The 123,025-nt window shown below is 45.4% G+C and overlaps 1 protein-coding gene across 1 annotated transcript; it reads right to left on the minus strand.

The window, feature by feature from the left end:
* Window positions 1–47,745: 47,745 nt before the first annotated feature.
* MCOLN2 (mucolipin TRP cation channel 2) lies at window positions 47,746–108,724 on the minus strand. Its single transcript, XM_089684404.1, has 14 exons — window positions 108,644–108,724; window positions 83,024–83,186; window positions 81,328–81,501; window positions 80,105–80,252; window positions 77,452–77,545; window positions 77,277–77,373; window positions 74,911–75,010; window positions 72,846–72,958; window positions 69,322–69,471; window positions 60,493–60,594; window positions 60,272–60,394; window positions 54,380–54,586; window positions 50,526–50,659; window positions 47,746–50,135 (listed from the first exon to the last, which is right to left on the minus strand). The coding sequence occupies exons 1-14, from the start codon at window positions 108,682–108,684 to the stop codon at window positions 50,099–50,101; spliced, it is 1,683 nt and encodes a 560-aa protein (XP_089540530.1). The 5' UTR covers window positions 108,685–108,724; the 3' UTR covers window positions 47,746–50,098.
* Between the last annotated feature and the right edge of the window lie 14,301 nt (window positions 108,725–123,025).

The raw sequence follows: 123,025 nt of genomic DNA on the forward strand, positions 1-123,025 counted from the left end.
TGCAACTTTGACGCAACTTAATTTATTTTGCGAATAGGAAAGTATGATGCGACTTCATTTATTTTGCAAATAGGAAAGTATGACAGCTCTGTTCATGTAGTTTATCTTTGATGCGACTTTACACTCTCTGGCACTCAAAGTTACACCCATCCAAAGTCATATCAGAGTCGCACCCATCCTAAATTGCTCCAAAGTCACATCAAAGTGGCACCAAAATCAATACTTTCCTATTGGCAAAAAAACAAAACAAAAAAAGCATCAAAAACATGGCAAAAATGCGTGTTCAAAAACACAAAATGCACCACAAAACACACTGGAAGAAGGCACCAATCGCAACATGCAGAGTGAAAAGTAGCCTAAAGTGTATCTAAACATAAAAATGTCATATACTGCAACTTACCAACCCTTAGATGTGATATCTGCAGTAGTTTTCTTTTTTCTCTCTTTATTCTTTTTTGTTCTCAGCTCGGGTTTATATATGTGGTTGTACGGAGTTATCTCATTTGGTTTCATACGTGTTGCCCGGGGATGCCCCCTGGAAATTACGCTCCTTCATAACTCTGTACTATGTGTTATTGATCCTTCCATGTTGCTGTTGTATGGAAACATTTTCACTTATCCACATGGATCATCGCTACATCAGTGCTATTTTTATGTTCATTTACTTATATGTGTTATTATTTCTCATGTTTTGTTTAATTTTGATGCAAAATATAATAAAGACAAATTTGTCTTTAAACCACTAGTGTGCATGGAGCTTTAAAGCGGAGCTCCACCCAAAAGGGGAAGTGCCACTTCAATGGTTTGTCCTTTGCTCCCCAGTAAGGATTGCCACCTTTGGGGCACGGTTACCCGAATTTGACAGGTACCCGCTCACACTTCCACTGCGATCGCCTGAGCAGATGTTGTCCTCCCCCCTCCCTCCCCATAGTCTTCTGGGACACGTGACAGGTCCCAGAAGACAACAGGGCCATTCACAAAGCGCAGAGCTTCTCACGCATGCGGAGTGGGCACCAAGCTGTGAAGCTGCAAGCTGTCATAGTCGGGTGCCCACTCTAAAGATGTCGGCACCCAGGAGAGAAGACGGACAGTGAAACCAGCGATGGTGAGGACACTGTGGTATCGAAGGACTGGTAAGTGGCTGTATTTTAAAAGTCAGAAGTTATAGCTTTTGTAGCAGCTGACTTTTATTTTTTTCAGCTGAAACTCTGCTTTAAGGATTGGTAAGCTACAATTTATTCAATTTTTAGTTTTTGGGTTTAGATGCACTTTAAATGATATATTTCAGTAGTCAAAAGACCATCTTTCATGGATACATTCTTGGTTGTGGGTTTGTTCCTGGATATTGGATGTTTTGGGAGGGTTTACCTGCCAATAGCATCCTTCCCTTTGTGCATGTGAAATATACATTTTGGTGAATCTGTGCTTTGCCACTGCAGGCTAACTCTAAGGCCTCATGCACACTGAGCATTAAAAACGCTGCATTTAAAGGGTTACTAAACCCACAACAGTAAAATCAGTCTGTAGATGCAGTAAAACATGCTTGTTATACTCACTGATGAACCTTAGGGGTTAATCCTCAGCATTGTGTAAAATGTCTGTTTGATCCTGTCTTCTCTGATCCTCCCCTTCTTCCTCTGTCCCCAGCTCATCACCTGATAGAACGGAGCCTTGGGGGGGAGGATGCACATGCTCAGTTTGGTATGTATTGCTAGAGATAATTTTTTTTTGGGGGGGGGGGGGAAGAGTGCATGTGATCGGCATAGGGCCAATCAGCACTGTCCAGACAGAGGGGCAGGAGTTATGCAGCCTGCTCTGCTGGGCACTGATAGAAGTCACAAGACTGCTATATGGGATGGCAGATGGAATAAACCTCCAGACATCAGATTACAATAAAACCATCTTGGCTGAATAATGGCCGCGGCCTTATTTATTGGTTTTCACAGCTTTAACAAATCATAAACATAACTTTTATTTCAAAACCATAAATATTTTAAATTACAGAACCACATCAGCCGCGTCATTAAGGCTCAAGCTGTAATTTCATATAAACTGTTTAATTATAATTTTTTTTACCAGTCCCCTTTCAAAGATATTTAGAAAGGGACCCACCACATAAACCAGCGAGGGATGGGGAGCGGGGCGCTCCAAATTCCTCCAGCGACTGGCCCGGAGCCCACGTTGTCCCTTCTTTTTATGGGGTTCTTGGAGCTTCTAGAATGTTCAGGGAGGGAGTCAGGTGACCTTTTTGACCAAGCCTGATTAAGCCCCCCCAGAACTTCTAGAACCTTCCTAATCAGCTTTCCCCCATTTATTTTAAACCCTGAGGACACCTAGAAACCTATCCGCCACCATTCCCAGAAGGAAAGGGGGGGCCCGTAAACTTCTGAGTTTTACCCCCTGTTCTTAACATACTGCTGATGAGAAAAGGTATTTAGTAGTTTATATTTACTAAAATAATTGCATTTCCAAGTTCTGTGTACTGTGGGAGACCAGATATAGTGAATGCGGGGTCCGGGGAGATCAGATATAGTGAATGCAGGGTCCGGGGAGACCGGATATAGTGAATGCAGGGTCCTGGGAGACCAGATATAGTGAATGCAGGGTCCTGGGAGACCGGATATAGTGACTGCAGGGTCCGGGGAGAACGGATATAGTGACTGCAGGGTCCGGGGAGACCAGATATAGTGAATGCGGGGCCCAGGGAGACCGGATATAGTGAATGCAGGGTCCGGGGAGAGCGGATATAATGAATGCAGCGTCCGGGGAGAGCAGATATAGTGAATGCAGGGACCGGGGAGAGCGGATATAGTGAATGCAGGGTCCGGGGAGAGCGGATATAGTGAATGCAGGGACCGGGGAGAGCGGATATAGTGAATGCAGGGTCCGGGGAGACCGGATATAGTGAATGCGGGGTCCGGGGAGACCAGATATAGTGAATGCGGGGCCCGGGGAGACCGGATATAGTGAATGCAGGGTCCGGGGAGAGCGGATATAATGAATGCAGCGTCCGGGGAGAGCAGATATAGTGAATGCAGGGACCGGGGAGAGCGGATATAGTGAATGCAGGGTCCGGGGAGAGCGGATATAGTGAATGCAGGGACCGGGGAGAGCGGATATAGTGAATGCAGGGTCCGGGGAGACCGGATATAGTGAATGCGGGGTCCGGGGAGACCGGATATAGTGAATTCAGGGTCCGGGGAGACCGGCTATAGTGAATTCAGGGTCCGGGGAGACCGGATATAGTGAATTCAGGGTCCGGGGAGACCGGATATAGTGAATTCAGGGTCCAGGGAGACCGGATATAGTGAATTCAGGGTCCGGGGAGACCGGATATAGTGAATTCAGGGTCCGGGGAGACCGGCTATAGTGAATTCAGGGTCCGGGGAGACTGGCTATAGTGAATTCAGGGTCCAGGGAGACCGGCTATATTGAATTCAGGGTCCGGGGAGACCGGATATAGTGAATTCAGGGTCCGGGGAGACCGGATTTAGTGAATTCAGGGTCCGGGGAGACCAGATATAGTGAATTCAGGGTCCGGGGAAACCGGATCTAGTGAATGCAGGGTCCGGGGAGACCAGATATAGTGAATGCAGGGTCCGGGGAGACTAGATATAGTGAATGCAGGGTCCGGGGAGACTAGATATAGTGAATGCAGGGTCCGGGGAGACCAGATATAGTGAATGCAGGGTCCGGGGAGACCGGATATAGTGAATGCGGGGTCCTGGGTTTAGTAACACTTGGAGGAGAAGCTTTGAAGAAAAGGTAAGTAAATGCTGCCGGAGATTAGAGAGTTAAGGCAAAACTGTTGTGTTTCCTTGACTGGACAAATTATGTTAATGCATGTATGTTTACACACACTAATGTACATTGCAATCCCATTTAAATGAATGAGCTGGCAATGCACAAAAAAATCCATAGAAAACAGATTTCCTATTTTCTTCAGCCCAACACACCAACAGTACATGGCAATGTGTTACTGTGCGTTGGAGCTGCATGGTCTTCGTGTGCTGGGGTACACATTTACAATGAATAGCACCATAACACACCATTGCATGTAACATCCATTGTGTGTAGTGGCAATATTGTGGGTTAGCACAAGGTGCATCATACTACAAAGGTGTGATTGAGCCTAAGGCTCCATCCATACTCGTGCAACTTGTCATGCGACTTTGGACATCAAAGCTGCATGACAAGTCACAGCCCATTCTTTTCAATGCTCCCCATTAAATTTGAGTGACCTAAAGTCGCAGCAATTTTGAAGAAGAGGTGCGTACACTACTTTGGTGCGACTTTGGGGGGGCGCTAATGCGAATGGAGCCCAACTCCAAGTAATGATGAAATAATAAAAACTGCATCCTTTCCTTTCAGCTAGAATATAGTGCTCACTTCTCCTGCAATTCAATACGTATGCTAATATACGGTCCCACAATTTCCTTTCTGTTCTGGCTACAATGTCCCCCCAAACCAGGGGTGGACTGACCATTTGGAAACTCAGGCACTGCCCGAGGGCCTGGGGTCAGTAGGGGGCCCCATGAGATGCCCCTGGTACCTTTTTCATAGGCTTTTTTGAGTTTGGGCAAGGACACAGGGGCCCCATGATCTCCTATTGCCCGGGGGCCCCATGAGTTGTCAGTCCGCCCCTGCCCCAAACTGTAGTCCTACTTTCAATCGGTCTTGCGGCTGCCCCCCATCGTGTACAATGCAGGATGAGCAGCCACATCCCATTCCAAAGAGGCAGTCACTGGTCCTGCATTGTACATGATGACCTGGGAGCGCCGTCCAGCCCACTGGTGATGGTGACAGCCTGTAAAACTATGAGAAACTGAAAGGTGGACCAAGTGGTACCAACCTTTAGAGCAGTACTTGCCAAGAGACAAATACTTGGAACTCAGACTTGTTGAATTCTGGGCATTTGTTCCTGGCTACTCTGAACACAGCTACCATCTGGTGCACCATCAAGCCTCAGCAGCTTTCATAGCTTATAGACGTTTTCTTGCTACATAGCTGAAATTCCCATGAGGCATTCAATTATAGCCACCAGCATGACATGCAAACTAAAACCTTAGGGTTGCCTTCATCTTTACCAGCCCTGAACATGAGCCTGCAAAAGCACTGATCCCTTGTATGAAAGAGACTCTACAGCCCCACTTAGGAGCATTTAAATATCCTGCCAACTCTGCAGATTATAGACTAAACTATAGCATGACTTCCGGATTGGAAAGAGACATGGTCTCATTTTTATTGCACAGGAGGCACAATTGTTTTTTGATCTACAGTACTGTATATGCACAGCCCCCAGGCTATTTAGCCACTAGCCTACAGGGCACTTTTACCCCCTTCCTGCCCAGGCCAATTTTCAGCTTTCATCGCTGTTGCACATTGAATGACAATTGCTCGGTCATGCAACACTGTACCCATATGACATTTTTATCATTTTTTTGAGACAGATAGAGCTTTATTTTGGTGGTATTTAATCACCTCTGGGATTTTTATTTTTTGATAAAGAAGCCAAAAACAACTGAAAATTTTGAAAAGAAAGACCTTTTTTTTACTTTGTTTCTGTTATAAAATTTTGTAAATTAGTAATTTTTCTACTTCACTTATGTGCGCTAATGAGGCTGCAGTGATGGGCACTGATGAGGAGGCACTGGTAGGTGGCACTGATGGGCATTGACAGGCATCACTGGTGGGCATTCACAGACATCACTGATGGGCACTGAAAGTCAGTACTCATATATGGCACTGATCGGCAGCACAGACTGGCACTGATAGGCGGCACTGATGGGCACTGATAGGCGGCACCAAAAGGCAGCTCAGATGCGCACTGATATGTGGCATTGATGTGCACTGGTAGGCACTGATATGTGGCATTGATGGACACTGACAGGTGACACTGATGGGGCTACACTGATCATCAGGGCACTGATCCTCAGTGCCCTGATGATCAGTGTACAGTACATGTCCCCTCTGCAGCTCCAGAGGCTTTGGAACCCTCCTTGCCGAGGAAAGAGAAATCTCTCCAGGGCCACAGACTATGTCCCTTCCTCAACCACCTTCTGGACACTCCTCTCCAGACATTGGCTAGGGCACAATAAATATTAAGGCTGGTAATTTGCATCTCCTTCCCTATGTTCTGGAACAGTGTTTCTCAACCTTTTTTCAGTCAAGGCACCCTTTAAAAATGGACAGTCCCAAGGCACCCCATTCCAAAATGTGAAAAGCTATTCTAATAGTTTCATATAACGCAGCAACTTCCACACATGTAGGACACCCATTGTTAGAGGTGATTTATCCTTCCAAAGCAAATACACTGGTACTGACTAGTATTCCTATGTTTCTCCTCTTCCTCAGTTTTATTCCATCACTGAGCTGATGTGACCCCAGCACTGACGGAGGCGGGGCAGGGGAGGGTCAAACAAGGATGCTGTGTAGGCAGCTGCCATCCTTCTTATCAACTGATGACATAATTGGTTGTCAGAACGCCGGCGGCTAGAAGGTTGTAATGGTGCGAAATGAAAACCTGTGGCTTTGTGTAACTAAAAGGCAGGCTTGTTCCACCCGCTGGCCAATTTTTAGACATTTTGCCAAGGCACCCCTTTTTGAAATCTCAAGGCACCCCAGTGTGCCTGGGCACCCTGGTTGAGAAAGGCTGTTCTGGATGCTTGTTCCAGAGGCAGGGGAAAGCAACTAAACTCTCAGCCTGTGAAACCCTGAACAATCACTGCTCCCTTGGCTACAGAAAGAGCCAAAAACTAAATCCTACACTAGGGGGGGTTCTACACAGGGGCGGACTGACTATTTGAAAACTCAGGCACTGCCCGAGGGCCCGGGGTCAGTAGGGGGCCCCATGAGATGCCCCTTATACCTTTTTCATAGGCTTTTTTGAGTTTGGGCAAGGACACAGGGGCCCCATGATCCCCTATTGCCCGGGGGCCCCATGAGTTGTCAGTCCGCCCCTGGTTCTACATCTTTAATAGGTTCAACTTTCCTGCCTTGGAATTAGTGTACAGCCTAGGAGCAGAATACGACTGCTTCTTTCAAAAGCTTTTCAGACAGGCATTTCACAATGCAACACATTCTTCAGCTAAACCTATGATAATAAAACTATGGAAAATGCCATCACTGACTTGTTTTCAAAGATGCAGGCTGTGGGGCTGGTACTTGTCCTTCACGAAAAAAACATGACAAATGGGGAACCTGACCTGATCCACTGCAAGACAGGACTGCAGGCAAGCTTAAGAGACTCATGGAAGCTAAACCATTCAATAAAAGGCACACACAAAACCCCCCCCCAAAAAAAAAACTGTTTCATTGTTCGTTCCCGCTACTCCAAAAAAAGATAATGATTAAGAATGCATGTGGCACTCAGGCATCTGTGACAGATTACTATGAAATGACTAGATAGCAAAGTTGCTGACTTAGAATGAGATCTCTGAGTAGTAAAGTTCCTTTTAACAAGCAACTCAAACCACACTACTAAATGCACACACAGTGGTTGAAGCCAGGGAACATGTCAGTATGCAGTATCAGCACCTCCTGGCAGTCACAGGTCCTGACTAGGGGGGCAATGCATCCTTGGCAGTGTTTGCCCCCAGTTAAGCTCTGCCTATTCCAGACCTCCAGTCAATGGGGATTTACTGTGGCAGGCAGCACAGATAACTGTTGCTGCTAGGGGATTTATTGTTGTTGCTGGGGATGCATTGAAACTGCTGGGGGATTTATTGTTTCTGTTGGGGATATAATGATACTGCTGGGGGATTCATTGTTTCTGTCGGGGATATATTGATACTGCTAGGGGATTTATTGTTTTTGCTGGGGATGCATTGATAATGCTGGGAGATTTATTGTTGCTGTCGGGGATATATTGATACTGCTGGGGGATTTATTGTTTTTGCTGGGGATGCATTGATAATGCTGGGAGATTTATTGTTGCTGTCGGGGATATATTGATACTGCTGGGGGATTTATTGTTGCTGTCGAGGATATATTGATACTGCTGGGGGATTCATTGTTGTTGCTGGGGATGCATTGATACCGCTGGGGGATTTATTGTTGCTGGCGGGGATAAATTGATACTGCTGGGGGATTCATTGTTGCTGTCGGGGATATATTGATACTGCTGGGGGATTCATTGTTGCTGTCGGGGATATATTGATACTGCTGGGGGATTCATTGTTTCTGTCGGGGATATATTGATACTGCTGGGGGATTAATTGTTGCTGTCGGGGATATATTGATACTGCTGGGGGATTCATTTTTTCTGTCGGGGATATATTGATACTGCTGGGGGATTCATTGTTGCTGTTTGGGATATATTGATACTGCTGGGAGATTCATTGTTGCTGTTTGGGATATATTGATACTGCTGGGAGATTCATTGTTGCTGTTTGGGATATATTGATACTGCTGGGAGATTCATTGTTGCTGTTTGGGATATATTGATACTGCTGGGGGATTTATTGTTGCTGCTTTGGATATATTGATAATGCTGGGGGATTTACTGTTGCTGTGGGGGCTATATTGATACTTCTGGGGTATTTATTGTTGCTGTGGGGGCTCTATTGATACTTCTGGGGTATTTGTTGTTGCTGTTGGGGATATATTGATACTGCTGGGGGATTCATTGTTGATGGTTGAGATATATTGATACTGCTGGGGGATTCATTGTTGCTGGTTGGGATATATTGATACTGCTGGGGGATTTATTGTTGCTTCTTGGGATATATTGATACTGCTGGGAGATTTATTGTTGCCGTTGGGGATATTTTGATACTGCTGGGGGATTTATTGTTGCTGTTGGGGATATATTGACACTGCTGAGGATTTTAGGTGTGTGTTGGGGGATTCATGGCTGCTGGCGGGGGCTCTATTATTGCTGCTGGGGAATTGTTGATTCTGAGGAATTTAATAGTGGGTGGTGCTGAGAGATGGGTAGGGGCGGAGCCAAGGGGCTTTTCTGGGAAATGGGTAGGGGGCAGAGACAAGGGTGGCCTGGAGTGGGAGTACCTGAACCTGTTCGTAAAGAAAAAGTGCCATCATATAATTTGGTGAATACTCATTTAAAAATGTTATACTTTCCAATGATATCTGCACATCTTGTGACCCAACCACCCCTATTGTACTCTACAGCAAGAGAAGATACAACCTGAAGAATCTGTGCCACTGCCCTGCCTCCTAGTGGTAAACATCACCACCGCTGGGACTTTGATTTCTTTCCTGCATGTCTGATTCAATGACCACTGCCACGGTAAGCCATTTTTCTTTCATGACAGATCCATTTTAAAGTGCTGTCTTATCCTCCCGGACTATGTGGTGAGTTCCTGAACTGGAAGAAGCATGGGCATATCAGGTGTCCATCACTGGCTGCATGCTTATCTCAGGTCAAGTAGTGACTGAGTCTTCCAAGGCCTTCTGTATCTCTCGCTAAGGTGTGGTAACTTGCTGCTTTCCACCTACAATGGCACTACAAGTCTCAGCAGGCTCCTAGGAAATTCAGAGCTCTATTGTTGCACAGCTGCAGGGGGATCAGATGTGTACTGTGCTTTCCTGAATTGTAACACAATAACCAATATATGAAATGATTCAGACAAAAACAGGTCCACACATGTCACTCGTTTAACATGATTCTCCAGTTTTCATTTCAGGAAGCTTAGTCTGCCAAAAAAAAAAAAAACCGATGATGAAATCAGAACAACGCACCCCATGCAACCAATCTAGACAACACAGCCAATGTTGGTTTAAAAGTAAAAAAAATGAGAGGGTCAGTGGACCCAAACCGTTTTGAGCTAAAACTGGGGAGTTAAAGTGTTACTAAACCCACAACAGTAAAATCAGTCTGTATATGCAGTAAAGCATGCTTGTTATACTCACTGTGGAACCTAAGGGGTTAATCCTCTGCATTGTGTAACAAGGCTGTTTGATCTTTTCTCCTCTGTTCCACCCCTTTTTCAAGTGACCACCACTTATCTCCAGACTGAACCATAGGCATGAACATGCTCAGTTTGGTGTGTTTTTTCTACAGAGGTTTTTGTTTTTCTCAGGAGAGCGCATGTGATCAGCACAGGGCCAATCAGCACTGTCCAGACAGAGGTCAGGGGTCCTGCATCCTCCTAGAGCAGAAATAAAACTCCTCTTACAAGCTTTAGCTAGTGCTCGGCTGGACAGTCACAAGACTGCTCTAACTGCTGATGAGAAAAGGTATTTAACAGTTTAAATTTACTAAAATAATCGCATTTCCATGTTCTGTGTACTGTCAAAGACCAGATATAGTGGATGCAAAGTCCTGGGTTTAGTAACACTTTAAAGTCTGATTCCTATTCGGATCAAATAAAAACATGTAGGGTAGGTTTTTCATGGTGTGCCAAAGGATGAAGAGCTTTATTGTCTAGCAAAGCGTTGTTTGCTGTTCTATTTATTTAGACAGCAACTGTGTCTGGTGAGTGTGCATTTTTTACTTTAGGTGGAGATCAAGCACTATTCAAGTCACCATATGAAGAAAAATTATAGAGGAGAAGACTGTCCTTAAATATTTGGTATTAATGGATTGGGGTCCACAAACTTGCCCCATACCTGGAGATGCTACAAGACCCCAACGCAGACAGATCCTGAACCTGTACAGACTGGGAAGACAGAGCGAGAAAGAAAGAGGTTGAGAAAAGAAGAGAAATTGGTAATTAAAATCAAGAGAGGTAGAAAGAGATCAAGATTAACAGAGATCGAGATAGATAGATAGATAGATACAGTTGTGTTCAAAATAAGCAGTCAGACATCACTAACCGGATCAATCACTGTTTTTGGTAGAAGTCATATTTCTACATGGCAAATAATTTACTATCAGGTGTAGTAGAGTAATAGAAATCCAACAGACCCAACAGTCATGACATGCATGCTGCCGATTCTGTGTAATTGAATCACTCATTGAAATGGGCATGTTCAAAATAATAGCAGTGTAGAGTTCTATTAGTGAAGTCATTCATTCTTTGAAAAACAGGTGGCAATTATTGCCCTTATTTAAGGAAGGAAGGCAGCAAATGTTGTACATGCTGGTTACAGTCCATTTCTCTCTGAAATTCTGAGGAAAATGGGTCGTTCCAGACATTGTTCAGAAGAACAGTGTACCTTGATTAAAAAGTTGATTGGAGAGAGGAAAACATATAAAGAAGTGCAGAAAATGATAGGCTGCTCAGCTAAAATGATCGCAAATGCTTTAAAATGGCAACCAAAACCTGAAAGACATGGAAGAAAGCGAAAAACTACCATTCGAATGGATAGAAGAATAGCCAAAGGGCAAGGACTCAGCCAACAATCAGTTCCAGGAAGATCAAAGAAGGTGTAAAGTTCCCTGTGAGGACTGTTACAATTAGAAGACGCCTATGTGAAGCCAAGCTATCTGCAAGAAGCCCCCGCAAAGTCCCACTGTTGAAAAAAAGACATGTGCTGAAGAGGTTACAATTTGCCAAAGAGCACATTGACTGGCCTAAAGAGAAATGGCGCAACATTTTGTGGACTGATGAAAGTAAGATTGTTCTTTTTGGGTCTAGTGGCCGGAGACAGTTTGTCAGACGACCCCCAAACACTGAATTCAAGCCACAGTACACCATGAAGACAGTGAAGCATGGTGGTGCAAGCATCATGATATGGGGATGTTTCTCATACTACGGTGTTGGGCCTATTTATCGCATACCAGGGATCATGGATCAGTTTGAATACATCAGAATACTTGAAGAAGTCATGCTGCCTTATGCTGAAGAGGAAATGCCCTTGAAATGGGTGTTCCAACAAGACAACGACCCCAAACACACCAGTAAACGTGCAACATCTTGGTTCTAGACCAACAAGATTGACGTTATGGAGTGGCCAGCCCAATCCCCGGATCTTAATCCAATAGAAAACTTGTGGGGTGACATCAAAAATGCAGTTTCTGAGGCAAAACCAAGAAATAGAGAAGAACTGTGGAATGTAGTCCAATCATCCTGGGCTGGAATACCTGTTCACAGGTGCCAGACGTTGGGTGACTCCATGCAACACAGATGTACAGCAGTTCTCAGAAACAGTGCGACTACAACCAAATATTCATTAAGTGATTCAAAGGAAAACAAAATCTTCAAACATTTTTCAGTTTTTATAGTGAATGTTTGAGTTTGTAAAGAAGAACACAAACACTGCGATTTTTTTGAACAGTCTAATATTCACTTTTCTTCAATTTTTTTTAGAGGAACACAAATTTGATCTATTTTTCTTCATGTTTTGATTTGGAATAGAATGTGTAGTGTTCCCAATGCATTTGTGTGTATGGAAATAAAAGCTATTAGAACGATTTTGAGCTTTATTCACTTTTTTCAACACACTGCTATTATTTTGAACACAACTGTAGATAGATAGATAGATAGATAGATAGATAGATAGATAGATAGATAGATAGATAGATAGATAGATAGATAGATAGATAGATAGATAGATAGATAGATAGATAGATAGATAGATAGATAGATAGATAGATAGATAGATAGATAGATAGATAGATAGATAGATAGATAGATAGATAGATAGATAGATAGATAGATAGATAGATAGATAGATAGATAGATAGATAGATAGATAGATAGATAGATAGATAGATAGATAGATAGATAGATCGATAGATAAAAAGATTGAGATAAAGAAATTGAGATTTTCGCAAAATGCTGGGCTCTGGAATATAAAATATGAGTGGAGAAAACATTCTTTGGTTTTCTCCAGATTTTGGTATTCCTGAATTGGGTTCTGGAGTTTGGCTTTTCAGAGAGTTTTGGGAAGGAAGAAGTCTCCCACCCAATGTCCAGGTCTTGCAGGAGGCAGCCAGGCTGTGAGTGCAGGTGCACACAGCCCTTATGATGAAGGACTTGGGCATAGCTCTGTGTTCCCTTCAGGAGACAGATGCATGCTCCATCCAGGAGACAAGCGTACTTCCATCAGGTGTGGGTCACGTTAGGAGAAGTGGTCCACTTGAGAGACAGCAATCCATGCTACAGAAGAGATTCTTTACCCATAGGAAGGAGAGGGCCGAGGCGGCTAAGTAAGTCCAGGACACTGGGAAAGCAAGAACAACTATTTAAGTTATGGGGACTGTGGGAATCTTGAGGTCTCAGAGGATGGGGAGAACCTGGAGTGCTAGAAGACCCCTATTGAGAGGCCAGGGAGCAGGCCTATGTAGCAGGATGCTGTAATTACAGGCTGAGTGAGCTAGGAGAGCCAAGAGAACTGGGTAAGATAGGCTGAGGGACCAGTGAGTAGCGGCACCAGGTGACATTATTTTAGGTCACTTTTTTTGATGATGGAAACCTGAAGTAAGGACTTATGTTATTGTTTAATAAAAGTTGTCCAACAAGCCCTGACTCCCCAAATTTGCTACTCCCGCTGAGCTGAATTCCCCCAAATATCCCAAGAGATAATTTTTCTACAATTTCCGTTGACTTAAATGGATTGCAGAAGCACTCGGTAACTACAAACTGTGGAGCCTCTCATACCTTGTAAGAATCGTTGTTGCCCATAATGATCGTTCATTTACAAGGAGAAAGGAAATGTATTATATAATAGAACATGGATCAGGTTACTAATCATTATGTACTTAGCGGGCCTGAACTGCGTTCACACATTCCCATGTGGTTTCAGACAAAATATCAGTGCTGGTCAGGATTCCATAACCTGGGATTAAACACTCCACACACTGTACATGGTATTCATTCTTCTCCAGACTGAAGATAAGAGGGGGGCAGAGGGAACTGGGACTATTAAGGCATTAGCAAACAAACAAGTTACATCATGTATGAAGCCAGCCTAGTGGTACAATTACAAATAGCTGTACAGACACTGAAAGACGACTTTGGGCAGCAAATTATCATAAATTATCCATTACCTAGATACTCACTCCTCCTGCTGTAATAAATGGAGTCTGGCATTTTCCTCTGCACTCTTCAGTTCAATATTTCTTTATTCAGTTTTATGTTTAAGTATTTACAGAGCAAAACACTAAAAAAAAAACGTAAAACATTAAAAGGGGTCAAAACAGGGAAAAGTGTAAGGAAGGGAAGAGGAGGGAATCAGATATGGTTGCAAGAGGTGTGTAGCACTACCCCCTTAGGAGTTGCTAGAGAATTGGATCTCCCTATAGTACAGCTAGGCAACATGCATGTTCCATTCAGACTTACACCAGAAGACAGAAACCAGTCCTTGAGCTTTGTTTTGAAGTTTTATTAGGGGATTAGAACTTTGATAGGGTAAGGGGTATATGGGATGCCCAATGGAATGGCAACCTTTCCCAACGCTCCTTCAGTGTCACCTATAACACTGCCACCTCCCACCCCCTCTCTGTCGGAGTCCCCCAAGGCTCTGTCCTCGGACCCCTCCTCTTCTCCATCTACAACTCCTCCCTTGGCAAACTAATACACTCCCACAGCTTCAATTACCACCTCTATGCCGACGACACACAAATTTACCTCTCCACCCCCCACCTCACCCCCTCACTCTCCGCCCGCATCGCCCACCTCCTGAACGACATATCAGACTGGATGTCGCTCCATTTTCTCAAACTTAACCTGTCCAAAACAGAGCTCCTGGTCTTCCCCCCACCCCGCACCCCCCCCCCATCCTCTCTATCACTACTAACAACGCCACCATCGCTCCCACCCACATGCCAAAGTCCTGGGTGTCACCCTGGACTCACACCTCTCCTTCCTGCCCCAGGTCCAATTGCTTTCAAGATCATGCAGGCTCCACCTCCGCAACATCTCCAAGATACGCACATTCCTCACCCCAGACACTACCAAACAACTTGTACACTCCCTCATCATCTCACGCCTAGACTACTGCAACTCCCTTCTCACTGGCCTACCCAAACAAACTCTATCCCCACTCCAGTCAATCCTAAACTCAGCGGCTAGACTCATCCAACTCACCAACTGCTCCACATCCGCCACCCCCTCTGCCAATCCCTTCACTGGCTCCCGATTGCCCAGCGCATCAAATTCAAACTGCTAACCCTGACCTACAAAGTCATTCACAACGCCGCCCCAAACTACATAACTGACCTGATACCAAAATACTACCCTACCCGTGCCCTTCGCTCCTCACAGGACCTCCTACTTTCTAGCTCCCTGGTCTCCTCCTCCCACGCTAGATTGCAGGATTTTTCCAGGACTTGCCCCATCCTCGAATTCCCTACCCCAATCCATCAGACTGTCACCTACCCTCATCACCTTCAGGCGCACCCTGGAGACCCACCTCTTCAGGGAAGCCTACCCTACCCTCACCTAACAGCTGACCTCCTCCACTCCTCCCACCACTTCATTCCCCACAGCCATTTCCTCCTGTGCCACTTTCCCCTCCCTCCTAGATTGTAAGCTCGGAAGAGCAGGGCCCTCGAACCCCTTGTGTATTATATTGTTTCTGTCTTGTCTCATGTATTGTCCCCCTGCTATTGTACAGCACTGAGCAATCCCTTTGGCGCTATATAAATACTGTATAATAATAATAATAACCCCAGATGCTCCTAAATTCAGCTGTATGAAGGAATCCGTGGACAGGGGATCCAGTAGTTACTACTAGCAGGGCAATAGTCCCAGCTGTAGAGTGAGTTAGGTTTCCCACTCAAATGCTCTTTCCCCTTTCTGGCCCAGGGGGTGTAGTCCTTCTCCTTTGCTGCTGTTGGGTTGGTGGCTGCTACCAGGCTATTAAACTGGGCAGCTCCTTCCCTGCTGCCAACTGGTCCTCTCTCAAGGGGCCAGTGAAGTCCACAACTTTCCTCCTTTCCAGCACCACTCCTGGACGTGAGTCGCTTCCAGCCTGGGCTCCCTCCCAGGCTCCTGGACCTCAACCTCATTCTTCCATCTCATTCCTCCTCCCTCTCCTGCTTCTGAGCAGGCTCCCTTACCCTTTACCCTTAAGGGTTGTCCCAGCCCCTTGCCAAGCCTACTATTGGGGATTGACCAAGATCCTTCAAGAGTACAAGCCAGCTTCTCCTCAGATCCACCCACTGCCTCTAGACCTTCTTCCAAAGCTGTATAGCAGGGGGAAACTCCAGAGGGGCTGGCCTGCAGAGCCTCTCGGGCCTGACCCAAATTTAACCTATCACATCCAGGCTGCTACTCAGCCCTCCTCTCTGACAATCAGGATCTAGCGCCCCCTAGTTTACAGGGGTAATGATGGGGCAATGGTCAACCCTCAATATATCAAGTATTTGCAGAAAGAACTTGATTATGTTTTTTGGTAAGGTCTCTACTAAGATGTTTGAGGCACAGGGAACTAGGTGAAAGTGCCTTTTCTATATAAGGGAGTGAGAGTACTTTTGTTGGCCTTGCAGCCTCTCACCCTATTCAACACTGAGGAACACTTGAAATAGCTTTCCAGTCTTAAGGAACCCCTGCTAAAAATGACTACAGCTCATGATACATTAGTGTGATGGTCAGTTGAAGAATGCTCCTTACACATTTGGTCATTGGGAAGAATTCCCCCCTTACAGATAGCTAAAAAGATCAATGGTGTTGGGGGAAACTTATATGAGAGGCAGAAATTGCTTTATTGTTCAAGTAACCTATAGCAACCTCTAGAGGAACCCTAGGGTTCCTTGAAACACTGTTCTATATGCTACCCAGCAAGTTCAGGCTTGGCAGGCTACTCCTTACCAGTCTCCCTAGATATAATATTTAAGATCTGTGCCCATTCCACAATATAAGAGGATAGGGGAGATTTCCAATGCCAGTAGATTGAAGCCTATGCTGCTAACAAGCAATGTCTCGGAATGCTCTTCTTGGCTTTGAAGATGGACTCAGGTACCACTGACAGAATGCCCACCTGAGGAGAGGTCTTGACATCTGAAATACACATTGTTTTATAGACAAATTTATTTTCCAAAAAATGAACATTAAGCGACAACTACATCAAATGTGTAAGCAGTTTCCAGGTTCATTGGAACATCTCCAGCATGGTAAGGTAGCCTAGGGTAGATGTGGCTAACTGCTGCACTTCTTAAAAATTGATCCCTATTGCCCTCAGTTCAATTCATCCTAGTTTTCAGTACAAAAGAGATCAACCCCCCCCTTTTTTTTTTTTTTTTAGTACTTTATACATAGTACATATAAGAGTACACATCCCAGGTATGCATAGGTACCCAGAGCTGTACATAGACATCAAGCTGTCCTCAGCACACAAGAATTATGTCATTTTTTTTAAAGCCCCACCCCTTTCATAATGTGATTATTTTAGTAAAATCTAAAATATATCACTATGTTCAATTATTTAATGCTGCTTTACACCTTAAGAAAAAACAAAACAAAATTAAAAAAAAAAAAACAGCCACCTTACCTGCAATATTCACTGTATGTTCAGCACTGTTCGCTGCAGACACACTGCTCTGATGTACAGCATCACTCATCTTCTGGGTTGAATGATATTCGGTGTCATCCAATCCACCCTGGGTGCGCACTCACACTAGAGAGCCTGGGGCACTGCTCAGTCCATGAGGAAGGACTGCTCACCACTGCCACATTGAAGAGGAAGGGCAATATAAATATATAGATCTCAGGATGGAAGCACCATTATGGTGGCCACACCACATAAAAATCTGATTGAACAATTCTTCACAGTATCAGATAATATGATCAAATCTATGAATTATTGAAAAGACATGAATTATTGAAATAATTCTGGAAAGTAGCTAGACTGAGCGATTCATTAAGTGTATGACACATCAAACATACTTTTCGATCTTCCAATTGTATTTTTCTCCTGGACAGTAAATCTTGCAACAGTACGATCACATATAAATTAATTTTTTTGAGGGCCACCATAGACTAGATTAGCACTAGGGACCACACATCACAGGGGAGCCTTGATGGGGCAGTTTGGCTTCCAAATATTTTTGAAAATGTATGCAAATTCTGTTTGGGGCTGCTGCTTTGCTGGTATGAGTGCTGGGAAATGTGATATACACTATATTGCCAAAAGTGGCCATGGAGGTGACTAGAACATCTGAATCCAATTTGGAGGGGTGGATTCAGGTGATCCAATCACCTCCATGGCCACACGTGTATAAAATCAAGCACATAGGCATGCTGACTGCACATAGGCATGCTTTTTGCTTCTATAAACGAAAGAATTGGTCGCTCTCAGGAGCTCAGTGAATTCAAGCGTGGTACCATGATAGGTTGCCACCTGTCAGGGCTCCCAGGTATATCCAGAGGTGTGTGACTGATGCAGGGAAACGCAGACTTCAGATATGTGATAAACAATTTATTAACACTAACAATACAAACATAAACGCAGTGCAATACTAAACATAATACAGTGCAAACAAACCCAACCAACCACCCACAGATAACAGTACATACAAGCAAGCGTCGTCAGGCAGGCCGGGTCAATATCAATTGGGCAGGTAGGTACAGGGGGAGCAAGCGGAGAATGGTCGGGGTCACAGGCCAGGTTCAGCAGGTAGCAAGCAGCGTAGTACAGAGGGTCAGGCAGAGGGATGGTCAGGGTCACAAGCCAGGGATCAGAACAGGTAGCAAGCAGCGAGGTACAGAGGGTCAGGCAGAGGGATGGTCAGGAGCGAGCCGGGATCAGAGCAGGAGAAGTCAGCAGCAGTTCAGATCAGGCAGGGTCAGCAAAGGAACAGAAACAGGATGCAGGACAGATACAGGGCCCAGGACAAACACAACACCAAGGCAGAGTCTGTGGGTCTGGCCATCCCTTAAATACCCCAGCATAATCAGTTCCAGGTGTTAGCTGGCTGCAAAGTTGAGTCTCTGATTGCTGGGAGCACCCGCTGGCCAGCCCTGGTACTGCAGCTCATAAGGCAGCTGAGTCCCACTATTGCTGGCCAGTCCATTCCTGACAGTACCCCCCCCTCAAGGAGCGGCCTCAGGATGCTCCAAACAGTCCTAGCTGGGCAAAATGTTCCACCGCCCGGGTCTGGTAACTGGCGGGATATCAAAGACTGGCACACCGGGCAGGACTCCGGGCAGCGGCACACCGGGCAGGACTCCGGGCAGAGGCACATCGGGCTGGACTCCGTGCAGAGGCACATCGGGCTGGACTCCGGGCAGAGGCACATCGGATTACCAGGCGAAGCAGCAGGCAGCGGGCCACCAGGCGGAGCAGCAGGCACCGGGCCACCAGGCGGAGCAGCAGGCACCGGGCCACCAGGCGGGGCGACGGGCGTCGGGCCCCCGGGCGGGGCGACGGGCGTCGGGCCCCCGGGCGGGGCGACGGGCGTCGGGCCCCCGGGCGGGGCGACGGGCGTCGGGCCCCCAGGAGGGGCGACGGGCATCTGGCCCCCGGGCGGGGCAACAGGCATCGGGCCCCCGGGCGGGGCAACAGGCATCGGGCCCCCAGGCGGGGCGACAGGCATCGGGCCCCCAGGCGGGGCGACAGGCATCGGGCCCCCAGGCGGGGCGACAGGCATCGGGCCCCCAGGCGGAGCGACAGGCGCCGGACCCCCAGGCGGAGTGACAGGTCTCGGGCCCTCAGGCGGAGCGGCGGGCGCCGGACCCCCGGGTAGAGCGACAGGTCTCGGGCCCTCAGGCGGAGCGACAGGTCTCGGGCCCTCAGGCGGAGCGGCGGGCGCCGGACCCCCAGGTGGAGCGACAGGTCTCGGGCCCTCAGGCGGAGCGGCGGGCGCCGGACCCCCAGGTGGAGCGACAGGTCTCGGGCCCTCAGGCGGAGCGGCGGGCGCCGGACCCCCAGGTGGAGCGACAGGTCTCGGGCCCTCAGGCGGAGCGGCGGGCGCCGGACCCCAGGTGGAGCGACAGGTCTCGGGCCCTCAGGCGGAGCGGCGGGCGCCGGACCCCAGGTGGAGCGACAGGTCTCGGGCCCTCAGGCGGAGCGGCGGGCGCCGGACCCCCAGGTGGAGCGACAGGTCTCGGGCCCTCAGGCGGAGCGGCGGGCGCCGGACCCCAGGTGGAGCGACAGGCGCCGGACCCCCAGGTGGAGCGACAGGTCTCGGGCCCTCAGGCGGAGCGGCGGGCGCCGGACCCCAGGTGGAGCGACAGGTCTCAGGCCCTCAGACGGAGCGGCGGGCGCCGGACCCCCAGGTAGAGCGACAGGTCTCGGGCCCTCAGGCGGAGCGGCGGGCGCCGGACCCCCAGGTGGAGCGACAGGTCTCGGGCCCTCAGGCGGAGCGGCGGGCGCCGGACCCCAGGTGGAGCGACAGGTCTCGGGCCCTCAGGCGGAGCGGCGGGCGCCGGACCCCCAGGTGGAGCGACAGGTCTTGGGCCCCCAGGCGGAGCGACAGGTCTCGGGCCCTCAGGCGGAGCGGCGGGCGCCGGACCCCCAGGTGGAGCGACAGGTCTCGGGCCCTCAGGCGGAGCGGCGGGCGCCGGACCCCAGGTGGAGCGACAGGTCTCAGGCCCTCAGGCGGAGCGGCGGGCGCCGGACCCCCAGGTGGAGCGACAGGTCTCGGGCCCTCAGGCGGAGCGGCGGGCGCCGGACCCCCAGGTGGAGCGACAGGTCTCGGGCCCTCAGGCGGAGCGGCGGGCGCCGGACCCCAGGTGGAGCGACAGGTCTTAGGCCCTCAGGCGGAGCGGCGGGCGCCGGACCCCCAGGTGGAGCGACAGGTCTCGGGCCCTCAGGCAGAGCGGCGGGCGCCGGACCCTCAGGCGGAGCGGCGGGCGCCGGACCCCCAGGTGGAGCGACAGGTCTCGGGCCCTCAGGCGGAGCGGCGGGCGCCGGACCCCCAGGTGGAGCGACAGGTCTCGGGCCCTCAGGCGGAGCGGCGGGCGCCGGACCCCCAGGTGGAGCGACAGGTCTCAGGCCCTCAGGCGGAGCGGCGGGCGCCGAGTCACCAGGCACGACAGTGGGCTCTGAGTCAACTGGCATGACCGCTGGCACTGGGTCAGACATTGGATCGTCTGGCTGGACAGCGGGCATCGGGTCACCAGGCATCAGGTCATTTGGCTCGACCGCGGGCACCGCGTCATCTGGCAAGGCAGTGGGCTCCGAGTCAACTGGTATGACCGCGGGCACTGGGTCAGACATTGGATCGTCTGACTGGACAGCGGGCATCGGGTCACCAGGCATCAAGTCATTTGGCTCGACAGCGAGCACCGCGTCAGCTGGCAAGGCAGTGGGCTCCGAGTCAACTGGCATGACCGCGGGCACTAGGGCAGACATTGAATCGTCTGGCTGGACAGCGGGCATCGGGTCACCAGGCATCAGGTCATTTGGCTCGACAGCGGGCACCGCGTCATCTGGCAAGGCAGTGGGCTCCGAGTCAACAGGCACGACAGTGGGCACCGGGTCATCAGGTACCGGATTGTCTGGCTCGACAGCAGGCATCGGGTCACCAGGTATGACAGCGGGCACTGGGTCACCAGGCATCAGGTCATTTGGCTTGCCAGCGGGCACCGCGTCATCTGGCAAGGCAGTGGGCACCGGGTCACCAGGCATTGGATCGTCTGGCTCGACAGCGGGCATCGGGTCACCAGGTATGACAGCGGGCCAGCGGGCCCTGGGTCACCAGGCATCAGGTCATTTGGCTCGCCAGCGGGCACCGCGTCATCTGGCAAGGCAGTGGGCACCGAGTCACCAGGTACGACAGCGGGCTCTGAGTCAATTGGCACGACAGCGGGCACCGGATCAGGTACCGGATCATCTGGATGAACAGCGGGCATCGAGTCAACTGGCCTAATAGGATCGTCAGGCTGGATCAGTTCATCATGCTGGGTAGAGGCATCAGGCTGAATGCCGGCGTCCAGCTGAGTAGAGGCTTCAGGCCGAGTAGAGGCTTCAGGCCGAGTAGAGGCTTCAGGCCGAGTAGAGGCTTCAGGCCGAGTAGAGGCTTCAGGCTGAAGAGAGGCATCAGGCCGAGTAGAGGCTTCAGGCTGAAGAGAGGCATCAGGCCGAGTAGAGGCATCAGGCCGCGTACAGGCATCAGGCCGCGTACAGGCATCAGGCCGAGTAGAGGCATCAGGCCGAGTAGAGGCATCAGGCCGAGTACAGGCATCAGGCCGAGTACAGGCATCGCCGCGTACAGGCATCAGGCCGAGTACAGGCATCAGGCCGAGTAGAGGCATCAGGCCGAGTAGAGGCATCAGGCCGAGTAGAGGCATCAGGCCGCGTACAGGCATCAGGCCGAGTACAGGCATCAGGCCGAGTACAGGCATCAGGCCGAGTACAGGCATCAGGCCGAGTAGAGGCATCAGGCCGAGTAGAGGCATCAGGCCGAGTAGAGGCATCAGGCTGCGTACATGCATCAGGCTGAGTACAGGCTTCAGGCTGAACCACGGAAGGCAGGTTCACCGGTTTGGATACTGGCAGGATGGTATTGGTTGGAAAGAATTTTCGCTTTTTTCTGGTTTTAACTACTGGAGCACTGCAAGTAAACGCAGGTCTGCAAACGAATGGAGCAGCTGGAGACAGAGAAGAACTGGAGGATGGAACAGGAGAGGGAGCAGTTGCTACAGAGGGCTTTCTTACAGGGTTAAAGGCAGGATAGGTGCAGCGAGTGGGAACAGGATACTGACATGCGGTAGATAGCCAAGTATACTGGGCTGTAACTGGAGGAGCTGGTGGGAATACAGGAGTAGAGTTAGAAGCAGGACTGGGTTTTTGTAAGCTGACTGAGGCTGGGTGCAACAAGTCTGTCCATGTCTGCAGTATGGGTTGAACAAAGCTGAGCTTACACAAAGCCTGTCTGGTCAAATACTGCACTGCGTTTATACAATCTCTTAGTGTCTGTGGTGAACATGTGGAATAACGCTCCAGAAAGTAACCCACATCATGCTCTAATAACCACACCAGGGACTCTACCTGGTCTGCACTAAATGGTGGCAAAAATTCATCCCTGCATTCGGGGGTACCAGATGAAACCAACTCTGCACAAACCTCAATCAAAGGCTGCACCTCAGAGAACTCTGTGCCCTGATCTACTAGAACATGAGCGAGCCGTATACATTCTAGCAGTTCATCCCGGGGATACTCCTTCAGAGTTTGATAAGCATACTCCCTGTCATCAAACACTAGCAGATATAAATACACAACCTCATCCAGATCCATCCTTCCCAGCAACAAGCCAAGATGGCTTCCCTGTGCAGCCACTTCTGGTCAGGATTGGCCTTGGTGTAATGTCAGGGCTCCCAGGTATGACCAGAGGTGTGTGACTGACGCAGGGAAACGCAGACTTCAGATATGTGATAAACAATTTATTAACACTAACAATACAAACATAAACGCAGTGCAATACTAAACATAATACAGTGCAAACAAACCCAACCAACCACCCACAGATAACAGTACATACAAGCAAGCGTCGTCAGGCAGGCCGGGTCAATATCAATTGGGCAGGTAGGTACAGGGGGAGCAAGCGGAGATTGGTCGGGGTCACAGGCCAGGTTCAGCAGGTAGCAAGCTGCGTAGTACAGAGGGTCAGGCAGAGGGATGGTCAGGGTCACAAGCCAGGGATCAGAACAGGTAGCAAGCAGCGAGGTACAGAGGGTCAGGCAGAGGGATGGTCAGGAGCGAGCCGGGATCAGAGCAGGAGAAGTCAGCAGCAGTTCAGATCAGGCAGGGTCAGCAAAGGAACAGAAACAGGATGCAGGACAGGTACAGGGCCCAGGACAAACACAACACCAAGGCAGAGTCTGTGGGTCTGGCCATCCCTTAAATACCCCAGCATAATCAGTTCCAGGTGTTAGCTGGCTGCAAAGTTGAGTCTCTGATTGCTGGGAGCACCCGCTGGCCAGCCCTGGTACTGCAGATCACAAGGCAGCTGAGTCCCACCATTATTGGTGAATTCATTCCTGAGAGAGGGTGTGTTGCACTTGTCTGCTGAGCTCCAGAAAGGCCCGAGAAGCCTGGGGCTAAAGTGCCCTGCCCAGCCCAGGCAGGATGGCGGATCCTGGGCCTGGGTCCAGCGGGGAGAAGGCCCTGGAGGGGCCTAGTACCGGCCTCTCTTTTCCACCAGTAGAGGACCTGGGAATGGCCCCTAGGAAGGGGGAAGTTTATTCTGCCTACCGGGACCGTGTGGCCGCTCGGGCCAGGTAATAGACAAGGAGGAAGCCAAGCTCCAGAAGCTGACTCTGGAGCTAAAGAAGTTCCGGTCATCCTACGACCGTGTATGGTCTACTAAGCGGCAGGCCATGAAACCGGACCTGGAGGCGCTGGAACTTCGTGAGTCACAGCAGGGGAGGTATGTGGCGGCGCTGCAGCGCCAGAGCGGCGTCCTAAGCGAGAAGTATCTGAATGAAGCGAGATTTAAGGCTGCAAGAAGCCGCAGTGTTGCGGCGATGCAGGGTCCGGTGGAAGAGGCCTCTTCGGTGGAGGAATTGTCGGGGGACTTGCTGGTGGAAGGCGAGCAGGGGCAGGTTGAGCCCACAGCACCCTCAGAGGAAATGGCGTCTAAAATGGAAGACAGCGTGGTGGCAGGATCATCAGAGTCCCTCCCCCCTGGGCAGCTGCCTTTGGATTGGGGGACCCAGGTGGAGGAGGAGGAGATAGTGGGCGGATTGCAGTTCCTGGCAGAGGCGGTTGCAGAGCTGCGTGGAGCCGACTTCAGGTTTACGTCCGAGGACTCTGAGGAAGAAGCTGAAAGTGATGTCATCCCCCGCAAGCCGGCTAAGCCGGTGGTGAAGGAGCATGCTGCCTTTGTCATGCTGCAACGCATCCCCAAGGACGTGTTGGCAAAGGCAGGGGAGCCACTGGAAGGGGAGAAGGACTCTGCTGATTGTGTTGGTGAGATGGTTCTGGACACTGGGGTAGCGGGTATAATGCCTGCAAAATTGTCTGAGGTGCAGGTTAGCCCTACAGTCCTGGCTAAGGGTGTTTCCCCTCCGGTGGTGGTCCCACTGGGCCCCGCCCCTTTGGGGGGCATGGTGGCCTCTGGTGTGCAACCAGCAGGTCCCCCGGTTTCTCCTCAGGGGGCTCCAGGTTCTCAGGTCCAGGCTCCTGCGGGTCCGGCTCAGGTGGATTCTCCTGCTGGTATGGGTGGTCCCCAGCCCCGGGCTCCCCCAGGTCATGGCTCATCAGCATCTGCCCTTTCAGTTGCTGCTGCTGGTGTGGCGGCTTCCCCTGGTCATGCCCCCTTGATGTTGAGTGCCCCTGGGGCTAGATCGGGGCTCAGTTACTCTGCTGCAGTTAGGGGAGGTCAGGGGTCAGTGGGATCGGCCCGGGCAAGGGCAGGTAACCTACCCACTTCCGCCGCAAGGCGAAATGTTGTTCAGCTGAAATGGTCAGGGGAGGGCCCCCCCTTAGCAGGAGAGAGGTCATAGACCGCATATTAGAAATGGGCTTCCGTGCTGCGGATATTTTTGCGTTTATTGCTCCAGTTGGTACTGGAGAATATGACGTGTCCTTCATGCGGCCAGAATTGTTGGACCTCTTTTGGCAGAGGTATGAGGCCACCTTTGTCACCAGCCCTAGGTGGGTGGGCCTAACCCCGAGGCTCGTCTCTCGCCAGTCCCTGATTAAAAAAATAACGGTGCTGGTGAGAAATGAATCCATCCCAGCATCAGATATTGTGGTCTGGCTAAGTAGATATGGGGATGTGATGGGGCCCCTTGGGAAGATCAAGGATGAGAGGGGAATATGGACAGGTGGGTGGACGACCACCATCCGCTTAAAGGTGGTTGGAAATGTGCTCCAGCACATTCCCTCTTCCGCTTTTCTAGGGAAGGACCGCCTGATAATTTTTTATGCGGGTCAGCCGAGGGTCTGCCACCGGTGTGGGGGCAAGGGGCATTTTGCGGCCACCTGCCCCATCATTAGATGTTCCCTGTGTCAGGAAATAGGACACCTGGCCAGGGACTGCAATGTTGTCCGATGCAATCTCTGCGGGGAGCTCGGGCATTCATACAACCAGTCCCCGGAGGCCCTCCACAACCTTCCGGTGGGGGAGCTTGAAGCAGAGTTGGATCGGATAGATGCTGAAGAGGCGGAGGCGGCATTGGAGAGAGCGGCTTCGGTTGCTGTGGCGGCCCTTGTGAGGGAAGGGGAGGTTTCTGTGGCCCCTCCTCTCTCTGTCCCCCCTGTTTCGTCTACCCCTTTGGAGTCCCCTGTTGTACACTCTTGTGTGCCGGTTCCTCCTCCCAGGACTAAGAAACAGCTGAGGGAGGCTGCTAAAGGGGCCGGGATGGTTGAGGCTAGGTCTAGTCCCTCAGTGTCTGCTCCCCCCTTGCTCTTGCCGCTGCGGCGGAGTAGGAGGCCCGGTAGGGAGTCCCGGGAGTCCCAAGGTTCTGCTCCAGTAGGGGCTCAGGTGGAGGAGGGGTGGTCCCTGGTGGGTAGGCGGAGTAAGCCAGTTTTGTCCTCAGCAGGGTCGGTGTCCTCTTTAGAGGCGGGGGAGGTGGCCCTGGGGAATAGGTTTGGGGCTTTGTCGGGGGAGGAGGAGGGGTCAGGTGATCCCGCTTCCCCGATGGAGGACGAGGATGCTGGGGGGTCTCTTAAGAGAGTGAGGGACCCTGCCAAGAAAGTCAAGAGGAGGATTAGGAAACGTCCCTCTCAATTATCTTAATGGCAGTTCCCGCTCCGATAAAGGTAGCAACCATTAATGTTGCCAGCCTGAAGTCTGTAAGTGCTAGAGAAACAGCCTTATTTTTGATCAGTGGGATGGAAGCTGATATTTTCTTTTTGCAGGAGACCAGGTTGCCCACCTTGGCTGATGTCCATCTGGCCAAGCGTGAGTGGAGGCGTGGGCCCTCCTACTGGTCTCTTGCGGCTGAGCTTTACAGCGGAGTTGCGGTGCTTTTTACCGGCATTGTAACGTGTCGGCGGATAATTGAGGTAGAGATCGGAAGATGTCTGATTCTGGATGTTCTCGTAAGGGGGCATGAGCTCCGTCTCATTAATATCTATGGCCCACAGTCCAAGTGGGACAGGAAGAACCTCTTTGCGAGGATTAAACCTTACCTCTTTACATCCCGGCTGGTAGTCTTTGGAGGTGATTTTAACACCATTACTAGGCCCAAGGACAGGAGAGGCTTCACTGACGGGCTGGGATATGATAGCAATTTTCTAAATGCTATAGTCAGGGAGGCAGGTCTGGTTGACGCTTGGATTCAAAGTGTCCCAGACGGCACGGGTTTCACCTTTAGGAGAGGTAATAGCCAGAGTAGGATAGACAGGTTTTTTTTGAGGGAGAACTCTGCCTTCTCGGCACCTGAGTGTCAGGCGGTGGAGTTTTCCGATCACCTTATGCTATCTGTCACCTTGAATATTTCAGACACGCCGCTGAGAGGAAAGGGCATCTGGAGGATGAATTCATCTCTGCTGGAGGACGAGGAGGTGAGACGATCTTTCGAGGAGTTCTTTCAGGCGCAGGAGACGGTGCTGGATTTCTGCGGCAGTAAGTCTGAGTGGTGGGAGCTCACCAAAGTGCGGATTAGCAGGTTTTTCAAGGCCGTTGGTAAGAGACGGCAGTTTAAACAGTATAACGCCTACCAGCGGTTGCGGAGGAAGCTCGACCGCCTTGTTTCTAGCGGTGGAGATTCGGGGGCAATCTCGGAGGTGAAGCTTCTCCTTAGGGAACTCCAGTATGATCGGCGTGCCTCTTTGGTTCTGGAGAGGGATTATGGGAAATACCACTCGCCTGACCCTTTCCAGAATTGCAAACAGAGTGCAGCAGTTAAGACAATCTCTGCTCTGAGGGATAGTACAGGGTCCCTGACTAAATCCAGGTCAGGGATTCTGGAGGTCTCCAGGTCCTTTTATGCGGATTTACTGAGTGAGAAACACCTTGACCGGACAGGGATGTCGAGCTTTTTGGAATCCACGCCTGGTCTGGACAGTGATGTCCCTCTGGCGAGTTTGACTGGGGAGATTACTGCAGAAGAGGTGTCCAGAGCGATTGATAGTCTGGCCATTAAAAAGACTCCTGGGCCAGACGGTCTGACTGCCGAATTTTTTAAGGCTTTTAAATCCCGCCTGGCACCTCGTCTCGCGGAAGTGTATAACAGCTGTCTGGATGAGGGATCTCTCCCTCCTTCCATGAGACAGTCTGCAGTTATTCTCCTGTCAAAGGGTAAAGATCCTTCGGCTATTGAGAACTGGCGCCCCATCAGCCTCCTCAATGTCGATAGAAAGGTTCTGGCGAAGATCTTGTTCTGGCGCTTGTCGTCAGTGGCAGACAGTTTGCTTTCTCGTCGGCAGCATTGCTCGGTCCAGGGCAGGAGTACCTTTACAGCGGTGTTAGCTGTCCGGGAGGCTCTGGAGCGATGTAAGGCTGAAGGATGGGGAAAGTACTTGCTGGCGGTGGATCAGGCAAAGGCCTTTGATCGAGTTGATCACAAGTACCTCTGGCATCTCCTGGACCGGTATTGTTTGGAGGGGAGGTTCATCGGCTGGTTGAAGACATTGTATCAAGGGGCGGAGAGCTTCATGTTGGTGAATGGTTGGGTTGGGCAGCCCTTTGAGGTTGGATCTGGGGTGCGCCAGGGGTGCCCGCTGAGTCCCTTGCTCTATGCCTTTGCCATCGACCCCTTCGTCAGGAGGCTAGATGGCAGGGCGGTGAGTGGGGTGCTGGTGGTTGCCACTGGAGATCCGCCTTTGAGAGTTGTGGCTTATGCTGATGACGTTTCTGTTTTCATTTCTGGACCGGAGGAGGCGCAGGAGGTGGTTTCAGTAATGGATCAGTATGCCGAGGCATCAGGTTCCAAGGTCAATCAGGACAAATGTGAAGTTCTCTGGATGGGTAGGGAGGGTGAGAGCTTCTCACTCCCGGACACCTTCCCGGTGCCTCAGCCGAACATCAAAGTGTTGGGCATCAATTTTGGCTCTGCTGATTACAGCAAGCAAAATTGGGAATCCAAGCTGTCGGATGCCAAGGTCAAAGTGAGATGCTGGAAGGGGTGGCGGCTCTCCTTGAGGGAAAGGGTTGATTTGATCAAGACTTTCCTGCTCCCAGTCCTTTTGTACGTCAGCTTCGTTTGCCTCTTGCCAGAATCACTCTATACGAGGATCTATAGCTGTTTCTTCCAGATGTTATGGGGGAATCGGCTGAACCTCGTCAAGAGGGACGTGACTTACTCATCCAGGCGGGAGGGTGGCCTAGGTATGGTCAACCCAGTGGTCTTTTTCTCTCTGATGTTCTTGAAACATAACTTTGGTAACATGCTGGCAGAGAGACCGCCTGCATGGGTAGGACTTTTCCGGATCTGGTTTGGACCCTTTCTGCACAGTTGGGAGAGTGGCGGGCCAGTGAGAAGCCTGCGGGTCAAGCATGGTAAGCTCCCGGCTTATGTGGCCCCGTGCCTGAAGTTACTCCGGCGGTGGCATGTGACTGCGGAGGAGGTCCGGTCCCTCCCCAGGAGGCTCCTGGGTGAGAGGATTGTGGCATCTGCTTTCCATGCGCCGCTGGCCTTGAGAGATTGCCCGGGCCACGTTATGAGGGAGGGTTTGCAGTTGATAAATCTGGAGCGGATCCCCCTGAAGTTGCGGGACCAGGCCTGGCTCGCCTTCCATGGCAGGCTCTACGTGAGGGGTAACCTGAAGTACCGTCCTGCGGATGACCGTGGTTGTCCGAGGTCGGAGTGTGGGGGTGAAGTGGAAACTATGGACCACTTCTTGCTTCAGTGCCCCTTTAACGTAGAGGTGTATAAACAGGTGGGAGGGGCTCTGGGTGTTCCTTTCCTCCATCGCATGTCGTATGCGGAGTGGGTGTACGGAGCATTCGAGAGTCGCATGGGTTTTAATTTGGACACCCTGTTTTTAGTCAGCTTAGTTGTCCGTTATCACACTTGGATGGCACGGTGTCAAGTCTCCATTCGGCAGAAGGTCCTCCCTGTTCAGGTGGTGGCGAGTGACATCCTTGGTGAGGTGGGGAAAATTCGGGGTCTTGAGAAAGACAGGCTGCGACGCAGAGCTTGGATGGAGGCGTGGAGGAACATCAAGCCTGTTGCTGCGGTCTGTTGATCTCGGGTGGTGGGATCTGTCCCTAGTTTCTGCCTTCAGCACTCCCTAGATTTTTGCGTTCGGATCTTTTTGGTAGCCTTTTGCATGGTAGGTTGTAGGGGTCAGACGTGGAAGATCTGCGGGTTCCTTAGCCCTCCCCTGTGGTGTATATAATGGTATGGTTAGGTCCTTTGTATATAGTTTAGGCCATATAGGCCGTAAGCAGCAGGTTTGAATATGGAAATTGCATATGGTTTATGTTTTTGTCTGAGCCATAAAGGCTCTTAGTCATGTGGTCTCGGCCATAAAGGCCTTGTACTGTAAATATTGTATATAGTTTCCGTTTTTTCCTTTCAGGTTATGGACTTTTATTTATGAGCCGTTCAGGCTATGTTTGAGTTTTTTTTTGTTTTTTTTTTTTTGTTTTTTTTGTTTGTTTTTTTTTCCCAGGGACTGTTGGGACATTTTAGTTTCCTTTCTGTTGAGTTTTGTATTTATTTATTTATATTTATACTTTTATACATAAGTCTGATGGATATGTATGACATCAATACATAATAAAAAATCTCCATTCCTGACACCACCTGTGCAATAAGTCCATCCGTGAAACTTCCTTATTACTAAATATTCAACTGTTAGTGGTATTATAACAAAGTGGTAGGCCACATAACATGACAGAGCAGGGCCAGCACATGCTGAAATGCTCAATACGCAGAAGTCACCAACTGTCTGCAGAGTCAATAGCTAAAGACCTCCAAACTTTGTGTGGCCTTCACATTAGCACAACAGTGCGTAGAAAGCTCCATGGAATGGGTTTCCATGGCTGAGCAGCTGCATCCAAGCCTTATATCACCAAGTTCAATGCAAAGTGTTGGATGCATTGGTGTAAAGCACACCGCCACTAGTCTCTAGAGCAGTGGAGACGTGTTTTCTGGAGTGACGAATCACACTTCTCTGTCTGGCAATCCGATGGACGTGTCTGGGTTTGGCAGTTGCCAGGAGAATGGTACTTGCCTGATTGCATTGTGCCAAGTGTAAAGTTTGGTGGAGGGGGATTATGGTGTGGGGCTGTTTTTCAGGGGTTGGGCTTTGCCCCTTAGTTCCAGTGAAGGGAACTCTTAAGGCGTCAGCATACCAAGACATTTTGAACAATTTCATACTCCCAACTTTGTGGGAACAGTTTGGGGATGGCCCCATCCTGGTCCAACATGACTGCCCACCAGTACACAAAGCAAGGTCCATAAAGACATGGATGAGCGAGTTGGGGGTGAAGGAACTTGACTGGCCTGCACAGAGCCCTGACCTCAACCCGATAGAACACCTTTGGGATGAATTAGAGTGGAGACTGAGCCAGGCCTTTCCGTCCGACATCAGTGCCTGACCTTACAAATGTGCTTCTGGAAGAATGGTCAAACATTCCCATACACACACTCCTAAACCTTGTGGACAGCCTTCCCACAAGAGTTGAAGCGGTTATAACTCAAAAGGGTGGGCCAACTCAATATTTAACCCTACGGACTAAGACTGGGATGCCATCAAAGTTCATGTGCATGTAAAGGCAGGCGTCCCAATATTTTTGGCAATTTAGTGTGTGTATATATTTATTATGTTTTTTGATTTTCAATTCATCTGCAAGGGCTCCAGGGAGGAACTTATCTGGTATAGGGGTCAAGGGATTGGGTAGCTGGAGTTCAGCTTTAATTCTTACAATGTGCTTTTGGAGGCAGCATGCGGTCTGCTTCATATGAAGAACTACTTTACTGCTAGATTGACCACCAGACATGAGAAAGGAGAAATGGTTTTACGTTTCCTGAGCAAGCCGTCTGGCTCTGATCCCACCTTTTTGTGCACACTTCCCCTTATAGTTCTCTTGCGGAATGTAGCCACAAATGTCTGCAGGTTGGCAATAGGGGAAATGAAAAATGAAATAAAGTACAACAACGTTGAGACTTTGTACAGCCCGTTATAAGTTGCACTTATTGTAGCAAAAACATGTAAGTCCTGCATCTGACCAACATCAGTTTTGGTTGGAGTGGCCCTTTTAAAACCTAGAGAACATAGTCTATAATAGTCACATTTCAGTTTATATTAGGAAAAGGTTATTTATATTAGGAAAAGGTATTGGAATGTAATATAAGGCTGTAGAAACTTACCAGAAGCTTGGTGGGATCTCTGAAGGTGTGGATCCTGGCTAGCAAAGGTAAGGAGAAATACTGACACTGTTGTATGAGGATAATGACTTTATTAAAGACTTCACAAGGGGAATCAAACTACATGAATAATAACACAACAAGGAGAACCTTCTATGATCTGTTAGCTACACACATCAAGGTCCTGTGGATACTGCTGGATTACACAGTGGGTCTTTGAAACAGTGCACATTGACTTTCCTTGGTGTAGGCTTAGGGAGTCAACAACCTCTGGTAAGTTCGATCCCTGATGGGGACAGGGGTGGTCACACAGACTGGAGGAGTCTGGAGTGGAATTGCACAGAGCACTAATCACTATAGGATTTACAGCACAATGTATGCACTTTAGTTTTGCACTGGTAACAGCAGTTGTGGACTGGAACAGCACTTTGCACTGGCTAAGCACTTTTTTTAATCAATTCAATTTGTGTATCAACATTTGAATGGGAATTTGGTACCTAGGCAAGAGGGTCTTCTACCCTCCCAAAATTTTGGGTTCTTCCTCTTCTGCTCTCTTTTCACCAGGGTTTGGCTCAGCTTTCTCTCCCATTATTCTATTTTGGGTATGACAATTCTGCATAATTACATATATAATTTTGCTTCAAATTCCTTCCTTCCTACTCTGCTGTTACTGCAGCCCAACACAAAATCATAAACTAACTTAAAATGCCTGGTTCATATCATCGGTTTTTGGCAGCATCTGTATTTGTGAGCATTATTTTCAACAATTAAGCACACAAAGGGCAAAAATTAGAACCAAAATATCTGGTGAGCACCTTGAGAATTGCTACCACATTCAAAAGCTTTTGCAAACTTCAAATGTACTGTCATGTAATTTACACTGAGGAGAGGCTTCCGTCTAGCCACTTGGCCATAAAGCCCAGATTGGTGGAGGGCAGTGATGGTTGTCCTTCTGGTACTTTGTCCCATCTCCACACAGGATCTCTGGAACTCAGTCAGTGGCCATCCGGTTCTGGGTTACCTCTCTTAAGAAGGCCCTTCTCCACCCCATTGTGCAGTTTTGCCGGGCGTCCTGGTTGTGCCAAACGTCTACCATTTGAGAATTGCGAAGGCCACTGTGCTCTTGGGAACCTTCAGTGCAGCAGAATTTTTTTGTAGCCTTCTCCAGATCTGTGCCTTGCAATAATCCTGTCTCTGAGCAATTCCTTTGACCTCAATATTACTTTTGTTCTGATACAGTATGCATTGTAAGCTGTGAGGCCTTTTATGGAGAGGTATATGCCTTTCCAAATCATGTCCAATCAACTTAATTTACCACAGGTGGACTCCTATGAAGGTGTAGAAACATCTCAGCAACAATCAAGACAAATGGATGGTACCTGAGCAAAATTTCAAATGTTGTTGCAAAGGGTCTGAACAGGGGCGGACTGACAACTCATGGGGCCCCCGGGCAATTGGGGATCATGGGGCCCCTGTGTCCTTGCCCACACTCAAAACACCCAAAAAAACCTATAAAAAAAAAGGTACCAGGGGCATTTTATGGGGCGCCCTACTGACACCAGGCCCTCGGGCAGTGCCCGAGTGCTCGAATAGTCAGGCCGCCCCTGGGTCTGAATACTTATGGCAATGTGATATTTCAGTTTTTCTCTTTGCAAACCATTTCTAAAAATCTGTTTTCACTTTGTCATTACAGGGTACTGAGTGTAGATTAAGGAGAACAAAAATGAATTTAAACAACTGTAATATCAGACTGCAACATAACAAAATTGAAGAATTGAAGGAAATCTGAATACTTTCTGAATGCACTGTACCTCTTTAGATCCAGTCTGTCTGGACAGTATAGTCACCTGCTGACTAGGGGCCATCCACAGGCAGCTTAAAGAGGGACTACACTGTACATGAGCACCACAAACCAAAACTGCTATTTAATTCCTTTTTAATATTCAAAACAATCCCCCACGTCTCTAAGATTTATTTTGCTGAAAAACCACTTAGAAAAACACCACCCTAGCGTTTCTGGCTGTGGCTATATTGAGTAGAGGCAGATGATTCATGCAGCATTTACTTCCTGGAATCCATCTGCCCTTGGTTCAGCCAGGCAGGTGTGTTTAGTTGCCTAGGAAGGAAACCAGGAAATATCAAAAGAAATTTAAAAAACTGTTTAAAACAAGTGAAAATATTATACTTTCCTATCTATTTACCAATGCTAGCAGCATAAGAATTCAAAAAATAGTGTTGATTGAGAGAGCGGAGTTCCATTTTAACTCTTCAATAAGACACAGAAGTTGAATCCAACACAATTTTACTTCAGCTAATTGCAGTACAGAGGATGTTTTTTCAGTTGACTGACTGAGATAACAAAAAAGAAATGGGGAGGGTCTAGTTAGACTTCACTAACTAGCACTAATCAGCAAGGGAGGACAGAAGGAGAAACCAAAAGCACACAGTAACTAAGTTGTAGTGGCCCAAAACCTCCACTAGATGCCACATAATATGAATACAACACACAATAACAACCCGATGCAGATCAATACAATACATAAATACAAGAGTGGTCTTAGACCTATTCCCCTGAAATTCTCCCCTTAGATACCATGGGCTTGCTATCCACCCTCACTATTAAGTCATCCTTTGGTAGAGGTCACTCTTGCAGTTTTCCACAGGGTGGCAAAGCAGAATGGTATCTCCTCCTCAAAGTGTCACTAAACCCCAGACCCTGCATTTACTATATCTGGTCTCCCCGGACCCTGCATTCACTATATCTGGTCTCCCCGGACCCTGCTTTCACTATATCTGGTCTCCCCGGACCCTGCATTCACTATATCTGGTCTCCCCGGACCCTGCATTCACTATATCTGGTCTCCCCGGACCCTGCATTCACTATATCTGGTCTCCCAGGACCCTGCATTCACTATATCTGGTCTCCCACAGTACACAGAACATGGAAATGCAATTATTTTAGAAAATATAAACTGCTAAATACATTTTCTCATCAGCAGTTAGAGCAGTCTTGTGACTTCTATCAGTGTCCAGCAGAGCACTGGTTAAAGCTTGTAGGAGGCATTTTCATTCTCCTGTAGGAGAAACATCCTTTTTACACAATGAAGAGGATTAACCCCTTAGGTTCCTCAGTGAGTAGAACAAGCATGCTTTACTGCATATACAGACTGATTTTACGGTTGTGGGTTTAGTAACACATTCATGTCTGGTGCACTTTGAAAGATAGGATTAGCTGGTGAATACCTATCTCCTAGTGAGGTTTTGCTACTTTTTAGCATATGCAGAACCATCTTCTACAATTAGAAGATACAGTGGGATTTTTTGGTTGACTTGGGTACTAAAGACGGCTTGTCCCAGTCCTCTCTGACCATTATCTCCCCTTTTTCCAGTAACCACTTGGACAACAAGCTGGAGTTAAAAAATAATGTCAAACACAGTATAACTGGAGCCTCAAGGCAACACCACTGTCACATACCTGGTGGGAGAGGCCAATGGAGAGAGGGCTTCCCTTGCCGCTAAGTTCCAGACTCCCCTGAGAGTGGGACAGCGGGTGTCAGGCCCAAAGTGGCACAGGTTGCCTGTAGGAGTGCTTGTTGGTGGTCCACCCAGGAGCACTGAGATGAGGTCTGCAGACAGGTGGCGCCTGTGCGAGGTATGCAAGCCCTTCCGGGGAACAAAGGATTACTGGATAGTCAGTTCAAAGCCAAGGTCCGGTACTGGGTGGAGATCAGAGCAGACATAATCAGATGGGATAGCCAAAGTCATACACACAGTAGCAAGAGAGAATATCCGTTTGCCAAGCCGAGGTCAGGTCAGGGTTTAAGCAGAGAAGATAGGTCCAGGAGCAAGCCGAGTCAGTAACAGGAAATCACAGATCACAGTAGCACAGGAAATCACAGTTCACAGTAGCACAGGAACAAGGTACTGGGGAGCCAGAGATCATCCAGCACCTGAGAGTAGTGCAGGGCTTCCTTATAAAGGCCGTTTGCCACCAAATTTGAGCCGATGTGAACTTCTATGGCTATGCAAGGTACTGGCAGGGATGCCAGGTCTCCTAACACCTCTGCCGAGGACAGAGCCCTGACAACCACCGCCTCAGAGACATCGGTGGTTCATATAATAATTTCGGTGTAGAGTTATTCACCCTGAGGTCATCACAGAGGACAAGGGGTACTCTTTATGTCTGGAGGAAAAGAAATGTAATCTCCAAAACACGGAAAGGTTTCTTCACAGTCAAAGCTGTGAAAATGTGGAATAGATTCCCTCAAGAGTTGGTTCTGGCCAGCTCAGTGGATTGCTTTAAAAAAGGCCTGGATTATTTCCTACATACACAGAATATAACTGGATACTAACATTTATAGGTAAAGTTGATCCAGGGAATATCCGATTGCCTCTCGGGGGAGGAGGAAGGAATGGTTTCCCCTACAGGATCAAATTGGATCGTGCTTTGCTGGGGTTTTTTTGCCTTCCTCTGGATCAACTGTAGGTACAGGATTATAACTTTTTTTTTTTTTATGGTTTAACTGGATGGACTTTTGTCTTTTTTCAGCCAGACTAACTTTGTAACACTGTTGATCGCCCACACCACACCCAGGTTATCACAATTGAAAAATACCTTCTTGTTCAAAAATAGTGGACCCCATAGCTCAATACACTCAAATCAGGAATAGTTCCAAGAGAACCAAATTTCAGGTAAAAGCCACCCTCCACTCCACAGGCCAAGGCCTGGCACTCCATCGACCGCCAAAATACACAGCCAGCTGAACCCACGGCATCCGTGAAGAACTCCAAGTCAAAACTACACAATGCCTCCGAAATGCACACTGACCTCCTGTTGAAGGAATCCAGAAAGGTCTCCCTTACAGCAAGTCAGCCTTAGCCCCTGCGTTAGCCGAATACAATGCCCAGGTGCCTTAACCTCAGCTGTAGCAGCCGCCAGCCTCCGGTTAAATATCCAGCCCATAGGCATGATCCAACACGCAAAATTAAGCTTACCCAGAAGTGAACGAAGTTGGCGCAACGTAAACTTTTCGCTCCGCCGAGCGGACAACATTGTGGCCTTCTGTCTTCTGGAAGCTGACATTCCATGGCCTCCGTGTCAGTCAAGATAGCCAGAAAACTCTAAATCATGGAAGGGCGCTTAGTCTTTTCCGCAGCCAAGGGAATACCAAAGTGATCAGCCATATATTGCACCATCGCCAATAACACATGGCGCCGGTTAGAAGCAGCAGGACCAATACACAGGAAGTCATCCAGATAGTGAATGACAGAAGAAATCCCGGACATGTCACAAACCACCCACTCCAAGAAAGAACTAAATGCCTTGAACAAACACACAAGATATAGAACACCCAATGAACTAGCAGCGATCAACAAAATATCCATCGTGCCACCTACAACCCAACAAATAAAAAAAAAAAAAACTGTCAGGATGCACCGGCAAGAGGTGAACTCAAACCACTCCCAAAGGAGAAACCACCAAATCCGGCAACGGTGGAGAGCAGAAGGGCCTGCTATGGGATCCAGCGCAACCTTCTTAGCCAGTTTCACCGAAACCACAGTGGGGTGAGCGAGCACCAATCGCAAATTGTTCGCAGGGGGAGGGGGTGAGCGAAGACCACAAGGGATCCTGAACCTGTCCGAAAACCCCTCTCTCAGCAGGAGTGCCCCCCAATAGTCTAGATACTTACTTAAAAAAAGGAAGCATCCTTGCTATGCTCATCGGGGTCTTTCCTTTTTCCCTGCAGCATCGCTAGATCTTTTTCCTTTTGCAGTACATTGCATAACGGAATGGGAGCTTCCACAGCCGGAGCACTCATGCTTGAAGCAGCACATCAACCCAAACTTGCAGGCTCCCTCATTGTACTGCCAACAATACCCCTTCTTCCGTCCGACTGGCTGACCTGAAGTAGTGGTCCCTGACTGAAAAAACTGATTACCCGCCGCTAGAGACGGATATCCTTTTGATCCCAACGCAAGGACGGACTAACTTCCTTACGCTGGCAGAACTGTTCATTGCATCTCAACCAGGCCAGTCCCTCATAGACATGATGAGCCTCTCTAATGGTGTCCAACTGTCAAAAGAGCACCGAGCAATGCTCCGGCGCCTCCTCTCCTATTACACTCACCAAAATCACGAACACTTGTAACTAATAGGGAAACGTGTGAGGAATCAGGTATTGCGTCAGTTTTTCCTCCTCTTTTTATGTCATCTGACTTACCCCTATCCAGGTTAAATTTTTCAAGGGGGAACAAAAAAAATCTCGATGTACTCACCCTTCCAAACCTTCTTCACTTCCGGCTTGAGATGTGCGCCCAGCGGACCCTCAAAGCACACGTAAACCTCGCACTTTGCGCAATCTTCCAGTCTAATCCTCTCCACCTACTCTATGTTCAGTCAATAATCCATCCATACAGTGTGTTAAAAAAAAGTATTCATACCTCTTGAAATTTTCCACATTTTGTCATGTCACAACCAAAAACGTAAATGTATTTTATTGGGATTTTATGTGATAGACCAACACAAAGTAACAAACAAGAGATCCCTGGGCTAAAATCCCAATAGCTAGTACATGCATTTATCTATCAGGTGCTAAAGGGGCGTAACCACATATTAACACTAGAAATTCTGAAGGGCCCTCTGCACACTGGTATATACCCTTTCCAGAAGACTTTGCAATAAAGAATAGGGATATTTGGTTCACACATATTGCAATAGATGTTTAAGCTGGCCAACTGTGGCAAAGTAATCCCTCTATGGCTGGTCCTACTCTGCTCTGCCTACGCAAATGCTACTGTGGACACAATGCCAATAAAGGGGGAAAGTGGGGGAGAGCTACCAGGTCTAGGTCTGGCTACTGACCCACAATACAAACAAGATATACCTGTGCTCAAATCCCAATAGCTAGTACATACAATTATCACTATTTTTTATTGTAAAGTCTGCTGGAAAGGGTATATACCAGTGTGCAGAGAGTCCTTCAGAATTTCTAGACCAACACAGTGGCACATAATTGTGAAGTAGACGAAAAATGATAAATGGTTCAACATTTTTACAAATAATCTGTGAAAAGTGTGGCGTGCAGTTGTGTTCAGCCCCCCCCCCCCCCAAATCAATACTCTGTAGAACTAGCTTTCAATGACATTCTAGCCGCAAGTCTTTTTGGGGATGTCTCTACCAGCTTTGCACATCTATAGAGGGACCTTTTTGCCTATTCTTCTTTGTAAAATAGCTCAAGCTCTATCAAATTGGATGGAGAGCGTATGTGACCAGCAATTTTTCAAGTCTTGCCACAGATTCTCAATTGGATTTAGGTCTGAACTTTGACTGGGCCATTCTAACACATGAATATGCTTTGATCCAAACCATTCCATTGTAGCTCTGGATGTATGTTTAGGGTTGTTGTCCTGCTGGAAGGTGAACCTCCGCCCCAGTCTAACAGGTTTTTTTCTAAGATTGCCCTGTATTTGGCTCCATTTATCATCCCATCAACTCTGACCAGCTTCCCTGTCGATGCTGAATAAAAGCAGCCCCATAACATGATGCTGCCACCACCATGTTTCACATTGGGGATGGTGTGTTCAGGGTGATGTGCAATGATAGTTTTCTGCCACACATAGCGTTTTTGTTTTTATGTCAGAAAGTTCAATTTTGGTCTCCTCTGACTAGAGCACATTCTTCCACATGTTTCCTGTGTCCCCCACATGACTTCTCCCAAACTGTAAACAGCACTTCTTATGGCTTTCTTTCAACAATGGCTTTCTTCTTGCCACTCTTCCATAAAGGCCAGATTTGTGGAGTGCAGGACTAATAGTTGTCCTGTGGACAGATTCTCCCACATGAGCTGTGGATCTCTGCAGCTCCTCCAGAGTTACCATGGAACTCTTGGCTGCTTCTTTGATTAATGCTTTCCTTGCCCGGCCTGTCAGTTTAGGTGGACGGCCATGTCTTGGCAGGTTTGCAGTTGTGCCATACTCTTTCCATTTGCGGATGATGGATTGAACAGTGCTCCGTGAGATGTTCAAAGCTTGGGAGATTTTTTTTCATATCCTAACCCTACTTTAACCACTTCCCGTCTGGCCCATGTATATAAACGGCCGGACGGGAGCAGTGCATGGTCGGATGGCCGTTTATAAATGGCCTCCCCGTTCCCTGCTTGTGCGCACAACCTGGGAGCATGTAGCACCGCGATCCAGTGCCCGCTGTGTCCTCCAGACACAGTGGAACACCGATCGTTGTACGGGACCTCTGTGTAAGGTCCCGATCATGTGATCACTGGCTGGCCAATCAGATCACATGAAGAGTAGTAATTGAAGAGTAGTAATTGTGATTGGACACAGCTGATCACATGACCGAGCTGACATCTTCGGCTCTTTCCATGGATTGGTGATCCGCTGTGTCCGAGGGACACAGTGCACCGCCGATCGCTGCGCGCTCCCTGAACCACGCATGCGTGGTGAAAATGGGAGGACGTCACATGACTTCCTCCCAGAATGAGAGAACCACCTTGCTTCCATCATATTACTATATGGAGGGTGGGAGGTGGTTAATAAAATACATTTATGTTTTTGGTTGTAACATGACAAAATGTGAAAAGTTTCAAGGGGTATGAATACTTTTTCAGGGCACTGTATATCATTCTAAAAGATCTCAGATTAATTAGGATTACATTGAGACAGTTTAGCAATATTTGTTTTGTTTCACCTTTTACTCGTACAATGTGGATACAATGACTTTTATGATATTGCTTTGCATAGATGTCTGTTTAAGAACCTATTTTTGGATTTAAATATGGATAACTTTTGCATGGCTTACACTTTCCAATAAAATTGTTAATGTGAAAACAAAAAACATGCACAAAGGACAGAGCATTTACAATGCACCTTTTATGATGATGGGTCTCTCACATGTACAGTATGTGACTTCATTGACACAGAATAAAGAATTTGAAAACAAAAAGGGCTAAAAAGCAAAGCCAAACTTTTCATTGATCCAATAAGATTACAACTTACTGAAAAAAAAAGACCAATAAAATATGAACTTCATCAACAACATTTTGATTTTTTTTAGTATATTTGATTAACATTCACCTATTTTATATCAGAGATAAATGGCTGAAAACGAAAATCCACTCACCTGTCAAAAAATGAAAGTCAGCAGCTACGAGAACTATAGCTGCTGACTTTTAAAAAACAGCCACTTACCTGTCCCTCGGTCCCATGGTGTGTCCCCCGCAGCCCGTTTCACCGGCTGTCCTATATTCCAGGAAGCCGGCAGCTTCAGTGTGGGCACCCGGCTGTGACTGCTTGAGGCTTCACAGCCGGGTACACACTGCACATGTGCGAGTAGCGCTGCGCTTCATGAATGGTCCTGTAGTCTTCTGGGACCTGTCACGTGTCCAGGGGCGGCCTGACAACTCATGGGGCCCCCAGGCAATAGGGGATCATGGGGCCCCTGTGTCTTTGCCCAAACTCAAAAAAGCCTATGAAAAAGGTACCAGGGGCATCTCATGGGGCCCCCTACTGACCCTGGGCCCTCGGGCAGTGCCCGAGTTTCCAAATGGTCAGTCCACCCCTGCACGTGTCCCAAAAGACTACAGGGAGGGAGGACACCTTCCGCTTATGATCACCTAGGTGATCGGGGACTGGAAGTGGAAGCGGGTACCTGTCAAATTCGGGTACCCGCTCCTTCCCCCCGACCCCCAAAGGTGCCAATCCTTAATGGGGAGCAGTCCTTAAAGCGGAACTTCCCCTTTTGGGTGGAGCTCCGCTTTAAAGAAAAACACAAAATCTGGAATTTTCAGTAGCTTTTTGTCTGTATGACCTTAAAAATCCTGAATTAAAAATGTAGACTTTTCTTAATTTAGTTCACTTTGACTTTGCGATGTTTTCTTTGTTAAAGCCATGGGCGGGGGCCCCATGAGTTGTCAGTCCGCCCCTGGTTAAAGCCTAATAAAAAAGAACTGTATTGATGTATTGTGTAGCAGGCAACTGCAAAGTTATTTCACAAGAAGTTACAGGAAAAACATTTTGCTGGTATTTTTCACGGATGACCGGAACATTTCCGATCTTCAACCAAAGTCAGGATATAAGTTCTAACCCGACGATCTACTAAAAGCTTTGCCGTTTGAAGGCGTTTGCAAGATTGTGCTGCTAATGCATATTATGTGGGTGTTTTTCTGCGACACTAGACACATTTATAATGGACGCCCTTTACTCCTCTCCTCTCGCTGGAGAACAGTGGTTTGCAATGGGAGTCATGAAACTTGATAAACATCACGGAGGGTCATTAAATATTTACTAGCTGATAAGATGCTTGTTTACTATTATATAATTTTTAAAGCAGACCTTGCATGAAAAAGTAAAGAAATTAAGGGCTCATTTACATTTATGATTTGCAGTAAAACCGTTACCATGTCATGCAATTTTGGTGCTATGAATACAAAAGCAGACAATGGCGTGAAGTTTTGGTGCGTTGCCAGCCCATGCGTTGTGAATGTGATTGGTTCAAAGAGTAATTCCACTTTTGCGGAGAAAAAAAACCCAATTACACAAAAAACACACATTCCCCTTTAGGTGATCAATGTACATTACAAGGATTTTTACCAAACTTCGTTGCAGATTACTACCTGTTTCTGCTCTGAAGAAAAAGTGGTTTGTTGTTTGCAGAGTGAATCTGAATGGGAGTGACTTTTTCATTATTAGTCAGCTGATACACTTGCAGGGTTCTAATGAGGAAAGTTACAATGTCTGCATCCCCTTACAAGTGATTAACCCTTTGGGAGCATCAAAAATGACATTTTGGTTTCAGAGAATGTCTAAAACCTGATCTGTATCTTGCAGAATTCTGGGAAAACCTGTGAGCCAATCACACAAGCAGGACATTACATTTCTGGGGAATTTCTGTACACAAAATGTGTACAGAAGGCCTGCATGTTGCCATATTGCAATAACTTTACAAACAAATATGTTGCAGTTCGAAAAGGAAAGTTCAGTTTTGCCAACACTCAGTTAGAATATGGCGTGTGTTGTGTAGCAATTGGATGCGCTGTATTTTTTTTTTTAATTTGGTATTTTTTCCCATGAAAGTGGAGTTACACTTTGGAATATATTTATTTTGTTCTTAAAATATAATTTAGTTTACCAATCCTCAGATGTAGAAAAAAAAGCATACTAACGCAGCCATCACAAGAACAAAAAACCTTGATCCTTGAAAAATACTCTGATCTTGCAATAAAGCTGCTGACAATACAACTTCCTGTGAACTGAACTCTCAATGTTGTCAACTTGAACCACTTGCCTTCCAGAGGATTTACCCCTCTTCCTGACCAGGCCATTTTTTATGTTACGACCAGGGGCGGACTGACAACTCATCTGGCCCCCGGGCAATAGGGGATCATGGGGCCCCTGTGTCCTTGCCCAAACGCAAAAAAGCCTATGAAAAAAGGTATCAGGGGCATCTCATGGGGCCCCCTACTGACCCTGGGCTCTCGGGCAGTGCCCAAGTTTCCAAATGGTCAGTCTGCCCCTTACGACGCTGCATTACTTTAATTGACAATTTAAATTAAATTTTCATACTTTGTTTTCTCCACGAATTGAGCTTTCTTTTGGTGGTATTTCATCACTTATCCATTTGTTATTTTTTTGCGCTACAAAAAAAAAAAAAAAGGCCGACAACTGAGAAAAAAAGAAACAATATTTTTGACTTTTTGCTATTAAACATGTCCAGTAAAAAGATTTTTAAAAAAATAAAATTTTGTCATAAATTTAGGCCAAAATGTATTCTGCTAAACGTCTTTGCTAATAAAAAAAAATCCCAATGCAAGTGAATTAATTGGTTTACGTGAAAGTTATAACGTTTACAAATGGCGGTATAGATACTGGGATTTTTTATTTTATTTTTACTAGTAATGGCGGCGATCAGTGACTTATAGAGGGACTGCGGCGGGCATTCTGACACTGGGGGAAACTGACTTTGTGTCACTGACATCCCCAGTGACACCAATACAGTGATCAGTGCTAATAAAAAGCACTGACTCTGTACTACTGGCACTGGGCAGGAAGGGGTTAACATCTGGGGCGATCAAAGGGTTATCTGTGTGCAATTTTACTATGTGCTGTGTGTTTGTGCTTAACTGTAAGCACACTGCTTTGCATGGCTGTGCTGCGCACAGCCATCCAAAGCAGTGTGCATGAGCTGACAGGGAGGAGTACTGTTTTGTTTACATACAGTTCTCCTCCCCGTTGGAGATGCTCGGCAATCACCATGGCCGACGAGTAATCACCAGCCAGGACTGACAGCCATGGCCGAGAATGGCGGCACGGGTAGGGCGCACGCGCCCCCTACCCGGAAGTACAGAATCACTTATATATACACAGGTGATTTTGCACACCCGTGCCGCCCTGTAGCAGTATTTCTGCTGTAGGGCGGTCGGGAAGTAGTTAAATTATCTTCCGTGAATGTAGCACCCTCCTAGGTTTCTATATGTAAATTTAGTTTAGCTCCTCTGTAGCATGAGGAGCAGGGATTAATTGGTTAGGAAGGCTGTGCAGAGCTTTACAGGCTTCCTACCCCCCTCCGTCATCTAACACTTTCTGGATGGTTCCAGAATCTAGTGGGCGGAGGGACAGAGCCAGAAGTCTGGATATTTATGCTTTCCTGTTTGACAGGTTAATTTGGTTGTTGGCAAGCTGGCTGGCGAGTTGACTTTCGAACCCCTCTTTTTATTTTTCCTTTATTACTGACATGCGTTGCCCGGTTCACATAGTCCTTGCTTCATAGGCCAGTTATAGACCGGAGCAGGTGCCATGTTTTATTACACTGTTGTTTTTAAGGTGAGTGAGTGCATTGGGCACCCTGGCTGCCATTGTGCTACATGCTGGATGTTCTTTGCACTCCTGTACCTTTAAGAGGGGTGGGCTCCCTGATGTGCACCTGCCCCTGGTCTATCCTTTAAATGCATGTGCCTCTACTATGGGGACTCTCAAATTTGTAGAGTTAGGACCACAGAATATCAGGGTGCCGTGATGTGGCTCTGTGGCTTACTTATGTATTTGCAAATGTGTGCTAAACTAAACCCGTTTTTAATGCATACTGTAATTTGGTTGTTGGCAAGCTGGCTGGCGAGTTGACTTTCGAACCCCTTTTTTAATTTTTCCTTTATTACTGAGATATTTAGGGTTTACACCAATCCCTGGGAAGGCAGGGCCCAGAAGGGGTGGAAACAACCCATAAATACTCAGAAGCCTGGCAGTCCTGGGAGCAGAATCCAGGGTCCAGTCATATGGAGGGACCCCCTGTGGCAGAAGAGAGAAAAGTCAGGGAAAGAGAGACAAAAAGGCGGCTCCAGGACATCACTCAGTCATAGTTCCAGCTAGGCTTAGCTGGGGCCTCCAAGCCAGAATCAGTCTATACAGCAGCAAGGTTCGTGCAGCAGTTCTCTGGATTCAAAGAGCTATTTAAAAGGGACTGAGTGATTACATACCAGCCCACAAACCCAGGGCCAAAGAGAATGCAGTGTAGTGTATTACACGTCTGGTACCTAGGTGTCAAGGTCCTACCTTTTCCCAGAGGTTATGTTTCTCCATGTGCTGGCATCCATGTTGGATTTCTGCAGAGCATGGTGGGAATCTTTTTATGCCTTCTGGTCTCTGAGGTCCATCCCCCAGAGGGGTTTGGCTGATTACATATAAGCCTGTGGTCCGCACATGCCCTTTGCACTTGTGTCTTTGTCTTGCTACAGCTCTGTGCATACTCTCGTGACTCTTCTGGTATCTGACTCGGCTTGTGACTAGACCATTCTCTGTGTTTTCCTTCAATCTGACCTTCCGTTGCTGAACTCGGCCCGTGACCTGTGATTCTCTGTCTACTTTTCTGTATCGTTTTGTCCCGTTGTTGTCGACCTGGCCTGCCTGACTACGCTATTGTCATTCTTACCAGTTACACGCCCTTGGCGGCGGCCATTACCGCAGCCGGGGTGTCTCGGGGGCCGCGACCTGGTTCCTGGCTGCGTCAAGTCCATCCCCACCATCAGGGGCCCTGGTGAAGGGCAGCCTGGGACTTAGACTCTGCGCCCTGAGGGACTTCGGTCTGTGGGTGGTGGTTGTCGTCAGTCAGTGCGTTACCCTGCCACTAGGCCTACCTGTCCGTTCCACAGCCCTGCCCTGACACTAGGGGACAGCTTGAGTGCAGTTCAAGACAGCCAGGAGCACCCCTCATATCTAGCTTGGGTTGAGAGCAGCCAGGTGCCGTGCAATACAGCCAGGTGCTGCGTCTACAACTTTGACTTGGTGTAGCTTTTGTTCAGTTTACACGCGGTGTCATCATTCCCATTGGTGTGCAGCTCAGTTTGAAGAAGTCTACAGCAGAGACTTTAGCGGGTCCTCAACTGCTTGCAAGATTTCTTTTTACATTTCGGGGCATCCCATGTACCCCTAAATCCCTATCCAAGTTCTACCTAAAAATAAAACAAAACCCATAGACATTTTCCATAGTTTTCTGGAGCCATTTGGAGCGTGTGGAAAATTCCTGTTACCTGGCTGTGGGTGCTGTGTGGGGAGGAAAAGGCCCAACATCCAGCAGATTACCTACATGTAATGTAGGTGGAGAGAGGGGAGGTGGTTGTAGTTCAAACCAGGTGAGCAGCCTGGGGGTCACAACTAGGGATGCATCGATATATCGGTGGCCGAAATATATTGGCCGAAAATAGTGTTATAGTATTTTGCCGATAGGAAAAAAAAAAAAAAGTGACAATAATGGCTGCCGAAAACACGCAATTTTACCACATATAGGATGCGTTTTTCATAGGTCATGTAAAAAAAACTACATCAAAATGCAGCACGTATACATTTATGATGGGTTTTCAATGCATTTCATGCCAGGTTCACACCAATGCAGTTTGTGTTTTGTCCACTTTGCAGTGTGTTGTGTTTTTGCACGGGCGTTTTTTATGTGTTTTGCGCAGTTTCAATTATTTGTTGCCAACTTGTTGCTGGGCAGATTAAAACCGCAAAACACATAAAAAATGCAGCAAACACATGAAAACGCCCTACATGCGTTTTCTGCAGCATCTCCATTGAAGTCTGTTGAACCAAAGACACAATGTTTCACAGTTTAAAAAGTCCCTGACCCTTTCCAAACATGCAGCGGATCAAAAAAGCATAGATGTGTCCCATAGGAAACCATGTTAAATTGACTGTAGTGCAGTTCTGCAAAAAGCCCTAAAAAACACATAGGTGTGAACCAGGCCTCAATGGAGAGGGTAGTTTTTTTTTTTTTTTTTAACTCCCCAAATATGCAGCAATCAGGATTTTTAACAACACAAGGAAAGTGCAACGGCCCAGTGAGAAGACATACATTGAATTTGAAGGGATGCATTTTTCTTGAGCTTTTTTTGTGGCTTTTTTTTTTAAACATAAAATTGCTGCAGAAACAGTATGAAAGCAGCCTATTGGCTGAAAGGTGCTGAAAATAAATTCATACTCATTTAAATTCATGATATTAATTAAAAAGTTGAATATAATAAAATATAGATTAAAAAAAAAAAAAACTGTCCATTTCAGTTTTGGTTTTCAGCCAAATGCATCCTGAATTTTCGGTTTTAGTCCAAGAATACATACACTATATATATATTATAGTGAGTGAGCATTGGTCCCATACAGACAACCATAAAAAAAACCCAACAGATGTTCTAAGTCTTCCCAAAAAAAAGTTTTGGTTGGGTGTCTGCATCAAACGCTGACCAGATTAATAATAAAGAACTTTAATTTTATTATATAACCATTCCATGATAAACATTTTACAATTCAGAAAAGTAAGCCGCATTTATAAATTATTCAGTGTCATAAAAATAAAGATTTCTCTGTAAACGGCATACAGATCTGTCAAGAAAAACAACAGTGCAGAAAAAAACATAAAAGAATACAAGGCCCTGGGGCCCACTAACAAAAGATAGAGGAAAAGAATACAAAAACAGGACAAAATGGAGGTGCTGCACGGCATATACGGGTCTTAGATTTAATTCTCCAGTGCAGATCGCAAAATAAAAGCCAATGCTAGCTTGGTCGGTGTGAACAGACTTTTTTTTTTTTTTTTTTAATGTTTCCTCCACTTTTTCAGGACTTTATTGATTAGAATACAATAATACAAGGACAGCTGATCACTGTGGGTGACCAATTAAAACTCAGTATTTTGTTATTAAAGAGATGCTGTCACTTCAGTTAGGGCAAAGTGACAACGTCTTGACAGCCCAACCCCCTAGAAAGGTGTACTAACCTAACAGTGCTTCTTTGTCTCCTCCCTGCTCAATCGGAGCCCTTGCTTCATTGCTCCAACATAGCAGTGCTCCATACCTGAAAACCCTACTATGTGACCATGCTTAGGCTGGAGTGGCCCATTGCCAGTCGTCAACACTGTCGTGTGAGGGGGGCAGTGACATCATCCACCTGGATAAGCTCCAATATCCAAGCATGGCCATGGTGGACTCCTGCAGCAGGAAGGTAGTGTAGACCGGTGTTTATAATACTGTGGAGGTGGGGCTATTAGGGGACATGGTCTCTATCCCTTGAATGGCCAAAGTGACAATGTTGTTTTTTTATGCATTCTTTATTTTTGACTTTTTTTTATCAATACAGTTCTAAAAAAGGGAAACAAATGGAATAATCCATTGCATAGCCGCTTAACCCTCACACAAGTTGAACAGTACCTGTTAGAAGAACAGTCCACTCTATAGAAATATATGAAGAAGGAACATAGAAATGGACTATGAAGCTGGATGAGGAACAAATTCAAGCTCCAAACGTACATTAATAGAGCAGTATGTATTAGCACCGGAGGTCAAGAGACCCCTGCAACATGTTACTTCCCATGTAAAATACTTTGTAGTATTGTGCCTAAGAGGGCTCACTAAACATTATGCAATGGTCATGGCAAGTATTCGGTGTGTAGTCAGGGAGATCAAACTTAGAAAAGGGGTCCAAGCTGGGGTACACTGGAGTTGGTTTACTAAAGGCAAATAGACTGGGAACTTTTCAAAGTGCAGTTGATCTAGAGCTTCGTAAATAAACAGAAGCTTTGCTGACTTCCATCATCCAATTATGTGCAAGAAAAAATGTTTTTTTATTTTCCTTGCATGTGATTGGGTATTCTTTGCAGATTTAAGCTTTTCCTCATTTGCCAAGCTCTGGGCCAATTGCACTTGCATAGAGCACAGTCTTTTTGCCTTTAGAAAAATCCACCCCAATGTCTCTTTAAGAAGGTGCACTGCTACACAATATCCAATCTGCACAACAGCAATGCACTTCTCATGGTTACTAAAGCAGACCTAATGTTAACATATGGTTTTGTTTACAGCTCTGCTGGGATGGATAAGTAATCAATGGGCTGAAATACTTAAATTTCATAGGGAAATTGCTCCAAGTTGGTCGAAGGCCAATAAACTCAGCAGAGATTGCATGTCTATGACCTGTACTTCCAGTGGCCTGCACGGGAAGAAGCTTGCTGAAGTACTTTCTCCAGGAATGGTAAAAATTATGCCGTCACTATTTCTCCATCCCAGCAAGACCTCTACTATAGCATTATGTTAAAGATTCTAGTTAAAAGGATGTTCTGTAATGTATCAAAATGAAAAAAAATACAACTGAGAAAGCCTTTTGCACCCGTCCAAATAGGAAATCAAGGGTACAGGTCCTCCTTCCAGAGCTCTCAACATATAAGAAACCTCTGGTAATTCAACCCACTGGTCTCTTCCAAGTAATGAAACATCAGTTTTAGGCAGACTGATCCCCTTAATAAAGTCCAATGTTTGCCGAGTGACAGGGATAGGATCCATGTTGTGATTGGTTGTAGAAGAGAATTGTGAAGACATTGGCTCATCACTGTGAGTTGTCGGAAAAGGTCTCCAACAGTACTCAGAAACCAGTCCACATACCAAAATTGTGTTTTGAAAAATAAATTACTCATTTAATCCTTTCTTAAGAAGGCAATTCAGACCACAACAGACTATTCCAAGCTGTCCATTAGTAGAGTCCCACTCTGTGCAATACCAGAAAGCCCAGTAACATCCTTCGTGAAAATAAGTTCATTGTCCATACTGGATCCTTCAGTTTATAAGGATAAAGTCATTTTCGTCACGTTGTCTGGATAAAAAGAAAAAAAAAAAAATACATATATAAAATATAGAATTTCTTTTTTTAATCTGTTACATACATTCCCTCTCATTGTTATGCTACAATGGAGCTGATGGCAGATGCACATGTAGTATGGAGGCAACCCTTCCAAAGGCTTACAATACCCACCATGTATTTCTTTCTCCTTTTTCCTGTCCCTGCCTGCCTGCCCCACCACCAAGAGAAATAATTTATTAAAAGGGTAGCTGAGGGTCTCTAGAGAATTTCATATTTGATAATACACATTTATCTAGCCTGTCAATGCTCTTTAGACACTTGCTCTGCCAAACACCAGGAAACGTAATCAGTGCTGCTACTTTAACTTTTTTTTGTAGTAGCAAATACATCTGGAGGACTGACCTTGGAAAGCAGCAGACAAAGGGAAAGGAGTGTGCTCGTCTCTTTTCTGACTCCTTGCCATATTCCAATATGCCATCCCCGCTGTGTAGAAATTCATGCAGGTCTGTTGTTGGGAAACCATTCTGCTGATATTTCTAAGAATGTAAGATCAGACAAACAATTAGAATCCCCATGGCTTTTCCAGTTTAACCTAGAAGTGCAGATCTTCACCCTTTAAATTGAATTGCATCCTCTACATCCCACCATCTCTTTGCTCCACATGGGGGGGGGGGGTTAAACTTTGAGAATTGGTGTTGGCCCTCCCCTCACCCTCCTGTCATTCACCTAGGTGAATGACATCAGTGCTCCAGTGTCTCTTGGAATATGTGCTTTTATATCCCAGGAGGCTCCGGGAGCTCTGCTCATCACCCCATTCACTAACAGAGGAGGGGACGGGCCTGGCGGCACGTCGTTGGAAGTCTGCACCAGAACCTGGAAGAGACCGCATCCTTCCGATGATGTCTCAGAGAAACACGGTGGTGGCAAGACCCAGCTGTGGCTGCTGAGCAGAGGATCTAAGCAAGATGATGCAAAATTCACAGTGTGGGCGGGTATCTGAAATGTGCACAGCCAAGCTTCAGGTAAGCAGGGGAGAAAAAAAATATATTAATGGGAGTGGGGGGGGGGGGGGGGGTAAGAATTTGAAATTCCTTAAACTTTTTTTCATTCTCCATCCTATAGGAAAAGTGATTAGCACAGCAATTTCAATGGAATCTGAGATTCAGAGTACAACAAAATGAATGAGGCTGTACACAGTTGACTCTGCTGTCCAATAGCAGCAAAAAATAAATCCCAAGTGGACTGCATAAGCCATGGGTGCTCAACCTATGACCCTCCAGGTGTCACGGAACTACAAGTTCAATCATGCCTCTGCCTTTGGGAGTCATGCTTGCAACCGTCAGCCTTGCAATGCCTCATGGGACTTGTAGTTCCACAACAGCTGGAGGGCCACAGGTTGAGCACCCATGACATAAGCCATTTCCATACTTCTCCACAAAAGTCCACGTGCTACATTACTCCCGCACCAGCCAAACCAGTGCTGAGTCACCACATCATCAATTTATACCAATGAGCAAAATGCTTCAGCAAGACATCAAGGCTGTAGAAACATGCGAGTAGTCGCTTTACCAATGGGTGGAGGGGATTATTAGTTTACAGAAAGCATGAGAGGGATAAAAAGTTGGCTTCAGCTCCAGTTCACCTGTAGAGAACTCCTCAGATGCGTTTCACTCTTTTTTGAGGATTAATTGCAGAGGAATGCGATTAAGCCCCGAAAAGGGCCCACGCGTGTGCAGAGTTCTCTACAGATGGAGGAATGGAGCTGAAGCCATCTTTTACCCATCAAATTCACATTTATGCAGCAGGGAGTTGGTGTCTGTGTGCCGACGATCACCTTTTTGTTCAAGTCTGCTAGAGGCAGACAACCCGATCCTGTCTGTCTTGCACCAGTCTATTCACAGGCTCATTCACAGGTTTAGGGGGGGCATTCAAGCTGTACCATTTTATTTTTTTTGGGCTACACATTTTTAAGTATTTTCTGTACTTGCTGAAAAAAAACTAAATGGAGCCATCACATCTGAAGACTGTTAAGAGCTGCAAGTTATCCAGTGACAAGTATTTCCACAAACGTCACTGTAAATATTTTTTCCATGATGCATAATTGAACATGGTGTTGATATTTGCCACGTATACAAGACAACCTTTTAGGAAATAGAATTACTAAAAATTCAAAATGCAAGTCACAAAGCGGAACTGAGGATGAAATGCAGCGGTTTCCAGAGGTGGCTTAGAAAAAAAAATTGCTACATTTTTACATAACGAAATAAAGTGATATATTGTGCAATAAAAGGGGGATTGGTATTACTAAAAAGTCCCTATGATTAACACCTCAAATTCGGTGCACACATTCCAGTTCAAGACCAAAACTTGATATTCTGTACTATTAAATCCATATTAGCAAATAGATACATATATGTGCAAAATTGTGAAAAAAATGTCCATAAATATAGTGACAATCCCTGCGGCTTCTTATAACTGTGTCCCAAACCAAAGCAGAGATAAAATTGTGACTGAAATCTTCATCACGTGCCCACAGGAATAAAGTGTAGATGCTCACTCACCAGATTTTTTGACCCCCAGTTATGGTGGTCAGATATGCTTTTGGTCTTCTAGGAGACCACCCTCTCACAGGGATATCTCCATATCTCTCTTTCAGCGATTCTTTGGTGATGGCCAAGTATAAAGGATTCTCAGTTTGCCTTCAATATATGATGCTTAATAAGGTATTCCTCGCACGGGAATGCAGCCAACCATTTAAATAAATCAATCCTGTGAAATGCTCTCTAAGCGTTTATAATTTTTAATTGTGAACAGTGAATCACATACACAAACTCTATTACACTCATATGTTCAGATGCCTATAGACCGGCACCAGCGTTTCCAGCCTGTAAGATTCTAAAATGTCCGCCATTCCAAGCCTCGTTCTCACTCGGCTTGGACGTTCCCCAACCCGGAGTTGACGTTATGAAGTTTTTGACGTACGTTTCGCCCAGCGGCATCTTCAGGAATTACTGCGCTTGGAGAGCACTTCACCTGTTTGATTTGTTTAAATGGTCAGCTGCATTCCCGCGGTAGGAATACCTTATTAACCCCTTGAAACCTATCACACGCAAATATGCGGCCTCTCGGCGTCTGGGCCTTGACACCAAGTGGCCGCTTATTTGCATGCAATTAAAAAATACATATGTGCTGAGAGCATGCGTCCTGTGCGCTCCCAGCACATATGTCCGCTTTTCCAGGAAAGGTCCCAATCTCCCCTTTCAATCGGGACCTTTTCTGATCATGTGACCGCCGTGACAGCGAATCACATGACTAAAACCCCACCTCCCGGTTTCTGAAACTCTTAAAGGGTCGAGAGGTGCCGGCGCCAAGAGGTTAAGCATCATATATAGGAGGCAAACAGAGTCCTTTATACTTGGCCATCACCAAAGAATCGCTGAAGGGGAGATATCACTGTGAGAGGGTGGTCTCCTATAAGACCAAAAGCGTATCTGACCACCATAACTGGGGTCAAAAAAATCTGGTGAGTGACCATCTACACTTTATTCCTGTGGGCACGTGATGAAGATTTCAGTCACAATTTTATCTCTGCTTTGGTTTGGGACACAGATATAAGAAGCCACAAGGATTGTCACTATATTTATGGACATTTTTTTCACAATTTTGCACATATATGTATCTATTTGCGAATACGGATTTGTTAATAGTACAGAATATCAAATTTGGTCCAGAACTGGAATGTGTGCACCACAATGTGTGCACCAGACTGATCATTTGGAAACTCGGGCACTGTCCGAGGGCCCAGGGTCAGTAGGGGGCCCCATGAGATGCCGATGGTACCTTTTTCATAGGCTTTTTTGAGTTTGGGCAAGGACACAGGGGCCCCACGATCCTCTATTGCCTGGGGGCCCCGTGAGTTGTCAGTCCGCCCCTGGTGTGCACCGAATTTAAGGTATTAATCATAGGGATTTTTAGTAATAACAATCCCCCATTTATTGCACATTATATCACTTTATTTGGTGATTTAAAAATGTAGCACCTACCTATTCTATTTTTTGATCATATTATAGTGAAATTTTCACTTAAATAGGGGCAGCTTTGCATAAATATAGTTTATTAGTTTATATTGGTGCCTAAATAATCATCTTTATTGATTAGAAAAAAAAAAATTAATCTCAGAAAGTTTGACATCCCCAAATTTCCTCCGCTTAATTTAACTTTTCTGGCATGAAGATAAAACACTTTTCCAATTTCACCTTAATGGTTTCATAGGAGTCAGTGATCAGTGCAATAAACAGGCTGAGAATCATGTAGATGAATAGGCTGATGAAGGAGTAGAGGTACAATCTGCTAAACAGCCACACGAAGGTGCTCTTCTGCTGGATCTGCGCAAATGTGGCGAACATGTCATCACCATTGAGCAACGAGAAGAGGCATTCGGCTACGGTGTTCAGATCTTCAAACTATGGAAAAAAAACATTTGTGATAAGTACTCATACATTCTACATGGATTGGATCCCCAATTATCTTCAAGCACAAGACAAGACAGGGCTGCTGTTAGAAATGATGGGGCCCCATACAGACTACCTGACAGGGCCCCTCCCCCCGAACAAATTTCAAAATGATCAAAAGATATTTTTGCTAAAGTGCCATGGCTGCAATACTATGCAGGTCAGCCATGGCAAAAATATACCCCCCATTGAACAAGACCCATTTAGATGAACAGCACTGCTCTACAAGTGCCCTGCAACCACGCAGTTGCAGTGCGCTAGTGTGGGGTTAAAGCAGGCGGTGAGGAGGCAACATGCCTCATCACTGCCTGTCAAATGCTTTCTGAAGAGCCTATCAAATGTTGACTGCTCTTCAGAGTGCAAATAACATTTGAACAAGTCCTTAAAATGGGGGCAGCACAGTGGCTAAATGGTTAGCACTTCCGCCTGGCAGTACCAGGGTCATTGGTTCGAATCCAAACCATGGCACCACCTGCCTGGAGTTTACATGTTCTCCCTACACCTGCATGGGTTTCCTCTGGGTGCTCCGGTTTCCTAATACACTCCAAAGACCTGCTGGTAGGTTAATTAGATCCTCCTGTCTAAATTGGCCCTAGTATGTGTATGTATGAATGTAAGTTAGGGACCTTAGACTGTACGCCCCTTGAGGGTTAGGGACTGATGTGAATGTACAATATATATATATGTAAAGCAAATTTTTGACGTTAGTTATACATTAACTTTTTCAAATTAGTTTTTAGAATTTTCATTTTTAAATTTTTTTAATGCCCTGTTTGGGGGGCTTTAGTGAAATATCAGCCCCCTGATGTCTCACATTAGAGACAAAGAAAAGGGACAGAAGACAGACTAGTCAGTTCCTTTCTCTGCAGCCTCAGCTAAACTGGAAAGTGAATGAATGGGAAGTTCTCTGAGGTTTCCTTTTTATTCTCAAACTGAAGCATAGTAAACACAGTATACTATGCTTCAGTGATGAATGGATACAAGAGCTATTGGTACTGATCACTCACTTTGCCGCCCCCTTCCCCGCTCTCCTCCTGAAAAAAATCCTGTGTGCCTGCAGTAGCAGTTAGTGAGAGAGGAGAGGAAGGAGGCTGGCAGCGCTGAAGAGAAAGAGGGCACATGGGAGGGCCTGTACAGCAGGTAAGTGGGGGGTGGGGGGCACAGATACCAATCAGATACCATATAGATTTCCTGTCTGGGTAGAAGTGAGGTCACCATCTTCTGCAGCTCAGAGGAACTGCAGCCCCGAGAAACGTCTGGTAGTGTGACCCCAGCCTTGTGCTGTGTGTGTATGGACTGTACACCAATCAGCCATAACAATCTGACCACTGACAGGATAATATTTATTTTAGGTCCATCCCAAAATCACTCTGCATTGAAGGCCAGGGGCCTTAAAGTGTACAAGTTCATTGTTGACTTCCAGGAAGCACACAGCGTGTATTGACCTTTCCTTTATGGGGGTCAACATTATCTGGTAAGAGGCAGTGTGATTGGTGTTGGTGAAGGAGTTTTCCCTCTTGGTGATCTCTCAGGAATCTGTTGGATCCTTGATCGATGAACTTTTCTTCCACACGTCAAAAGTCTTTTGGATTGGACTTTTTGTTATATTTAGTATGTCCTTGGAAGTTGAAATCTAGTGCTGCACTTTGTTTTCCAATAGTGTTTATTCGGAAATGACAAATCAGTACAGAGAAGATATACATCTATGCTCCCCCCCCCACCTCCATCCCATCCAAACTGCAGCTCATTTGGGCCAGAACAGGCAATGCACAAAATACAATGTTTCAATAAGAAAAATAAATCTCTGCTGATGATAACCAAAGGGGTTAAAAATCCAGGGAAGGGAAAGAGGAGGCGAGTTAAAATAGAAAGGGAAGAGTGAGAATAGAGATAGGGGAAGTAAAGGAAAAGGAAGAAACAAAAAGACGTTTGTTGAAGAAGGGTACAGGGGGCAAGACGGTTTATGTTTTTCAAAATATACCATCCTGTCTTGAAGAATAGCCATCAAACCTTCGTTGACCATTATCCAGGTCAACTTAGTAGCGCTGCACTTTATTCTTTTTCTATGTATTGTAACCTGCAATATTGTGTTGGCTGCTCATGTGGGTTATACCCATTTAATCTGTATAGACCATAGAGCGATTTATTGTACTATATATTTTTTTTTTTTTTAGAGACAGATACCAATCCCCCTGCACCGCAGCAAAAAAGGAAAAAAAAAAAAAAAAAAAAAAGGAGGAGAAGCTGAAAGTACTGCAGTGAAAGTGGGAGGCACAAGAGTCAGCAAGAAGGCAGTATAGCCGGTCCTCCAGCGCAGGACCCCCCTTCTGAATTGATGGGGCTTGGGTCCGATACAGGAGGACCAGCCATACTGCCTTATCAGCAGATCTGCCACAATGCACTAAACTGAAAGTACAATGTATTTTCAGTAAGTGCCACTGCAGTGTTAATCTTAGCAATATGAAGAGAAGAGGAGGACCCGGCAGGGGGGTAGAAGGGCCAGTACTAATAACATATGCTGGGCTCATAGATACCTTACCTTTCAAAGATAGGTCATAGTGACCACAAGCCACTTAGACATGCTGGGCATTACAAAGCTACGTCTCCCTGTTCAGACTTGTTATTACAGAATTTGGCAGAGAGAAGTCTTCCACCACCAGCTTCTTTTGCAGCTATGACGTCATATGGTTAAATGCCGAGAGCTGCAAAGGAAGCTGATCCTGGAAGGTGTGTCCCAAAAAAAATACATCCTTTAGGAATAACAACCTTTCACTGTGATCAACAATCAAAATGGCACCATTGAATGACACACTTCATTTAGCCCATAGAAATCTCTGTCTACCATGAAAGGGCTTGTTGGTCTCTTTGTCCAAGCCAAAAAGTTCCCATATCGCCCCTGACTGAGAGGACAGCCCTGATGTTGTGTAGTATAGGTCTGTGTAAGGTAGCTTACAGTTTTCATCAGAAAAGCGAGGAGAGTGGAATAGGGGAGCTAGTCTGTAATTTCAACTACGGTGTAAAGCTGCTTAGGCCTACTGACACATTTGCACAACTGCATTTGGTTTTTGTGCTATTTTCAGTTGAACTTCATTATTGTGCATTATAATGTGATAACTTGTGTTGCATGATGGTATTTCAATGATCTGTCTTCCATTCTTTCCCCTTATGAAAACCAAAAGAGTTTTGCAATTTCATTTGCTTAAAATGTGTCTACTGTGTTACTGGACTGAGTGCGTTAATACAGGACAAAAAAAAAAAATGAACACCCCCGCGACTTATGCAAAAAAGACATGGCACTGGAAAAAAAACAATTGTGATACATTCGTATTGCGATAAATTCTCAACTGCCTTTTGTATGGGCGAGGTGTATTGCATTATTAAATATGCACAAGTACAACCATTACAAGTTGTCAGAAAGTACTCCAAAGGGAGTTCTTCCCTCAACCTGACAAACCACAGAATCACTTTCTATACTATTGCATTAGGGTGCATCTTGGCTCCAGTGCCGCATTAAAGACCATTCTTCTCCAAAATGTCCATGCGAAATGGCTCTTAGCATAAATCTGTATACTGGGTGAGCTGAGGAAATGTATAGATCATTAGATGTCAGGAGATTGGATTAGAAGAATTAGACACTCAAAGTGCAGAATCTAATTAAGGACTAATGGACAGGAGATATTATGTAGCACACCATTTACTGGTCTACTGGGAATACACAGTAGGGATTTGGGTGTATCACACATCTTCTTTTCCTTCATTACAGACCATTTAATACTTCAATGCTGTTATCTTCTGTGATAAGCACAGGGGGTGATGGCACATAGATGAAAAGTGGTGCACTATGACCATTTCTCTAACATGGTAGGCACAATGAGGTATAAAATGGTCTATAACAAAGATTCCTGTGGGATGTACACATATTAATGTGTTTTGATGCAACAGAACCCCTTTCTTTCTCATATAATTCAATGGGAATTTAAAAGCAGCTTGATGGAGGATGATGCTACTTAGGAACGAGGTCAAAAGTCGGACAGAAAAAAGTCAACTGTAGGCAGGGGCGGACTGACAACTCATGGAGCCCCCCGGGCAATAGGGGATCAAGGGGTCCCTGTGTCCTTGCCCAAACTCAAAAAAGCCTATGAAAAAAAGGTACCAGGGGCATCTCATGGGGCCCCCTACTGACCCCGGGCCCTCGGGCATTGCCCGAGTTTCTGAATGGTCTTCCGCCCCTGACTGTAGGTCAAGCATATGTTTTAAAAACTAAAGGTATGTACACTCCACATGCAGCACTCCACCTGCAGTGGGACTTTGGGTGGTTACTCCAGCACAGTCCCACCACATGGGCAAGGTAAAATGCCTTGTCTCTTATGTGCCTGGTTCACACCACTGCTTTGCAGGGGTGTGCAGGCAAGCTGCTCTGAAATGAAAAAAAAAAAAAAGTATTGCAAAGCAATCCACTGCTAGCTGGCAGTTGAACTTTGAGAAGCCTGTGACAGTTCAAATAAAGTTCTTAAAAAAATAAAAAAAAAAGCTGAGCTCAGCGTATCATCACTGCATTGCTCTCAGCCCCACCATGTTGCAACGCAGCAGCTAGCGTGAATGAGCCCTGAAGCTTCCAAAACGGATCCTAATGAAAGCACCCTGCAATTAACCATTGTAAAAAGTGCTACAGATGACCATTGCCATGAGATGATCATCACCCAGTCCTACCAAGGTCTGATTATCTATGGATGTTTGCAGACGGCGCTTGGCAATTTCCTGTTTTTTCCCCCTCACCACACACATTAGAGAAGCCAGTAATTAAAGTCTTGATATGCACGATTCTCCCTGCTCCTGCACGATTCTCCCTGCTCCAGGACATAAACATGAATGCATTGGTCATCTAATGCCTACAGATACAGTTTAGTCCAATATAAAAATATATCCATGAAGATATACACATATACATACAAAGCAGGGCTAGCTAAAAGAGGTCACGGACCTACTCGTTTACCGTTAAAAGAGCACCTAGTCAATGGAGCAGCAAGGGCCAGCACTGAAACTAATTCAACTGTCAACAGTGGAGGAGAGCAAACAGAGCTATATCTGCCAAAAATGCCATCAGTGTGGATGGTAGTACAGTTCCGATTTAAGAGCTGTCCATGGCCAAGAGTCCTAAAGCCAAAAGTGATTCCATCAAAACAGGAAAAAGCTTTTGTATTTTTTGAAATACATGTTTCTTTGAATCAGGCATATCAAACTCCAACAGTGGGCTACATTAGGTCTACTGAGGACATTGTCTAGATAATGCTAAAGGACCAAAAAAAGTGGATTGCTTTTTTTTTTTTTGGGTGGGGGGGGCGTATAGTATATTGGTACTTTACATTATGACAATAATTGCAATTCTGAACTTCAGGGAAAATAAACTGCCCAAATAATTGCTCATTTGTACCATTAAAAAGCACTGGTGGTTGACTGCAGACTTAGCAATGGTGCAATAAATGCAAATATTTTGGAATGTCATACAGGACTGATCTTTCCATGCTACAATATCTCATTAAATTGCACAGGACAAACCAATAAGACACAAGGTGGAGACTGAAAATGCACAAGGTAAATGGGGGAAAAAAAAAAAAAAAGGAGGCGGCTCCCCTATACCTTCTCATGGTATGGTCCTAGCACAATCCAGCCACAGAAGGTATACCCGAGGTAGATCATTCCTGCACAGCAGCAAAATCGTAAGACTTTGGGTAATGACGCCTGCATGGTTAATATGAGAACCTGGAGAGGAGACATGATAAAGAAATGAAGCATGCAGTAACGTGATGACCTTATAACTTATCAGTAAACCTGTCAATATCCAGACGAGACGCACTCACATTATATTTTTGGAAGTAGCCTAGATACCGAATAACGCCAACCCAAACAAGCAAGGTCGAAGATCCAAGAAGTAGACTGCACACATCATATGAGCTCAAGTTCTAGGAAGGAAAAAGAGCTTGTGAGAAAACACCAGGAGAATATGTAAACCTCCATGTAGCCCAGACACCAAAACACTTCAGAAGATATTTCAAGAAATCAGTATGTTTAAACAACCCCCAACATTTCAGGACAACCCCAATATACAACCCTTCTCTATCTCTTCTAGCTCTGTATATCTTTTTTTGTTTTCTAGTGTTGAGTTTTTGCACTAAAAATGTAATTAGCTGCTCTAGTGGTCATTACAAATTCAACTAACAGGGTCATATCACAAAAATTTTATATATACAGTGGGGATCGAAAGTTTGGGCACCCCAGCTAAAAATTTGTATTAATGTGCATAAAGAAGCCAAGGAAAGATGGAAAAATCTCCAAAAGGCATCAAATTACAGATTAGACATTCTTATAATATGTCAATAAAAGTTAGATTTTATTTCCATCATTTACACTTTCAAAATCACAGAAAACAAAAAAATGGCGTCTGCAAAAGTTTGGGCACCCTGCAGAATTTATAGCATGCACTGCCCCGTTTGCAAAGCTGAGACCTGCCAGTGTCATGGATTGTTCTCAATCATCGTCTGGGAAGACCAGGTGATGTCAAGCTCAAAGGTTTTAAATGCCCAGACTCATCTGACCTTGCCCCAACAATCAGCACCATGGGTTCTTCTAAGCAGTTGTCTAGAAAACTGAAACTGAAAATAGTTGACGCTCACAAAGCTGGAGAAGGCTATAAGAAGATAGTAAAGTGTTTTCAGATGTCAATATCCTCTGTTCGGAATGTAATTAAGAAATGGCAGTCATCAGGAACAGTGGAAGCTAAAGCAAGATCTGGAAGACCAAGAAAAATATCAGACAGAACAGCTCGCAGGATTGTGAGAAAAACAATTCAAAACCCACGTTTCACTGCACGATCCCTCCAAAAAGATCTGGCAGACACTGGAGTTGTGGTACACTATTCCACTATAAAGAGATACTTGTACAAATATGGTCTTCATGGAAGAGTCATCAGAAGAAAACCTCTTCTACGTCCTCACCACAAAAATTATCGTTTGAACTTTGCAAATGAACATATAGCCAAGCCTGATGCATCTTGGAAACAAGTTCTGTGGACCGATGAGGTTAAAATTGAACTTTTTGGCTGGAATGAGCAAAGGTACATTTGGAGAAGAAGGGGCACAGAATTTAATGAAAAGAACCTCTGTCCAACTGTTAAGCATGGGGTTGGATCAATCATGCTTTGGGGTTGTGTTGCAGCCAGTGGCACAGGGAACATCTCACGAGTAGAAGGAAAAATGGATTCAATAAAATTTCAGCAAATTTTGGATGGTAACTTGATGCCATCTGTGAAAAAGCTGAAGTTAAAGAGAGGATGGCTTCTACATATGGATAATGATCCTAAACACACACCGAAATCCACAGGGGATTACATCAAGAGGCGTAAACTGAAGGTTTTGCCATGGCCTTCACAATCTCCTGACCTCAACATAATTGAAAATCTATGGATAGACCTTAAAAGAGCAGTGCGTGACAGACAGCCCAGAAATCTCAAAGAACTGGAAGACTTTTGTAAGGAAGAATGGGCAAAGATACCTCAAACAAGAATTGAAAGACTCTTGGCTGGCTACAAAAAGCATTTACAAGCTGTGATACTTGCCAAAGGGGGCAGTACAAGATATTAACTCTGCAGGGTGCCCAAACATTTGCAGAAGCCATTTTTTTGTTTTCTGTTATTTTGAAAGTGTAAATGATGGAAATAAAATCTAACTTTTGTTGACATATTATAAGAATGTCTAATCTGTAATTTGATTCCTTTTGGAGATTTTTCCATTTTTCCTTGGCTTCTTTATGCACATTAATACAAATTTTTAGCTGGGGTGCCAAAACTTTCGATCCCCACTGATATATATATATATATATATATATATATATACACACACACACACACATACATACACATACATACACATATATACATACACACACTTGGTAATCCCGCTACAATAGATTGGCTCCATTTGTTATGGCAATGAAGACGGCAAAAAACACGTTAGTTAATTAAAAAAAAAAAAAAAAAACGGATAAATACAAGACTAAACTGGACAGGATGGCCAATTTAGCACTTGCCTTGCAGTGCTAGGTCTAAAGTCCACCTTAAAGCTAAACTAAAGGCAGAAATAAAAGACATATATAATACAACTGTAGCAACTACCCTCGTAAGGGCCACTGGATTTGATTTGGGTCCTCCTATGCTCTGCAAGGGCAGGCAACAAGCATTTCCCACACTTTGAACACTGACGTCAAAGAACAGTCCTTGAGCTTGGGTTTGTATTTATATTAGGGGTTAAGAACTTGGATGGGATCTAGAGGTATATGGGATGCCCGAGAAACTGCAGAACTTGAGGACAAACTCCTTTGCAATGTACAAAAATGTGGATAGCAACAGTCTTTCCTTGAAGAGCACCAAAGACTCTTTGGTGTACCTGCTCATACTCTGGATAATTTCTCTTCACCCAGCTGAGGGTATTCCCTGGACAAGGGGGCCCCAGGAGCTGTTAATTTAGAACAGTCCCAGATCAGAAGTTAGTTGGATCTTGCACTTGACTGCCCTCTCCCCTTATCCGGCCCAGGGGGTGTAAGAATATACTCACAATGTCCTCTCCTATTAGCTTGGTGGCTACCTTCAGGCCTTATTCTGGGCTGGCTCCTTCACTTCCCCTGCAGGTGATGTTGAGGCAGTGGAGATCCTCTTCTCCAGCGACCTGCCTGTAGGTAGGCTCCCCTCCCAGGATCCACACTCCAGCCTTCCTCAATCCAACTTCCACCCTGACACTGAACCCCACCCCCCAGGCTCTGCCACATTTGAGGGTTGCCCTGGTCACCATGCCCAGCCTCCTGCCAGGGGATTGGCCATGGTCCCTCAGACATGCAGATCTGGGCTTCCTCCCCTCCACCCCTCTCCTAGAAAGCTCTTTAGGTTTCCGAAGAGGTGTGAGGGCTCCAAAAGCCCTGACCTAATAGAGCCTCCCAGCCTGTTCTGAGGTGACCTCACTACCTCGTTGTCATATATAATCAATATCTCTCTCTATACACACACACACACACACACACACAAAATCTATTTATTTCACATAGTATACTACATGCCTCACTCCCCAGGCTGACTTATCCTAGGCTGCCACTCAGTCAAGGCACCCTTTATAATTATGGACAATCTCAAGGCACCCTTTAACATTCTGCACAATCTCAAGGCACCCCATTCTAAAATGTAAAAAACTATTCTCATAATTTTACATAATGAAGCAACATCCACATGCGTAGGTCACCCAACGTTGGAGGGGATTTAGTCTTACAAAGCAAATATTTCTTTGCAAACTGGTACGGACTACCATTGCCTGGGCACCCTGGTTGAAAATGGCTTATCTTACTAACCTAGAGGGCGTCACACAACTATGCATTCATTAATACATTGTGAAATGTATTGTGTTAATGCCAGTAGTGTGCATACCTGAATTTACCTGGTTTCAGCATCTTGCAGCCCCTATACAGCAGACTAGGAGAGCGAGAACCAGCACAAAAATCTAATCAGCTGTGCTGCAATGCTCATAAGGGACACGCTGACAAGAGGAGAGAGCAGAGTAACAGATGAGCTCATCAGTCTGCTGCTTCTCCCTTCACTGTCCAGTCAATGGACTGGAGGAGGGCAAAAGCAGTATGTGTTCCCTAACCGCAGTATCAAATATGTAGGTCTTCTGTCCTACCAGACCGGGCCATGGATGTGTGGCAGAACTTTGTAAATCTCAGAGCTAGATGGACAAATACAAATCCTTTGGCAGGTAAACTGTGTATTTAGCCATTTGCCTGGAGTTCTCTTTTAAAACTATGTGTACAAAGAGCTTGTACAGTCCTCCAACAATCCAGAAACACTTGTCTGGTAATCACCTTCTATCCAATGTGTGTGAGTATGGTTATTAAAGTGTGAGCTCCACAGTAGGAGAGGCACTAATGTGAATTGTTCTTGGTACTTTGTATTGTCTAAGTTAGTGGTGCACCAAAATGAAAATTCTGGTGCCGAAAATGAAAATTCAAAAAATGTACTTGGCCGAAAACCGAAGCCAAAAGTTTTTAAAAATGAATATATATTTTTGCGGAAAAAATACACGGATTAAAAAAAAACACAAAAAACAAAAACACAATATATACCCCAATTATTTTGTAAAATATAAAAGAGAATGTTATGACGAGTAAACAGATACCAAACATGTCACACTTTAAAATTGCACACGCTCATGGAATGGCGTGAAACTGTGGTACTTGAAAATCTCCATGGGTGATGCTTTAAAAATTTCTACAGGTTAGTAATGTAACATTACAGAGGAGGTCTAGTGCTCTTGCTCTGACATTTGTGGAGATACCTCACGTGTGGTTTGAACATCATTTACATATGTGGGCATGGCCTATGCATGTGTTCACCACTACATGCGAGCACTTTAAACTTTTTTTTTTTTTAAATGTATTTAATTTTTTGCACTGTCCCTATAAAAAAAAAAAAAAAAAGTAATCATTTTTAGTCTTATCACAAGGAATGCATGCATCCCCTGTGATAGAAATTAGTGACAGGTCCTCTTTATGGAGAGATGTGGGGTCAATAAGACCCCACATCTCTCCTCTGCAATGTAAAGCATTAGATCAAAAAAAGAATTGATCTGTAGTGCTTTAAAGAAAAAAAAAAAATATCCGGAACCGCAAGTGACGTTGCTCCAGTCCTCCAAGGGCATAGAGATGAGTGGAGGCCATCTTTCCTTCACTAATCTCTATGCCCAGCGCCTAGATCGTTCGATGGTTTGTCAGGTAAGGCTGAGAACTATTGAGCGGCGGCCGGTCGGCAGCGAGGGGAGGGGGTTTTTCGGCACCTGTATCGGTGCTTTTATTCATATCGGCTGATGGTTATTGGGCGAAATGTTTCAGCCACTGAAATTTCGGTGCATCCCTAGTACATATTGGTGCTTTTTAAATGCAGAAAAATCTTTAAATGACTCACTGTTGTCTTCCCAGAAGTTATATACCAGTCTTTGGTGGAAGCCTTTAAATTCCCATCACCTGTTCCCTCCAAACTTAAAATTTCACATTAAGCTGATGGGGGGAGTGGTGGTTACCGAGTGCTGGAAGAACTACTCCAGTTATAATAAAAAATGTGCTCAAGGGACACAGGCTGCCAATTAATATGCTAAGATTGTTGTTCCGGAATTCATCTTCAGCTTCTGCCAATGCCTGCTGGGACTCCCCATTTGCAATAAATATTCAGTGATGAGAAAAACCATCTTGTTCTGAGTTACAGATAATCCCAAAGTGATATTGGCCAATTAAAGGGTATGTAAACCCCAACAATGAACTTCTGTTATTTGGCTTCTTATATTTGGTCATATACACTCACCAGCCTCTTTATTTGGTAACACAAAAAAGTTACATGTCTCAGTATCAAGGAGTCTACCTACACTCACCGGCTACTTTATTAGGTACACCTGTTCAATTGTTTGGTAACACAAATTGCTAATCAGCCAATCACATGGTAGCAACTCAATGCATTTAGGCATCTAGATGTGGTGAAGACAACTTGCTGAAGTTCAAACCGAGCATCAGAATGGGGAAGAAAGGGGATTTAGGCGACTTTGAACGTGTCATGGTTGTTGGTTCCAGACAGGCTGGTCTGAGTAGTTCAAAAACCGCTGATCTACTGGAATTTGCACGCATAACCACCTCTAGGGTTTACAGAGAATGGTCCAAAAAAGTGAAAATATCCAGCGAGCATCAGTTGTGTGGGTGAAAATGCCTTGCTGATGTCGAAGGAGAATGGGCAGATTGGTTTGAGATGATAGAAAGGCAACAGTGATTCAAATAACCACTCGTTTCAACCAAGGGATGCAGAATACCATCTCTGACTGCACAACATGTTGAACCTTGAAGCAGATGGGCTACAGCAGCAGAAGACCACACCAGGTGCCACTCGTCAGCTAAGAAAGGGAAACGGTGGCCACAGTTCACACAGGTTCACCAAAATTGGACAATAGAAGATTGGAAAAATGTTTCCTGGTCTGATGGGTCTCGATTCCAGCCTTTGTTTAAACACCACGGCCTGCCTGAGTATTGTTGCTGACCATCGCTTTATGACTACAGTGTCCCCATCTTCTGATGGCTCCTTCCAGCAGGATAATGCACCATGTCACAAAGCACAAATCATCTCAAACTGGTTTCTTGAACATGACAATGAGTTCACTGTACTCCAATGGCCTCCACAGTCACCAGATCTCAATCCAATAGGTGCACCTTGGGATGTGGCGGAACGAAAGATTTGCATCATGGATGTGCAGCCGACAAATCTGCACCAACTGCGTGATGCTATTATGTCAACATGGACCAAAATCTCTGAGGAATGTTTTCAACACCTTGCTGAATCTGTGCCACGAGTCTGAAGGCAAAAGCGGGGGTCCAACCTGCTACTAGCAAGGTGTACCTAATAAAGTGGCCGGTGAGTGTAAATATACCATTTAATGCATTTTGTGCTGTTTGACAAGCATCATTATATATAGATTATATAATGTATATAATGGCGGAGGGCGGAGCTTGTGGAGGTGACGTCATGACGTTCGGCGAGCTGGCGGCGTCTGTGGATGCCTTAGGAGGCTGTGTGATATTGCTGTGAATGCTGTTTATGCTGGTGTCGCCTCGGAAACCAGTTATTGTAAGTGCGATGAGATATTTTAACTAAATTCCTTTTTTTACATTGCTACACTATGAGCTCCCAGAGCCGAAGTGCTTGTGCTGGTTTATAATCTGACCAGCATATTGCTCTGGTGAGTTCAATCTATTCGGTGGTGGATTTGTGTTCTCACATAAAGATTAATGGAATAGAAGATTTTGATTATTGATGCATATAATTTTTGGTGTTGGACATTTGCACATTTGACACAATTAAGGATTTTTAAATATAATTTTTATTGAGTTATATATTCAGCACTATTTTATTACAATTTTCTGTGGTATTCTTAACGCAAACCTGTTTTTTACTTTAAATACCTTTTGGCAAAAAAAAATTATATTAAATCTAATGAATCTGCACTGCAATAGTATTTACCAGCAGCCCACCTTCAGCCGTTTCCAGTTTTGGATAGATCGGGCAAGGGCTTACATGCTTTTACATAGTGTCCCCCCATTGGAGAAATGTCCACTTCCTTCCTGTCTTGATGAAAGGAAGTCACAGGGAACAGGAAATGATGGTTGATCTCTCCAATTTGCACAGCAACAATACAAAAAGAATTTTTGTGATTGAGAAGTAAGCTCAGAAAATTTGATCAGCTGTTTATTGTGGCCTGTCTTCTTATCCCAATGACCTCTCTTTCTCGGATATTCAGCATCCACATTTTATAATATCTTGCACTGGAGTCACAGATACAGGAAGTGGGAGAATATATACCCAAATGAGGTCACCAACAGCAATAAAAACCCATCAAAAGCTCCAAGCCTTTAACTGTCTGTACCAAAGTTCTAAAGCGCATGTGTCAAACACAAGGCCCATGGGGAATCTGACCTGCCAGGCCATTTCATATGGCCCTTGCACTTCTCCTGTAGCTGCGGCACCACCCTTGTCTCTGCCCACACCTTGTCTAAGCAGACGGCAGCAGAGAGGACAGAGCTCCTCCACCAGATCCTGAACTTTTCTGTACAGCCATGGAAAGGCTGGTCTCTGCCTTCCCTCCTGTTTCAGCAGTTGGCAGCAGAGTGAAGGACAGAGCTCATCTTACAGATTCTGTGCCTCTCTGCAGTCACAGCATCCCCTCATCTCCTCCTCCCCTGGTCTCAGCATTTAGCAGACTCCAGGCCTCCTCTGGTCCTCCTCCAGACCCTGCACTTTCTGCTTGATTCCTCTGGTCCTCCTCCAGATCATGCACTTTCTGCTTCCCAGCTCTGCCCCCAGCTTCTTCCTGGCAGCAGCACAAGGTAAGGAGTTGAGCACTGTGATGTAAGGGAGGGTGGGGGACTCTTCCTTCTGATGGAAGGGGGGTAGGGTGCTCTGAACATCAAGTCTTACAGATACCACCAGCCCTTTGAGAGCAACCATAATGCTGATGCGGCTCGCAATGAAATGAGTTTGACACCCCTAATCTAAAGCATTTTGGCTGGAGTTGGGCTACAACAAGCAGATGGGCCACCTGAGGGTACTAGAGGTGTCCATTCAAAGCCTGACATATCAGAAAGTTTGGGATGAAGAGGGGGATGTCATGTAAATGTTATACAGGCATACCTCGGTTTCCGAATGTAATTCGTTCTGCGGGACTTTTGGTATTGGGAAAAATTCGTAAACCGAGGTATGCCTGTATAACATTTACATGTCATCCCCCTCTTCACCCCAAACTTCCCATAGGAATGCACTGAAAACCAATTAATCCGTTCCAGAGGTCAGAAAAAAAGTAAGAAAAAACATTTCTGTTCAAAACTCTTTATAAAGTGCACTTTAAAAAGGCATAAAGGGACATGATTAAAAAAAAATTGTAAATGCATTGAAAACCAATTAATTCATTCGAATTGCAAAAAAAAAAAATCGTAAACCGAGCCATTTTTGATGGAAAATTTCCATTCGTAAACTGAAAATTAAGTTGACTGAGGCGTTCGTAAACCGAGGTACGCCTGTACTTGATTTTAGACAAAATGACATTGTAGAGATCCTCTAGACCTACCTTGGCTTTAATCTCCATCTTCATTACTGATCCAATGATTGTCATCAAATCGCTGATGATGACCATGACGTACCAGCCATTAATAAATTCCAGGCGGTCAGCTGAACATACACGTCTGGAATATTTATTCAGGAAAAACTGCACAAATCTCTGCAAATAAAAGTTGGACAAAGTTAGGACTTGCTGCCCTCTAGTGTGGGAAAATGCATTTGCAATTCTGACAACTTTGCAAGGTAAATGAGATCTCTTGTCTAAATGAAATTGCATTATTATTATTATTATTATACAGGATTTATATATCGCCAACAGTTTGCTCAGCGCTTTACAATATAACGGGAGACAATACAGCAACAATACAGCTCAATACATGAGGGAAAGGAGGGCCCTGCTCCTCGGAGCTTACAATCTACAATTCATAACAACAGTTCACTTATTATATGACGAGCTCTTTTCTGTCGGCAAATAAAAGAACCTTGAATTTGATTTAATTTAAATAAAAAACTGCAACCAAGTGTAGTTTACAATTTTGTATGTACATATTTTGGCCCAATTAATCCTGTGATATGCATACATAGATAGGTTGAGCTTGACTGCCATGACTCCCATCAGTTAATTTTATGTAATCTTCCAAAGTTTTTAGCAGTGTTGGTCCATATGAAGGGAAACATTTCCTGCAATGATCAATTTTCATTCACAAAGCAAAAAAGTAACAAAAAAAAAAATCCTTCCCCAACTGTATGAACAGCAGTCTGATTAAATATATGATCAAAACTATGATATATAAATATTACTGAATACAAATAGAAGTTAGAAAAACTTCTTCTCCATTTTTAACCTCCATTGCTGGTATTGCTATCCTTCCATCAGGTACTATGCCATTCTGCAACTATTCTTCTCTTACTGTAAAGAACTCCTTCCAGTACTGACAAAACCACCTTTACGCAACTTACAACAGAAGTCTCTTTATTCTCTGTAAAATGCTTGGTACAAAAAATTAATTCAATCACTAAGCCTTAATTCTGGGTTTAGATATATGTATATAGATATATGTATAAGCAACTACAATTTTATGAACCCTCTTGCAGCTTTTTTTTTTTTAATCAAAGGAATAGCTGCACCCTTTATCTGGCTATGTGCTCTTGAAACATCTCTGGTTACCCTATCCCCATCTTACAGTAGGTATCCAAATTTTTTTTCTGCAAGGTTTTTTTATGGATTCAGATGAGCAAATGGTATCGTGACAAAGTGCCGGTTCACATATATGCGGATTGGATGCGATTTGAACCACATCCAATCTGCATGACATGTGAAATAACATTGCTTCCTTTGGTGCCTGTTCACATATGTCCGGTGCACTGGTGGTGCGGATTCAGTGCAGACTGAAAAAGAGACATGTTCAATTTCTGAGCAGTGCGGTCCACTTCAGGTGCAGATTATAGACTATGGACTTCTATGGTAACCATTTCTAAACCACATGTGTGAACAGGATAAGATCCTGACCTAAACCTGACCTAAACCTCTGAACAACTACTGTGTCAATTAGCTGTGAAACCTGAGTTTCAATCCACACCACACATGTGCGAATCAGCTCAAATGGTTAGTACTTCTGCCTAGCAGTACCAGGGCTGTCTGTTTGAATCTAAACCACGGCACTACCTGCATAGACTTGTATGTTCTCCTTGTGCCTGCATGGAAGGTTAATTGGCCCTAGTATGTGCATGTATGTATGTATGTATGTATGTATGTATGTATGTATGTATGTATGTATGTGAGTTGGGGGACCTTAAATTGTAAGCTTCTTGAGAACAGGGACTGATGTGACTGTACAATATAGATCATATATACAGCACTGCATAAATTGTCAGTGCTATATAAATACCTTTAATAATAATGGCTCCACTTATGGCGGTCTGCAGGAGTAAGGTTTGCCAATTGGATTAAATGGGGCTGTAAAATAGATGAATAGTATAAAAAATAACTGGCTGGGACCATGTCAAGGAATAATGGCTGGATTGGGGAGGAATTTAAAGTATTATCTCAGGTGCACTGCATTCCGGGGATGAGGGGGTCAAATTTATCAAAAGCCAACTCCATTAAAGCGTTACCAAACCTATGACCCTGCATTCACTATATCCGGTCTCCCACAGTACACACAACATGGAAATGCAATTATTTTAGTAAACATAAACTGCTAAATACCTTTTCTAATCAGCAGTTAGATCAGTCGTGTGCTTCTTTTAGTGTCCTGCAGAGCACTGGTTAAAGCTTGTAGGAGGAGTTTTCCTTTCTTCTCTGACAGTCCTATGAGTCTGCATAACCCTTGACCCTCCGTCTGGACAATGCTGATTGGCCCTGTGTTGATCACATGCACCCTCCCAAAAGAGAAAAAAAAATCTCTGCACATGCTCAATTTAGTCTGTATGGGTAGAGTGCCTCCTAGAGCTCTGTATTATCAGCAGATGGATTGGGGACTGTGGAAGAAGGTGGAGGATCAGAGAAGACAGGCTCAAAACATCCTTTTTATACAGTGATTAACCCCTTAGGTTCCACAGTGTGTATGACAAGCATGCTTTACTGTATATATAGACTGATTTTACTCTTGTGGGTTTAATAACACTTTAAAAGTTGAAGTTGTCCTTTAAAGCTCAATTGAAGTCAATGTACAAATAGGGCAGAAGCTTTGAACAGTCCAGTCCTTAATCCTTACAGGGCTTTTTCTCCTTGCATCGGCTGCAAATCCATAATAAACTGCGCTCTGCTCAAAATATTGCTCCCCTCCGTATGAGAACGGTTGGGTTTGTTCAGCAGTCTGACATGTCAGCACTACAGCTCAGCAATCAGCAACTTTTGCTCCTTTTGGATTTCATTGGGCTGTATAGGAAGACTGTACTAAAAAATACATAGGATGTCAATGTCGACGTTGTTCTGAAAACACTGGTTTATTATTTATTTCAGGTACTTCTATAGCGCCGTCAATTTACGCAGCGCTTTACATATATATTGTACATTCACATCACTCCCTAACCCTGAAGGGGCGTACAATATAAGGTCCCTAACTCACATTCATACATACACATACTAGGGCCAATTTAGACAGGATCCAATTAACCTACCAGCATGTCTTTGGAGTGTGGGAAGAAACTGGAGTACCTGAAGGAAACCCACGTAGGCACAGGGAGAACATGCAAACTCCAGGCAGGTAGAGCTTGAGGTTGGAATTTGAACCAATGATCCCAGTATTGCCAGGTGGAAGTGCTAACCATTTAGCCACTGTGCTGTCTGGCTGTGTCTGCAATCAGACATTACTGAATCACTCGCCAGGAAAACATATACAATACCTATACTGTTCTGTGTTACTGACTGAGAAAATGTTGGTTCTGAAACCCCTGGATCAGCCTGGCAGCTAGGATTTTCTGAAAAAGCCATTCAAAAATCGAGGCACCGAGGAATTTTGGAACTCCGGCTTTGCTCAGAAAACAAGATCGGAGACCAAGAACTCCGTGACTCAATCTATTAGTACTTACTCTTTGTAGTTTTATAGCCAGGACAATGGAACGCGTACACAGAATGAGAGACGTCAAGCAGGTCAGGATAACAAAGCCATCAAACACCAGGATGTAGTGAGTGTTCTTCTGAGCTGCAAGAGAATCCAAACACAGATCCGCCATGTTGTTTCTGCGAGAAGTCCACATTATTTGTAAAAAAGTCCTCAAATGAAAACTAAATTTGTATTTTTAGAACTGTTGAAGCATTATATTTGTTTCTCCATGTGTAGCAATTCAGACACACAAAGGGCGAGTGAAAAACCTATAGTCAACAGTTGTCAATGGCTGGATGGATTTCCGCTTTATAGTCATATTAAACCATTAGTGTTTTTTTTTTGTGTTGTTTCAACTTAAAGTGGAGCTCCAGGTGAAAAAAAATATACGTCAGCAGCTATAATAAATGTGAGAAAACAGAGAGCGAGCACCAGCCTAATGCATTAATCCCCCCCAAAAAAATATTTAATACAAATCCAAAAATTAAAACTACTCACAAGCATACAAGAATATACGCTCATAAAGCTACCCTTCCGTGGCCAAATGGAACAATATCCCAAGCACAGAGGGGCCACACCGGGGTCTCTGAAGGCTGACTCATTTCAAAAGTTTATCCTCCTTCCTCAGAGCTCTGGAAAGAAGGATAAACCTTCGAAACAGGTCAGCTTTCAGGGACCCCGGTGTGGCCCCTCTGTGCTTGGGATATTGTTCCATTTGGCCATGAAAGTATGGCTTGATGAGTGTATATTCTTCTATGCTTGTGAGTAGTTTTAATTTGGATTTATATGAAATATTTTTTGGATAATGCACTATGCTGGTGCGCTCTCTCTCTTGGTTTTCTCCTAGTTGTTACAGGACACCCCCAGTCCTAAAGAGCAGCAAGGCTAGAAGCGATTCTTCATACGATCTTTCATGCATCAACTAGGTTACTTCACTTGCACGCAGGAGACTAATCTTTCTGCTGTTGGTTACAAAAACTGCAGCTGCTGATTTAAAAAAAAAAAAAAAAAAAAAAAAAACAGCCACTGACCTGTCTTAGGATGCAGTGGTGTCCTCCCCACAGGTAGGTTCCAGCATCTTAAGTGTGGACACCCAGCTGTTATAGCTTGCGGCTTCACAGCCGGGTGCCCACTGCGCATGTGTAAGTGGTGCTGCGGATTGTGAATGGTCCCACGTCCTAGAAGACTGGGGCGTGGAGGAGAACTTCAGCTGCCGATCACCTAGGCGGTCGCAGCAGAAGTGAGAGCGGGTACCTGTCAAAATCGTGTACCCGCTCCTCCAAGGTGCCAATCTTTAACAGGGAGCACAGGACGACACTTTTTGTTCAAAAATAATAAGTTCCCCCCATGTCGGAATGTCCGCCACAGTCCTGCTACAAGTCGCTGTTCGCCGCCACTAGTAAAAATAAAAAAAATAAAATAAAAAAATTCCAGTATATATACCACCATTTGTAAACACTATAACTTTCACATAAGCCAATTCATTTACATGTATTGGGATTTTTTTTTTAGCAAAGACTTGTAGCAGAATACACTTTGGTTTAAATTTATGATGAAGTTAGATTTTTTGAATTTTTTTACTGAACATGTTTAAATAGCAAAAAGTAAAAAATATAGTTTTCAAAATTGTCGGTCTTTTTTTTTTTTTTATATAGTGCAAAAAAAAAAAAAAAAAAAAAAAAGCACAGGGGATCAAATACCACCAAAAGAAAGAAATTTAATTTGGGTGCAGCGTTGCATGACCGCACAATTGTCAGTTAAAGTAATGCAGCGCCGTAACACCAAAAAATGGCCTGGTCAGGAAGGGGGGTAAATCCTTTGGAGGGCAAGTGGCTAATAGTCTTTCAAAATATACAAAAACATGTATATATTTCTAGAATCCATAGTGGACTTATTGACTGATGGGATAATTCTGCCACCAGGATAAAACATTAACAAATGTAGGCTATATTAGTATTTTATTTTCAGGTATGGAAAAATTCTGATTAAACTTGGGAATGACGACATGCTTGTGGCAGAACACAATTACAGTATTTTAGGATTTGACTCACTGGAACCAGATATATGCCAATCCTTGCACTCCTGAATAGTAGCATCACTATCAAAGAAGATCTTCACCTTTCCACTATGAGCCTGGTTATCGAATGTTATCTGTTAGCAAACAAAGAAAGAATGGTAAAAAAAATAAATTAAACTGCTTTATAAATAAATTGAATCAGTCACAATATAGGACTACAAATATATAAATTGGAGGCACAAAATCAGTTAATTAGCTATAAAAGTGACTGCTAAATTATACAAAATCAATTTTAATTGTTTTATTCTGTATCTATAACTGCGTATATACAAGTCTCATGTCACTTCTAATAAGAACGGCCTTTCTAATAATATATACAGGTACGTAGTGAAGTGCAATTTTGATCTATTTTTACTTTTTTCATTAAACAGTGTCATCAAATTTGACCAAGCATTACAGAATACCCAGAAGCATTTTGCATTAGTCCACACCCTAGAGGAGCATCTAATCTAATATCTCCGCCTCCATTATTCAGGCACACACACCATATATGGGCAGTTAAAATGTAAACTATAGTCTACTTCATTATACCATCCAGCCCCCATCTAGAAACAAATTACACCATTGCAGCAATCCCAATCTAGGCACTGTGTGCCCCCTGATTTTTGGGCAAGAAATCAAAAAGCCTAGGTGATATTTAATAGGAAAGATTATAGGCCTTTTAAAATTATAGGCAAAATAAAAAAAGTAACAAACAGCACCAAATTGTGCCAAAAAGTTTTCAAACATAAAAGTGAGTTATATTTTGGAAGTAGGGTGGGAGCTTTACAAAGAACTATAGGACTTGAATTTAAGTTTGCATCTGTCGTTTGTAAAGCCTCCCTGGCTGACCAATATAGGATTGTGTACACAGGCTTTTGTTTGATGCTTTTTTTCACTATACAGGTCAATGGGAACGCAAGCTTGAAGTAGGTTGATGCAACTTCGGAGGTGGTTAGCTGCAGGCCAGATGAAACTCTGAAGCAACATTTCAGATGCCATCAAAGTGCACCTGTAAACATGCTACAGTTTCCCAACACCACAAGATGTTTGGGACTATCGACACAAGCCATCTAGGAGGTTTTTTTGTGGAATGGTTGAGACAAAAGGTCACCTGTGCTAGGCACAAACACGCTTGGTAGAAATCTCTCAGTAGGAGACATTTCTGGGACCACAGGAATTCAAACCACTCTCCACTCAATTCAATTCCAAAGAAAACAAATTGTGGTCAATGGGAACGCAAGCTTGAAGTAGGTTGATGCAACTTAGGAGGTGGTTAGCTGCAGGCCAGATGAAACTCTGAAGCAACATTTCAGATGCCATCTGTCAGGAAAGGCCTGCCCATAGTGCAGGTGAAGTTCCGCGGCGCACAAATATGCGTCGAGTCCTTACGAGCCGAAAAGATGTGCAGGCAGCTGGACATAGGTGCGCACATGTGCACTCGTGCATACGGGCACGCCTGTCACTAATGCTGGCACCAAAAGGGCTATTTAAACTGGCTGCAGTAGTTGTCCCATTGCCGTATGGTCTTATCCCTGCTCGTGTTCCCCAATTCCTGTGATTGTCTCCTGATACCGAACCAGCCTGTTCCTGACCTCCACGTGATCGCTACCTGCCCTGACCTCTGGCTTGTCTTGGATTATTCTTCTCCGCTCCTGTCTGATCTTCCATTGCTGACCTGACTACTCTTCCTCCTGTTGCTTAAGCCTGATCTGCCTGACCGATACCGAACCCAGCTCGTCTGACCCTGCATCCTCAGCACGCAGCTCTTGAGTATCCATCCATCCAGCTACATCAGAACCCTGCTCCCTGCCTACAACTCATCAGCTCATCAGCTATTAGTGGACTGATCACATTCATACCCCACCGTGCCCCTGCAACCGCTGTCTCACCATCAGCGGTCCTGGAGCCGGAGTTGTACGGGAGGCCTGCCTCTTCACGTCAGGCTCACTATCCAGGTATGGGACACCATCAAAGTGTACCTGTAAACATGCTACAGTTTCCCAACACCACAAGATGTTTGGGACCAACGACACAAGCCATCAAGGAGGTATTTTTGTGGAATGGTAAAGGGAAAAGGTCCACTGTGCTGGGAACAAACACACTTGGTAGAAATCCCACGGTAGGAGACATTTCTGAGACCACAATGGTTCAGAGGGGGGACCACAGGAATTCAAACCACTCTCCACTCAATTCAATTCTAAAGAAAAAAAGTTGTGGTCACTTAACTTCGAAAACCAGCAGAATGCACAATTTGACTGGGGTGTTCAAACCTTTAAAATGCCACAGCATACTACTTTAAATACATAGCATTTTCATATTACACCAAGCTTCCATGTCAAAATTACTCTCGAGACTTGCCTTGTTGTGAAACACATAGCAGTCTGGTAGCTCACGGACCCGTATGGTTTGAAGTTCAATGCCTTTCAGCTTGAAGGAGATCTCCACTTTAATAAGCCTGCAATAAAGGAGAGATTTTATACTATTGATAAAGGATATAAAGGAGCTTCAGCAAGAAGAGGCACAGACTCATTACCTGTAGAACTCCAGGTTGAAGAAGGAGGAGTTGGCCAGCAGCAAGTTATAAGATTCGTTGGTCATCAGTATCTCTTGGGATATGTGTAGACATTCTAAAACCACAGAAGAACATCAGAACACAGAAAGGAAGGTAGATACACAATGTACAAAGAGGAGGCAGCCTGGGTATTGGCAGGTACACCGTGTATATTGATGGAGAATCTGAATGTGGCTTCAGCCAGGTTATAAGACTGGCAGTAGTTATAGTCTTGCTTCCCTCAGCTCCTACAGCTTGGTAGAGGGTCAAACAGAAATGTGTGGATGTGTAAGAGATGTTGATTGTTTATGGTATTAAGCATGGGAAATGCTGGTTTTTCCCATACCCAGCTAACTTATTGTTAGTAAGAGATAAGATTATCTTCTAGAAATTCACAGGAGTTTGGATGCCTAGAGGGTTACATAAGTGGGTTTGGCTGGCATTTTTGATGGGTAGGTCATATGTTAAATAGTTTCTTTCCATAGATTATCAAAATGATATATATTATATACATGAAATGTAAACAGTCTAGTGCCTTTTTCTGTTTAAGTGGCATGTATATACATTCAATAAACTTGAATTAAATTTTCACTGCACCAAACAACGTTCTGGGTTCTTCCATGCATGGGAATGTTTGTGTGTAGGCATTTCGAAGGTCAGGCTGCAGTAAAAAAAAAGCTGTGTCAGATTAAAAAAATTCTAGCCTTTTTTAGTTAGAGTTAGATCGTCTGTCAAAGTCTTGGTCCCCACTTGGGCGATTTCCTCTCATTTGCCTTTAGTCATTTTCAGTAGATAAGAAAAGTAAAGAGGAATACAAAACAGCACAGCTGTCGCTGGAACAGGAGAAGAGAGGATACCTTCCATTGGGGACACCTGTTCTTACTGTAAAAGGTTTCCCCTAATTTTTTTTAAAGGGTCATTTTATAACCTTTTTTCAAAGATACAACAAAAAAAAGGCACAGGTGGGAAAGAAGGCATACAGCAAATGGGTCACTACAATGTACAGTATAGTAAGGAACCCAAAAGATAAAGTGTCATGTTCATATTCCATACATGTCAAAATAAGATGCCTAACACTTCCAGAAATTAAAAAAAAAAAAAAAGTAAAAAAGAAAAAAAAAAAAAAAAATAGGAAACATACTGACATTCATACATTAAGGATATTTCTCATAAATAAGAACAAATCGATAAGAGGGCAGGGTGCGCATGCACAAACTTCACAAAAGTGCAATAGGTCAAGGTCAAAACACAAAAGTTACATGTCTCGGTATCAAGGAGTCTACCTACACTCACCGGCTACTTTATTAGGTACACCTGTTCAATTGCTTGGTAACACAAATTGCTAATCAGCCAATCACATGGTAGCAACTCAATGCATTTAGGCATCTAGATGTGGTGAAGACAACTTGCTGAAGTTAAAACCGAGCAACAGAATGGGGAAGAAAGGAGATTTAAGTAACTTTGAATGTGGCATGGTTGTTGGTGCCAGATAGGCCAGTCTAAGTATTTCAAAAACTGCTGATCTACTGGGATTTTCATGCACAACCATCTCTAGGGTTTACAGAGAATGGTCCGAAAAAGAGAAAAGTGAGCGGCAGTTGTGTGGACGAAAATGCCGCGCTGATGACAGAGGTCAGAGGAGAATGGGCAGATTGGTTTGAGATGATAGAAAGGCAACAGTAACTCAAATAACCATTCGTTACAACCAAGGGATGCAGAATACCATCTCTGAATGCACAACACCTTGAAGCTGATGGGCTACAGCAGCAGAAGACCAAACTGGGTGCTACTCCTGTCAGCCAAGAACAGCAAACAGAGGCTACAATTCTGACAGGCTCAACAAAATTGGACAATAGAATGTTGGAAAAATGTTACCTGGTCTGATGAGTCTCGATTTCGGCTGCGACACTCAGATGGTAGGGTCAGAATTTGGCATAAACAACACGAAAGCATGGATCCATCCTGCCTTGTATCAACGGTTCAGGCTGGTGGTGTAATGGTGTGGGGGGGATATTTTCTTGGCTCGCTTTGGGCCCCTTAGTACCAATTGAGCATCGTTTAAACACCATGGCGTACCTGAGTATTGTTGCTGACCATGTCCATCCCTTTATGACTACAGTGTACACATCTTCTGATGGCTCCTACCAGCAGGATAATGCACCATGTCACAAAGCTCAAATCATCTCAAACTGGTTTCTTGAATATGACAATGAGCTCACTCTACTCCAATGGCCTCCACAGTCACCAGATCTCAATTCAATAGAGCACCTTTGGGTTGCGGTGGAACTGGAGATTCGCATCATGGATGTGCAGCCGACAAATCTGCAGCAACTGTGTGATGCTATCTTGTCAATATGGACCAAAATCATAGGCATGATTTCAACACCTTGTTGAATCTATGCCATGAAGAATTAAGGCAGTTCTGAAGACAAAAGGGGGCTCAAACATAGTAGCAAGGTGTACCTAATAAAGTGCCTGGTTAGTGTATCTTTCTCCATATAACAATAATAATTTTGATAATATTTCCACTTACTGTTTTTTATTCAAAGGACAGAAATGAAGGGACATGTCATTGATGATGAAGATCAGGTCAAGTGGGAAGGCATAAGGACACCAGTAAACTAGCAAAAAATACCTGTATCCACAGTGGGGTCTATATAGAAGGTGTCATTGGATGGATAGATGGACCCCCTGTGATAATGCTGCTTACAGATCTTCAGCCCTTTCCTCTTCTCATTGTCATAGCTGACTGTGCCAAGTGAAAGATTACCAATGTGACGGTACTATCAAAAGACAGACAGGAATTAAAAGACCATCACCATTAGAGCCCACTTTGCAAACAAAAAAAAGTTTGTACAAGAAAACTAAAAGAAGGATCATAAATCTGGCCCCTCAGAAAAAACTGGTGATTAGTTTAAGGAGATAAAAAAAAATCAACCATTGACATTCTGAAATTACATATGCCAATGGACCCAATTCAGTGAAGCAATATTTACAGCAAATACTGTATACAGCCAGACAGCAGGCAACATAAAGTGCCAGATAATACCTTTACTGTTGCAAAGTCAAAGCACAAACACAATTCCCTTATAAATTCCAAATTCTGGGTCTAGGCAAACCCATCCCTCACTGAACTGCTTGACCTCAGCAAAACAGAACTGAGGGAGGCAGAAGGAGAGGACTATGCAAATATCAATATTCAAAAAGTTCCAGTAAAGGCACACTCCAGTTTATTGGTCCATTATCTACAATGCTGGAATGATGTCTAGTTTGTTTGTTTTTTTAATCATCTTTACAGCTTTGTACTTTGAACTCCTTTATGAATAGAACATTCATAAATGTTTCATAAAGCTAGCTATACACAAGTAGTATTTTGCTTGAAAATGTTCATTTTCTGAACATTTGCTCAATTTCTTATTCTTATTGGGGTTAATAATTTTCAACTGCAGTGACAAGAAAATTCAAGCAGAAAGAAAAAAAAAATTATTTTTCAAATCGAACAAATTTCTAACAGTATATGTGATTTTCATTCCATTCATACCAAAATCAAATGTTAAAAGCATACAAATTTTTGAAGAAGTACTTTCAAAACAATATTTCTCAGTCTCTGTTGAATGTACTTTCAAGATCTACCAGCGTACGGAAAGCCTATGGGTCTGCTTTCATCTACATTACTTGCAACCCTCCTTCTTTCCAGCTCTGATGAGACCCCTTCTACCTATAAATTTGGGGGCCCAGGGCACAAATGTCTAATATTGTCAAGAATGTTTAACATTGTAAGACAGAAGCCTTGTTAATGAACTATAAATGTCAATTTACACCTCTAATAGGCAAGTAGTATTATATGTCACACTTTACCTGGTCAATCGCATAAAATATACTGCTGTAGAAATCTTCTTGTGTGTACACAGTGAGACTGTAGTCATCTTCATCTATGCCGGTGTATTCTTTAAGAAACAAGTGTTTGAAGGCCATTGTATTCTCTTCCTTGAAGGAAACTACAAGTTGGTTGCTCAACCCAAACAGGACCAGCTGAAAAAAGAAACCAAGTAACTGAAAGGAATGTAAATGCAGCAGAGGTGAAAACACACTATAAAGACCACAAATGTGCTCAAGCTCAGAGCTTTTAGTCCCAGAGAGCAATGGGGTCCCTTACTATTGGGTTGCTGGTTCAAATCCCAACCACAGCACCACCTGCTTGGAGTCTGCATGTTCTCCCTGAGCTTGCGTGGGTTTCCTCCGGGTACTCCGGTTTACTCCCACACTCCAAAGACATGCTGGTAGGTTAATTGGCTCTTGTCTAAATTGGCCCTAGTATGTGTATGCAAGAATGTAAGTTAGGGACCTTAGATTGTACACCCCTTGAGGGTTAGGGACTGATAAGAATGGACATTATATATGTAAAGCGCTGAGTAAATTGACGGCGCTATGAAAGTACCTGCAATAAATAAACAAATATTGGAAATTCCCACATTACATTGTTGGCTACTGGGATAAAGGTGGACCAGAGTTTTCAAGTTGTAGAAGAGTTGAGGATTTTAGGAGTGCCACTATTCAGGGGGTTCGACCTGTTTTAGGCATTTCCAGTGAAGGGTACTGTTAATGCTACAGCATACAAAGACATTTTATTTTTATTAACAACCCTTCCAATTTTCTGACAACAGTTTGGAAAACACTTTTCCATTCCAGCATGACTGTGCCCCTGTGCACAAAGCCAGCTTCATAAAAACATTGTTTGTCGAATTTGTGGTGGAGGCACTTGGGTTGAAGCTATGAACTCAACCTTACTAAAACACCTTTATGATGAATTGCAATGCCAATTGTGAGACAGGCCTTCTCATCCATCATCAATACCTAACCTCACAGATGCGCTTTTGGTTGAACAGACACAAATTTTCATAAAACACACTCTTAAAATGTTACTAAACCCACATCATAAAAAAACATCAATAAATGCTGTTATATGATGTTCATACTCCCTCAGTCACTATAAGATTAGCTTTCTGTGTTATGCAGAAAACCTGGTTGATTCTGTTGTTCTCCATCTCTACCTTCTGTTCATGTCCCCAATTCAACTAGAGATCTTGCAGCGGTAGAGGCAACTCCGCACATGCTCAGTTTTCAGTGAGTTTCTATTGAACATTTCCTCCCTATCACATCTGAGCAACCCATGTGCCAATAGAGTCACACATGTGGGTGTATACACAGTGGTAAATGGCAGTCCATTCCCTCCTCCTGCATGCCCACTAACCAGCTACACACAATGAGGGTGGGATATTACATGTAGATTAATGGAAGAAGCACCTCCCTCTTATTCTAAGACACAGGCTGGAGGGGTGCGACACAGCCTCTGACGGACAGAAATCATGGTATTTCGACAAAATAAAAATTTGATTTAAAATATATATTTTTATGACTATTTAAAACAATGTATTGATATTAATTATTTTTACTCCCAAAGACATTTTTTCAGTGCAGGAGTCTGCTGACAATTTTGCTGGTTGTAAGTAATTAAAAATTACCCCAAAAAGGAATAAAGAATTCACTTTATCACCTGTGTTGTCACCATAGCAATTTTGAGAACCTGCAGGGCGAGTTTCCAGGGTATCTGGCGCCGAGCCCTGTACTTGTCACATGGGCTCATAAAATAGAACTTCAGATCTTCCTTTAACTTTATACCTTCCCTCTCCAACTCATCCTGCTCCATAGAAGAAACTCTGCAAAAAATATATATATAATACTATGAACAACAAAAGCAATAGTCAAAAACTATCAAAAATCACCATGTAAAGCAAACCTATAGTGATCTACAGTACTTTATTTTTCTTTTCAGGCTGTTTCCTGTCGACCTGGTGATCCTCTCACAACGCCCCATAACCCAGTGTGTATAACAATCCGGGCCATTTGGGTGATTTCTGTTATCATTAGGATTTAAAAAAAAAAAAAAGCCAAACAACTAATTGATAATAAATGGCTTCATATGATCATCACCCTTCAATAAAATATATATATACACACATATATATACACATACATACATACATATACACACACACTAATATATATATATATATATATATATATATATATATATATCTCTCTATCTATCTATCACACACACTGAAGGTGATCCCTTTGATCCCCTGCTGATTGTTAATGTTTGCCCACTCACATAGATATGATCAGTCTAAAAATTGAATGGTAGGTGTTTTGTACAACTGAGAATGTCAATGATCATGAGAACAGTGAGGAATCATCCCAGAACTACACGTGAGGATCTTGTCAATGATCTCCAGGTAGCTGGGACCACAGTCACCAAGAAAATAATTGGTAACACACTACGCCGACAAGGATTGAAATCCTGCAGAGCCCGCAAGGTCCCTCTGCTCAAGAAAGCACATGTCCAGGTCCGTCTGAAGTTTGCCACTGAACATCTGAATGATGCAGAGGACGACTAGTTGAAAGTGTTGTGGTCAGATGAGACCAAAATCGAGCTCTTTGGCATCAAATCAACTTGCCGTGTTTGGAGGAGGAGGAATGCTGCCTATGACCCCAAGAACACCATCCCAACTGTCAAACATGGTGGTGGAAATATTCTGCTTTGGGGTGTTTTTCTGCTACTTCCCTCAGCCAGGGCATTGATAATGGGTCGTGGATGGGTGTTCCAGCATGACAATGACCCCAAACACATGGCCAAGGCAACAAAGGAGTGGCTCAAGAAGAAGCACATTAGGGTCCTGGAGTGGCCTAGCCAGTCTCCAGACCTTAATCTGATTGAAAATCTGTGGAGGGAGCTGAAAATTCGAGTTGCCAAACGTCAGCCACCAAACCTTAAAGACTTGGAGAGGATCTGCCAAGAGGAATGGACCAAAATCCCTCCTGAGATGTGTGCAAACCTGGTGACCAAGTACAGGAAACGTCTGACCTCTGTGATTGCCAACAAGGGATTTGCCGCCAAGTACTAAGTCATGTTTTGTGAAGGGGATCAAATACTTATTTCCCTCATGAACATGCAAATCAGTGCATAATTTGTTAGACATGCATTTCTTTTGAATTTTTTGTTGCTATTCTGTCTCTCAGTGTTACAATACACCTACCATTCGATTATTAGACTGATCATTTCTTTGTGAGTGGGCAAATATTCAAAATCAGCAGGGGATCTAATACGTGTGTGTGTGTGTGTGTGTGTGTGTGTGTGTGTGTGTATGTGTATTTTGTGAGAACTAGCATCAAATGGTAGAGTTTTTCCAGCATACAGCCACTCGCTTTATTCTTTTTTAAAGGCCTTTTAGCCCAATTTTATTTAAAAGAAAGTTCCACAACATGCTTCCCACGCAGGGGTATCCACCATCAAACAAATGAAATAAATAATCAGCCTCCTGGCTTGTACACACATTTCTGCCGCTCTGGCCTTCCACTTTAGGCTCACAGCTATCTCCTACAGACTCCTTCAAAAATGGCTTTTAGCACACAGCTAGCAGCCTCTTGCTGCTCTGGCTTCCACCTCTCCAGGTGGAGCCCTCCTGACTCCTGGGAATTGACCTCCTGTCTGCCGTGGTGGAGCCCAGAATCCTGGACCTGACTCTAGAAGACAGCCATGCACACCTGACCATCAAACAAGTACCCTGGAGCCCCTCAACCTGCCTTGTTGAGAATCCCAGGTGAAATATCCTTTTTATATCGTGACAGATCACCACACTGTCACAACATTTTTTATATATATATATATATATATATATATATCTCTCTATCTATCTATCTATCTATCTATCTATCTCAATTACAGGTTTCGCAACATTCCAGATTAGCATTTCTGGGAAGAGAAAGTTGAGGCTTTGGCTGTCTCTGGATTCTGCAGCTCTGGGTCGGAACATCCAATCCTGGGTCCAGATTTTGCAAAACACCGGCAATATGGAGTACACAGGTGTGAGGTGTTAAATACTCTGAGGATGGCTCAGAGCTCCCAATGGGGGAGACGGAAGGTGTCATCGAGGGTACAGAGGACAGCCAGAAGCCAAGAGACAGAGGTCTCAGTTCCAGGAGTCAGGTTGGCTCCTATCGAGGTGTCAGGAGAACCCCAATCCATAGGCCAGAGGTGGGCCGTGCAGCAGGGCGCTATGACTAAAGGCTAGAAAGAGCCAAGCATCCAGGAGATGGAGACAACACAGTCAGAGAGACTGTCAGGAGGGAAGTGACCCTGTGGAATTTGCAACATGTATGCCATTACAACTATAAGGCTTTTTCTACACTTTCATTGCTGCTGACTCTGTCTCTCAGTGCTGCTTCCTGGAACTTCTGGTCATCACAGGAAAGAGTTAACAGTGAACAATGCAGTAGAGTGCATTGACATGCTTGGCTGTGTGCTTCTATTGATGCACACAGTGTAGTGCAACATCTAGTTCCGATATGCAAGGGTTGCTCCATAAAACACTGCAAGAGAAGGGAGCCACCTGAAAAAGGAAAGCTGGGGCAGAAGTCATGACACCAGCTTAAACATGGAACATAGACAAGCATTAAAGTAAAGAAGCAGCATAGTAAGGAAGGGCTTAAATCAGCTATTGAAAGAGCATAATAAATATCACTTTAACGGCCATGTCACTTTTGTGATCCGGTTAGCAGCAAATCAACAGCAGCAGGATCCTTGAAGCAACCACTGACCGGTTCCCATGGCGTAGAAACCTGGCAGACCGAAACTTCTTCAAAATCTTACTTGCCATTGATAAGTCTACGCTGTAGCAGCAGGTGAGTATTCTGCTTTCTTAGCATTCCTATTGCTGCCAATTTGCAACCAGCTTTTCATGGCCATTACCCTGCAATTTGGCAGCATCAAATCCTTATATACATTCAGACATATGGTGGCCATACACGTATCGATTGGTGATCAATCTAGGTATGAATGATCAAAAACAAGCAATTTGTTGAATTAAAAAAAAAAAAAAAAAAAAAAATCATACAATGCAATGCGTACAGTATTGATTGAAAATGCAAACCATTGATAGCCCCTGCATGGGCGTACCTTTTGCTTATGTCTCTCTTTGTTTAAATATGTTTAAAATTAATAAAAACCATTGGGAAAAAGAAAAAAAAAAAAAAAAAAAAAAAGGAAAAGAAAATGCAAACGGATTAAACAATCATTTAATCAATTGTTCATGTGATTTGTTTTCTAACACACATGCAGATATTCTTAGAGTCAAGAAAATTCAGCCATGGCCAATCAAGTTGCCAAAATTGATCAAGAGCTTCAAAAAATAAAAAGATAAATTGATATATAGAGAGATTGAGATTATATATATAAAAATGTGAGGTCTGTGGTTTATGATTATTTGATTCAATCATTTTAGTAATGTTGAATAACTAATTGGATTACCATATCAATACTGGCTAAATGGTTAGCACTTCTGCCTGGCAGTACTGGGGTCATTGGTTTTAATCCCAGCCATGGCACCACCTGTCTGGAGTTTGCATGTTCTCCCTGTGACTGTGTGGGTTTCCTCCAAGTACTCCGGCTTCCTCCCAAACTCCAAAGACATGCTGGTAGGTTAATTGAATCCTGTCTAAACTGGCCCTAGTATGTGTATGTATGAATGTGCGTTAGGGACCTTAGATTGTACGCTCCGTTAGGGTCTGATGTGAATGTACAATAGAAAAGGGAAAGGGAAAAAGGAAAAAAGGAAGGAAAGAAAAGAAAGGAAAGAAAGAACGAAAGAAGAAAAAGAAAAAGAAGATGGAAGAAAGAAAGAAGAAAAAGAAAGCAGAAAAAAGAAAGAACACCACCTTTACACTTACTCAACAAACAACAAGTCCATCGTCAGGATTGGGAATCGGGAAGAGGATCGTTAGGAGAAATCCATGGAGTGTTCTCCGTCTGTAAGAGTCCAGGTATTTGCACAGCAGATACAGCTGCTTCTCAGCCATGCCCATTTTATGACTATGGGTAGGAACAAACAACCTCACAGGGCCAAAGGGTTGGCAGAAGAACATGTAAGATTACATTCTGTGCAAAGGGTAAGCTGCAGTATATATGAACACACCAACCCGGATATTCTGCATATACAATTTAGTTTGTCTTCCTGGCAATCATTGTACGCTTTCATGGTCTTCCCGGTCAGCTCTCTATATATTGTATTTGTCTAACAGACTAGCAGAGCAGCTTTGGATTATTTTTAAACTTACTCTGCAGTTGTTTACATTCATTCTTTGGCATAACTAGCAAAAATGATTGAGAGCATTGGTAGTCAATTTACAAGGAATGGAGGGTGTTTGCTGTTGCACCTGTCCAGTGCCAGATGTATAGAGGGGGCTGTTAGAGATTCTGTGTATAGCCCTACAGAACAGACTCCGCACAGTCCGCATGCGTTTATCTGCTGCTTTTCTGCCAACAGGAACTTTATTTAATAAAAAAAAAAAAAAAAAAAAAAAGACAGGAGTTTAACCACAGATGCAGCTACAAACGTATAAACATGGCCATCTACTGGCTGAAGAATATACCTCTACTGAACACCAATACTGATGTATATAGGAGGTACAAGCAGGGGCGTATTTACCGTGAGGCAAACAAGGCATTTGCCTAGGGCAGCAGAAGTGACACAGGAGCCGTTATCTGCAGGGCACACACAGCCAGATCATAGCCAACAGAGAGCAGGAACTGAGTGGCCGGATGAGGAAGAAGCCTCGACTGATTGGAGTGCTGGGACTGGGAGCAGTCGGCGCTCAGCTCTGCTCATTGTGTGTGCAGTGGCATTGCTATGGTGAGGCGGACTGAAGCAGGGTCCATCGGCAGGGGCACCACAGCGGACACCGCAAAAGCGAACCTGCAGCTCTGTCCCCAGCAGAGCACACCGAAGTCGCCTCCCCTCCTCCACTGTCTACATGTACATAGGAGGAGAGACACCGCTGTGCATGTCTGTGCTGATCTGAAGTCTGTACCAATTTTCTTATATTGTTCCTGTGTAGAGAAGGGGAGAAGGTGGACAGTGACTGGGAAGGGGGTGGGGAGTTGGGAAAAAAAAAAAAAAAGAGTGATGGGGGGGGGGGGGGGTTAAGAGGATATGTGTTGGGGGGTACCTTGGAAGGGGAGAAGATCTATGCTAGAAGTTGGTTTTGGATTTGAAATCCAACCCCACACAAAAGCACAAGTCGCCCCCCCCCAGCAAATATCTGACCCCCCCCCCCCACTAGCACAAGTGGATGGGGATCTGTACTGAGAGCTGAGAGAGGGATGGGTCTATACTGAAGCAGGGGGGGAAATATATACTTGGTGGGTAGCAGGGGCGTATTTACCATGAGGCGGCATTTTTCAGGGGGGCAGTCGATTTTTGTGTTGCCTAGGGCAAAACCTAAATACACCACTGGGTATGAGACAGGGTTGTCCATTATCTCCCCACCACTTGATGTTGGCTTTGGAAGCCTAGACAGCAGCAATACATCGATCCTCTAATATCATAGGATTTAAAAAGGTCTACGGGGGAGGACAAAATCGCGTTATATGCTGATGACACCTTATTGTTTCTGGGAGACACTTCCTCGGCTCTTTAATTGAAGTAATGACCCTCATCAATACATATGGTTCGTTTTCAGGCTTTTACTATTAACTGGGACAAGTCAGTTCTTTTACCGCTAGACCCCCTTCTACAGTATCAGACCTACCCCCAATTGCTAGGCAGATATCAGTTGTGTCCTCTCAAATATTTAGAAGTTTTGGTCACCCCTCAGATGACTGATTACGTGGATGTCAGGGCAGGAGCTGAGGAACGGACAGGCAGGCCTAAACAATGTAACGCACTGGCTGGCGACAACCACCACCCACAGACCAAAGTCCCCCAGGGCGCGGAGTCTAAGTCCCAGGCTGCCCTTCACCAGGGCCCCTGATGGTGGGGATGAACTTGACGCAGCCAGGAACCAGGTCGCGGCCCCCCGAGACACCTCAGTTGCGGTAATGGCCGCCGCCAATGGCGTGTAGCTAGTGGAAAAGACAATAGAGCAGTCGGGCAGGCCGGGTCGACAACGGGACAAAACGGTACAGGACAGCAGACGAGAATCACGGGTCGAGTTCAGCAACAGAGGGTCAGATCACAGGAGAACACAAAGAATGGTCAGGTCACAAGCCGAGTCAGATTCCAGGAGAGTCACGAGAGTCAGAACAGAGTTATAGCAACACAAAGACACAAGTGCAAAGGGCATGTGCGGACCACAGGCTTATATGTCATCAGCCACACCCCTCTGGGGGATGGACCTCAGAGACCAGAAGGCATAAAAGATTCTCACCATGCTCTGCAGAAACCCAACATGGATGCCAGCACAAGGAGAAACATAACCTCTGGGAAAAGGTAGGACCTTGACAGTGGAGCATAAATTTGGAACCCTTACTCCATAGGTTAAAACAAACAGGCAGAAAGTGGAGTAAATTGCCTCTAAACGATCATTGGTAGGGCTAATTTAGTTAAAGCGGAGCTCTACCCAAAAAGGGAAGTTCTGCTTTAAGGACTGCTCCCCCGCTCCCCATTAATTGATTGGCACCTTTGGGGGGGCGGGGAGCGCAGGTACCCGAATTTGACAGGTACCCGCTCCCACTTCCGGTCCGATTGCCTAGGCGGCCGGAAGGTGTCCTCCCTCCCTCCCCGTAGTCTTTTGGGACACATGACAGGTCTCAGAAGACTACAGGACCATTCATGAAGCGCAGCGCTACTCGCGCATGCGCAGTGTGTACCCGGCTGTGAAGCCGCAAGCAGTCACAGCCGGGTGCCCACACTGAAGATGCCGGCGTCTGGAATTCAGGACAGCCGGTGAAACGGGCTGAGGGGGACACAACGCAGGACCGAGGGACAGGTAGGTGGCTGTTTTTTAAAAGTCAGCAGCTACAGTTTTTGTAGCTGCTGACTTTTATTTTTTGACAGGGTGAGAAGAACTCCGCTTAAAGATGGTTTGGATGCCTCAGCTCCTACACATTGTGACTTCCGCAGCCCTTTTTTAAAAAAATGGAATCCTTTTTTAGGGATCTTATCTGGAAACACAGACATCCCAGAATACAGATTTCCACATTACAAATGCTCAAGGATGGGGGGGGGGGGGGTTGGCTGTACCTAATGCCAGAGTATACCTTATAGCATCGCAGATGCAACATTGGTATGAGTGGAATAAGCTAGATCCCTCTGACCCAATCCAGTGTATTCTTTCTCAATTTATTAATGCCCCACTGGTACAATTGTTAGTCTCTCATCATTTTTATCAAAAACGTTCCTTTCCTACTTTTAAACTTAAGTCATAAGGTATGGGACTGTGTCCATACCATAACCATGCATGAGGGATACACTCAATATATGCCTATATGGAATAATGCCCAGTTATCGGAAGTGGCAAAACGTGAAGGCTTTGATCTTTGTAAAAGGACTGGCTCCAGTTTCTCCATCAATTGTATAATAAGGATGTTTTAATCACCTTTAGAGCACTGGTAGAACGATATCATATACCTAATAAAGTTTTTTTTCCAATATCTCCATTTACACCATGCTTTACAATGCCAAGCTGTGACAATCCTATTTAAATATAAACCTTCCATACCATTGACTATGGCGGTATCCACGTCTTGCCCAAAGAGGGGTCTCATAGGGGATCTGTACTCCACCCTACAAACATCTATTACTGCTCGCTCCCAGATGAACAGTTTACTGCAGTGGCGGCAAGATCTTGAAGTGATAGAGGATGAGGAATGGACTCAGGCATTTAAATCAAGTATATTTATCCCCATCACAATGCCTGACACAACTGTTTATAATTCATAGGGTGCATTATACCCCGCAAAAACTGCAACGCCAAAACATATGGATAAGTTTAGCATTGTCTAAATGACATCTAGAGCATAATGGAGATTATCCTGAGGGGGGGGGGGATAGAATCTCCATTATGCTCTAGATGTCATTTAGACAATGCTAAACTTATCCATATGTTTTGGCGCTGCCCTAAACTTCACCATTACCGGTCCTCTGTATTTAACCTCCCTGGCGGTAGGATTATGTCAGGAATTTTGTACCAAAAGCGGTACCATTTTTTGGCATGGAAATATGTATTTTTTTTATTGTAGGCCTGTAATTTAGGAATAACTCCCTGAAATCTGTCCGAACAAGAGTCTAGTAAACATCCTGGGTATGATAAAACTTGAAACACAAAATCATAAATTATAATTTAATAAATAATCATAAAAAATAATATAATAAATTTAATTCAATAATATAATCAAACCAAAAACACTGAAAGTTGAAATATAGCGCCAAGTTCGCACATCACTGAGCAAAGTCGCAAAATCGCAAAATCATTTTCAGTGTCTGATGATGAATTTCCCCACGAATCATTATCACTCAATTCTGCAAGTGGTTCTGATTTACTATCGCTGTTCTCTAGCTGGTCTAAAACCGCTTTTGATCTAAAGGGACACTTTTTGGACGCCATGGACTTTTCTAAGTTTCCAGGCAGAAAGAACAGTCAAAATGCAGGCAGGGCACAGGACAAAGCAGTAGGGACAAAATGTATGTGAAATGCTTTGATACAGGAATGTTTTGCTATGAAATAATAGTTTTAAAAAAAAAAAAAAAAAAAAAGTCATTTTTTTTAAATTTTAAAATTTGCCGCCGGTTCCGGCACCCGTACGTCCCGACGTCACAGGGACCGGAACAAGGAAGCCAGATGCCGGCATCGACCGGAGGAGATGGCCGGGGACGCTGCACGGGACGCATCGCGGGAGCGAAGGACAAGGTAAGCGCTGTAGGGAATCCCCGAGCAGCGCCGCATGGTAAGCCCGAGTGTAGCTCGGGGTTACCGCTTCTGGTACTGAAACTTTACCCCGAGCTACACTCGGGAATACTGCCAGGGAGTATTCCATCTGTTCCATGAAGGTGCAGATGGACCCCAAAATTGCACTACTGAGCATTATTTCTGAGGACATCCTTCTTGCCAAGATGCACTTATTATGGATTAGATCCCTATATTTAGCCCATAAACATATCCTTAAAGAGTGGATCTCCCCTACGCCACCAACTTATAGTCAATGGCGCGATGCTCTCAATTTTAATTTGAGGAGGGAGGAACTGACTTACAAGCGCAAGAACTGTCTGAAAAAAATTTAGGAAAATATGGTCTGTTTAGTTGGAGTCTAATGATTCAGCATCCTCATCATGATCTCTGGGGACAGTTGAGGAGAGTTAGGCATGTTAGGTCAGATACTGTGTCAACTATACTGAAAGGTCTCAAAGTTTTGCCTGCAATGGAAAGATAGGATAAGAGTGTTATTGATGTGTCTGACCACACTGGCTTTGAGAATCATGTATATGAGGGAGTCTTTTTTTTGTCTCTCGTCTGCGGTTTTGTTTGTTTAAAAATGCAAAAAAAACCTGAATAAAAATTACTGGATTCAAAAAAGAAAAAAAAAAAACATTTGTGACGGACCCAACTGGTACAGGGGTTTTTGAAGGGAACTGCAGGTTACAGTGGATATAAAAAGTCTACACACCCGTTAAAATGTCAGGTTTCTGCGATGTAAAAACATGAGAGAAAGATAAATCATTTTTAGAACTTTTTCCACCTTTAATGTAACCTATAAACTTTACAACTCAGTTGAACAACAATACTGAAATCTTTTAGGTAGAGGGAAGTAAAAATAAAAAACTAAAATAATCTGGTTGCATAAGTGTGCACACCCTTAAACTAATACTTTGTTGAAGCACCTTTTGCTGTGGTTCCAGCACTCAGTCTTTTTGGGTACAAGTATCAGCATGGCACATCTTGACTTGGCAATATTTGCCCGCTCTTCCTTGCAAAAACGCTCCAAATCTGTCAGAATGCACAAATAGAATTTTTCTTACGTACATACTTCACGGAAAACTCGGGATCGGTCTCCTCGGCAGTGCCCCTCTGGGAAGCGCATAAGGCCACGATGCGGGGTCATGTTATACAGCTGGCGGCGGTCCGGAAGCGGGAGCGGGAGCGCCGACTTTTGGAGCTTCATTCTCTCCTGGCTTCTGCGGATGCGCGCTGGAAGTCGTCTCCATCCGCAGCCCATAAACGCGCTCGGGACGCTTTGGCGACCGAATTAGACTTACTTGCCTCTTCGGAGGCGGAACGGGCTCTGCGTTGGACCAAACACAAATTTTATTCCTGTGCTAATAAACCGGGCCCGATGCTGGCTAGGAAGCTCAATTCCGTGGGGAAACCCCATAAACCAATCCGACTGCGACTTCCCACAGGTGGATGTACTTCTAATCCCCGGCAGATTGTTTCCCGATTTTCGGACTTCCTTTCGCGCCTTTACACTACGCCTGATCCCTTCCCTGTGTCTCAGGCAGAGGCATTTTTTCAAGATCTTCGTCTTCCGGGATTATCCGAGGCGGCACAGGTGGCCCTCAATGCCTGTGTTACCGTACCGGAAGTGCTCCAAGCCATCAAATCTTTGAGGTCCACCGCGGCCCCGGGTCCTGATGGCTACTCCGGTCTCTATTATAAGAAATTCTCGGTCCTATTGGCACCCTTCTTGGCTGCCTATTTCAATGAGTTACGACAGGGCTCCTTGCCCTCCCCGGACGCGCTTAGAGCACATATAGCCATGATTCCTAAGACGAACGAGGATGTACAGGAACCGCAAGCCTTTCGGCCCATTTCTCTTCTTAATGAAGACCTGAAGATATTGGGCAAGATTCTTAGCTCTCGCATCAATAACTATTTGCGTAGCCTGGTCCACAGGGACCAAGTGGGGTTTATCCCTGGGAGGCAGGCGGGTGATAACGTTCGTAAGGTGGTCCATCTTATACATCTTCTGCAACAGCGGAAAATCCCGGGATTCTTACTGTCCTTAGACATATATAAAGCTTTTGACTATCCTGGGAATATCTGCGGTTTGTGCTGTCTCGTTGGGGTTTTGGGGATTCTATCCTTTCTTGGATTCAAGCCTTGTATTCGTCTCCTTCGGCCTCCGTTAAATATGCTGGATATTTTTCAAACCCCTTTCCTATTGGGCGAGGGACGAGACAGGGCTGCCCTTTGTCCCCGGCGCTTTTTGTACTGGCGCTTGAACCGCTGGCTTTAGCGCTCCGGACCGATTGCAATATATCGGGGGTTTCATACGCGGGACAGGAGTTTAAGCTGAATCTTTTTGCGGACGATGCCCTCTTGACTCTTACTAAGCCTCTGACGACGCTTCCTAATCTGCAACAGGTTCTTGAGCGCTTCTCTTTGATTTCGGGTCTCCGTATTAACTTGGATAAGACTGTCGCTCTTAATATTACTTTGGATTCCGATTTGGTTTCACGCCTTCAATCCTACTTCCCTTATAAATGGGCTTCCTCCTCTCTTGAATATTTGGGCATCCGCTTGACCCCCACCTATGACTCCCTCTTTGCTGCGAATTATTACCCATTGCTTAGTTCTTTATCTTCTCTTCTGCATTCCTGGCAATTTCCGCACCTGTCTTGGATAGGGCGGGTTCATTCAGTGAAAATGACTGTCCTGCCGAAATTGTTATATTATTTTCGTACTCTCCCGGTGCGGGTTCCCCCTCATTTCCTTCGGTTGCTTCAGGCGAAGCTTATGCGTTTCATCTGGGCCAATAAGCACCCCAGAGTATCTAGAAATACGCTCTTTGCTCATAGACTCCAGGGTGGCCTTGGGGTGCCCAATGTAACTAAGTATTACCAGGCGAGCCAGATTGCCCCGCTGTCTATGTTGCACGCTTCCTCTGACGTCCCTTTCTGGGTCTTGCTGGAGCTACCTAACTGTGCCCCTATCCAACCGTCGGCGCTTCTATGGCTTCCCCCTGCCCCCTATATCGCTGAGCCCGATGTTGCTCCATGGCTTACGAGTCTGGGACTCGGTACGTTGTTCCAGTGGCCTGATGTCACCCTTTCTGCCTTTGCTTCCAATTGTTAACAACCCTCTTTTCCCACCGGGTTTAGATCACCCAAGGGCTTTCTCTTGGTGGGTGGCTCATGGGTTTTCACAGGTACGACACTTTTTGGTTTCTCGGTCCTTCCCTACCTGGGATCTTCTTCGGGAGTCCCGGGATGTTCCCCCGGCGGAATTTTTTCGATACCTTCAATTGCGGCACTGGCTACTCTCGCTGCGGAGCACTTCTTCTTTTCCATACCAGAAATCGGCCTTTGAACAGCTTTGTCAGCAGCGCCCGGGCGCCCCGGGCCTTATCTCCCTCCTTTATGCAGCCTTGAACAGACGCCCGTTGCATACTTCTCTTTCATATGTTGTTCAGTGGGAGCGTGACTTGGGGGTGGATGTGGATCCGGAGGACTGGAATAGGGCCTGGTCACTCATAGCTAAATGCTCATTCAATACCACCACGCTGGAGGCAGCCTATAAGGTATTGTTTCGTTGGTATTGGGTTCCGGCTCGTTTGGCCCAGGCTAATCCCGCTTGTAGTGATCGATGTTTCCGGGGTTGTGGCCATCGTGGCGATGTCTTGCATATCTGGTGGTCATGCCCGAGACTGGTCCGTTTTTGGTCTCGTGTATTTGGCCTCCTTTTCACGTTGTTTCATCTATCCATACGCCGGGATGCTCGGTATGCCTTGCTTCATTGCCCCATACCGGGTCTCTTTGCTCATCAGCAGAAGCTGGCATCCTATTTGTTTCTGTCGGCCACCAGAACGATTGCTCAGGCCTGGAAGAGTCCGTTTGTCCCTTTTCAGGGGGTGCGGGATCGTATGACCAATATGATGCTTAATGAGCAGATGTCGAGCATATGTAACGACTCCCAATGTAAATTCTCGAAAATATGGGAACCATGGTTGCAATATGCCTTTCCCACGCTTCCTTTGGCTAGTATGGGGATGTACTGGCGTTAGGCATTGGCGTTTGATGGTGGCGCTCCTGGATCTCTGCCTCCTCTTCTCTTTTTTTTCTTTTTCTCTCCTCTTATTTCTCTTCTCTTTCTTTCTCTCCATTTCTGTTAGTTTTTTTTTTGGGTGATAGTTGACAGTTGCCTTTAATTGCAGTTAGAATTTCATTACCGTCATTGTAACCTATGTGCCATTGAAGGCCCCTGCGTGGGCGTACCTTCTGCCTTGTTGAAGTTAGAGCACTGTTTTTCTTTTATTATTATGTTTTTTATTTTATCGGTGCAATTGATAGCCCCTGTGGGGGCATGTTTTGTCGCCTCTGTTTTATACTGCTTAAAACTAATAAAAACTATTGAAATACAAATCTGTCAGAATGCGAAGACATCTCCTGTGCACAACCCTCTTTGGATCACCCCACAGATTTACGATCGGATTCAGGTCTGGGCTCTGGCTGAACCATTCCAAAACTTTAATCTTCTTCTTGTGAAGCCATTCCCTTGTTGATTTGGATGTATGCTTTAAATCATTATGATGAAAAGATGAGTTTCCTCTTTATGTTCAGTTTTCTAGCAGAAGCCTAAAGGTTTTGTGCCAATATTGACTGGCATTTGGAATGGTTCATAATTCCCTCTACCTTGACTAAGGCCCCAGTTCCAGCTGAAGAAAACAGCCCCAAAGCATGATGCTGCCACCACCATGCTTCACTGTGGGTATGGTGTTCTTTTCGTGAGGAACAGTGTTGTTTTTGCGCTAACATATCTTTTTGGAATTATGGCCAAACATGCCTTGGAAATTCTTTTGTACCCTTCTCCTCACTGATACCTTTTAACAATGAGATCCCTTTGATGCTTTGGAAGCTCTCTGTGGATTATGGCTTTTGCTGTAGGATGCGACTACAAAAATGTGAGGAAAGACCAACAAGAACAGCTGAACTTTATTTGGTTAATCAAATACACTTTAAAATCATGGCAGGTGTGTACAAGCATTGAATGTCACTTCATGGTTTACAGCTGTCATTCCCCAGCTACAGTAGCTGAGGATGCAGTTAACCCAGCATGACATGTACCCGATTAGCTGCAGTGAGGGGCTGGGGTGGCATTGGGGGATCTAACAGACCCCTAATGGCTCCATTAAGAGCCTGCTCACGGCATCAGAAAAAGAGGTTTGCTGCCCCTCTTGTGACAGAAATTATATTAAACAAATGAAACAATTCTATAAAGTGTTAAAACAATAAATTAAAATGAATTATTGAGACATAATTCATGGTTAATTCTAAACTGATAGCCTGTTCAGGATTCTAAAGTATCACCTATGGAGAATTTTGGGTGCCATAGTTTCACAATTTCACAGGCACATGCAATTTTAAGGATTAACAGGTTTGGTATCCTTTTACTTGGTGTAACTGCATATTAAAAAAAAAAAAAAAAAACACACGTGACAGATATGAGAGACAAAAACATGTTCTGGAGGAATGAAACGAAAGGGGCACATGAAGGAAAGTGCATCGAAGGTCAAAATATAAAATTATATATTCATTTCCATCTTGTATTTCAATTGTTTCCAGCCTACTCCCATTAATCGACCTTGAAGTTTGTAAACTTAGTTTCTGAAGATCCCCACATATTTACTTCCTTGAATTCTGTGACACGTAGTCACTATGCCCTGTATGTAGCCACTGCTGCGTCACACATTTCACAGAGCCCGCCTTCTGAACTACAGAGGTGCTGAGAGGAGGAGTTTCAGGAGGCGGCGTCAGTACAGGAATCTTTGCTTGCAGGCAGAAGGTACCATGGGATATGTAGCCCTTATAAATGGAAAGTAAGAGGGAGAGGAGAAGCTGTAAAGCATGTAGGGAATCGAGGAAAGGATTGTGGAAGGATTATGTAAAGAGACGGCCAACAGACAGGCAGAACTTACAACATGAAAGGAGATTCTCCAGGTAAGCTTATATTGGATTGTCAAGAATTACTATTGTTTGTATTACAATACTGGTGTTATAAAATGAAAGTGACCAGGGCTGCTGTTAGGAACCACGGGGCCCCCTAAAGCCAACCTGACAGGGCCCCCCAAAGAAAACACAGTTTACTATGATTGAGTTATGAATGAACACAGTGAGTGATATGGAGATTTTTAAAAGGATAAGTTCACCTTTGGGAAGATGTTACATGTTGCACCCGTTTTTAGGGAGGAACATGTAACATGTTCCCATACCTGCAGCCGCACCCGCCACCCCTTTTCACTCTCCCTCCCCATACTATCTGTCAAATTTGAAAACAGCGCAGCCATGCAGGGCTCCACCCACACAGCCGCATCATTCATTCAGGGACGTCTGTGAATGAATGAACTGCACGTCCCGACAGCCTTAGCGGCTGTCAGCTTGTAGTCTTCAATAAACTACCACGGCGCTAGCATCATGGTGGTTCACTGACGTTTCCTGTCAGAATATCTACTTGCTTGTACATCCCATACGGCAAGCAGATATTCTGACAGGTCTGCAGGAGACCTGCATGGCACCAGCTACAGTGTCTACTGGCAATGCTTTCCAGGCTCCTGTAGACAAAAATAATAAATGTACATTTTTTTACCTGCAAAAAAAAAAAATGTGCATTTATTGTTTTTGTCTAAAAGGTGAACTTATCCTTTAAGTGCCATTGTTTGTCGCCATTCCACGAATGTGCTTATCTTTAAAATGTGACATGTTAGGCATCTATATATTTGGTGTAACAACAACTTTTATTTTTTACCAAACAGTTGGGTATTATATATTTTGTTTTTGTGCATTAAAACGTGTATTTAAAAAAATAATAATTACATTTTAAAAACCACTGCACAACTACAGTGTGACATAAAAAAATAGCAACACCCACCATTTTATTCTCTAGGGCCTCTGCTTAAAACAATATATGTTTGGGGGTTCTAAGTAATGTTCTAGCAACATAAAGCTAATGTATAAGATAAATGATCATAATTGGACTGGTCTTAACCACTTGCCTATCAGGCACTTATACCCCCTTCCTGCCCAGGCCAATTTCCAGCGCTGCACTTTGAATGACAATTGCGCGGTCATGCAACACTGTACCCATATTTTTTCTTGAACAAACCAAAAACCACAGAAAATTTGGGAAAAAAAAAAAAGTTCTTAGTTTTTGTTATAAAATTTTGTAAATAAGTGATTTTTCTCCTTCACTGATGTGCGCTAATGAGGCTGCAGTGATGGGCACTGATGGACACTGATATGTGGCACTGGTAGGTGGCACTGATGGGCATTGACGGGCATCACTGATGGGCACTGAAAGGCAGCACTCATATGGCACTGATAGGCGGCACTGATGCACACTGATAGGCGGCACTGAAAGGCAGCTCAGATGGGCACTGATATGTGGCATTGATGGGCACTGGCAGGTGGCATGGATAAGCACTGAGCGCTGGCACTGATAGGTGGCACTGCTGGGGCTACACAGATCATCAGGGCACACTGATCATCAGTGCTCTGATGATCTGTGTAGATGTCCCCTCCGGGGAATGCCGATTACCGGCTCTCCTCTCCTCTGTCAGCATGACAGCTCGTGAGGAGAGAAATGCCGATAACCGGCATTTCCCTGTTTACATGTGATAAGCTGTGATTGGACACAGCTGATCACATGACCGAGACGACATCTTTGGCTCTTTCCGTGGATCGGTGATCTGCTGGGTCCAAGGAACACAGCGCACCGCCGATCGCAGCGCTGCGCGCTCCGGGAGCCACGCATGCGCAGTTAGAAAGGGAGGACATCATATGACATCCTCCGAGAACGAGAGAGCCACCTTGCGTCCGTCATATTACTATATGGCGGGTGGGAGGCGGTTAAAGTAGAGAAGCATCTACTGTAAAGTGAACATGTATCTAAGGCTCTATGTACACTGCAGCTGATAAACTCACGTTTAGGAGCTTTTCTGCGTTTTTTTTCCCAGCAGCCCCTGAACTCTCCCTAATGTTTCCAGTCGTTTTTTTTTTTTTTTTTTTTTTTTAAACGTACCAAACTTGTGTTCAGGAGTAGATTCTATCAGCGTTTCAAACACTTGTAAACGCGGCTAACTGCATTTATAAGCATTTGGAAATTTTTTTTAACTCTTCCATTTCCAGATGCTGCCCAGAGCCTTTTTTCATCATGAAAAATGCATGCAAAGCGTTTCCCCGGTACTCAAATGGACCTGGTACACCATACTTGGAGGTTTCACATGAAAGAAAATATGTTAGACAGTGCTGCAATCATTTTTGCACAGAAATGAGCCGGAACACATCCAAACACCACAAAAAAAAAAAAAAGAGCCAATCTCAACACATACTGATCTCTCTGCTTCTGCTCTCTCTATATATCTCTCAAAATGTCTGAAATAAATTTTTTACTATTTTTCAGTGCATTTTGGAAGGTCTCTTGAGGTTCTCTTTAAAAAGGCTTCTAAAACACAAACGCTCATAAACATGGTATGCAAATGCGGCTAAACAGACTTTTTTAACCTACATTTTCCAGCAGTCAGTTTCCATCGTTCAGAAGTGTTCCGTGTACATGGAGCATAAACTGACCATAAAACAAAGCCTTACGTACCCCCACCCACTACAAATAATAATAAAAAGTTAAAAGAAGAAACAAAATGTGAACAATGAACGGAGAGACTCTGTGGCTGTGATGTCACTTATGATTTAGAGGATAGAATTGGCACAGACATCATTTTCTAGGATGCCAAGTCATTGACTACACAGAGAAAATGACCCCCACTGCAAGTAAAGAGATTAAGAAGAGCATAAATGGTTTTTATTTCAGGATTTAGATTTGTTTATACTGTATAAAGCGTGTCCCGTGTTTCAGGACTTCACAGCTAGCCTTTGATACAACATTTACTGCTGGGAATAGCTGGACTCCCAGGTATGTGTGGTTGTGATTTATAGATACTCCGACAGATGAACGGCATCAGTATACCCACCATGTCCGGACATGGCTCTTCTCCAGCCCACCACCCTGTAGCACAAACATAAAGGCACTGCTCCGACAGCAAGGAATAAAGAGGCACCTTGTGGAAATGCAATGTAGATATATTAGAAATGCAGCCCAGATACCTCACTGGTAATGGAAGATGACCGGTCAATGAAGTCTGAACTTCGGTCTAAACAAAGTCTCTTCTGTAGCCTCTAAGGGCGTCTGATTTACATTTCTAAATGTAACAGATCTTCAAAAAGACATCCCAAATAAGTTGTTACCCATGTCCCCTAATGAGTTAAAGTGTTTGCTCACCTTTACAGAAAAAATTAAAAGTTGAACAATGGACACCCTTCCCCACCCCTGGTCCCTGCTATACTTACCTCCGGGGCCACTGAGGTGTCTGTGCCCTTGCAGCCAGTCCAGGGATTTGAAGTTCCACTCTTCAGCTCCTGAACATTTTTTTTTTTTTTTTTTTTTTTTTTAAAGCGGTTGTGAAAGCTGAAGGTTTTTTACCTTCCTGCACTGTATGCAGGAAGGTAAAAAACAAAAAACACACCTGTTTGCAGCAGCTCCCCTAGCCCCCCCCACCCCAATACTTACCCAAGCCGAGCCTCATCGTAATCCAGCGATGTCAATGACAGCCTTGACTGTCCCGGGTCTCTGCCTCCTCATTGGCTGAGATGAGTCAATCCCAGCCAGTCAGCCAATGAGGAGATAAGAGGGGGTAGGGCCAAGTCACGGCTCCATGTGTGAATGGACATACAGAGCAGCGGGTGCCCCCATAGCAGGCTGCTTGCTGTGGGGGCACTTGACAGACAGGAGGAGCCAGGACTGCCTGCGGGGTACCCGAGAAGAGGATGAAAAAAAAAAAAAAAGAAAGAAAAAAAAAACACCTTGTGTGCAGCAGCTCCTCTAGCCCCCCCAAATACTTACCTGGGCCTCATCATAATCCAGCAATGTGAATGACAGCCTCGACTGTCCCGGGTCTCTGTCCCCTCATTGGCTCAGATGAGTCAATACCAGCCAGTCAGCCAATGAGGAGATAGAGGGGATAGGACCAAGTCAGAGCTCCGTGTGAGAATGGACACACGGAGCAGCAGGTGCTCCCACAGCAAGCTGCTTGCTGTGGGATCACCCGACAGACAGGAGGAGCCAGGAGAGCATGCAGGGGACCCAAGAAGAGGATGATCCAGGCTGCGCTGTGCAAAACCACTGCACACAGCAGGTAAGTATAGACATGTTTGCTATTTTACAAAAAAATATATGAACCTTTAGAATCACTTTAATCCCAATGAGGATTTCGTATTAAAAGATCACACCACAGCTACAAGCCAAACAATTTGCTTGCAGGTTTGGTGCACTCCCATTGACCTTCATGGGCAACAGTGCCGCTGGTCAAGCTCTGCAAACCAAGTTAAAATTGCAGCAGCACCAGCAATGCTTTACATGTGTACAGCCCTGTTCAGCTGTAATGCTAGAATTTAGTTGGGCAATCAGGGGAAGTAAACCAAGGCCTCAGCTGCCTGTGTTTACTGCCCTCTGGCCATCTGTGTGAAAGGATTCTATGATCAGTACAATGGCTGGCCCTTCTAATCCTAAAATAATTTGAATGCATACAAAATTCCATGCCCCCAGCAGTCAGGGGTCCCATCACGAATACTCCAAGGGGTCATCAGCAATAGTGTGAAATGCACATACACACGTGATAGATATATGTATTTCCTCAGCATTTCCTGACAGTTCAGCATATGATTTGTTTTCCAGAAACATTCAAAGACATCAGCACTTTACCCTCTCAGTCGCTCCAATCTACAAGATCGATGTCCACTCCTCCGATACCGGCTGCAGATTCGGCTATGAGCTCACTTACCAAAATGCTGACACGTTACCCCAGTCCAGAGCATGTGACACAGGATTTACTCATTACAAGACTTTCATCACAGCAAGGGTTAAAATTTAATAGGCATCCCTCGGCCATGTGGGAAGTTACAAACCACGAAAAGCCACAAAAGAACTTTCTTAAACCTCATTGTTAAAAAAAAAAAAATAACACACACACAAAACACAGCATGTCGTAGAATACAGACTCTCTAAATTCACTTTGTACAATTTGTGCTGCTATTGCTGAGCTACTACCAGTAAGAATGAGTTTCCAGATTTCCCAGAAATCATTTCACTGAACGCACACTGCATTCACAATCAGGCAATGCTGACCAGCTTCAGCGAGACTATGGCCACCAAAACAAGACATCAGTGGTTCACCTGGACAAGAGTTGAGGGCGACGGGGATTCACAAGGACAAGAATTGAGGGCGAGGGGGGTTCCCAAGGCCAAGAATTGAGGGGGGTTCCCAAGGCCAAGAATGGAGGGCGAGGGGGGTTCCCAAGGCCAAGAATGGAGGGCGAGGGGGGTTCCCAAGGACAAGAAGTGAGGGCGAGGGGGGTCCACAAGGACAAGAAGTGAGGGCGACGGGGGTCCCCAAGGACAAGAAGTGAGGGCGACGGGGGTCCACAAGGACAAGAAGTGAGGGCGACGGGGGTCCACAAGGACAAGAAGTGAGGGCGACGGGGGTCCACAAGGACAAGAAGTGAGGGCGACGGGGGTCCACAAGGACAAGAAGTGAGGGCGACGGGGGTCCACAAGGACAAGAAGTGAGGGCGACGGGGGTCCACAAGGACAAGAAGTGAGGGCGACGGGGGTTCACAAGGACAAGAATTGAGGGCGACGGGGGTTCACAAGGACAAGAATTGAGGGCGACGGGGGTTCACAAGGACAAGAATTGAGGGCGACGGGGGTTCACAAGGACAAGAATTGAGGGCGACGGGAGTTCACAAGGACAAGAATTGAGGGCGACGCGAGTTCACAAGGACAAGAATTATGGGCGACGCGAGTTCACAAGGACAAGAATTATGGGCGACGCGAGTTCACAAGGACAAGAATTGAGGGCGATGCGAGTTCACAAGGACAAGTATTGAGGGTGACGGGAGTTCACAAGGACAAAAAAAAAAAAAGAAGAAAAAGGGGAACAGGGGTCACCAAGACAAGATGGCACCCAGAAATTTATACCTTACTGGAGGTTCTAACCTATCCCCAAAAAACGTGTCTTTGTTGCGGTCTCTGTCATTGGAAAGATTGCCCATTATTTGCTGTCACTGGAAGCAAATGTAAATCTTTAAACTGGGGGAACAGAGTGCATAAACCCCAAGAGTGGTGCCTCCCTGTCCAACATATGCAGTACGTAAGGGTTCTGAACGCATGGTCTTGAAAGGTTGACTTATAAAGTTGCAAAGCGTTACCACTTCCTTCCGATGCAATTTAATGATGTGGTCCAGGTATCTGTACTGAACGGTTTAAAAAATTAATAAACTTTATATAAAAATATACTTTAAAAATATTCAAAGAGGGTTTCCAACCTGTTTCCCATAAAAAAGGTCTTGGCTAGAGTTGAGGGCCCATTCACACTTGTGTATTGGCCCAATGCATGGCAATGCACCTGCTCTACATTCATTGTGAATGGCAGCTCAAGGCATTGTACAGTAGAGTGACTGCAGCTATTCACTGTTCTCTGCACAGCCAGTGATTACGTACTGCGATTGCTGCTGGATGCACACAAAGTGCATCCAGCAGCGATCACTGCAGGCAAATCACTGGCTGTGAAGAGAGCGGCGAATAGCTGTGGCCACTGGCAATCTGTCATTACTGTGAACGGTGCTGGCGGCCACACCTAGCTTCTGACAGCTGCTGCTACGATTCACACCTGACCTAGTCGCTGCTGTGAACATAGCCTTATGCAGGCCATACATGGGTCGAATTCCGAATAAATTTTCTTTAGAAAATCGGAAATTTTGTGTGTTTTGTAACGAGATGGTGCCACCATTGATTTCAAAATTCAAGCAGCCAAGCCTTCAATTTCTCATGTTGCTACAGAACAGAATTTTTTTTCCAGGTCACAGCTTCATAATTCTTGCACGTTTCTCCCATCATTGATTCGAAATTTGTTCAAAAAATTTCCAACATGCCCAATCACTTAAATTCAATGGTCACACAAAAATCGGCCATTTCTGTGACCCACTAATGGTGCAAAATTCGAATGAAAATTCTTAGAAAAGATTTTTGAAAGAAAATTATTTCGGAAATTCGACCCGTGTATGGCCGACTTTAGGCTTGTCTCACAGGTGTTACCAATGTGGGTGTATTCCCGCACTCCGTGTGTAGGCCCGCCCTACGTGCAAGAAATGTGAAAAAAGTCCCAGACTCGGTTCCAAAAATGTGCCACACCAAACAGCATTGGGCTATGTTACCATACGGTTTGGTATGTGCGTCTGCAAATGCGTGGGGGTGACATTAACGACACCACCTCGTGTCTGCTGAATGACAGAGCGGCATTCGAATGTATGAGCATGTCTGGAAATTGCGTGGTTTGAATGCGTTCCTGACGCACAGTGATGTGAACCCAGCCTCAACCCTATTCCATTGATAACTCAATCCTGTGAAAAAATAAAATAAAGGTTGCACAGCCAAGCCCCCTCAGACAGGGACAATTCTGTCCTAAGTAGAGCAGGTAGGTGGGCACATCCGTGTCCAGTTTATACATAGCGGACACGCAGGGCCGTGGATAAGGGGGTACCACAAGTCCTCCTGTATGGGGCCCAGGCCAGCAGGGGGGGGGGTTTATGGGCAGCTGGATGAAATCACATTTGGGCGGCGGGGGGGGGGGGGTAACTGGCACAGCGGGGGGGGGGGCAATTACTGGGACTGATCCCCTGTATGGCGCTCTCTGCAGCAGATGAAATAGGACTACTTCTCTTCCTCCTGGTAGCTTACAGCTGCTGCAGAGAGAGCCATACAGGGAATTGGTTCCAGTAATTGCATTTGGTGCACCCATCACCCTCCCTGTGCGCCATATGTTTCCCCCTGCTGCCCAGGCCCCCCTGTGTGCCCCCACCCCCTCAGTGCTACCGGCATCCCTCCCCTCTCAGGATGGAGAGTGGGGCAGACCATGTCACAATTGTCAGCCTCTTTCTTTCCTGAATGAACACAATGAGTGATCGGTACTGATTACTTACTCTGTTCATTCATAACTGAAGCATAGTAAACTGTGGGGGGGGGGGGGGTTTGGGGGGGGGGGCTGTTAGGTTGGCTGTATGGGGCCCCGTGGTTTCTAACAGCAGCCCTGCGCACACGTACAGAGCTCTGCTCTATGGGCCGCTGGATGTAAACAGACTCCGCTGTCCGTTTACACCAGATTACCTCCAATTCACCTTGTCAGAGGGAGAAGGAGCCCCTTCAATTGTTTGTAGTGGACTAGATCAGACCCGGAGGTAGGTGGGTGTAAACAGACACGTCCGCCATCCAACAAGCAGGTAAGCACTTTGCTCCAAACTGATTCCTACTCAGGGGTGGACTGACAACTCATGGGGCCCCCAGGCAATAGGGGATCATGGGGCCCCTGTGTCCTTGCCCATACTCAAAAAAGCCTATGAAAAAAGGTACCAGGGCATCTCATGGGGCCCCATACTGACCCTGGGCCCTCGGGCAGTGCCCGAGTTTCCAAATGGTGAGTCCGCCCCTGTTCCACTTTGCTCCAAACTGAACCTCCACTCTTTTTTTTTTATTTCAATGAGCTTTGAGTTGGGTCATCCCTGCCCACAGCCTGCCTCCTTGTTTATATGAGCGGCTCAGGGGAGTGGAGTTTGCAGGACGCCCGAGCCCATCTCTACAGCACTGTGCAATCTTGTCTCACATGAGAAACAATTCAGCTGCCTACACTAAAATACTCAAGTGCCATTCAGGCATGCATAATAAAAAGTTTGAAGGGAACCATTTTAGGGCTTGTTTGCACTTGCTTTGATCACTTAAGCATGATCCATGATTGGATCGCTTTTCAGAGAGCATTTGACAGGCAGTGAGGAAGTGTTGTACCGTGGTTGCAGAGCAGTTGAATTGCGGCCCTATTCACGTGAATGGGTCATGTTCGGTAGTGCCCGTCAAGCACTTTGCTTCGCAGCAGGGGCATGTGTACCCCTAGCCACTGACTACCCAGCTAAAGAGGGAGTGTTTAATGGGAAGTAAAAACGTGGCTCAACCACACCCATGGGACTCGGTTGTACCTGCAGTTGGGGGGGGGGGACACGCAAACATATAAACATACTTTTTTTTACCGCCACCCAACCGCTCACCTTATGGAGGGTGGTGGACATATAAAAATGCTTTTTTTTACCACCACCCAACCGCTCCCCCTTATGGGGGGGGGGGTCATATAAACATGTTTTTTTTTTTTAACCACCACCCAACCGCTCCCCCTTATGTGGGGGGGGGGGGGGTCATATAAACATGCTTTTTTTTTTTTTACTGTCACCCAAACGCTCCCCCTTATGGAGGGTGATGGACATATAAAATGCTTTTTTACCCCCACCCCACCGCTCCCCCTTATGGGGGGGTCATATAAGCATGCTTTTTTTTACCATCACCCAAATGCTCTCCCTTATGGAGGGGGGTGGACATATAAAATGCTTTTTTACCCCCACCCAACCGCTCCCCCTTATGCTGCAGAAGGCAGTAGACAGTAGTGTACACGTCTCGGTCACAATGGATTTCTTTGTGGCTGCGACAAGATTAAACTGAAGTGAATTCAGCCTCCATGCATCCACGTGGTGCAGGCCTTTAGGGGTTTAAACAGGCGGAGAGCATGTAAAATCAAACAAACATTCTCTGAAAAGCAACCCACTGCTAATTTCTCTTCAGAGGGCTAATGTAAACCAGCCCTTAAAGTGTTTATTTTTTAATCAGCAAGAGCTCATTCAGGTGGCCGAGGAGGCAGTAAAAACAGGGAGTTGCAGTTTTTACTGCCCACCTAAAGAAGAGTCTGCAGCTGCATAGGGCTGTAACATGCTGCGGCTGTGATGCTCTTTGCATCAAAAATGAAATTGTATGTCACATTGGTGTTGGACCATTTAAGTGTATGGGACCATGCTGCAACTCCATGCAATGCACCTGATTGTGGTGTTGTGTGGCATTTCAGCTTTTTTTATGTTTAAAACAGGTGGTGAGAAGGCAACATATCACTTTTCAACTGCTCTTGGAAAGCAATCCATCACAGATCTCTTTTCAGAGGGTTGTCAAGGACTCCTGAACATGAGAACAAGTTGTAGCGGAGTATCCTTTATTCCATTTCTTTTTTTCCCCCAAGATTCTCCTAATATAATAAAACAGTTATATAAAAAAAATTCAAAACTGCAATAACAGACATACCAACAACAAGTACTCTATTGAAGCATTTATATATACATATTTATAAGTTATAATAAATATTAGTGTGACATCTCCAGTCACTGAAAAATACAAATCTGCATTCACTGAATAATAATAACAATACATGCACACCCACCTGGCAGGGATGGAGCCAACACACTTCATTGAGATATCCATGGGGGGGCTCAGGGAAGAGGGGACCCGTGGGCTGACATGGACATCCTCTGAGCACTGCACTGAGTAATGGGATGGTTGTCACTTGAGTACATCTAGGTTTGTGGGAGGTTTCATTAGTGGTCAAAAAGGAGGAGGAGGATCTCATATGGGTTCCTGTGAGGTTTTAAATCTCTTAAAGGGCAACTGTCATTAAAACAAGTGCAATAAAGGCCTCATTCACACCAGACTTCTGATCAGGTCCAGCTGCAACCTCCAGGACTGTTCAGGTTTAAAAGAAAAACAGAACAAACTGTATTATTTTCTGCTTTTCCAAACCTACACATGATGGATCGAGGTAGCTTGATGTAAATAGACGAAGGTCCATATACAACTGGCCGCCCATAAATCCATCACAGGTCCGCGAACAGACAAAGAATTGAATGGGCATCAGGGCCGGATTCTGCCTACCTGATCTGGGGGTGCAGTAAAGGAAAGTCAGGGGACACAATGTCAACCCGGTGTGTGAGTCACTGAAAGTATGTCACACTGTGTCACGACCTGGGAAACACTAGTACAGGGGACAACAACACCTAGCTGCCACATTTATGGAAGCCTGGGACACCTGCCACACATCAGCAAAGCCAACCAGTGGTTGCGTCTGGCTAAACAGGAGGTAGTGCTGGTGATTCTTTGATCTCTGATCCTGCCCACCTCCGTTCTCGCCTGCCTCTGATTCCACCCACCTCAGTTCATACCCACCTCTGATGCCACCCACCTCCATTCCCGCTCATCCTCTGCCCTGCTGACCCAGCCCTATGACCTGTTAACTACTGTCCTGTGGACTCCATCCAATGCCCTGCTGACTCCATCCTCTGTCCTACCGACTCCTGTCCTCTGCCCTACTGCCCCCTATCCTCTGCCCTGTAGATCCCATCATTTGCCCTGCAGACCCCATCCTATGCCCTGTTGAACCCATCCTATGCCCTGCTGATCCCAATACTATGAACTGCTGATCCCAATACTATGCCCTGCTGAACCCAGTCCTATGCCCTGCTGAACCCATTACTATGCCCTGTTGACCCCAGTCCTGCGCTCTGCTGACCCAAGTCCTGTGCCCTGCTGTCCCCATCCTGTGCCCTGATGATACCTGTCCTATGCCCTGCTGGCCCCTGTCCTATGCCCCTCTGACTCCACCCCTCTGTCCTGTTGACCCCACTGCTCTGGACCTGCTGACTCCATCCTCTGCCCTGTTGACCCCTTTCTTATGCCATTACTAACCCCTGGCCTATGCCCTGTTGAGCCTTGTACACTGCTCTGTTGACCCCATTCTCTGCCCTACTGACCACTGTTCAGTACCCTGCTGACCCCATCCACTGCCCTGCTAATCCCTGTCCCCTGCACTGCTAACCACTGTACACTGCCTTTCTGATCCCCTGTCCTCTGCTCCATTAACCCCTGTTGTCCACCCTGCTGGACACTGTCTTCCCCCCTATGGACTCCTGTTCTTTGCTTTTCTGACCCCCGTACACTCCCCTTCTGACCTCCATTCCTCTGCCTTGCTGGCCTTTGTACACTACCATATAAACTGCCGACCCTATCCTCTGCCCTGCTGACCAACCAGTCCTCTGCCCCTGATCTTTTTACTGCACCTCCACATCAGGTAAGTTAGATCCAGTCCTGGAGTCAGACGCTCCAAGCTGCTTGCTCTCATTTTGAACTGGTAATTATCTAGCCATTGGGAACTACTAATTTAGAGGTGCAGTAAATGGGACTGATTTGAGGTGTGAAGGTGTAGGAATTGGGGTAATCAGAGGCCTAATCATGCAGGAATTGGGGCTGATCTGGGGTGTGACAGTGCATAAATAGGGTCTGATTTGAGGTGTGAAGGTGCAGGAATTGGGCTGATCTGAGGTGTGATGGTGCAGGAATTGGGGTTGATCTGAAGTTTGATATTGCAGTAATTGGGACTTATATTAGGTGGGAACGTGAAGGAAATGGGCTGATCTGAGCTCTGAAGATGCAGGAATTGGGGTAATCTGAGGTAAGAAGGTGCAGGATTTGGGCTGATCTGAGGTCTGATAGTGAAGGATTTTGAGCTGATCTGAGGTCTGATGGTGCAGGATTTGGGATGATCTGAGGTCTGATGGTGCAGGATTTGGGAATGATCCTAGAAGAGAAGGTGTAAGAATTAGGGTGATCTGAAGTATGAATGTGAACGAATTTGGCTTATTTGAAGGTGCAGAAATGGGGTCTCATCTGAGGTTTGATGGTGCAGGAATTGAGGCTGATCTGAGGTATGAAGATGCAGGATTTGGGGTGATCTGAGGTGAAGGTGCAGGAATTGGGATTATTTTAGATCTGAAAGTGCGGAAGTTTGGTCTGATCTGAGGTGTGAAGGTGCAGGATATTTGCTGATCTGAGGTCTGATGGTGCAGTATTTTGGCTGATCTGAGATGAGAAAGTGTAAGAATTAAGATGATCTGAGGTGTGAAGGTTTATTTGCGATCTAAAGGTGCAGGAATTGGGACTGATTGGAGGTGTGCTGAGCGTTGATAGTGCAGGAACTGGGGTTAATCTGAGGCATGAAGGTACAGGAATTGGGGTGATCTGAGGTCTATAGTGCAGCAATTGGTCTGATCTGAGGTGTGAAGCTGCAGAAATTGGGCTGATCTGAGCTGTGAAGGTGCAAACTTTACTTACGAATATTCAAGTCGTTTCCAGCATTTCCTTTATAAAAATTTCTTTTCGTGATTGAGTGTGTGAAGTTGTCTTATTTTTTTATGTAGCTGGCGCTCTGAATTTCTTTGAAAACATTTTTCGGCACACTGTGCTCAAAAGGTTGCCCACCCTTGCACTATTATGTAGTAGACTCCAGTGCTAACGCTAGTAATGTTAGCTGTGTAAAGTCACGTTAAAACTGAGTTTTTTAGCGTTTTTGCATTAGCGTTTAGTGGCATTTTTCTGCTTTTTTTGCATTTTTTGGGTAAAAAAAAAAAAGTCCAAAAAACGCCGGTTTGCTGTGATTTGCCAGTTTTTACAGCTAAAAAAAATCTCTAGAAACCCATTAGTCCTGGGTTTTTTTTTTCAGCCAAAGAACGCCCCTGCCAAAAAATGTTGATTACAGTCTATGTGTGCATGAACACATAGGATAACATGCTGGGGGGTTCACTGGTTGTTGAAATAAAAGTCAAAAGCCAAAAACATCAGCTGTAAAAACGTCCCATGTGCATGAAGACTTAGGCTGTCATTAGATTAGGATGATTAAACAGACCCTGTGTCCCCTTATATCAGGTGTCCCCATCAAAGTTCCCTCCTAAATTAGGGTTTCCATCAGTCCCCCACTGCATCAAGGTCCCTATTAGAGTGCCCCCTTACATCAGGGTAGTCATCAGATTGCCCCCTTACATCATGGTCCCTGTCAGAGTGCTTCCTTACTTTAGGGAAGATGATGGAGATCATCAGAGTCCCCCCTACATCAAATGTCCCCATCAGAGTGCCCCCTTACATATGATCAGTTGCCCCATCAGAGTGCCCCTTTACATCAGGTACTGTATCTGAATCAGAGTGAACCTTTACATCAGGTATCCCCATCACAGTGCTCTCTTACATTAATTGCCCCCACAATACTGACTCATGGATCAATGGATGCATTCTCAGAGACCTGATGGGGGCTCAATTAAAATCTGGGGGTGCACAGCCCCCCCCCCCAACACTTCCCTACATCCAGCCCGGATGGATATGGATGTCACAAAAGTGACACCTGTCCCATTCTGCTATGCTTTAGCAGGGGACCAGCTCACGGATCTCTTGCTCAATGGGGCAGAGCTCACCCATATGAAAGGACCCATAGGCTTCATTGAGAGGGACATGTGATTACATGCATGTAAATGTGTTTATAGGACATTTCTAAATGATCATAACCATAGACATGTGCGTTTCGTATCATTTTAATAAATTTTTCGGATGAAAATGTCATTTTTGGAGATTCGGATGTATTGTATATGAATCCTTACGTTTCAAATCCGTCTGATTTGCTAATATATTAAATGTGCACGTCTACATAAATGCAATGTAATGATTTTAAACAGTATAATGTATGTTGTGCTGAGAATAGAATAAAATAGCAATGAAAGTGAGCGCTCTTATGGTAAGCAGCTGAACACTCAAGGAAACCAAAAAAACCTTGTCATAAACATATAAAAAAATATTAAAAAAATATGTGCAGATTAAATGCATTTAGTTAAACTATGTTTACAAAAATAGAAATCCAGAGGCAGATTATATATTCCGAACACCTCTAAATGCACATAAACACAAGTACATTTAAACACAGGAAAAATTGATCCGAGAAAGATGTAAGTAGCTGTTCTTTGGATCATTTCTTTACAGACCTTCCTAGAAATTTTATATTTACTGTTCATTTGTTTGCTTCTTTTAGTTCCTCAAAAATTCACAGAGTTTTAGGCCACTTTCAATGCATCCCTTTGCAACTTAACTTTTACCCCCCTTCCTGCCCAGGCCAATTTTCAGCTTTCAGCACTGTTGCATTTTGAATGACAATTGCGCAGTCATGCAACACTGTACACAAACTTAATTTGTATCATTTTTTGAGACAAAGGTAGCTTTCTTTTGGTGATATTTAATCACCACTTTTTATTTTTGCTAACACCCCAGTGACATTGGGTTGTGATTTGGCATGCGATTTGCATGACATGCGGCTTCCAAATCGTATGCCAAGTGACACCCTATTGTCTGCTATTAGAGCGGTTATATCGGTGCATTTCCAATTTGGTCAGAACCACACCGATTTCTTAAGTAGTACATGCAATACGTTTGTTGTGATTTGCATACACGTCTGTGTCAGATGTCTTGCAAATCAAAACTGAAATCGGCAGGTCACCTGATTTTGAAATTGTGCGACTTAAGTCGAACGATTTCAAAATCGGCTTTGATGTGACCGGAGCTAAACAAACAAAAAAAGATTAAAAATTTTTTTTAAAAAAAAGGTTTTCTTAATTTCTTTTATAAAGTTTTGTAAATAAGTGTTTTTTCTCCTTCACTGATGTGCACTGATGAAGCTGCACTGATGGGCACTGATAGGCTGCATTGAAGGGCATTAATGAGGAGGCACTGATAAGACTGCACCAATATGCAGCACTGATGGGCACTAATAAGCTGCACTGATGGGCATTAATGAGGAGGCACTGATGAGGCTGCACCAATATGCAGCACTTATGAGCACTAATAAGCGGCACTGATGGGCATTGGTAGGTGGCACTGATGGACACTGACAGCCAGCACTGATGGGCACTGATAGCCAGCACTGAGGAGGTGAGGAGATACTGATAGCCAACACTGAGGTGAGGAGATACTGATAGCCAGCACTGATGGGTACTTACTGATAACCAGCACTGATAGACAATGATACTGAGCACTGATGGGCAGTGATGGGGCTACACTGATCATCAGGGCAGGGACAGACTAGGGATTAATTACCAGTCTTCCAGCAGGAGCCTTTCTGCAAGCAAGTGCCTTTTTGTAGGACATCCTTCTGCCCCCCCCCCCCGACAGGTGTTGTTGACATCAGTCACTCGGAGTGATAAATGCACCGCTCTGTCAGTGCTGCCATTTTGGTTGTGTTGAACAGACTCTGTAGCGCCTCTTTGGGACTCTCTTGTTTATACAATTTTCTGCAAACCTCGGCCTCCGTGTGCACTCTTTCCCTGATGGGTACCACATGCTTGGCCCCGCCTACACCCTGTTTGTCCCCACTGGGAAGATTTGCCCTCTCTATTTCTCAGGTGACAATCGCCATTGGGATGAAAAGTGATGGGAAATCCAGCATTTTACAGTTGCCACCAGAAGAAGAGGCAAGGATAAATCTTCCAAAGAGGACACCTATTGCTGTGACAACTAAGAAGGGAATTCACTTAAAATTGGTTGAAATTTCCTCCCACTTCCTGTACCATAGGAAATGAATGGAAATCTCCCCAATCAGACACTGTCAGCAAAACAAATTACCTGACAGGGGCGTTAAAGTATAGATAAACCTTCACCTTGTAAAACAACCCATTCAGTTTAAAATAGAAAAGGAAAATCATTTGTATATAGATATAAAAAAAACATTATACATACATGTTTCCCTTTTTTTTATAAATGATCACATTCCTTCTGGTCTCAGCTGCATAAAGAGGTGAGGTCAGAGAAATAGAAGTACACTAAGGGGTTTATTTACTAAAGCTGGAGAGTCCAAAATCAGACTCACTTCTGCATAGAAACCAATCAGCTTCCAGGTTTCATTGCCAAAGCTTCATTGAACAAGCTGAGGTTAGAAGCTGATTGGTTTCTATGCAGAAGGGAGTCTGATTTTGGACTCTCCAGCTTTAGTAAATAAACCCCTAAATGTCCCAGTGAATGGCTGTGCAGGGTGGGAGATTGTCAGCAGAGGTCTGATCACTGGAGGAGAGCAGACTGAGTTCCCAGCTAGAGAACTGACCACGTTGTGCTCTCATACCTGGCGTGGTCAGTTTTTAATAGGAAAGCAGAAGGGATGTCAGGAACACCAGGGCGTTCACACAAAGGAAGTAATACAAAGAGAACAGGATACTTTTTCATACAAGTACATGGTATAGCAGGCACATATCAGAAATAGGAAATGTTGGCTTTTCCTTCTCTATCCACTTCAACCCCAAGCCATTTCTGGCACTTTTTGTTTACATTTTAAATTCAGTACTTTTTGCTAGAAAGTGCCTTAGAACCCCCAAACATTATATAGAGGCCCTAGGGAATAATTGGTGTTTTTTGCATTTTGTTATGTCACATAGTGGCTTTTCAAATTTTTGGGAAAAAATACACTTTTTTTTAACTTTATTGCAAAAAAAACACAATACTTAACCCAATTATGCATGCTCTCAGTTACAGTTGCGCTCAAAAGTTTGCATACCTTGGCAGAAATCGTGAAATGTTGGCATTGATATTGAAAATATGACTGATCATGCAAAAAACTGTCTTTTATTTGAGGATAGGGATCATAGGAAGCCATTTCTTATCACATAGTTGTTCAGCTCCCTTTTAAAGGATCATAAAGGAAGTTCACCTTTTAGTAAAAATAATAAATTCACATTTTTTTGCAGGTAAACAAAATGTGCATTTATTATTTTTGTCTGCAGGAGCCTGGAAAGCCCTTCAGCAGCGATCAGCAGGTCTCCTGCAGATCTGTCAGAATATCTGCTTGCTATATGGGATGTAAGAGCAAGCAGATATACTGACAGGAAGAATCAATGAACTAGCATGGCGATCAGTGCCATAGTAGTTCATTAAGGACTACAAGCTGAAAGCCACTAAAGGCTGCCGGGACTTGTATTCTCTCATTCACAGATTGCAGTGCATGAGTGACGCAGCCAGGTTGGCGGAGCCACATTTTTAAAAAATTTGACAGCTGGGGGGGGGGGGGGGTTAGCTGTCAAAGCAGGGAGCAGGGGCTGCTCAGGTCATAACCAGGGGCAGAGTGACAACTCATGGGGCCCCCCGGCAATAGGGGATCATGGGGCCCCTGTATCCTTGCCCACACTCAAACCTCACCCAAAAAGGCCTATGAAAGGTACCAGGGGCATTTCATGGGGCCCCCTACTGACCCCGGGCCCTAGGGTAGTGCCCAAGTTCCCAAATGGTCAGTCCGCCCCTGGTCGTAACATGTTTACATGTTATGCCCTGAATATGGGTGTAACGTGTTACAAAAGGTGAACTTATCCTTTAAATCATAATGATAACAGAAATCACCCAAATGGCCCCAATCAAAAGTTTACATACCGTGTAATGTTTGGCTTTGGTGCAGACACACAAGGGTTAACAGCAGAAAAGAACTGTCAAAAAACCTGCGTAACAAGGTAATGGAACTTTCTCAATCTGGAAAAGGATATAAAAAGATATCCAAAGCCTTGAATATGCCAATCAATATTGTTCAATCACTTATTAAGCAGTGGAAAATTCAGGTATCTGTTGATACCAAGCCACGGTCAGGTAGACCAAGAAAGATTGCAGTCACAACGGCTAAAAGAATTGTTCGGATACATAGAAAATCCCACAGGTGACCTCAGGAGAAATACAGGATGCTCTGAAAAAAGACAATGTGGTTGTTTCGGGAACACAATACGACAATACTTGAACAAAAATGAACTGCGTAGTAGAGTTGCCAGAAAGACACCTTTACTGCACCAATGTAACAAACTATCCTGTGAGGCACATCAAGGTGTTGTCAGGCATATTGTAACCGGGCAGGAGATTCCCAGGGGGTGGGAGATCTCCAGAATCCCATTGCCTAAAACGGACTGCAAGGTGCATCAGTCCTCTTCTCGTTCTCGCAGCAATTACAGCATCTTCTCCAGTGGGACCGCACTCCCGGAACTCCTGTGAAGTAGCTGTAGATTACATCTTTTGGCTTGTCTCTGTCTTCTTCCCATGCAGACTGACCTCGGAGCAGAGCCCTCCACCTTTTAACTAGAGCACAGGGAAGAGGGCAGAGCCCAGAAAAGACCAGGAAACTGCAGTGAAATATTTAAGCCTGAGAAGCCTGCCTCCCTTGCTAACAGGAAAAATACGTCTTGTAGGCAAGCTGCCTGTACGCTCCATATGAACAAGGCCTAAGCGATTGCATCTGTATAACAGCCTAGTGATAAAGGGGACTAACAGAACACAAGTTAAAATAATTCATGTGGCTTAGTGAATTGATCTCATTTGTCTAAAAATTCCCAGTATTACACAAGCTTACAAAACGGCTTGTTTGGTGTTATTTTATATGTCATTAATGGAAATTCAGTTCCCTAAAGTTGCTGATGTTTGCTGCTGGCCGTGATATTTCATGTGATTGAAGTGACTCATGAATTTTTGCTGTAACCACGATGATTGAAAACCTCAAAACACTCAAATCTGAAAACATTGACAGGACTTTTTACAGATACATAAAAATAACCCAGCACAGCAAAACTGATGGTTGGTAAAGGCAGCCCTATGGGGGGTATACACATGCCGTGGTCGCAATGCTTTGACTTGTGGCATTGCAAAAATGATATCTGGTGTGAATGGGGCTGCACAATACAAAAGGGTTTTGAAAAGGGTGGTGGGGAGGCAAGCAGGGGTGTATTTACCACAAGGCAAACAAGGCATTTGCCTAGAGCGGCATTTTTTTCAGGGGGGTAGCAGCATTTTCAGGGGGGCAGCGCTGCCCCTCAAAAGAAGGGATGGAAGAAAGGACACATGCAGCATGGGGACCAGGTGGGAACTGAGAGAGGCTGCGGGCTGCTTGATGGTGTATGCAGAGCCTGACTCTTGTTTCCAGGGATGTATGGAGCTGTGAAGGTGAGTGTCCTCTCTCTCGCCGGAGTGTGGGGGGTTGCCAGTGTATGGGGGTGGTAGTAGTGAAAGGCTCTCTCGGGTGGGGTGTTGTTGGTCAATGTCAGGCTCTGATCGTGGGGGAGGGGGGTGTTGGTTGGTGTCAGGGTCTCTCCAAGGGGGGGGGGGTGTAGCCGATTTTTGTGTTGCCTAGGGCAGAATGAAACCTAAATACACCACTGGAGGCAACAGAATGCTTCCACTACCTGCCAAGTGCCCTCAGAGTGTCAACGCAAGTGTAAGTCCTAAATCATGCTTCTGCTGATCACGGTGTCTACATTGGATGTCAGCAGCAGAAAGCTGAAACTGTGCACTATTACATACTATGGATATCAGATATTAATCATGATTAGAGATGAGCGAATCGAAGTAGGCGAAGTGGAATTCGTTTCGAATATTAGGAAAATTTCGAAAATTTCGAAAATCGAAATTTTTCCTAAAATGGCGGCGACATGTGCGGTGACGGAGCGGGGATGTCTGGGAAGGCGCGCAGACAAGGCGCGCTGACCCATAATGCATTCATTCATGACATGTGACGCATTAGCCAATCAGCAGCCAGCCAGCCAGCCAGCACAGTGTAATGGTTGAGCTATAAATAGCGGCCATTTTAGAATTCTCCATTTGCCTCCAGTCATTCAACAGAGGCAGACCTGGCTGTATGCAGGGAGAGAGTTAGGGACAGAGAAACGTTAGTTAGGGCCACAGAATCGTTACTTAGGGCCATAGAAACGTTACATAGGGCCACAGAAACGTTTACTTAGGGCCACAGAATCGTTAGTTAGGGCCACAGAAACGTTACTTAGGGAAACAGAATTGTTACTCAGGGACAGACAGAATTGTTACTGAGGGATACAGAATTGTTACTGAGGGCCACAGAATCGTTACTTAGGGCCACAGAAACGTTACTTAGGGCCACAGAATTGTTACTTAGGGACAGACACAGAATTGTTACTGAGGGACACAGATTTGTTACTGAGGGCCACAGAATCGTTACTTAGGGCCACAGAATTGTTACTTAGGGACAGACACAGAATTGTTACTGAGGGACACAGATTTGTTACTGAGGGCCACAGAATCGTTACTTAGGGCCACAGAAACGTTACTTAGGGCCACAGAATTGTTACTTAGGGACAGACACAGAATTGTTACTGAGGGCCACAGAATCGTTACTTAGGGCCACAGAATTGTTACTTAGGGACAGACACAGAATTGTTAGTGAGGGACACAGATTTGTTACTGAGGGCCACAGAATCGTTACTTAGGGCCACAGAAACGTTACTTAGGGCCACAGAATTGTTACTTAGGGACAGACACAGAATTGTTATTGAGGGACACAGAATTGTTACTGAGGGCCACAGAACCGTTACTTAGGGCCACAGAAACGTTACTTAGGGCCACAGAATTGTTACTTAGGGACAGACACAGAATTGTTACTGAGGGACACAGATTTGTTACTGAGGGCCACAGAATCGTTACTTAGGGCCACAGAAACGTTACTTAGGGCCACAGAATTGTTACTTAGGGACAGACACAGAATTGTTATTGAGGGACACAGAATTGTTACTGAGGGCCACAGAAACGTTACTTAGGGCCACAGAAACGTTACTTAGGGCCACAGAATCGTTACTTAGGGCCACAGAAACGTTACTTAGGGCCACAGAATTGTTACTTAGGGACAGACACAGAATTGTTATTGAGGGACACAGAATTGTTACTGAGGGCCACAGAACCGTTACTTAGGGCCACAGAACCGTTACTTAGGGCCACAGAAACGTTACTTAGGGACAGACACAGAATTGTTACTGAGGGACACAGATTTGTTACTGAGGGCCACAGAAACGTTACTTAGGGCCACAGAAACATTACTTAGGGCCACAGAATCGTTACTTAGGGCCACAGAAACGTTACTTAGGGCCACAGAAACATTACTTAGGGCCCCAGAATTGTTACTTAGGGACAGACACAGAATTGTTACTGAGGGCCACAGAATCGTTACTTAGGGCCACAGAAACGTTACTTAGGGCCACAGAAACGTTACTTAGGGCTACAGAAACGTTACTTAGGGCCACAGAATCGTTACTTAGGGACACAGAAACGTTACTTAGGGCCACAGAAACTTTACTTAGGGCCACAGAATTGTTACTTAGGGACAGACACAGAATTGTTACTGAGGGATACAGAATTGTTACTGAGGGACACAGAACCGTTACTTAGGGCCACAGAAACGTTACTTAGGGCCACAGAAACGTTACTTAGGGCCACAGAAACGTTACTTAGGGCCACAGAATTGTTACTCAGGGACAGACACAGAATTCTTACTCAGGGACAGACACAGAATTGTTACTCAGGGACACAGAATTGTTACTGAGGGACACAGAATTGTTACTGAGGGACACAGAATTGTTACTCAGGGACACAGAATTGTTACTGAGGGACACAGAACTGTTACTGAGGGACACAGAATTGTTACTGAGGGACACAGAATTGTTACTCAGGGACACAGAATTGTTACTGAGGGCCACAGAATTGTTACTGAGGGACACAGAAACGCTACTCAGGGACACAGAATTGTTACTCAGGGACAGACACAGAATTGTTACTCAGGGACACAGAATCGTTGAATTAAAGAGTATGTCAGACAACATGCAGAGGAGTGGCAGAGGAGGCAATGTTTTAGGAGCGAGCAGACGTGGCAGCAGAGGAAGGGGTCGAGGCAGCACTATTCGCAGCCAGAAGCCAGTGCTCCCGGTGTCATCCAGTACAGTGAGGAAGAGCTAACAGAGGGCGGTCAGGAACGGGGGGAGACATCCGCCTCTTCAGCAGCCAGGCGAAGAAGTAGTGGCGAGGAGAGTGGCTCGGTAGCCCACCTGACCCACACGCAGCCGAGGGGGCTAGTAGTGAGGCGGAGACCCTAATTGATGATGATGAGGCTGATCGCACTTGGCAGCCTCGTCGTCATCAGGCTATTGCTTCCGCATCATCAGGAGAAGAGGGTGGCAGCTTGGCAGCGAGCAAAACAGTCGGTGGGTTGTCTCCATCGCCACACTCTGCCATGTGCCACTTTCAGGTCTCCTCACACACTGCTGGTGTGTTCCATTTTTTGTCATAGGGTGCTGGCAGATTACGGGCCTCCCATAGCTGCTGCCAGGCCCCTAATCTGCCATGGGCCCCTGTACCGCCTCCTCATGCTGCTGCCAGGTCCACAGTGTCTCATGCCATGTGCCACTTTCAGGTCTCCTCACACACTGCTGGTGTGTTCAATTTTTTTGACATAGGGTGCTGGCAGATTACGGGCCTCCCATAGCTGCTGCCAGGCCCCTAATCTGCCATGGGCCCCTATACCGCCTCCTCATGCTGCTGCGAAGTCCAGAGTCTCTCATGGGTCCCTGTACGGCCTCCCATTGCTGCTGTCTCCATCGCCACACTCTGCCATGTGCCACTTTCAGGTCTCCTCACACACTGCTGGTGTGTTCCATTTTTTGACATAGGGTGCTGGCAGATTACGGGCCTCCCATAGCTGCTGCCAGGCCCCTAATCTGCCATGGGCCCCTATAGCGCCTCCTCATGCTGCTGCCAGGTCCAGAGTGTCTCATGGGTCCCTGTACGGCCTCCCATTGCTGCTGTCTCCATCGCCACACTCTGCCATGTGCCACTTTCAGGTCTCCTCACACTGCTGGTGTGTTCCAATTTTTGTCATAGGGTGCTGGCAGATTACGGGCCTCCCATAGCTGCTGCCAGGCCCCTAATCTGCCATGGGCCCCTATACCGTCTCCTCATGCTGCTGCCAGGTCCAGAGTGTCTCATGGGTCCCTGTACGGCCTCCCATTGCTGCTGTCTCCATCGCCACACTCTGCCATGTGCCACTTTCAGGTCTCCTCACACTGCTGGTGTGTTCCATTTTTTGTCATCGGGTGCTGGCAGATTACGGGCCTCCCATAGCTGCTGCCAGGCCCCTAATCTGCCATGGGCCCCTATACCGCCTCCTCATGCTGCTGCCAGGTCCAGAGTGTCTCATGGGTCCCTGTACGGCCTCCCATTGCTGCTGTCTCCATCGCCACACTCTGCCATGTGCCACTTTCAGGTCTCCTCACACACTGCTGGTGTGTTCCATTTTTTGACATAGGGTGCTGGCAGATTACGGGCCTCCCATAGCTGCTGCCAGGCCCCTAATCTGCCATGGGCCCCTATACCGCCTCCTCATGCTGCTGCGAAGTCCAGAGTCTCTCATGGGTCCCTGTACGGCCTCCCATTGCTGCTTTCTCCATCGCCACACTCTGCCATGTGCCACTTTCAGGTCTCCTCACACTGCTGGTGTGTTCCATTTTTTGTCATAGGGTGCTGGCAGATTACGGGCCTCCCATAGCTGCTGCCAGGCCCCTAATCTGCCATGGGCCCCTATACCGCCTCCTCATGCTGCTGCGAAGTCCAGAGTCTCTCATGGGTCCCTGTACGGCCTCCCATTGCTGCTGTCTCCATCGCCACACTCTGCCATGTGCCACTTTCAGGTCTCCTCACACACTGCTGGTGTGTTAAATTTTTTTGACATAGGGTGCTGGCAGATTACGGGCCTCCCATAGCTGCTGCCAGGCCCCTAATCTGCCATGGGCCCCTATACCGCCTCCTCATGCTGCTGCCAGGTCCAGAGTCTCTCATGGGTCCCTGTACGGCCTCCCATTGCTGCTGTCTCCATCGCCACACTCTGCCATGTGCCACTTTCAGGTCTCCTCACACTGCTGGTGTGTTCCATTTTTTGTCATAGGGTGCTGGCAGATTACGGGCCTCCCATAGCTGCTGCCAGGCCCCTAATCTGCCATGGGCCCCTGTACCGCCTCCTCATGCTGCTGCCAGGTCCACAGTGTCTCATGCCATGTGCAACTTTCAGGTCTCCTCACACTGCTGGTGTGTTCCATTTTTTGTCATAGGGTGCTGGCAGATTACGGGCCTCCCATAGCTGCTGCCAGGCCCCTAATCTGCC

The sequence above is a fragment of the Staurois parvus genome, unplaced genomic scaffold (genome assembly GCF_062004578.1).
Source record: "Staurois parvus isolate SC_StPar_1 unplaced genomic scaffold, SC_StPar_1.0 ptg000347l, whole genome shotgun sequence".
In the NCBI taxonomy this organism is placed as follows: Eukaryota; Metazoa; Chordata; class Amphibia; order Anura; family Ranidae; genus Staurois; species Staurois parvus.

Excerpts from the sequence above, each read along its gene's own strand:
- MCOLN2 (XM_089684404.1), bottom strand. The coding sequence starts at position 108,684 with ATGGATATCTCAATGAAGTGTGTTGGCTCCATCCCTGCCAG. Across the intron at positions 81,502-83,023 it reads TTGCTATGGTGACAACACAG|CTGGTCCTGTTTGGGTTGAG; the intron begins GTGATAAAGTGA and ends TTCTTTTTTCAG. Across the intron at positions 69,472-72,845 it reads TGGCTATAAAACTACAAAGA|AGATTTGTGCAGTTTTTCCT; the intron begins GTAAGTACTAAT and ends TTTTATTTGCAG.